This window comes from Taudactylus pleione, unplaced genomic scaffold (genome assembly GCF_031769625.1).
Source record: "Taudactylus pleione unplaced genomic scaffold, aTauple2 ptg000155l, whole genome shotgun sequence".
Classification (NCBI taxonomy): domain Eukaryota; kingdom Metazoa; phylum Chordata; class Amphibia; order Anura; family Myobatrachidae; genus Taudactylus; species Taudactylus pleione.
In genome coordinates this window covers 4,738,903-4,877,413 of record NW_028284557.1, presented here as the reverse complement: position 1 = coordinate 4,877,413, position 138,511 = coordinate 4,738,903, and the positions used below count along the sequence as shown (strand labels likewise).

Below are 138,511 nucleotides of genomic sequence, written 5' to 3'. Positions count from 1 at the left end.
GATCTACAGTTAGCCGAAGTTCATGCCATTGCTGGCACTTTCTAAACTGTTACGTGCTGCTGCTCCTGGCGTTTACCTCAGACCTTTGAGTTTACAAGTATAGCATTACACATAACGTACATTTTCTATTCATATGCACAATTGCCTAAATGACAAATATATATTGTCCTACCTCTGTACCTAATACTAATTACCTCCTATATTTACATTATTATACTATAAAAACATATGACTAAACAACTAACTATTAGCCAGCCTATATACCTTTACTTATTAAGTTCAGAAACTAATATCCCCTGATACTATTTTATTACCTAGCCTATATATGGAATAGCGCTACACTGATGAAATATCAAAAAGGGGGAGCAACATGAAAGCGCCCCTAAATCCGATACCCTATGGGCAGATGCTATAGCCAGAAGAAAAAGAGTGTTCGCAGTGAGCTATTTGACATCCACTGATTCCAGGGATTCGAATGGAAGTTTCTGAAGTGCTGACAAATCCCATGGAGCCACAGGCGCAACAAAGGGAGGTTGTATTCGAAGAACACCCTGCATGAAGGTGTGAAAATCCAGTATAGGAGCAATTCTGCGCTGAAACCAGAAAGACAAAGCAGAGACCTGCACTTTCAGAGCTGCTAGGCGGAGGCCTAGATCCAATCCAGCTTGAAGAAAGGCAATAATTCTAGAAACCTTAAAGACCTGAGGATCATAGTTTCTTGGAGCACACCATTGGAAATATGCATGACATATTCTGTGGTACATCCTGGTTGAGGCTGGTTTACGTGCTTTTAGCATGGTCTGGACCACAGAGTTGGAAAAATCCTTAGCCGTTAGGAGGGATGTCTCAAGAACCAAGCCATTAGACAGACGGGCTAGGTCCGGATGTAGACATGAACCCTGAGACAACAGGTCTACTCTTAGAGGAAGCTGAAGAGGAACGTCTATGGAGAGCCTTTGAAGATTGGAGCACCAGTGACGTCTGGGCCAGGCAGGAGCTATTAACATGACTATACCTCCCTCCTGTCTGAACTTTCGAAGCACTTGAGGAATCAAGGTTATTGGAGGGAAGAGATATGCTAAATGGAAGTTCCATTTCACTGACAATGCGTCTATGAAGGCCATGTCGGGGTCCTTTGTTCTGGCTCCATAAAGTGGAAGTTTGTTGTTGTGTCCAGAGGCCATAAGATCCACCTCCAGAAGACTCCATTTGTCCACTAGAAGCTGAAAGACTTGTAGATGTAGAGACCATTCTCCTGCATGCACGTCGTGACGGCTGAGGAAATCCGCCTCCCAATTGAGAATCCCCGGGATGAACACTGCGGAGATGGCTGGGAGATTGCATTCGGCCCAGTGGAGAATGCGGGACACTTCTGTCATTGCTGACTAACTTCGAGAGCCCCCTTGGTGATTGAGGTAGGCCACAGTCGTGGCGTTGTCGGACTGTATTTGTACTGGTCTGTTTTTCAGAATATTCTGAGCCAGAGTGAGAGCTCTGTAGATGGCTTGAAGTTCCAGGATGTTGATTGGCAACACTACCTCGACTGGGGACCATCGACCCTGGAAGGAGTACTGGCCGGTTACTGCATACCACCCCCAGAGGCTTGCGTCCGTGGTGAGGAGAGCCCAGTCTGGCATCCAAAAGGCATGACCCTGGTTAAAATGGGAAGTCTGTAGCCACCAGGCTAGGGACAGGCGAACCTCTGGGGGGAGGCTCATCATCTGGGATTTGAGCAGATGGGGTAGCCCATTCCACCTGGAGAGGATGAGGTATTGGAGGGGCCTGGAGTGAAACTGGGCGAACTCCACCATGTCGAAGGTGGACACCATTGATACCAAGGCCTGCATTGCAGAGTGAATCGACACACTGCGATTGTGAAGTAGTCTGTGATGTAGTGCTGAAATCTTGTCCACCGTTAGGAAGATTCTCTGAACTAGAGAGTCCAGGAGGGTTCCCAAATGTACCATCCTTTGAGAGGGTGTCAGGGAAGACTTTTTCCAGTTGATCAGCCAATCATGCATTTGTAGAAAGGTTACCTGCAGATGGCTGTGAAGAGTCTCTGAGGAGCTTGCCAGCAGCAAGAGATCGTCTAATTACGGGAGCAGTCTGATCCCTTGACGACAAAGAGAGGCCGCCATAACTGCCATGATCTTGGTAAAGACCTGAGGGGCCGTTGAGAGGTCAAACGGCAGAGCCTGGAATTGGTAATGTTTCGGCAGTGTAGCAAACCGGACATATTGTTGATGAGAAGGCTCTATAGGTACATGTAGGTAAGTGTCCTGAATGTTTAGTGATACCATAATATCTCCAGGTTCCATAGCTAGGATAATAGAATGGAGGGTGAAACCTGGACACCCTGATAAACTTGTTCAGAGACTTGAGGTTGAGGATAGACCGATGAGAAGATATCTACATCATATTAGCACCACCAGACAAATTGAATCTGTGGACGTTTCAATAATATATTGAAAGCATTCACCAAAACCAAACTGGACCACTGTTTACTAGAATCTACTGTTTGCCACCTTTTTTTTTCACTCATTACATTTTTATATATCCAGGAGAGCCGTATCCAAAGCTGCTTCACCTAAGTAGGAGGCTGCATCTCTTATGTGAGATATGTAGGACAGCTGTTCCCACGAAGCATCGAAACATCAGTGGGAAAATTCTCTTCTAGGGCCTCTACCCAACTCTCAATGGCTTTTGCCACCCAGGCCATAGCCCTAGCAAGATGAGTAATAGCTCCTGTAAGAGAATATAAAGATTTATTACAAGCTTCAATATGTCTATCTGTGGTCTCCTTCAAGGAGGTTGCAGTATAAATGGGCAAGGTGTCATTTTTTAACCAGATGCGTTACGTGAGAATCCACCATTGGAGGAACTTCCCATTTAGTACAATCAGTAGCTGGAAGCGGGTAAAAGGAACTGAACCGTTTTGGAATTTGAAACCTTTTACCGGGCATATTCCAAGCTTCACTCATGTGATCAGATAGCTGGTCGAAGTGAGGAGACTCTGCTAAAAACAATCTTTCGTTGCTTAAAAAGTGCATGTTTTTTCTTAGGAACGGGTTCATCCTCTTCTATTTGTAGATTAGTTTTAACAGCTCTCACAAGAGCAGGTATATTTAGTTTAGAGGGTAGCTCCTCTTCTCCTGAGAAGGAGTCAGATGATATCTCCAAATCAGATAACTGGGTGGATTGGGAAGATATCATAGTACGTTTAGTAGACTTAGGGCCATATTCAATTAGGGAGCGAAAAGTCCGTGTTGGACTTTTTGCTCCACATCGGAGGTTTTGCAGGGATAAAGTATTGGGCGCGTGACCGCTTTATCCCCGCATTCAATTTGGAGCCGGCGAAAAAGGGACCCTGCGGAAAGGTATCGGAAAATATAGAATGTTTGGGAAATCATCCAGGGACCCCCCTAATAATGTCCTGACATAGGGGATCACTATGGGTACCCCCATTTTACACAGATTCATTTTAGGGGTCACTCCCAGGGTTGCAGGCTATTTTTTTTAAGCCTGCACCCGTACACCCCAGTTCTGCACTTTTTTCGCCATGTAAAACATGGTGAAAAGTTATCCCCGTTATTTTACAAAGACTTTTCGCACCGGCGAAAAGTCTTTGTAATTGAATAAGGGGATAATTAAAATAGCCAAATTGAATACTGCTCTTAGTAGGTAAAGATTTATCTTTTTGCAGGAGGAGCAGCATCAGGCTGCTTGTTATTCTTTCCTCTGCCAGACATAGTCACAAGAATAATAGAATACACAGTATGATACAGTGCAATGGACACCTTGCAGTATGTGTAATATGGCACAATGTAGTGTGCAGCCGCGCTATATACGGCACAGTGTAGTGTGCAACCGCGCTATATAGTATGTGATAGACCTCACTCTTAAATAGCAGATGTGAGGTACAATGAACCCCCAATACCTTAGTATGTCAGGGTATAGTAGAAAAAAGGGACAGGTACAGTCAGGTCCATAAATATTGGGACATTGACAGAATTTTGATATTTTGGCCTCTATTCACCACCACAATGGCTTTGAAATGAAACAAACAAGATGTGCTCTAACTGCAGACTTTCAGATTTAATTTGAGCGTAATTACATCCAAATCAGGTGAACGGTGTAGGAATTACAACAGTTTCAATATGTGCCTCCCACTTTTTAAGGGGCCAAAAGTAATGGGACTATCAACTCAAAAGCTATTTCATGGACAGGTGTGGGCTATTCCCTCGTTATTTCATTATCAATTAAGCAGGTAAATGGTCTGGAGTTGATTCTAGGTGTGACATTTGCATTTGGAATCAGTTGCTGTCGACTCTCAATATGAGATCCAAAGAGCTGTCACTATCAGTGAAGCAAGACATGATTAGGCTGAAAAATCAAAACAAACCCATCAGAGAGATGGCAAAAAGTGCAGAATTGGAGTTTTGGGGTGCAACGTTGCGGGAACCCCCGTGCAGCCTTCAGACAGTCCCCCAAAGGTAAACTTAAGAACACCCTAAAAAAATCACTTTCAATTTAGGGGCAAAAAAAAAAAATGTTGGGGGACAAAGTTAAAAACTAGCGAACTAGAGTCCAGGGGGGTCCACAAATAGGGCCCAGGTGTCACATTTTCTAAACTCATTTGGCCCATGGCGTTATCCTGCCACAGTCCCTCCAGCTGCAACTGGAAGCAGTTGAAAATATTGTAAGTAGACGGGAGGGGAACAAGTGCCTCCTATAGGGGCGCAAGAATATATGGTCTTTGATTTGGATGTCGATGGGCTCTCGGCTTCTCTCTTTCTTCTATTAACTCATTGATCAGGATCCAATATATCTCTCCTGTCTTCATGTTGCCTGGATTCTTGTGGATGATTTGGTGTAATGTTTATCAAAAGCAGGAATCTCCCACTGCTTTTATAAATTCTAATTTGCAACCCAGGTACGTTCTTATCAAGCCAGGATTTTCAAAACCACAGGTTTTTGGCACTTTTTGCTGAAGAATTTAAAATGCCCCATAGCTTTGTGTTAAATAATATTGCTGATTTATTTTCCACTATAAAAACTTTTTGAAGAATTTCGTTTGCAAAATAAACTCCCAAGACTTTGTAAGGCTACCGTCAGATACAACACACACACACACACACACACATACATACATACATACATACATACATACACACACACACACACAGTCAAGTGCATAAATATTGGGACATTGACAAAATTTTCATATTTTAGCCTCTATTCACCACCACAATGGCTTTGAAATGAAACAAACAAGATGTGCTTTAACTGCAGACTTTCAGATTTAATATGAGGGTAATTACATCCAAATCAGGTGAACGGTGTAAGAATTACAACAGTTTGTATATGTGCCTCCCACTTTTTAAGGGGCCAAAAGTAATGGGACAAACTAAACAATCCTAAATCTAACTTTCACTTTTTAATACTTTGTTGCAAATCCTTTGAAGGCAATTACAGCCTGAAGTCTGGAACACATAGACATCACCAGACGCTGGGTTTCATCCCTGGTGATGCTCTGCCAGGCCTCTACTGCAAATGTCTTCAGTTCCTGCTTGTTCTTGGGGCATTTTCCCTTCAGTTTTGTCTTCATCAAGTGAAATGCATGCTCAATCGGATTCAGGTCAGGGGATTGACTTGGCCATTGCATAACATTCCACTTTTTAGCCTTAAAAAACTCTTGGGTTGCTTTTGCAGTATGCTTCGGGTCATTGTCCATCTGCACTGTGAAGCGCCGTCCAATGAGTTCTGAAGCATTTGACTGAATATGAGCATATAATATTGCCCGAAACACTTCAGAATTCATTCTACGGCTTTTGCCAGCAGTCACATCATCAATAAATGCAAGGGAACCAGTTCCATTGGCAGCCATACATGCCCACGCCATGACACTACCACCACAATGCTTCACTGATGAGGTGGTATGTTTTGGATCATGAGCAGTTCCTTTCCTTCTCTTCTCTTCCCATCACTCTGGTACAAGTTGATCTTTGTCTCCTCTGTCCATAGGATGTTGTTCCATAACTGTAATGGCTTTTCTAGATGTTGTTTGGCAAACGCTAATCTGGTCTTCCTGTTTTTGTGGCTCACCAATGGTTTGCATCTTATGGTGAACCCTCTATATTCACTCTTGAGAAGTCTTCTCTTGATTGTTGACTTTGACACATATACATCTACCTCCTGGAGAGTGTTCTTGATTTGGCCAACTGTTGTGAAGGGGTTTTTCTTCACAAGGGAAATAATTCTTATGTCATCCACCACAGTTGTTTTCCATGGTCTTCCGGGTCTTTTGGTGTTGCTGAGCTCTCCGGTGCGATCTTTCTTTTTAAGAATGTTCCAAACAGTTGATTTGGCCACACCTAATGTTTTTGCTATCTCTCTGATGGGTTTGTTTTGATTTTTCAGCCTAATCATGTCTTGCTTCACTGATAGTGACAGCTCTTTGGATCTCATATTGAGAGTCGACAGCAACTGATTCCAAATGCAAATGTCACACCTAGAATCAACTCCAGACCATTTACCTGCTTAATTGATAATGAAATAACGAGGGAATAGCCCACACCTGTCCATGAAATAGCTTTTGAGTTGATAGTCCCATTAGTTTTGGCCCCTTAAAAAGTGGGAGGCACATATTGAAACTGTTGTAATTCCTACACCGTTCACCCGATTTGGATGTAATTACCCTCAAATTAAATCTGAAAGTCTGCAGTTAAAGCACATCTTGTTTGTTTCATTACAAAACCATTGTGGTGGTGAATAGAGGCCAAAATCTGTCAATGTCCCAATATTTATGGACCTGACTGTATAAACTGACAGTATAGAAAATAGAGATTAGCGCTAGCACAAGTCACATACAAACGCAGAAAAAAAACATTACATTTATGCAATGGGCACTAAAGTCAACTACACAGACCACAAGGGCTTGTAGGATATAGCGCTGTATAACCCGTCCCGTGGGAGAGGTATACAGAGAGACTGGACCCAGCATTTCCCGGAGACCTGCTTGCTTAAAGTGGCTGCCGCGCATCTCTGAGGGGGTGGAGCAGCTCAGGGAACACCAAGACCGCAGTGGAAAGGTGCCCTGAGCAGGGGGAGGGGTTGCAGGAAGAGCGCCTTATCCCCTGGCTGCCGTTAACCACCAGGTCACCTGGTCTTTACAATATGCCTATGCGCCAGTATTGTTATACCCCGGTGGACTAGTGGAGTAGAGGGAAAGCCAGTGTCCACATCAGCGCCTCAGGTCTGTCTCCTGAGACTAGAGGCAAGACTGCACTAAGACGCGGGTCCCCGCGAATGGGGTTCCGCCTTACCTGTCCCCTGGATTCCGGACTGCAGTCTGGGGAGCCTGCTAGCTAGTCCCCCTCGGAGCCCCGCCAGGAGTACCTAGCACAGGCGCCGGGGAGGGGTGATGGGGAGGCAAAACAGACATCTGGAGGACAGTCTGGTGCTGCTTACCCATTTGGTAAAAAATAAAAAGCCTGGAGGTAGCCCCAATGAAGCCTGTTGAAGGCTTTTTCTACGTTTAGGAATAAAATTAGCAGTGGGTCCTTAGTGCGTTCACAACGTTCCATAATATTAATAACCAGACAAGTGTTATCGGGCACCTGACGACTCATGATAAACTCCAACTGATCAGATTTTATTAAGGAAGGGAGTAATGGGCAGAGCCTGAGAGCAACTATTTTGGCGAAAAGCTTAACGTCCATATTTAGTAAAGCAATGGGGTGGTAATTTTGAACTTCAGTAGGAGATTTGCCCGGTTTAGGAAGGGCAACAATCTGCACCTCCAGCATTTCCTTAGGGAATAGCCCCTTCTCAGAAGCTTCATTGAACACTACCGCCAACACAGGCGCTAGCTCAGCTTTAAAAGTTTTATAAAAAGATGATGGGCAGCCATCAGGTCTAGGCGCTAGCTCAGCTTTAAAAGTTTTATAAAAAGATGATGGGTAGCCATCAGGTCTAGGCGCTTTATCTGAAGGCAGAGTGTCTATAGCCTTACTAACTTCTTCAACTGACCATGGGGCCTCCAGGGCCTGACCGGTATCTGAATCAAGAGAAGGCAGATTACTATTCCTCAAGAAACCATTAATAGCTTCATCAGTGGACTCCTCAGGCTTATTATCATTTAAACAAGAGGGACTGCTGAATATGCGGCCGAGCCTCCAGTTGAGAAAACCTAAATCTACCAAGCCTCCACGGGCCAGGAGCTACACGCCTATTTACAATATCCCACGTTAAAAAAATTGAGGAATGATCGGACCAAGACATAGGTAGAAAATCAATTTTGCTTATAGACGATAAGGTGAACTTATCAGATAAAACTAAATCAATTCAAGAATATGAACTATGCACATGTGAGAATATTCCCTATCATTAAGGTGTTTGACTCACCATACATCATATAGTTCTTATTCTGCGAGTAGATGGTGAAAGCCTTTAGAAAACTCAGCAGGTTGTCTTACACGGGGAGGGGCAACTCGCACCCTGTCCAATAATGGGTCAGGGACCATATTAAAATCACAAAAAAATGTATATAGGTGAAACGGCGCTATACACACACATTCACCATAAGATAGTGCATAAAGTTTAAAACATTTATTAAAAATGTATATAAAAATGAAGCAGTATAAGTGAGTGAAAGTGCAATGATATAAAATTAATACAAATGATAAACAGTCTATGAAAGCTGTAATCTATAGCGTACATATTATATGTTACACATCCACATATGGTGCAGATGGAGAGAGATGATAGAGAAGTAGCAATTTCTGCTCAAAAGTAAAATGGATTGCAGATTACGGCACCCTCCAGCTGCGACTCAGCTCTACCTGCTCAGGTTGACGTTGCATCACTTACCTGGAGAGGGAAATACTGTTGCCGGGAGGCAGACAACCACAGCGGGCAGCCAGCGAGCAGGAGCTGAGACCCCGCCACGCTGCCGGCACGGACCAGCTGACAGTTTCATATCATAGATACGGTTGGTGATATACTTTCTAAACATTGCACCATTTGCCCTATATTGGAGCCTCTACCCATGGGTTTCCTCACCGCCAGGTACATACCAGCGGTTGCCATGTAACAGTGACTTGACGTTATATTTTGGACATCACTCATCATATTTCCTGGAGTGAGACATTTTCTCATTTGAGCAGAAATTGCTGCTTCTCTATCATCTCTCTCCAGCTGCACCATACGTGGATGTGTAACATATAATACCCACAATATAGATTACAGCTTTCATAGTGTTTATCATTTGTATCCATTTTATATCATTGCACTTTCACTCACTTATACTGCTTCATTTTTATATACATTTTTAATAAATGTTTTAAACTTTATGCATTATCTTATGCTGAACATGTGTATAGCGCCGTTCCACCTATATACATTTTTTTGGTGATCACAGGCACTCCTTGGGCCGTTTGGGAGTGGTGGCAAAACTCACAGGTGGCAGGCAGCTGTCCACATATTTGATTATACGTACATTGTATCGAGGTATACTCTTTCTTGGCGCTTGGTGCTTTTTTCCATTTGACCATATTAAAATCGCCTAAAATCATCACAGATCCTTTACTATGCTTCTGGAGAGATAAACAAAACTTCCTACAGAATGATAGTTGGTGGGAATTGGGAACATACAAAGAAACTAAAGTTACTATAACCCCGTCTAACTGACTTACTAATATCAAAAATCTATCATTGGCATTTGAGTATTGCTCCGAAAGTACAAACGAGCAATGTCTACAAGAATAGCGACTCCGGCTTTCTCAGAGGGACCACAGGCAGTGTGACAATATGGAAATTTGTAATTAGAAAATGTTGGGGAGGCAGAGGGCTGAAAGTGTGTTTCCTGTACTGCAACAATATGGGCCTTTAAATTTATGAAAGTAGTTCAAAGCTAGTCTCCTCTTATGAGGGGAGTTAAGACCCTTGGCATTTATGGAAATAATATTTACCATGTTAGAATGAAAAAAACATGCGTTCTCCTACCCAAACCATGTTACATCACAATTAAGATAAACGGCAAACTATAGCAATATAATTGTGACACCCAACCATCAAAAAAGAAAAAAGGGAGAGAAAAAAAGAGAAAAACTGAAATTACCTCACTTGAGGCCAGAGGGGCTGCCGAACCATGCCAGCACAGCACAAGGGGGTACGTGGGAAGGAGGACTGTCTCCCACCACCATATGCACAATAGAAAATCAAATATTATTTACAAAACTTGAACTTCAGCCAGTATATATCACAAAAGTATATAAACTATGGCCTAGCAAGGGACCAGGCCATCAATCTGTCTGGTACACAATCAAAAAAAGGAAAGTCTAAGCAAAAGGCATTAACCATTAATTTACACATAAAAATAACACTTTTCCAAGAACATAAGAATAATGTAATGCCCGTAAATTAGCTTAGTATTCTCACTCATAAAAAAGGAGAGGGCCGATAAGATGAAGAATGTTGAAACCACTAATAAGGTGGGGTCCAGGATTTACTATCTTAGGCCCTCATTCACAGCCGTACGCTCTAAGCAGAGCGCACGCTCTGAATGAGGGCCGGCCTCCATAACTATGGAGCGTCCTCCTGGACGCTCGTATAGCTGTGGGTCACCACCCACAGCCTATACGAGCATGCTGTTTGATGGCCGCGATGGTCTTGACCATCGCGACCATCGAAACTGCGAGCCGGAGCCTGCGGTTGAGGTTTTCAACCGCAAGGCCCGGAGTGATTTTGGCTCTATCAGAGCCAAAATCACTCCCACTGACATCACTAGTGATGTCACTGGGCCGGCTTCTGACGGGAGGCCCCCTGACGCCCCCGGCACGCCCACCAAAGGGGGCGTGCTGTCAATCAACGTCGACAGCACGCCCCCTTTGATCAGACACAACGAGCGAAGGAAAGTCCTTCGCTCGTCGCGTCTGGCGCATGCGCACGACGGAGCTCCCTCCGTCGTGCGCATGCTCAGTGCAGAACATCGACCCACTTGCGAGCGGACAGCCGCTCGCGAGTGGGTCTGAATCAGGGCCTTAGTTCCCACACTTTAAGTGATGTTGAAAGCAAATTGTTTAAGTAGAGGCTTAAAGTTTGCTCCCACTAACAATATGAAATCATTAGAGGTCTTTATAGACATACAAAAGTTCCTACGAAAATTATCCTTGAAAAGGTTTTTTTAATAAAGAAAAAATTTAAACTAAAGAATTGGGTAACAATAAGGGAAGAGAAAAATTTCACAAGAAATCCACTTTTAATCCGACTAACAGTAGAGGAAATTTTGTTGAGACATATGGAAAATTAATTACAGAAGAAGTAGAGAAATTGTGTGACACTGCCAAAAAGAAGAAAAAAATCAAAGAAGCCTATATCCAGTATATCTAGGGCAGAGAGAGATGCCATGAAAACACTTAAAGAAAATAAAGAACTTACTATAAAAACAGCCAATAAGGGGGGAGGAGTGGTGATTTTAGATACAACTGTATATGAGAAGAAACTGTATGAGCTATTAGCAGATATTGACACATACACACCACTAAAAAAGAATCCCATTGAAAATATTAAGAAAAATGTATACGATCTTATTGATAAATATGCATCTAAAGGGGTGTTATCAGAAAAAAAGGGTATTTTTAAAAATTGAACACCCCATATTGCCCATTATATACGGACTTCCAAAGATTCACAAAAATGTTAAAGATCTCCCCTTACGTCCTATTGTAGCAGGTATAGATTCCGCCACATTAAATCTGTCGGGTCTAATAGACTTTTTTCTTACAACCTATAGCTTGCAAAGGGAAAGGCATATCGTAGAGATACCACTGATGCCATAAATAAGTTGGAAGCTGTTGATTGGAATGAAGGTGATTTACTAATCACAGCTGACGTATCAGCCTTGTACACTATCATTAAACATGAGGTAGGGCTGAGTGCTATGGAAAAGCTGGATGTAGAAACAAAAGCATTTATTCTTGAAAGCATTAAATTCATCTTGGTTAATAACCACTTTACTTTCAAAGATGGACACTACATCCAGCGGTCTGGGACTGTGATGGGGACGAAATTCGCCCCCAGCTGTGCTAATATTTTCATTTTCAATAGATGATATTATGATTTGGAGAGGTGGTCACAATACTTTGGCGAGTTTTCAGGAAGGTTTAAATAAAAATAATTTTGGAGTGGTTTAAACCTATACCATTAGCGACATACAAGTCAATTTCCTTGATTTAACAGTATATATAAAGGAGTCTAAGATTTGTACCAAGAATTTCTTTAAACCCACCGATAGCAATTCATTTATTGATACCAACATCAGCCATCATCCTAGCTGGCTGAGGGGGGTCCCCAAGAGTCAGTTTTGTCGCATTAAGCGCAATTGCACCAATGAAAATATGTATAAAGAACAAGTTCTACCTTTAAAAGAACAGTTCCTTGACAAAGGATACAAAAAAGAGATTATAAATAAAAGCCTTCAGGATATAGATGACATTAAACGGGAGGAACTTTTAGTTAAGAAGTTGAAGAAACAGGATAAAGATTTTACCTTTTGTAACCACTTACAACAAAGATTATAAAAAGTTGGAAACTGTTTTGACAAAATATTGGCACATCTTAAAGGCCGATCCAATATTAAAAAATGAACTACCAGACAAACCTGTGGTGATATACAAGAGAGCACCTAACTTAAGAAATGTGTTAATGAGAAGTGCCATGCATCCACCTGAAAGAATAGGCACAAGAGTAACATCTAAAGATGCAGAAGTATTATGAGCAATGAAGTTAGTAAAATAACTAGTTTTGAGTCATGTACTACTAAGAAAACCTATAAAATAAATCAATTTTTAACTTGCAACAGCAGCAACATTGTGTATGTTATACAGTGTAGGTGTAATAAACAGTATGTTGATAGATTGCGTCGTTCTTTTAAAATCCGAATGTCAGAACATTTGAGAAATGTCCGGAAAGAGTTAGATACTCATCATATGGCCGCACATTTTAAAGACACACACAACTGCTCCATTGAACATATAGTCAGTTTTAAAATAATTGCAGGTGTAGAAAAAAAGCAGACAAGGTGATCCTAAGGCTATATTAGCCAAAGCGGAGATGAAGCGGATCCATGAATCCATGAACTTAGAACTTTAAAACCTAGAGGACTTAATGGAGATTTTGAGACCAAATGGTTCATGTAATTTTCTATTATGAATATTTGGGAATTCTTTGTCTATCCAATTGTTGATAATTTTTAGTGGGTACATGAGTATAAAGACTAATCTGGATGTGCATAGGTTAAATTTATCTCCATACTTGATACAGTTTCTTTGATATTAAGATGTTATAGTAATTGTTTTTATTTTGTTATTTTAAGTAGATTTTTATTGAGGACAGAGAAAACTGTGCATCACACAAGTATTGTCCTTGTATTTACATATTACATATTATCTACTACGAATATGTTGCTTTTATAATACTCCCTGGAAAATGTATACTTGTATACATGTATGGGAACATGTATACCGGATCTGCGGGGAACTTAAAAGGAAGGGGTAGTTCTCAAATCAGCTATGCCTTGACAAAGACCTGTGGAGGGTGGAAACTCGTCGGCAGCTGATTTGAGACGGAGAATATATGATATATTCCATGAGTATTATCTGAGACACTAAAGGGATAAAAACCAACAGGGCAGCTGCCGGTGGATAGCCAGAACGTCACTAATAACAGCTGTGAGTGAGAGCAGTGGGTGAGAGCCGCCAGTATCAGCTGTGAGTGAGAACTCTATGTGCGCAGGAATAAGTGTTTTGGAGATCAGAGCAGCCTACGGGTGAGAGCCGAACACTGCATCATATCTATTGTCCCGGAGACATACCATTCTGGTGGGTCCAGGTACTATAGAATTTCTCCAGGACTAACACCTTCCTGTTTATAACATACTGCGCTTAGATTGTGGAGTCCCCGCAGGTCCGGTAAACCTTTCCCTTTTTTGTATATGTTCAGATACCATATTGTGAAATATATATCAAGCTTTTCAGAGGAGATTGAAATCTTTAAAAGACATTATAAGACTTTACTATATTTTTTTTGGGATGTTTGATAGCCTGTTTTTTATTAAAGATTATTTTTTATCGAATAACAGCAGCTTTGGAGAGTTTACCTTTGGATTATAAGAACTATTGGATCTATATAATATTTTTGTTTGACAGTGGATTCTTCCATCAAAGATTAGGAAAAATGGTATAGTTTCGGGGAGAGTTTGCCTCTTTTGGATTACAAGATCTATTAGATTTACAGACATCTTCCTGAGAAACACCTTTGCATTTATATTAAGAAAGATTGATATACACTGAAGTTATCTGTCTCTGTTTTTTGAACATTACACACACAGCGCTGCCATATGATACAAAAGTTGTTACTTTGTTTTTTTTCGAAATTTTGTAGCACCTAACTGAAAGGTGCTGGTATCAGGTGCAGCAGCAGCTAGGAGCGCTCCACTAGAAAATTTAATTACATACCAATATTGGCATCAACATGCCTATCTAACGAAATTTACATTAAAGAAAGGAGCATTATAGATATGTATGAGCTAGCTGTATAGATAGTCAGAAAGCAGTCATAAGTGGTAGAACAAATAGTTACTATCCAATCGTAGACCAGTCCTGCTGAATTCCACGATCAGGTGAAGATCTCGTAGAAGTCCCAATAACATTCCACTCGGAGAGTATCTTCTCACCTTCCTTCAGAGTGGTGATAGTAACCATGGAGCCATTGCATGATATGAGTAGTTTCGTAGGAAAACCCCAGCGGTATAAGATGCCAGCTTTCCTCAATGCCGAAGTAATAGGTTGAAGAGAGCGTCTTTTAGCTAAGATAGCCTGAGATAGATCGCCAAACAACTGAAGATGACCCAATATCTCTGCATACTCTTTGTTCAGATGAGCAGCTTTTAGCAAAGCCTCCTTTATGTGGAAATAATGCATCCTTATTAACACATCTCTAGGTACGCCCTCCGAGGCCCTCTTGGCTTTGGGGAGCATGTGTATACGAATAATAAGGATGTCCGAAGACTGGGCTGTAGGCAAGAGTAACTGCAAAGTCATTGAGACTGTTTGAAATATTTTCAGGTAGACCTCACAGTTTAAGGTTATTTTGATGGGATCTATCCTCCAAATCACTAATCTTATCCCTTAGAGCTACTTTGTTCTGCAAAGCATCATGCATATTAGGTCATTGTGTGAACCCACCATCTTGTCCATCTTCATCTCCAGGTGATCAGTCCGTCCCCCAAGGTCGGCTATAGATTGCTGACAAGCCTGAAGGGTGGCGCAGAACTCAGCTGCGACATCTTTCTTAAACTGAGACAAAAGCGTTTTCATAGTGCCCACCACCAAAGCTTCACTGTCACTAACAAGCGGCTGTGAGGATTTGGTAGATGACGTATCAACAGTAGAATGAGGGGCGAGAGAGCCCGTCTGAATGAGACATCTGTGTCCCTAGGCTTGACAGACTTTGGTGACGGCTTGAAAAAAGCTACCTTGGAAAATGGGATTTTGATACTTACCGGTAAATCCTTTTCTCCAATTCCACAGGGGACACTGGAGTTGCTTACGCTGGGGTATAGAGGCGTGGATAGCTGGAGCTGGCACTTTAAATAATTAAGAAGTGTGAAGCTTCTCCCCTCTATTCCCCACCAGCCCTCAGTTTAGAAAATTAAGACCGAGAGGAGATGGAGAACAACAGGAATGAAAGGAAGAGAGTATCACACAACAAAACCATACAACATATGGAACAAACTGAACAGGTAGGCGAAGAGCGCTGAGGTGGGCATCCAGTGTCCCCCTGTGGAATCAGAGAAAAGGATTTACCGGTAAGCACCAAAATCCCATTTTCTCTTTCATCCACTAGGGGACACTGGAGTTGCTTATGCTGGGGACGTCCCAAAGTTACCCCCACGGCAGGAACGCTCTGAGGAACCTGCAGAACAAGGCAGGCAAAGCATGATGCTGAAGCCGCAAATTTATCAACTCTATAAAAAACTTGAGCACCAATGACCAAGTTGTTGCACGGCACAAAAGTAAAATCGAGGCACCCCTACATGCCGTCCATAACGTACCCACAGAATGTGAGGAATGAACAGACAAGGACATAGGAGACTGATGATCATAGTTGAGATGAGCTAAACGGATTGTCAGTCTAAGCCAACATGCCAACCCTGTTTGGACGCTGGCCAACCCTTTCCGAACAGCCTCATAGAGGACAAATAACACAGATTAGCGTAAGGACGCTGTCCAAGCAACATAGAGGCAGAGAGCTCAAACCCCATCCAGGGTATAAGAAACACCGGAGTCCCCTACCAAAGAAGATACCACAATAGGCTGATCTATGTGGAAAGCTGACACAACCGTAGGAAGGAAATTAACTTGCGTCCTGAGCTCCGCCCTATCATCATGAAACACAAGGCTTAAAAGACAGAGCCCCACCTTCCGAACCCCTACTAGCCATAGCTAAAGAGTTTCTCACATGGAAAAATGAAGAAACAAAAGTACCAAGTAGAAGTCTCAGGGAGCCATAGGTGGTACAAAAGGTGGCTGCACCCACAACACCACCTGAATAATGTCAGTGTCGCTGGTAGGAGGGCCAATCCTGCATTGAAAGAAAATAGAAAGAGCAGAAATCTGCACTTTTAATGATCCTAGGCGAAGACCAGAATCTAATCCCGTTTGGAGAGAAGTAAAAACGGGATAACAAAACTTCCTTGACGGAAGGCCCAGACTGTAACACCAGATAATAGAAGAGCGCCCGATGCGATGATAATGCGCAGCAGAAACCTATTTCCTGGCGCGAAGCATAGTGGGAATAACCTAGTCTGGGATGCCCTTCCGTCTAAAGATATCGGATTCAAGAATCACCCGATTACACGCAGTTGCGCTAAATTGGGGTGGACTAAAGGACCCTGCTGCAGAAGGTCCGGACAAAGAGGAAGTGGCCCGGATCAACTGCCAAGAAGGACCTAAGATCCAACTCCTCCGAGGCCAGTTCGGTGCCACAAGAATGACTAAGTCCGCCTGTGTTTTATTCGTTTTAGTAGATGAGGAATTAGTGGAATCGGAGGAAACAGGTAAACCATGTCGTAGGTCCATGGAACTGTTAGGGCGTCGACATCCTCTGCAGATCCAGAGTTCTTGACACGTATCTTGGTCGCTGATGTTTAGTCGAGACGCCATAAGGTCTGTCTGACGACCCCAGTGAATGAAACACGTGTGGGTTAAGCTTCCATTCCCCGGGATGGTTATCCTGGCTTAGATAATCTGCTTCCCAGTTGTCCACTCCCGGGATGAATACTGCCGACCGGATTACTGACTGACTTTCGGCCCACTAGAGAATCTGAGATTCTCGCATGGTCATGCGACCTCGAGTGCCAGTACCGGTATTTGATGTAAGCGATGGCCGTCGCGTTGTCTGACAGAACTTGTACCGGAAGAGACCTTAGAAACTGCGCCGCTTCTCGAAGAGCATGTTCCAACACATTTATAGGCCACCGTCTTTTCTGTAGGGACCACCTTCCCTGAAAGTGATAGTCTAGGACAACAGCGCCCCCTCCTCGGAGGCTGGTATCCAATCCCACACTCCAAATCTTCGACCCACCAAGAGGTTGTTGCATTGTATCCCCCAGAGGAGATGGTTGCCGGGGCCCAATGGATCAGTTGATTTTAGATGCAGGTGAGACCCTGACCCCTGTGTTGGCAGGGCCAGCTGGAACACTCAGGAGTGGAATCGTCCGAATTGTAGTGCATTGAAAGCAGCTACCATCTTCCCCAATAGACGAAGACCAAGAAGCAAGGGCACTCTCTTTGGTCTGAGAACTAGCTGAAAAAGCAACTGGCTATCCCGGGCCTTGTCTTCCGGAAGGAAAATCCTCTGTAATGTTGTCTCTAGGATTATCCCCAGAACTGGAGTCTCTGGGACGGACTCAGATTTGTTTTTGTTTTGTTTTTAAATTGATTATGTCAATGAGACATGGTCCAAGAGAAGAGATTCCGATGGAGCCTTGATTAACTGGTCGTCATGATAGACATAATTCTAGTGAAAACACGAGGAGCCGAGGATAACCCAAATGGCAACACCCGAAACTGATATTGAGTTTGCAAAATGCAGTAAAGCCTGATGCTGTTCCCAATTTGGGACATGGAGATGTGCATTGTTTATATACAGAGAAATGAGGAACTCCGCCGTTTTCATGCTCGCAATGACAGACTGAAGCGACTCCATAGTGAAAATGATACAGCTTCAGATACTGGTCAGAAGACCTTAGGTTTAATAGGGGCCTGCCTGCAACGTAACTGGAAACTAGCACTGCCAATTCTTGCAGAGACTGAATTGCTTCCTGCAGAACCCTGGCCTTGTCCCTGGACACCGGCAGACTCGTAGAGAAGAACCGATGTGGAGGAGAAACCTCGATATCTATTCGGAACAGTGCGGAAAGCAGCTTGTGAATCCACGGATCTGAAGAGGTCTGGTTCCAAGCTTGTTGTAAGCGAGGTCCCACTGCAGGAGATCCCAGGTGGGATGGGAGACAGTCAAGCCAACTGTTGGTCGACGGGTTTCTGATCCTGTCGACGTGCAACTGTATGTGGGCGATCTCTACCTCTGCCACTCCTAATGTGCGAGGGGGTACCTCTGGCCCTTTAACTAAAGGGCTGTGCAAGAAAGGAATGAAATGAGGGACCAGTGTAAGTCCTTCTGGGTGACGGAGAAGTCGAAGGGAGGAAAGAAGACTTATCCCCTCTGGGGATATTTATCAGTCCAGTTCTGGACCAAAAAGCATATCACCTGTGAACCATAGACCCTCAACAGCCCGTTTCATACATGCAAAGCATGCACTTTACTACATCTGAGCTACATCCTTGTTGGATTCTGTGTCTGCCTGCCAAGAGCACAAGCACAGAACTCTGCGGCAGAAATGGCAAATGCGGACATACGAGCACTGACTGACATCTCAGGAAACCCTGGTCAGGTAAACTGCTGACTCATGGAGAGTTCTGCTAGTAGTCGTAACTCTGCTCTGGAAGTCCAAGCCCATAATCAACTGGTCTGCCCAGCAAGTTGCAGCATGTTAACTCAGGCGCTAACAAGCGTAGGCCTAAGTTGGGCTACCACTGCAGTGTAAATGGATTGCAGTGTTGTTCCAACTTGCGAGCAGAAGAGTCCTTAAATAACGTAGCACCCGTCACAGGGAGCATTGTTCCCCCCCCAAAAAAACGAGAAACGCATCTACTTGAGGAGATGTTTCACACTGTTCCATCATAGATGAGGGGAATGGATAGCCGGAGGGGAAACGACATGGATTTTGAACCGCTTATCCAGTTGTTGCCATGCCACAGAAAGCTGCTTGGTTATCAAATAGTATAGCTGAGTTTCAGGAACTACTTCCTCAGGAAGATTAAGGATCTACCTGACCGCTAGAATTAAAAGCTCCACCCCGAGAGGCAGATTCTAAATCCTGCGGCACGGGCAGAGAACGCTTAGTGCAGGCTTATGATAGGCAGTGGAGGACAATGTAGAAGCGTTACACATAATCTGTATCAGTCCAGAAATTTGGTTAACCCTCCGATTAGCCGTCAATTCTGACGTTACAGCCGCCATAACACCTGCCATGTCAGCGGCCCATGGAGAAGTAGGCGAGACAGTAATAGCCACAGAGGGATTGTAGCATCGTAGCATCACATAGCGTGGTGCCAGCAGCATTTGGCTTAGTTTGTTGTTACATTTAGAACAAACAATCCTTCTCTGACAAGCCTTAGTCCTGTCATTGGTATACACACACAGCCACTCACACAGAATCAGATTCTATGCTTACAAAGGGACAGAATACAGAGACAGATGGCTAGTGGGAAACAGAGGAGGAGGCTCACACCACTCCCTCCCAATAATTCAGATTCCCTGCACTTTGTACACCCCAGTCACAGCCCCTTTTGGAAAGGATCCTGTAGAAGGGATGTGTGCCAGGAGAATCAATCCTTCTGCCAACACTGTGTGGCTTCTGCACTCTCCTGTAATGAGGAGAGATGCAGGTGGTGTATAAAAAAAAGGCAGCCACGCTGTTGTAACAGCCGCTCATTAGACTCCGCCCCCTTGCGTATAGAGCCCGCTCATTAGACTCCGCCCCCTTGCTCCTCCTGAGGCATGCAATATGGCTGCTTAATGCTGGCCATATATTAATTTCCCCCTCTGACTGCCCCTCACCACCTGCTAGTGGGGAGCCTGTGTCACGCTGGCTGCAACACCTGTCAGTCCCTCTACAGCCCGCGATGTTCTAACTAGCTGTGAGAGGGAAGACCCATGGAGCCAGCATCGGGAAGTGGGGTCGGAGACAGAGACGGGGGATGCGCAGCTGAGTATACTCACTGCGCTCCCTCAGAGGGCTCTTCTCTCGTTCAGCTCAAAACTTTTCTTCTTGTGACCTTGTCACTGTGTAGAAAAGTGCTGTGGCGATAAGGAGGTGTCAGTTGCTTTTAGGATAAGTACTATGCACTCCTTCCTGCTTCTACTAAGAACAGGGCGCGAGGTACCCAGACCCCACCTTTAGAGAGGTGGCGAAGGGTACCTAATAAGTGTAGAAGATGTAGTAAAAAAAATTAACCTATTCAAATAAAAAATCAAATGTATTGCTGTCGCACAGCCTGTAGTGACCAGCTCCTAGGGCACATTTTCTAAACTGAAGACTGGTGGGGAATAGAGGGGTAGGAGCTTCACACTTCTTAATTCTTTAAAGTGCCAGCTCCAGCTATCCACGCCTCTATACTCCAATGTAAGCACCTCCAGGGTCCCCTAGTGGATGAAAGAGAAATGGGCTGAGCTAATTTCGTCCATGTAGGGTCCATGATGCACAATGCACTATTGTAATGAGACTAGACTAGAAAGAGTGAAGTACCAGTGGCATAAGTTCATCCCATACGCAAGTTATTATTTCCCCGTCACAGCCACTGTAATGTAGCAATTTGCATGCAGACAGGCTATAGACGAAGGCAGCAGCTGATAGTCTGACATGGTGGCTTCTCAGGTGCCGGGAAGGGGTGCCATGTATTGGGCGGCCATGATGGCACACTCCGGGTACATAGTTATAGCCCTAAGTGGGGTGAATATGTTGTGGACAATGGAGGAGGTTCCCCTTCAGAGCTGGAGCCTGGTGGCAGGCGCCTCCATTGTCTCCCATAGTTCTGCCCCTGTGAAGTACTATATACACGCAAGGGGCTCCAATTTCTGGCAGTGAGTTACGCCATTTGTTAGGTAGCAGGAGACATATAAAGAACGCTCAGCTACATATTACCGGGCAGTTAACAGCACTGAGTCTGACTGAAGATAACACTTAGATAATAGATCAGTCACTTAATAGAGAAATCCTCCTTTGTGTCCCCAAGAAGGCCTCCAGTATTACAAATCATAGGTGAAATGTCCACACACGACCAGGGCTTTCTATACTGTCAGGCAAGTGAGAAAGTACCTCTTAGGGAGTGTGTTCCCAAGATGGCCGCTGCTACAACCTGCAGCGAGGTAGCACAATGTCCTCCTATATTCCGCGCTGTCCCTGGTGGCACGGTACCAGCTCCCTGGGCTTCAATCTGATAAGGGGTCCCCGTCTGAGACGCACAATCCAGCTAGGCTCCAATCACGGGACCCAACGGCTCCCAAAGTCAAATCCAGGCCGCGGCTCGGACTTACAGGCTAGGTCTCGGCCACGCTCGCCGGTCACCGCACTCTTTTCTGGGAGGAGTAGGAAGGCTACCTCACTCACTCAGCGGGAACTCAAGGCCACCAGCTGAACTCGCCCAGAGCCGGGTAATTCCGGTAAGTTGTCGGAGCTCGCCCTTGGCACGTCTGTTTCTCCGGTCCTCCAGGCCACGCCCCGTTTTCACTACTTTTGATCTGCAGGGAGAAAGCTTGAGGGACTGTTCAGCGGTGCATATCACTGCTGTGAAAAAAGCTGGCAAATTTGACTATAGAGTGTTTTCTGAGAAACCTCAATTACTCCAGCCATGACAGATCATTTTGCTCGGCAGAAGCATAAGTGTATAAAATGTATTAATGCCCAACCACCTCCCCCTCTAAAATGGGTTGAAATACAAAAATATAGTTGGGGTATTTACAATGCGTAAACAGAAGTCTCTCAAAATAACTTGCCAGACAGATTTGCAACATCTTTGAGTGCATGCATCTCAATCAATATAGCTTTCAAATGTATGCTAATATGTATAATTTGTATGTATGTACTGTATAATTTTGAGACAATTTAAAACAATTGAGTTTTAATTTTTATTTACTCATAAATGTACTGAATTGTTTGCAGGAGTTTATCATTTGAGCTTAGATCCCAGGGCCGGCGCGATGCAGTAAGCCGGCCCTGTGCCTTCTCCATTCGCTTGGCACACGGTGAGATTGTTATCAGCGGGCGCCCGCCGACTCCTTCCCTGCAGCCGGAGTCTAGAGTTCGTTCTGCCTTCTGGCTCCCGCAGTGTGTAGGGAGAGACCCGCATGACGTCTCTCCCATAGTGCTGAGTGCAAGGAACTGTCGAACGGCGGCGGACTCCAGGTAAGTAAAGTGTTGTGAGTGGCATCATGTGTATACGGGGCACTACTACTGTGTGGCATTGTGTGTTGATGGGGTACTACCACGGTGGCATTGTGTATAAGGGGCACTACCACTGTGGCATAACGTGAATAGGTTACACTACTGTGTGATGTGATGTAAATAAGGGGCACTGTGCAGTGTAATGTGAATAAGATTGCACTACTGTGTGGCGTAATATGAATTGAGGGTACTATTGTGTGACCATACCTTCGGCGTGTGCTGTCCCTTTTTAAAAAAAAGAGGGAGGGTGCAAATTTATAGTTTGCAGGGGGACGCCAACTACCCTAGCACTGCCCCTGAATATTCCATATCTATGGAATGTTCTGATTAGCCAGAAACTATGTTGCTGTGAGTACCTTAAATATTTAGCAGATTTTATTATACTATGTACACATTTGCCAATATTTTAAAACATTTTTTATATGTACATTTAGCCGCTGAATAGGGACATCAGAACTTTTCACAGTGCAGTCTCAGTACACCTGCCAATCCCTGTTTACAAAACTTGGTTAAAATTTTATTTGGTTGTGACTTTAAATACTGTTCCAGAAAAAAAAGAATTTCAAATACAAGTAAACAATAAAACATCAATAATAGTGAAATTTAAATGAACTGTATAGAATAACAGGAACTGTAGTGTGCATGTGGTCAGTATTAGAAATCAGGGACACTTATCTAACATATGGAACTGAGGGGCAGTTGGAAGCCATGTATGTATATGTTATCCAATAAATTGTTATCTGCATTCCATAGATTTTATGGCTATACAATCTTTATTATTTTCTGCAACGTTTTGTAAACATTAACTATTATGGAGGATCAGTTGTAGCCTGAGAAATATGATAGGTCATCAAACTCCATTCGTTTATCCAAAATAATGGGTATTTGGCGAGACATTAGTTAGAACATAGTAAAGTACGGGCCACGATCTGTTGCAGGATACTTCCTTCCCTATAGCCTAGAAGGACTAATCCCCCAGGTGACAGATATATTCTCTATGAAATCCCTCAGTAAATCTTCTTAGTCACAGGTTTAAAATATAGAAACGCAGCAGACAAAGCGGATTACCCCATACAACACCCCCTGACCGAACCCAAGCACGGGCGCGCTGCCGCTTTCATACCCTGCCTGTCGGCCCCCTTCTAAGGATTCCCGCGGTAATGACGTCACGTTTAAATGCCCCAACTCTCGTTGCTGTCTGATCCGTCAACCGTGGGGGGGTGGGGTAAGGGCAGCCTTGGGGTCCAGTGTCGCTGGAGCAAGCCAGGCACCCGGAGGTGCGAGAGGTCCACGGTCCAGTGTCTAGGCCACTGCCGGTTTGTGACTACTAGTAGTCCCCGGGGCACAGATCAGCTGTCGGCCTGGAAACCCCGCCCATTCTCCTTCCGTCAGCCAATCACAGGCGTCGATGCTGGCAGGTGCGGGTGTTATTGTTTTGGGCTAAAGTTAAAGGCCTCAGAGACGGGAGAGGATCCGGGGTCCTCCGGTGACAGCGCCCGGCACACTCCGGGGAGAGGCAGTCGCAGCTGCACAGGTCGCCTGGAAACAGCCCCGGCCACACCAGCACACAAAGGGGCTCAGTACCCCCAGGACACCTGCAGCCGCCCCGATGAGGAGAGAGATGAACGGGGTGACCAAGAGCCGGTTTGAGGTGTGACCCGAAAGGGGTAGGGCTGTGTGTGCGAGAGGGCCTGTGAGTGGAGGCAGAGTGGTTGGTTTTTGTTGTGTACATGTATATAGTTCAAATATTTATATGTGTGGTTCTTGATATATTTTTTTTTTAATGTTTGCGGCTGCCTCGGGTGACAGACACGTAGGAATGTGGGTGATGTTGGTGACAGCGGGCTGTGTCGGGCTGTCTCACTGATAGAGAAGGAGAGATGAGGACTGAGATGTAAATGAAGTGGCATCATGGTGGTTGGGATCCGAGTGAGTGATATGGGGAAGGGACATATGAATGGTGAGTGACTTCTATATGGAGATGGCATCTGGCTGACAATGAGCCTTTTATAGGGAGAGGGGGGATTTGGCTGTCAGTGAGCAGTATATAGGGAGGATGCAGTTAGATGACAATTAGTCCTATAGTTGGGTTATAGGGGTGTTGGTAAATAGTAAATTACATAAGGAAGAGGTATTCTGGTCACAATAAGCTCTGTAGTTACAGGGCAGGGTTGACGAATAGTTAATTTTGGAATGAGGGGGGCATCAGGCTGTTAGTGTTATGGTGCCAGGGGAGGCTTAAGGCTGTTAGTATTATTATTATATTTATGTAAAACTGGGGATTGTATTCAAGTGCAGTATATCAGAAAATGCAGCCTGTAAGAGAACAAAGATCCACCTTACTACTTTATAGTTCTGATGTTTCTAGACAGAATGTTACTTTACACTGGCACCTTCACTGGCTATATGTATTCATAGACATGTTCTTATGCAAATTAAAACAGACAAAAACAAAACCGTAGCGTGATATTGCTAGATACGGAGAACACCCTGGTGCCACTGGGGGCATCAGAGTGTTGATGTTATTGTTAAAGAGGGGGCATCAGGCTGTTCGTGTTATGGTGCCAAGGAAGGGGCGAGGGCAAGTTGTGTATCCACTATTAGGCGGAGAAACGAGAGCACGACTACGTTTCACACTGATGTGCCTGCACTGAACGTTCAGTCATTCAGTGTAAGCACATCCATCATCCCCGTACATTTTGAACCTGATGTGATCATCAGGTTGACCAGCATGTACGGGCGATGGTAGATGTCAAAGATGACCAGCGGGCACGCGCAATGCTGGTTGTTTTTGAAATTTAAATGCCCGATTTGCGGCCGATTACTGAGCGATTGCACGATTATGAAGGCGGGTGCCTATACAGAGCGACACATCGTTCAGTGTAGGCACTACAGGGGATCAGGAACGACTGTACGATTACTATGTCGTAATCGTACTGTATTTCCTAATTGCCCAGTGTGTATGCACTTTAATGATCCCGGGGGGGGGAATTATCTGGTTGAGACACTGATCTGACTGACAGTGCATTGTAATGGGATGGTGAATGTTTGTCTTGCAACTGGTTATCTGCTTTTTTTATATTCTGTGTCCAGAAAAGGCAATCTGCCTGACATTGCTGTATGCAGTGGTGGAAGTGAACTAGTATACAGTGGTAAGGCATATCACCACTTCTTCTATTGCTTTCATTGTAAAACTATCAAACTCCATTGACTTGTATTATCCATACAGTCACTTCTAAATTTCCACTTTGGCCACTGACTATATGTGAATAAAGGGTATCTCACTTGCATTGCATTTTATGAAGGGGACAGGAGTTTGGCCATAATAATCTTACTGAATAGTTGAGATAAGGGTAGGAAAGTTGCAAGTCCGGGTGGTCTGATGCAACGTTCTGTGGCTCAATTATATGGAGGGTGGATCTGTTTGTCCCAGCTGTTTATAAGGAGGGTGTAGGATGTGTGACACATCGTTGTGCTGGTGTCACTCTTTTATATTATAGTGCTGTAAAATATTGTACAGACAGAGCTTGGAAGGATAGATGTGTGTTGCTGAGGCATAACATGGAAGTTGGCACTATATATTATAGTACTCAGACTGAAAAACTCATAGGAGCTGGTTATCAGTTGTACACCCGCTGCTTTAGCGTCTTTTGCTGTATTAGCGTCTGTGTCTATATCTAGGATGTTTTGGCAGGGTACAGCGTCCTGCCCTTTTTTAACCATGTTCAGGTGTGCTTTGCCAGTTTTGTAAGTTCTGAGATGCTCCCTACTACAGCACTTCCACAGAGCACTCCTGTGTCGCGGCCACCACAGAGCAACGGAAGATGGTCAGAGCAAAGAGCTGGGCCCAGCCACAACCCAGGAGGTGCACATTATTCAAAGAGGGAGGACTCTGTGACTGGCGCTCAATGTCGCCAGCCGCCTGCTACTCAGTCTGTGTTGGCCCACACAGAATTTGGGAGCCACTCAGTCTGTGCCACCCATGCATCATACAAAGGTAATACAAGCCGCCCGTAGCCCTCTGAGGCAAGAGCGAGACAGCAAATTACTGTGGAGAACAGGCAGTCAGGCATTGTGACCATGTGACCACTGCCCAGTGAGTATTGTGCAGTTACCCTGTGTCTACTACATCTCCCCCCATTTTATTCTAATTGAAGACAGGGTTATGTCACAATCTCTGCCTATCCCATGTGATAGAAGAAATTACTGTCTGAATTGTTCACTTTCAGAACTGTAAGTGTACATACAATTCTGCCTTTGACACCGCACACTGTGATGGGTGAGATACTGAAACCAATTATTAGTTTCTGGAAACATTTACCAGACATTTGACCGCAGAATAGGTGATCTAAAACCACCATTATCTAGCATAAATATTTACTTTTGTCCCTGTTACAGTCTAAGCATATTTGTTTTGTGCCCAATATGACAAACACACTTCAATTAAAAATAAAATAAAATACACTTTAATCAGGTCTGGTTAAAGAGAACTTCTCAAGGCATCAGATATCTTAGACCATTTTATATGGCACATTTTGAATTATGGGCCATATAGTGTGGCATACTGTAATATGAATTGTGGGCATTGCTGAGTGGCATAATGTGAATAGTGGGCACTACCATGTGCCATAATGTGAATTTGTGATATTATATTACAGATCAAAATATTGCCCTTCAAAATTAAACTGTGCCCTCCTCAGAGATCAGCACCCTGGGTGAACAGTAGATGCTATTGCTATTATCAGCCCTTCCATTGGTGTACACGTTTCAATGAGATTCCCACTGTTGGAATCTTCAGACGCTATAATACTGCCTGGCACAGCTTTAAACACCATGATCAGTCGAACCATCGAAAGTTGCACCTGCCCAATAGTAGGTACAGATTTTCCATCTGAGCATGGTCTCCGATGTAAGTGATTGAGCATCTGTGTATGCCACCACCTCAGCGATACTCTTATAACACCCACGAAGATGGACCCTCTCTGTGTGTCTGACTAGCCACCCCCCAGGAACACCCAACACATTTCCAATATATTTCTGATACTATGTGTCTTCATCGCAACTGCGCATCTGCGCATATACACGGTTAAGGTATGCGCCATATAAGTTTTTAGGGCTTTCCTTGCACACGCAGTAGTAGAAAATCACTCCACTCAATGAGCATTGGCATTGTGTGCCACTCAGAATTGAACCCATAGGATGGAGACTGGCACAGTTATGCAGGATAATTAAAGAGTGAGTTAAAACATAGCACTATGTATTAACACATTCCTTTTTTAAAAGAAGCCTGGCGTTTTACTTAGTCCACATGGAAAATTGTACTGATGGCATAGAGTTATAATCTTGCTATTCGTTGGGTGGGGGGGCAAGGCATTTATCAGGCTGCCACATTCTGTTGTTGCAGAGTATTATAGGCTGACATAGCACTGTATTTTTCTATTTGCTGACAATATTATGGAAGGAGACTCAAATTCCTACTGAGAAACAGCTGGCTCTATGTGAATTATGATGGTGCATTCTAATTTATGCTTAAGTATAACAATAATAAGTAGTAATAATAGCACTGTCCTCTGACACTAAACGATAACATGGAAACTGACACTGCATGGTAATGGAATATTCGCTGACCCTGAAATAAGGAATATAAGGTGATTTTAATTATGCTTCAATTTTCAATTGTTTCTATATGCTACAATGTTAACCTAGTCTGACACTGGAGTCTGCATCTTAAGCCGGCCATATACTGTGCGATATGTACCACGCAACGGGGAATCCGATGTCTGACATATCGGGCAGTCCCCATACACTGAGTGATCGGATGGCCGATCGCCCGATATGCTGACTCCTCTCTGCCCCACCCGCATAGCGCTGCATGGGATCGCACATCGCATCCCCAGATCGACTGAACCTACAGTAAGATCTGGGGGTGCGATGTATGACCCCACAGGTGCGCGCACTGGCCGATATCATACACGGTACGATATAGCATCCAAATCGTACCAGTCCGTCGGATCGGCTGCTTTATCGCACCGTGTATGGGCACCTTTAATCATTAAGGTCAATCGCTATTTGACATTGTAACATATATCAAAGCCATTGTGTTTCTTAACAAACTATGCATAAAATATGTAGTGTTTATACTTAATTTTAATTAAGTTTATGGGTTTCATTTAGAATTAGGGGTAAACCTAGCTACCTAAATATTTTTGTTGTTATTGCTGCTTGCACTATATCGGAGGGAGTTTTAACATGCCCTTGCAGCCCTATGCAACAGGGTATGATAAACATTGATTAACATGGAGACTGGCATTCTGCTGGGGCAGGTGTAATATGAAGTATGGTACGTGTAGCTATGTTAATTCCTGAGGGATAGCATGCACTATTTATTTATTAACAGTTATTTATATAGCGCCAGTATATTGCATTCTGATTTGCAATTGGGATTTTTGTGTGTGTGTAACAAAATGTAGGTGCATTTGCTGGATTAAAGATCACAATTTTTTTTCTTTTAATCTGATAAAATTTTGGTTTAAAATGTTACACTAAAGATGCATACACACACAACGATTTTGTTACCAACAATTTTATGAACGATTTTCTGTCAGATTATCTGTCAGATTTTTTAAAGTGTAATGAACGATTTTTTTGAACTACAAACGATTTTTGCATATTCCCTTAATGAAAATCGTTCAGTTGGTCAATGAGACTGAACTACAAACGTGACCATGCATGAACGATAATAGAAAGTGAACGATTTTTTCAGCGATGGAACGATAAACAATATCGTTAACGATAATCGTTCAAAAACTCGTTGTGTGTGTATGCACCTATATTGTCATCCCTCTGGTAGCTCAACTAATTAGAATTTCAGTCCCTAATCTTAATAGATTATATCGCACCATTTTATTGTTTCTTGCAAGAAAGAAACCCACAAGTAAAATGATGTGACAGTCAAGTCATTAACAAATGTGCTTGCAAACAGAAAGGTATTAGGAAGTGATTTGGTGAAGGGAAGATTGAACTTTTGGCCGTCTCAGACACTTCGTTGTTAGAGGACCAAGTCTAGGGTTCCTCGCCTGTGATGGGATAGGTTAGCTCTAACTAGTATTGTATAGTAGTTGACATTCCCCTACCTCTGTTCAGTAGTTAAGTGTCATAAAGGGAAGTGTTTAATTGTTGTATCCTAGTTTCATTCTACTTCCTTTGTTAGATTACAGTATCTATGTTGCACAGGAACATGGTTTGCAGAAGTATCTTAAAACTGCTGTTCATGTAAGTTCAACCATGACCTATAAGAAAGAGGTACTACTGCCTTGCCTCTTCTGAGTGAGCGATTGTTTTTATTTTTAAGACCAAATTGGGAGATTGTCATTTGAAGGGGACAGTTTTCAAGTTCCCCCCTACACAGCAAGACTCAGGTGGGCCTCTTTCTCACAAAGTTGTCCAATGCCCCACATTTTGATTTGGATCTTCAGCTCCCCTACCCCAGAAGAAAGAAGACCCTGAAAAGCTTGCAGAGTTGTTCCCTCCCCCAAACTTCTCAAAAAAACAAAACAAGTGAAACCAAAACATGAATACGTGAGGAAGTGTGGTTGAAAATTATATCTGAAAAGAAAAAACTCCTAGGGGAAATGGTTGTCACATAGCTTGCATGTCAGGCCTGTCCTCTCGGGGGTGTGATACAAAAGGTCGACATGACAAGACAAGTCAGACAGTTCAGAAGGACGACAGGTTCAAAAAGTCAACATGGAAATGGTTGACCCCTTTTTTTTTTCTAAACCCTAATCTTCACCCTAACAGTCAGGGTAAGTGCCTAACCTTAACCCTCTGATAAGTGCCTAACCCTAACAATAAAAAGTGTCAACCTTTTGTACCTGTCAGCCTTCTTCTAGGTTGACCCAAATGCTTGTCAACCTTTTTGTATGGAAACCCCTCACGAAGAGTTTATACTCCCAAGGCTTCAGTGAGACTTGCGGTAATTTAGATGCGTACACATTAAGGTTTATGAGAGGTGATGTGGATACCTGGCCAGTAATACTACTACAGGTTTTGTTGCCCAGGTTCTCTATCAGCCCACAAAACGTAGAATGGGTGTACTTCATGTGTTCTATGGGTTTATCATCAAGATTATAGAGACTCAAGAATGCATAGACAAAAGGTTTCCTCTGTGCAAAATAAAAACAAACACAGTATTGCCCTCATAAAATGTACAAGGTGTAGCAAGATATGGTACATTAAGGAGTGAAGTTCAGATGCACATTAAAAAAAGAGAAAAGTATGTAAAATATTCTCAGCAGGTAAAGGAGGAAATTGATATCCATCAAAGTTCTAAAAATGTAGGAATATATCAAATCTGTTGCTAAGCAATGTTCTTTGATTCAGAGACTGAATGCTGGGTCTACTAGTGCGGTCTGTCCAAAACCTCAAGATTTGGGGAAATTGAGGGAAGTCTATTATATTGCAACAACATTTTTGTCTGTTTGACTGATTGTCCTATGCTAACAAAACAATGTTTTAGCTTTTTGGTGTGTATCTGATTGGTGCTCAAGTCACACTGCATGTGATTTCACAAAGTTCACTGGGTCAGGCTTTCTTCAACTAGTCTTAGATGGAAGGGCTTTGTAAGGGGTTACCAGCTTTGTATAATAACCCTCTTAATATAGTGTTCTCTGATACTCATTGCTTCTATAATTAAGAATTTTTTTTATATTGTGATAGAATTGTACTGAATTGTTTAAGCATTGCTACATCTTTCCAGCATTTTCAGTTCTATGGAATAAAATTGTAGAAAATATAACTTTATTGTACCGTACCTTTTGAAAAAATTATTACATTGCATTATACTGAGCAATAATATTAAACATCTGATCATTCTTGATATGGTTCTGGCCTTCGAGTAGTCCTACCTGGCCATATTTAGACATGGACCTGCATGTTCTGATCTGAAAGATACCAACGTACAGAGCTGTGGTCATCCCATCCAGATCTGATGGAGCCACAGTAATGTGATCAGAAGGTGACCACGTGCATGGTCAAATACATTTACTGTACAACCAGGGACAGAAATCCCCCGTTTTTTGTGTGCTCCTAAGCCTGGAGATTTTCTGCCAAATTGGTCTAATTGGCATAACTGGCTATCCAAATTGCGAACAAAACCATTGCTTAAGGTGGGCATACAAGCTGTAATTATCGGGGCGATCCGCCCGATAATTGTAGTGTGTGTGCGGGCGACTGAGGGTTAATTATCGCTCGCTCATTCCGGATCGACTAGCATGCCTGTTCGATGCGATATTTGTGAGTTAAAATATCGGGCAGTGTATGCCCAGCCGCGCCGACAGACAGACATTTCCTATGTTCCTTCCCATGGAAGGAACAGGGAAATGTCTCCTCCCCCGGTGGCGGAGCGCAGATGTCTGGGCTAATACACTGTGAGATATCTCAGTGTATGCCGCGGATATATGCGGCTGACAAGCTGCCAGATAAAATGTCTGTCGGTCTGATATGCTGGGCATACACGGCCAGATGAAATGCCTAAGTATTTGTGTTTAGCTAGTAAATCACTATGCTGATTAATACATTGTACATGATAAAAAGAATGGGGACAGTGGCTTTAAAAAAAAATTAGAAAATTCCACCCATTTTGCATGCTGTACGTTTTATTGTTTAATATTTACTGAAACTGAATTTGTTTGGGATACAAAAGAAAAAAAAAGAAACTTTATATTAGCAATATCAACATGGCAATACACAGAAATGATAAACTAATAGTCCTGAAAACACAGCAAAAGAGGGAGAATACAAGGCCATTGTTATCCTTCTTAAATTCTAGCCAGAAGCAACCTCAATCTTGGCCAGGGCATGTTGATGAGGATATTATCTACCCAAATTGACCACATTTTGAGATTTGTCTGGAGATCCATGATTTATAACAGTACTTAGTGTAGGGACAAGTACCATGTGCCACTCTTGGGAGAGTGGGAGTGTTCCAGTAAGAGGTCACAACTAATCAAATTTATAAACCTCAGCCCAAAAATATTAGGACTAGTCCTAATCAATTGGTAAAACAGGGTTACTGAACCATTTGCTTTTGGAAGCGGAGTGCATTTTATTTAGCCTATATGGTAAATATTAAATATGATGCAATAATAAAGTTGCACCTTTCTTACTCTGGCTGACCCTTACATTTATGAGAACATAGGCCAGATATATGTCCTTCAATAGAAGACTCTAATCTCTGTCTAAACCTGTCAAGAGACTCCCATATTTGGTAAGTAAGGCATACAGTATATTGGAGAAGTAAGGTGTGCAGATATAGATAACGATGGTTTGGTACTGTTTGAGGTTGCAGACAGTGACATCATCAGATAGTGTTTCAAATTGAGCAAGTGCAGGGGCTGGCTGGCAACTTTTAGCCTGGGGGGCAAGTCCAAGGTACTGGCCCATAGGTAACGGCGCATCCTTAAATGAAGGTGTTTGGTATAATACATCTTTATTAATAAAATAAATAGGCCTAGTGATAATTGTCCCAAGTGTAAAATAGTGCTGATTACATACATGTGTGTAAGTGTAAAATAGCACTGGTAACATACATAAGTGTACGTGTAAAATAGTGCTGCTAAGTGCTAACATACATAAGGTACGGGTAAAATAGCACTAGTAACATATGTAAGTGTAAATAGCGCTGCTAACATACATGTGTGTTAGTGTAAAATAGCGCTGCTAACATACATATGTGTACGTGTAAAATAGCGCTGCTGACATGCATGTATGTTAGTGTAAAATAGCGCTGCTAACATACATGTGTGTACGTGTAAAATAGCGCTGCTAACATACATATGTGTACGTGTAAAATAGAGCTGCTAACATACATATGTGTACGTATAAAATAGCGCTGCTAACATACATATGTGTACGTATAAAATAGCGCTGCTAACATACATATGTGTAAGTGAAAATAGCGCTGCTAACATACACGTGTGTTAGTGTAAAATAGTGCTGCTAACATACATATGTGTACGTGTAAAATAGCGCTGCTAACATACATATGTGTACGTATAAAATAGCGCTGCTAACATACATATGTGTACGTGTAAAATAGCGCTGCTAACATACATGTGTAAGTGAAAATAGCGCTGCTAACATACATGTGTGTTAGTGTAAAATAGTGCTGCTGACATACATATGTGTACGTGTAAAATAGCGCTGCTGACATACGTAAGTGTAAAATAGCGCTGCTGACATACGTAAGTGTAAAATAGCGCTACTAAAATACGTAAGTGTAAAATAGCGCTGGTTATAGCGCATTTGTCACTTAGCACCTTGTACATATTCCTTAAAAGTCAATGTAGAGAGAGAAATATTACATACAGGAACTCCCTCCATAATTTTTTTTCAAAAGAAAAATTAGAGTATATAAACAACACTAACACATACAGTTACCTTGATTTCTTCTTTGACTGTTTTTCTCTGCTTTTTTCTCTCTCCACTTTCTTTTCTTTTAACTGGGTTCTTCTCCTTCTTTCCTTCAGCTCTTACCTTGTTTATTTTTCCCTCCACTTCCTTTCATACTCAGGGTGCAGCCAAGGGTGGTCTTTCCATGGCCCTACCTATTTATCAGTCCCATGTCCTACCAGGGGTGGGCTATATTAAGCTGCCCTTTAGCTGCAGGTAAGCTACACATCCCAGCATGCCTTTTCAGGATGCTCTTGTAGAAAAACTGTGGCAGGCATGTTGGGATGTGTAGTCCCAAAGCTGAAGGGTCACTTTTTATTTATTTTTAAATAACCAATGATGGGAGCCTCTTATTGAGAATAAGGCTCCCATTTTTACATATCTTATTTTGATTTGTGGGTGGAGTAGGTATTAATGAGCACCATATAAATAAGTGAGGGCGGGGGAGTGGTCCGGCGAGACACGGCCAATAGCAGCAGGGTGGCCGAGTCACTCATATAATGAACAACCCCCCCCCCCCCCCCTGCTGCCACTCGCTTGCTGTGTACGCCCGCCTATGCACGACGACACGGCCGGGGTTGGTAATGCCTTATTGACTAACTGTGTACCTACAGGGCTACCGTAGCCCTGTAGGACAACCAGGAACAGTAAGTGACCGCGGGAACAGCACGTGACCGCGGCTGCCTCGGAACTGCAGTGTGCGCTGCACACTGGTCCACCTCCACGGCCCTTTGCTAGGAGGAGGTGGCCCACGATGCTTGATAATAGAGCGGCCCGGGGGGCTCAAGGCACCCTGCCCCCCGGCCCAGCCCGCCACCGAGCAAGTGTATATGAACTGTAACAAACAAAAGAAAATATTTCAAGGGTTGTATCTGCCCTTACAGTGATTAAATGCGAGGACCGAGGGCCTGATTCAGACCCGCTTGCCACGCGCGTGCGCAAGCCCCGTAGAGATACAACTTTGGGGCTCGCAAACGACAGTTTTGTAGGCAGGTAGGAGCCGCACAAACGGAGGCGTTCCCGAAGGAACGCCTGCCGTTTGTGGGCGGCCCTACTAACATCACTCGTGATGTCAGTAGTGGACTTCCTGCTCTAATAGAGCAGGAAGTCCACTCGGCATTTGCGAGTGCTGAGACCTTACCTTAGGGTCTCCTCGCAATGCCGATGCACCCACAGCTTAGCTAGCGGGCAGGAGAAAAAATAAAAATTCCCCGCCCTGATTCAGAGCGAGCGCTCGCAAACAGTCTGTGTAGGCCCATATTTGTGAATTTGCTATGGTATTAAATTGAGAGTTTTGGGGTTTCCCCACAAGCTTCCATGGAAATGATTTGTGTAATTGTCAGTGGGACCACTTAAATAAATTGGTGCTGAGAGGGTGTGGGGAAAAGAGAGATAATACGAGGGTGGTTCAATAATTATGGTAAGAAGACCTCTCACGGGGATGTAGTCTGCATCCCGGAGCACACAATGCTGGCGGTCAGAATCCAGGCGCCGGAAGCCCGACGGCTGCGATCCCGACCTGAAGTATTTGGGTTAGGGGGAAGGTTAGGGTTGGGTGCGGGAGGGGTGGGATAGGGTTAGGGGAAAGGTTAGAATACTTAACTGCATGTGTTGAGATTTCCACCGTCTGGATTCTGACTGCTGGCATTATCTACGCCGGGATCGCGTGTGTTATGTTCTTTGTTTCATTCCAATTTCTTGCCAGGTCAGAGCAGGTAGACCACTGCATTCCCTGACGGTCATACTGTCCCAACATCAGTTGTAAGATGGAGGGGCTGGAGGAAGCATTGAGATGCGTAGTGTGATCAAATTGCACACAATAGCTGCACATCAGCAGGTAATATTAATGGTCAACTTATTGATGTGTTTGGTAATAATGCCATGTCATGGAAATAGGTTTGGTGCACTACCTTTGATAATGGAAGGACAGACGTTCAAGATGAGCAGCTGGCCGGCCGGCCGGCCAAGCAAGTCCACCACAGATGACAATTTGTGCTGCATTGAACGTCTGATTCAGGAGGGAAGACGCATTAGAGTTGGTAATATTGCTGACTAACTGAATATATCAGTGGGTACTGTGCACAACATTGTTCATGAGCAACTGGGGTTCCAAGACAACTCACAGAAGTTAACAAAACCAATAGGATGGGTTTGGTAAGTCACATGATGTTTCACATAGCGTTTGTGGAAAGTATAATTTTAGGTCTGATCAGACAAATGAGTGACCCAGCAATCCAACCCAGGTATATAGGATTTAACACTGGCGTAGCCCGTGAAACCCTGCTGTGTGTATGCCCGATTGGTCCGGCTTCAGTGGCGCTTGGAGATGACGTCATCTCCAAGAGTCCACTTTCACGCCGGAAAAGCCGGGTTTATGCAGACCAGACTGCGGTGTGAGCGGCGCCGACTCGGGAATATCCCAAGTCTGCGCCTGCTAAATTCCGGGTCTGATCCGGATAGGAACCCTGGGCCTGATTCAGACCCACTCGCGTGCGCTATGCGCTCGCAAGTGGGTCGATGGTGGCCCAGTGCGCATGCGCACGAAGGAGCCGGCTCCATTGTGCGCATGCGCGAGACCCGGATAGCGACGGGCAAACAGTCACTCCGGGTCTCGTACCAAAGGGGGCGTGCTGTCGATGTTGAGTGACAGTACGCCCCCTTTGGTGGGCGGGGCGTGGCTGCCCAGACCGAGGCGTTCCCATGGGAACGCCTGCCGTCTGGGGCCTGCCCCACTGACATCACAAGTGATGTCAGTGGGAGTGCTTTCGGCTCTGTTTGCGCCGAAAGCACTCTTGGGCTTGCGGCAATGAGACCCTACCACAAGGGTCTCGTCACAAGCCCGATGGTCGCGATGGTCTTGACCATCATCATGGCAACTCGCTATAGTTGTGGGTGGTCACCCACCGCTATGCGAGTGGCCAGGAGGCCGTTCTGAAAAACCAGAGGGCAGGCCCTGATTCAGAGCGAGCGCTCTGTCAGAGCGTCCGGCTCTGAATCAAGCCCCCTGTTCCAACTCCGGGTCAGACCCGGAATTTTGGTGGAAAAGGGGTATAATAAATCTGTGAACTTTTCACAGACTTTGAGTTAACACTCCGTTAACTGCATTTAACGCCGCTTTTTTTAACACTCGTGATAAAGGGAGTCTAACACCCCTTTCACACTGCCAGCAATAACCTGGGTTATTGGTTATTGCACATGAGCGTGCAGCAACCCTGGCAACTGTGCAGTGTGAAAGAGCGACCCTATATTTCGTCTCTGGTAACAAGCAGGGTTGAACAAGGGTTCAACCCGGCTCACGATGCAGCGTGAACAGGTAACCCAGGTTGATGCGACCCGGCACATGTTCACAGCATAGGAAGAGCCGGTGCTTGGAGATGATCTGATCTCCAAGCACCAGCTCAGCACGTGATGGCTGTGACGTCATCAACCCGACAGTAAGCCGGGTCAGGCGGCCAGTCTGAAAGGGATCTCAGCCAGCTCCCACCCGAGGTGGACGCGTGAATAAATTCCTTGGTGCGACCCAGCATTGCCATGTGAGAGGGGTTTTATTTAAATAGTTTCAGACGATAAAGCCCGAGGCTACCTCCCTTTTTCACCTGTACACACCTATCAGGCTGAATTGATTTCCCCCCCATTAATATAATTTATGCACTTTTAATAAAAAATGCCCAAAATCAACCATTGACACCTTTTTAAGAGCCCCACATACTTTGCTTATGGTCACTATCGGCCTTCTATACTACACTACCATCTTATTGGCCACTTTTCCTCACACCTTGGGTAATACCATGCAGGCTTACTGCGCGACCGCCGCAATAAGCACTTTCTAATTGAATAGTGAGGGTGGTAGGAACACGCATGCTAAGAATATTTTGTGGTGATACAAATTCCTGAATTAATCCATTGTGATTACATTTTGTAAGAACATTTAATACCAAATGTAGGTGGTGAAATGCATTATATAACACTGGAAGTGGAATCACAACATAGGGGGTATTCAATTAGATGCAGTGTGTACCCCGCAGCTCATTTAATGTGCTGTCTGATTCAGTTAGCTGTGTGAACCTTGTGCACTAATCCCCAGAGGGTGGATTTTTCCTTACATGCCTCAGGAGCTGCAAGGAAATACCTGCATTAAAATGCTGACTCCTGCATTTAACCCATAAATTCAAGCACTTTGCATGGAATCTATGGTTTTCCGAGCATTCTATCAGGGTTTAGCGTGCAGGGAAAATGCTGAATAATTCAATAGTTCCGGCGCATGAAATCCGGAGCTTTTCCACGCTATGCACATCCAATCCAATACCTAATTAACTCCCCCCTTTATTTATTTTTTCCAGTTCCATAACAGCTGTGGTAGGGGTCTTCCACTGTTTTGGGGCTACGCAAGCAAAGTATTGTAAAATGGAATATCAGCGAACATCCATCCATTTTAAAGGTTGTATTTTTTTTCTAAGCAGAACTTAGTGTCCCTTCTGCCATTTATGCATGTAGAAAGCTAACCGATATAGGCCCTCATTCAGAGCCGTTCGCTATTTGCGGTCGTTCGTTTAAAAACAAGGGGTGGCTATTCAAATGATCCGTACGCACATTGCAGTCTGTTCACACCTCTAAGCCTGAACGAACGAGCAAAACATACGCTCGTTTATTTGTTAAAAACGCCCCCTGGCCGCTCGCACCATACGTCATGTCCGCTATTTATTAGAGTAATCGAGTACATCGACCAGCGTATGAACTGCTCGCTATTCTTGTGGTTGGTGTTTGCTACCACAAATTTGCGAGCAGTTCTGGCTATAAAATAACCCAGTGACGTGGTCAATGACGCTGCTGTTTTAAATATACACACCCATAAAATGCCCGTTTTGACCTTTAAGCACGCCTGCGTTCGGATCTCCACTCCCCATTTTCAAGCACCTTCCCCTGTTACCACCCACATACGCCTCATTCTGTCACTCAAAATAGCAGGCACTCGCTATATAGCGTACAAACGATTTTCGGCCGCACTGACTGGTTCGCGCATGCGTACTAAAAAGCGTACGCATGCGCAGATGTGCAAACATCGCTCGGAACGAGCGTACTGCCGCTAACGAGCGGCTCTGAATGAGGGCCATAGATTGTATTTGTGTAGATTTATTTTAATACATTTTCAAAAGAAATTACAGTTGAAAAGTAATGCCGCGTATCCACTTGCAGATAGTGGAACGACAGTACAATTACAACATTGTAATCGTACAGTCGTTCCTCCTCTCCTGCAGTGCTTACACTAAACGATTTGACGTTCAGTGCAGGCACCCTCCCTCATCCCTGAACATGGCCAATCTGTCGTTATCGGCAGATTGACCAGCATGTTCAGCGATGGTTGATGTCGGAAACGACCCACGGGAGCGTGCATCGTTGGTCGTTTGAGATTAAACTGCCCGATTTATGCACGATTAATGAGCGATTGAACGATTGCGATGTCTTAATCGTTCAATTATATCTGCAAGTGGATACATGGCTTAACAGTGGTAAAATTGTACATATCTCATCTTGGTTGGTGAATTGAACAAATCCACAAACGCAGCCAACTCTGATTCTTCCAAGCACTCTGGACCTCATTCAGAGACGGTTGCGAGCGCTGATGCGCTCGTAACCGACTCGATGGTTTGGCCTGCGCACACGCAGCGGCCGCACTGCGCGTGCGCAAGCCCCGGAGCGACAGAGAAACTCTGTCGCTCCGGAGCTCGTTACCAAAGGGGCGACTGTTGATGTTGATCGACAGCTAGCCCCGTTTGGTAGGCGGGCCGGGGGGGTGGTTTCCAAAACGGAGGCGTTCCTTAACAAACGCCTACCGTTTTGTGGGCGGCCGCACTGACATCATCAGTGATGTCAATGGGGAGCGTCCTGCTCCATCAGAGCAGAAAGCTTCCTGGGGCTTACGAGTGCCCAGAACCAACCTTAGGGTCTGGTCGTAAGCCCCGATGGTGATCACCATCGCGACCATCAACCTGGTCGGTCGTTATGCTGTGGGTGGTAACCCACAGCTTAACGATCGACAAGGAGGCGTTCGTTCAGGATGCAAGCGACCGCCTTGATTCAGTGCGACCGCTTGCAACTAACGAACCGCCTCTAAATGAGGTCCTCTGTGCCCACTTATCATGATACAGTAGTAGTAGGGTAATGTTAGCTGGCAACTTTAACACTGTATTCAACTGCCATTTGAATATATCTAAGCCTGTTCCAAAATTAATCTGGCAGCTGGCTTCCAAAAACCGAAAGCCCCTATCTCTCCTCCTTATTCAACATTTACTATTTAATGCATGGAGATTAAGGAAGGTTACAACATGAGACTACTATTTTCAGTATCCATTGCATTATGTTTACCCCTGGTTAGATGAGATGTATTTAAGCTCAGAGCACATCCAAAGTATAATAAACACCCCCTCCAGTAGATGCTACCGTCTCCCGTCTTTCTAAGAAAACAGCACTCCCAGTACCTGGAGCTACGGTACGAAAAGATCCCTTCGTAAGTCTTGAGTCACTTTTTGTCCTCTATGATGTGGTTCGGAGGGGTTGGCCAGCGTCTAAGCAGACTTTGGCACGTTGGATCTGACTGACTATTCATCAGGCTTATGTTGGTGCCGACCGCCAGCCTCCTTCGTTTATTTCGGCTCATTCCACACGTTCTGTGGGTGCATCATGGGCGGCCGGTAGGGGAGCCTCCATGTCACAATTGTGCCATGCAGCCACTTGATCTTCTCTGCACACGTTTGTCAAGCTTTACAAATTTGATAAGTTCGTGGTTCCCGTTTTGGCCGTCTTGTTCTGCAGGTACCGCAGAGCGCCCCCGCCTTTTGGGGAAAACTTTGGAACGTCCCCAGCGTAAGCACCTCCAGTGTCCCCTAGTGGATGAAAGAGAAAATGGGATTTTGGTACCTACCAGTAAATCCTTTTCTCTGATTCCACAGGGGACACTGGACACCCACCTCTGCGCTCTTAGCCTGCCTGTTCAGTTTGTTCCATATGTTGTATGTTTTGATGATTGTGTTCTCTCCCTTTTTACTCCGCTTGTTCTCCATCTCCTCTCAGTCTTCATTTTCTAAACTGAGGGCTGATGGGGCATAGAGGGGGAGGAGCTTCACACTTCTAAATTATTTAAAGTGGCGGCTCCAGTTATCCACGCCTCTATACCCCAGAGTAAGCACCTCCAGTGTCCCCTGTGGATTCAGAGAAAAGGATTTACCGGTAGGTACCAAAATCCCATTTTCTATACCACAATTATTTTTTTTCTAGTGTCAAAGGCCTCTATGTATTAATCGCGGCACTGCTGCGATCATTAAAGGTCCAGCTCGCAGAGTATATTTTTATTAACAAACCTATCCCGGCTATGTACTACTGGGAACTCGCAGCTGCGGTAACTATTGTCCCCACCAGTTTTATCCCCGGCATTTAGGAGAAGTCATTCACAGAAAGACTTCCTGCGGGGGAAGCTGACACTACGCTTGCACACTGGGGGCTGTGGGGGAGAGATAGAAAGTTCTCCGTCCTTCCTCTGCAGACCCCATAGACAACTGCAGATGGTGTAAACTAGCAGTGCTAAACTCTGAAAAGCTTACATAGGGGTCAGATCATTGTCACCATTGATAATAATTGGGACTGCGATCTGCAGTGCTAATTAGCACTTTGCCAGAGATTTCTGTGAAATCTCCTACATTGTGCTATTAGTACATAGGATCGATACATAAAATTATGCAGAAACTGCAGTTCCTGCATAATTTTATGTAAATAACTGCTTGATACGGAAGCCCCCCAAGTCTTAAATACTTTGGTATAAAATATACACCACTACAGTAAACCTATATTATACTGTAGTATACAGTATACCTGTATGTGTACAGTATTCCTTCTGGAATTTTTGAAAACTCAGCATGATGCACAGGACTCGGAGACACCAGAAAAAGAGTTAATGTACTTGACTATATGTAAATGTCTCGTGCATCACACAGAGAATCACCCTAATGATAAAAACTTGCTTAACTCATCACTGAATTTCCAGGAGAATGCAGAAAATAGTGGATCTCTTTATTCAAATTAGAATGCTGGATTTAAAACAAACCAAGTATTGGTCCAAAGAGTGTTTTAATCAGACTAGCTTAATTTTGTGTACTTCAACTAGATTGTTTTGAGTGGCTGTGTATCAGGGGCGTGCCTCCCCTGTCATACTCCCTCCCCTATCATGCTCCAGAGTGTTAATATTAAAACTGTTTTTATACATGTGTTCCTCTCCAAGCATTGACCTCACAGCACGACACTGATATGCATGTGCATGTGTGCATATATATATATATATATATTATACTTTTTTTTTTTTTAGGCAGGTGTGCAAAAATGCTGCAAAGCAAGAATGCTTTCAAAAATAGAAGTGTTATTAGTTTATTTTTATCAATTAGCAAAAAGTAAATGAAGATAAATCTGAATCAAATCAATATTTGGTGTGACCACCCTTTGCCTTCAAAACAGCATCAATTCTTCTAGGTACACTTGCACACCGTTTTTGAAGGCACTCTGCAGGGAGGTTGTTCCAAATATTTTAGAGAACTGACCACAGATCTTCTGTGGATGTAGGCTTGCTCAAATCCTTCTGTCTCCATGTAATCCCAGACAGACTTGATGATGTTGAGATCAGGGCACTGTGGGGACCATATCATCGCTTCCAGGACTCCTTGTTCTTCACACTGAAGATAGTTCTTAATGACATTGGCTGCATGTTTGGGGTTGTTGTCCTGCTGCAGAATAAATTGGGAGCGAATCCGACACCTCCCTGATGGTATTGCACGATTGAGATGTACCTGCCTGTATTTCTCAGCATTGAGGACACCATTAATCTTGACCAAATCCCTAACTCCATTTGCTATAATGCAACCCCAAACTTGCAGGAACCACCACCATGCTTCACTGTTGCCTGTAGAAAATCATTATTGTACCGTTCTCCAGCCCTTCTGTTACAGCCAAATATTTAAAATTTGGACTCCTCAGTCCAAAACCTGCTGCCATTTTTCTGCACCCTAGTTCCTATGTTGTCATGCATAGTTGAGTTGCTTAGCCTTGTTTCCACGTCGAAAGTATGGCTTCCATGAAGACCACTTCTGGCCAGACTTCTCCAAACAGTAGATGAGTTCAGAGCTGATGGCACTGCTGGAGATCTTCTGATTTTGAAGGGAAGTAAGCATGATGTGTCTGTCATCTGATGCACTAAGTTACCTTGGTTGACTACTGCGTCTACGGTTCTCAACATTGGCCATTTCTTTGGGCTTCTACTAAAGAACATGAACAACACATAATGAAACCCCAGTCTGCTTTGAAATCTTTGCCTGGGAGAGACGTTGCTGATGCAGTATAAACTACCTTATGTCTTGATGCTGTGCTCAGTCTTGCCATGGTCTATGACCTGTGACATGAAATGGTCTTCCACATCCTCACCTTTGTAGCATAGCTTGGCTGTTCCTCACCCAGTTTTAAGCCTCCTACACAGCTGTTTCTGTTAATGACTGTTTCAACCTACATATGAAAATGATGATCATTATCGCCTGTTTGGTATGATTGGTTAATCATACACCTGACTATAATTCTACAAAATCCCTGACTTTGTGCAAGTGTACCTAGAAGAATTGATGCTGTTTTGAAGTCAAAGGTGGTCACACCAAATTTTGATTTGGATTTCTCTTCTGTTCATTTAATTAGCATTTTGTCAATTGATAAAAATAAACTATTAACACTTTTATTTTTGAAAGCATTTTTTCCACACTTGCCTAAAACTTTTGTGTAGGTGTAGAATATATTATATTCGGCCCAGTACCTTACCCTGTCCCTCTCTCTATTTCCACATCCACAACACTTTGGATGAAATATGCCTTCAACTTGCAGTACTGTGGTAGACCCAGGTTTATGGTTCCTGATGTTTGTTTAATATGTTTTGTGTTTATAAATACTATACTGTACATGTATAACCCTGAATGCTACATCTTTTTATATGGAAATCAAAATTAGATCTAAAAAATAGCATAATACATATATGAAGGTATCAGGTTTGAACCTTTTTTGTTTTTTACTTTTTAGCTTTTTTGTGTTTTTAACTCCTTAACAATATCTGTTTTAATATGACACCTTCTATGATTACATTTAGAAAAATTTTTGCAGAAGTACATACAGAACAGACTTGGCCGCTGCAACAATGTTTGTAAACCTACTTTTGTATTATCTTATGGGGAAATTAAACCTGCTTATACAGTAATAGTATATTTACATTTCAACTAGTAAACCGTAATCCATGTAGCCCGTCAGTCTAAACTTTGGAAATGTATGGTTTACCTCTGATGTAGGTATGGGTAATTGAAGTGTAGTTATTGGATAGAGAAACTTTGGTAACAGCCAAACGAGAATGCTTCTTATGGTATATTTATGCCACCTGTGGATTTTTGTGTTGGCAGAAGCTTGCTGTTGTACGGAATCATGGATAGATTTTGCTTAAAGAATCACCCAAGAATGTAGTAGCCAATGTATAATGACTAGAATGTACTGCTAAATGTCACATTTCAATTGTAACTACACATGGCCGGATTAAGGCTTGTGGGGGTCCCATCAACAACTACTGTGCCCCTTACCTTGTTTCCAGGACTCTTCACTGACCGGCAAGGTCGCAGCAAACCACTTTATGCCCGCAACACTGCTGGGAACAGACTCCCAGCAGCATAGCGGACATGATCTAGTACTCTGCTGGGGGATATAGAGAGAGGAGAGGGGGAGAAAGAGGGGGGAAGTGAGACATGGGGCTGCATGTACTAACCATCGCATCTGTCATGTGGTACATATCCAGCCTGTGTTCGGGTACATACCGCAGTTGATTACCGATGTATGTACCTAGAATATCGCAAAGGACAGATTTCCCGATAAGAGTTGTTGCGATGGCTCTGATCCGATCGGATTCCTCCCAAGTGGGTGCGTCCTGATAAGAAGCCCATAGGCTTCTATGGGGTAATGCCACCTGAAGATGGCGTTACCCATCGGGATGAAGCACTGGAATTCGATGTGCTTTGTACATTTGGGGAATGCGGTAAGACCCCCTTTAGTACATGCCGCCCATAGAGAGGGAGAGGGGAGAGTGAGATGGAGGGAGGGGGAGAACAAGATAGAGGGCAGCAGCAGGGCAGGCTTATAATGGGGCAGGCACTCCACGGCATTAGGCCCTGCCCCCTGCCAATACACTTGCAAATTGCGGCATTGTCAGCTAGGGGGTGGGGCTTCCACTATCAGTGATGAAGTGTGCTGTCAGTGTCACTGCAGTGCTGCCTGTCTGGAGTCGGCCAGAGAGGGTCCCAAGTGGCCCAGAATGTTTACTGCAGTGTGGGGGCCCCTGGACATCTGCCCCACCTATAATCCGACCCTTTAACTCCAACTAGGGAGTGTTAAGTGTATCACTATGGTGCCCTGGGGGGCTGTTTGATGTCATGTTGATTAAGCATACATATATTTTGGTAACAGCATGTGTGACTGGCGTAAGCATTTTTCTCATACTGATGGTTATATGTTCTATTCTTCATGTAGCTTTCTTCTTATATCATACACTCTGGTACCTCCTTTTTAATGTGCCACATATCTCGTCTTCTGTGTTTTTTGATTCTTTAAAAATTTTTATTTTTTCCGCCTTTTTAGCTTTATTTTGTTTTATCTGGTTTTTCTATCTCCTCCATAATTTTTCTAACTAGCCTCATAGTTCAAACACTAATGAATACTCACTTATTTTTGTTCTAATATCACTCACTGTTTTTATTTCTATATTTTCACCTAGATGTTCTCAAACAATGATGAGGCTCTAATCAATAAAAAACTTCCCAAAGAGCTACTGCTCAGGTGAGTAAGGGTCCTGATGTTATCTTGTAGAAGTACCTAGCTGAAGTACCCGGGTTTCAATTTTGTTAGTTAAGTTTTATTATGTGATGTCGTCCAAAGCCATCCAGTGGAAGGCCCAGAACAGGCTCCCTAGGTCAATATTCTGCCCAGCATACACCAACGGGAGGTCCGGCCAGGATCTCAAACCCGTAGTATGTCTTCTGGGATCCAATGTTACCACCCAGAACAGTCTCCTTGGGTCAAATTTCTGCCCAGCGTACACCAACGGAAGGTCTGACCGGGACCCTAACCCCCCTAAAACCTGGCCAGGATCCAACTGGACCACCTCGCTTTGGTTTCATCCTAATCGGTACAGGAGTGTCCAAATGCATAACTGGATAGACAGACTAACAAACAATGAATTTTATATTAAGAAATGGATAGTATGGAAATGTGGTGTTTCATTTTTTGTCCTCTGTGTACAGTTTACAATGTTGGTGTCCCACTTAACTTCAGATTCACCCAAGTCCACTTGTAGTTTTATAGTTCATAACCTGATTTTGTTCTGTATATTCTCCCAGGATCTTCTCCTTTCTAGATGTTGTTACCTTGTGTCGATGTGCTCAAGTATCCAGGGTAAGTGAAGAGGACCGTTTTATAGGTATAATAATTATTGAAACTTTGTCTTGAGAATCTTTGTGGTATTTATGGAGGTATATGGTGGTACTTGATTTTTCCTTAGGCCTGGAATGTCCTTGCTCTTGACGGAAGCAACTGGCAGCGAATTGATTTATTTGACTTCCAAAGGGACATCGAGGTAACTAGTATATCATTCTTTTTCTGGTTGCTTCTGGACAGGCTGCTTAATCTAGTTGCCATCCTCCCTTTTTTTCCACCATGTAACATCTTTCCTTGTCCCAGGGCCGTGTGGTAGAGAATATATCAAGGAGATGTGGAGGCTTCCTACGCAAACTCAGTCTACGTGGATGCCTTGGTGTGGGGGATAATGCTCTCAGGTATGCCAATAATACACTCTTGTTTTAAGCTGCATACACACACAATGATTTTTTGAACAAAATCGTTTAAAAAAATCGTTCACTTTCTGAGTCAAACTATGAACGATTATCGTTCATGCGCGTTCACGTTTGTAGTTCAGTCAGACTTGTCAACTGAACAATTTTCATTAAGGGAATATGCAAAAATCGTTTGTAGTTCAAAAAAATCGTTCATTACACTTTAAAAAATCTTACAGAAAATCGTTCATAAAGTCGTTGGTAACAAAATCTGTGTGTGTGTGTGTATGCACCTTTAGATATCAAGCCCAGATAATACAATTTTAAAATGAACATCTTGTCACAATCCTTTTTCTTCTGCATTCAGAATTAAATTAATATCCTTTCTTCGTATTTATATTTCACTAATCAAAGTATATTTCCTCTCTACTACTATAGAGCCTTTGCCCAGAACTGTAGGAATATTGAGGTTTTAAACCTGAATGGCTGCACCAAAATCACTGACACGTGAGTATGGGCTAGAGGTAGTGAAGTATTTTTGTTGTAATGGACTTAATGAGAGCATACTCAGAAGGCCATACAGCGGTTACAATTAGTTTTGCTTCCTCTCATTTGGTAAATGATTATACTAGGGGGACTTCTGTGATGTCATGTGAGTAACAGTCCCTGCGCAGCACCACCCATACCAACAGTCATTGTACAGCAGGGTAGGGGTTGGCATTCAGAGAGGAAGTGTCTGTGTGCTCACTTCCTGTCTGAATGAGTAGCTCAGCTTCAGAAATATGAATGAAGGGGTCAGTGAGAGAGGCCCACGCTTAGTACTTTGTTTCGTGACTGTGAAATTTTATTATGTAAGAAGTGTATCTGGGGGGGCAAAAGCAAAAGTAAAACACCACCTGTTATACTGATGTCTGTTATTATCACGTCTAACGGTAAGTTCAGCATCAGTCTACTTCTTTTTCTACTTCAGGGTCCATAGGGTATCCACAGGATACCTTGGGGTATAGGTGATGACGTCAGGCATCGGGCACCATAGAGTTAAAGCTTTCAGCCTCCCAGGATGCACTAGGGTCCCCCTCCTATACCCCTCCCCCGAGCCAAGGCATCTCAGTTTCGTTGGTGCCCGGCTCGGAGTCGGATGCACCTGTTTAGCGGGGGGCTAAGGATAGCCCCTGAAGTTTTCTACAAGGCAGCTGTGGCTGCACATCTGGAGGTACAGCATGGACAGTCATTCTTGACGTCCATGCTGTCTTCCCTACACCCCCGCTGGTACCAGAACGCCGGTACTGATCCGGGGATGCTGGTAGGCTTCTGGGGTCACAGCTAGCGGTGACCCCAGATGTTTGGGACCATGGCCGGATTTAAGGGGGACAGCAGGTAAGCAGCGTGGTCCCGCGGTGGGTCCCCGTTGGAACATGGTCCGGAGTCCCCAGGCAGGGGGCTCCCTGGGGACTGGCCTCAGCGTGGAGCCAGGTTTCGGACCTGCGCTTCCACTACCCCCCTGGGACAGCGGACTGCAGCTGAGCGGTAGCGCTGTGGCGTCCCAGGGGTTAATTGCATGCCAGGGGAGCGCGCCTTCCCTGTACACAGCCGGCGCCTCCCCCGCTGCACACAGCCCTCTCTGCACCTGCCGATTGGCCCTGTGGCAGCGCTCCTCCCCCAGGCCGGCCTTCTCTCTGCTCCTTGGTGGCCATCTTTATGGAAGCATGGTGAACGCTGCTGGAAGCTGCTGATCGGTGGCATCGTGGTCTGGGTCCCCCGGCATACCTCTCCTCCGTTGGAACAGGTCTGTGTATGCAGCGCTGAGTCCTACCAAGCCCTGTGTCTGCGTAGTTGAGGATCAGCACTGATAGTGCAGGGATTGATTTCTTTGCACTGTATGTGACTGCTGCTAGCGTCTGCTGCCTGTACTTTCACTTTCTACTGTCAGCTTTTTCACTGTCCCTGCTCTTCTTCTGCTAAAGCTCTTGCGGTGCCGTGATTGCAGGGCGGTTCTCTCAGTATACTAACGCGTGAGAGGGGTCACATACTTGCCATCATGTCTGAAAGTGATATTCCTCTCCAGCTTCTATGTACTACATGTAAAGTACCTATAGCGGAGGGGGAGGGTAGCGCGGAGGGGCTATGTCGGCAGTGTTTTTTATTGATGCGGCCAATTACTGTCACTGCTCCGGTACAGGAACCTCCCTGGGCTTGTTTCGCTAAAGCGCTTACAACCCTAGTGGGCCAATTAGCTCCGCAACCTGCCTTCACTCAGATGGGATTGTCCCAGCAGTCAATGGTGTCGTCACCTATGCAGGGGTTCCCGAGACAACTGATGGTACCCCACAGACTCCCTATTTCCCCTCCTCAGGTCTCTCAGGAGCCAGCGTGGGTTAAGGAGGGGGAGGGGGGGTGCAGCCAGGCCGGCTATGGCCATTTGTTGGGTAGCCAGAGCTATGGAGCGCTGGGCTGATAGTTTGGAGGCGTCTTTCGATTCCGACTTTTCGGCTGAACAGACCGAGTTGATAGGCAATCTCCGGGATTCGGCCACTTACATTAACAAAGCGGCTTTAGATATCAGTACCCTGACTTCTCGGGTTTCTTCAGCAGCTGTGGTGGCTCGTTGCACCTTATGGTTGCGATCTTGGAAGGCGGACGCTGATTCCAAAAAGGGTTTGGAAGCTTTGCCTTTTAATGGAGAAGTCCTATTTGGTCCGGATCTGGACAAAATTGTAGCCACGCTGGCGGCAGCCAAATCGGCATGTCTCCTGTCTGCTGTATTTCCTTCCAGTTCAGGTACGTCGTCCTTCGGCCTTACAGGGCCCAGGGTAGGCCTAAAGCACAGTCCTTTCCCCGTCAGGCTGGCCCCAAAAAATCGGCCCAGCCCCAGAAGCAGGCCTGGAGTACCAGACGTCTGGCCCCTAAGTCAGATGACAAACCTGCGGCCTGACGGTCCGGGCCTCCCTTTGGGGGATCCCAGAGTGGGAGGCCGCCTGCTATGGTTCGCCCAGTGTTGGTCGATAACCACGACAGACAATTGGGTTCACGAGGTGGTTTCTCACAGGTATGCCCTCTCCTTTCGGCACAGGCCCCCCTCCCGATTCTTCACCACGGGTCTTCCATCAGACCGGAACAAAGCCTCGGAACTGCGGAAGGTTTTGCACACTATGCTCCAGGCTGGAGTTATAGTGCCTGTTCCTTTCTCCCAGAGTGGCCGGGGTTTCTATCCCAATCTGTTTTTGGTGCAGAAACCCAATGGGTCGTACCGTTCGATCCTCAACCTAAAAGCAATCAACAAGTCCTTGCGGGTGCCGAGGTTTCGGATGGAGACCCTACGGTCCATCATTCTGGCGCTGGAGCCTGGGGATTACATGGTGTCGTTGGACATACAGGACGCTTACCTGCATGTCCCTATTCTTTCGCCCCATCAACAGTTCCTCATGTTTGCAATCCGCAACGATCACTTCCAGTTCCGGGCGTTACCTTTTGGCCTGGCGACAGCACCACGTGTGTTCACCAAGGTTATGGTGGTCATGGCGGCTTCCCTGCAGCTGCAGGGAGTCTGTATGTTGCCATACCTAGACGACCTTCTGTTGGTGGCAGGATCTCCGGAGCTCCTTCTACACTATTTGGATCTGACGATTGCAGTACTGCAACGGCACGGCTCATTGATAAACTGGCAAAAGTCCACCCTGATCCCATCTCAGAGGATTCTGCATCTCGGAGCCTTGTTGGACTCCAGTCAGCTGAGGATCTTTGTGACGGGGGAAAAGATCTCTGCCTTGCAGTTGAGGGTGCGCAGTTGTCTGCAGAGTCGCCGTGTGTCTCTTCACTTGGCAATGAGGTTACTGGGCTCCATGGTGTCAGTATTCGACATGGTGGAATATGCCCAGTTTCACTCCAGACCTCTGCAGCAATTGATCCTGTCCAAATGGAATGGACTGCCTCAGAGTGTCAAGTCCCAGACGATGGTGCTCACTCCGGAGGTTCGCCTGTCCCTTGCCTGGTGGTTGCAGACGACCCATCTCAACAAGTGTCATCCGTTTTGGGTGGCGAACTGGGTCCTATTGACGACGGACGCCAGTCTTCGGGGCTGGGGAGCGGTCTCGGGTCCACACTTGTTCCAGGGCAGATGGACTCAGGCGGAAAAGTAGCTTCCAATAAACATCTTGGAACTCTGCGCCGTTTTCAATGCTCTCCAGCAGGCCCATCGGGTTCTCCACGGTCGTCCCGTGCAGGTCCAGTCGGACAACGCCACCACCGTGGCCTACATAAATCGGCAAGGAGGAACCCGAAGTCGGGCGGCACTCGTAGAGGTGTCCCGCATCCTGATCTGGGCAGAGCGCAATCTCCCGGCCATATCAGCGGTATTCATCCCGGGAGTCCTCAACTGGGAGGCCGACTTTCTCAGTCGCGAGGACGTTCATCCAGGGGAATGGTCTCTGCACCAGGACGTCTTTCAACTTCTGGTGGACAGGTGGGGTCTTCCAGAGATCGACCTCATGGCGTCACGGTACAACAACAAGTTGCCGGTGTACGGGTCTCGCACAAGAGACGAAAAGGCGTCTCTGGTAGATGCTCTGTCCGTCCAGTGGACGTTCCGGTTTACCTATCTCTTTCCTCCGTTTTCCCTTCTTCCACGGGTAATCCGGAAATTCAAACAGGAAGGAGGGACGCTCCTGTTGATGGCTCCCGCGTGGCCCAGACGGCACTGGTTCTCAGACCTTCACGGTCTGTCCGTGGACATCCGTCTGCGGTTGCTGCTACGACCGGACCTACTGTCACAGGGTCCTTGTCCTCACCTGGACCTGACTCGGCTGTCTTTGACAGCGTGGCTGTTGAGACGGCCATGTTAAGGTCCAGGGGGTTTTCCAGCTCTGTAGTACACACTATGCTGAGAGCTCGGAAACAGTCTTCTGCAAGAATATACCATCATGTGTGGCATACGTTCTTCCAATGGTGTCGACCGAGAAGTTATGCACCTCGGGAGTTCCGTCTGTCTAGAGTGCTAGCCTTCCTACAGGCGGGACTAGACCATGGGCTTCGCCTTGCTTCTTTGAAGGTGCAGGTGTCTGCCCTGTCTGTCTGGTTCCATCGTAGGATTGCTACAATCCCTGATGTGCGCACCTTTATGCAAGGTGTTCTTAGAATTCAGCCGCCGTTTGTTCCATCGGTGGCGCCTTGGGATTTAGCTGTGGTCCTGAGGGCTCTCCAGGGACCGCCATTTGAACCACTGGGCTCAGTGGATCTTAAATGGCTGACAGCTAAAACTATTTTCCTTCTGGCCATCGCTTCAGCCAGACGTGTTTCTGATTTAGGGGCTCTCTCTTGTAGACCCCCTTTCTTTGATTTTTCATGGGAACAGGGCGTTGCTGTTCACTCGTCCTGATTTTCTTCCCAAAGTTGTTTCCCATTTTCATATCACCAAGGAAATAGTTGTGCCGGCTTTTAACTCACCTGACCTGTCGGTGGGTGAGGCCGCTTTGGACGTTGTACGGGCCTTAGGATTTATGTTGACAACACTTCTTCGTTTAGGAAGTCGGACGCCTTGTTTCTCCTCTATGGCTTCCGTAAAAAGGGTTGGCCTGCTTCAAAGCAAACTTTGTCAGCTTGGATCCGTATGGCCATTTCAGAAGCTTATCTTCATGAGGGCCTGCCGGTTCCATCCTCTGTGAGGGCTCATTCCACTAGGTCTGTGGGTCCTTCGTGGGCAGCTCGACGTGGTGCCTCTGCAGTCCAGATATGCTAGGCTGCCACGTGGTCCCTCGGTCCATACATTTGTGAGGTATTACGCGTTTGACACCTTTGCCTCTCAGGATGCTTCCTTCGGGCGGCGGATTCTCCTTTCAGCACAGTCCCCTCCCTTAAAAGGATACTGCTTTGGGACATTCCCAAGGTATCCTGTGGATACCCTATGGACCCTGAAGTAGAAAATATGAGATATGGTAAGAACTTACCTTTGTTATCTCTATTTCTACGAAGTCCATAGGGTTCTACAGGACTCCCGCCCTGTCGCACCTGTGCTGCAGATGGGCTTTACGCACCGGTTTTTGTGTGTCTGTCTGTCCAGATCTTTTTTTTTTTCTTTCTCCTCCTCTGGCTTGGTACGTAACTGAGATGCCTTGGGGCGGGGTATAGGAGGGGGACCCTAGTGCATCCTGGGAGGCTGACAACTTAACTCTATGGTGCCCGATGCCTGACGTCATCACCTATACCCCAAGGTATCCTGTGGAACCCTATGGACTTCGTAGAAATAGAGATAACAAAGGTAAGTTCTTACCATATCTCATATTTTCACAAACAATGTAATATCTATTTTGTGGATGTCATCTTCTATATGCTTAATTTAAACAAACTATATGTGTGTATAGCACTACCCACCAAATTTACCTGCCATCAAATTTCACTTAGTCTCGTCATGTGTTTTTAGACGTCATTATAAGTGGCACAAGTAAATGAACACTTCCATGTTTTTCGAAAATTGCTTATTGCTGTACTTATGTTTTAGACCAGGGTTGCACAAGTTGTTCTAGTACGAGGGCCACATTGGGAGATGGCACTTATTGAAGGGGCCACATATGGCACTAATTGAAAAGGTACATATGGAGACAGAAGTATGGGAATGCTCCACCAAATATCCTCCCCTCTGCAGCAACCCCATAGCTGCTACTCCTCCTGCACTGCCACTGTGCTCTCTCCATTTGGCTCCTACTGCTGCAGAGTCAATAGTGGTGCCATCAAACAGATGTAATCCTGATAATAATTTGTGCTTACTGTGATATTTAATCTAGAAAACTATCCCCCTCCACCACCACCACTTTTTAGACATGTAAATAAATGTGGGCTTTTGTGCTTTGAATGCAACACATTGCTTTCAATTCCCAGTCTGGCTTTGAATATGGGAATTAAAATAAATTCTACAATATTCACTAAAATGCAACCAAAACCAGGCATTTGGTAGCAGGTGACTAAATTAATCTCTGTAGTTCTTTTATATTTGTTTTAAATAAAAACCATTGCTAAATTAATTGTCTGTGCATTCTTTCTATAATGCAATATATCAGAACTTTAATAATAAGGTAGTGTGGAGATCCTTTAAAATATAAATATATATTAACCTTGGCTAAAACTGTGACTCAGTCTGTCTGTCAGAGAAGAACTAGAGCATTGAGTGGGACAGAGCTTAGTGCCAATCTTGCGATTTAATGATTACATTATCGAGAGCTCTGCAGCCACTTCTCTGCAAAGACCGATACGTGGCAGCTAATTTGATTGCCTGCTAGGCATGTCTGTCGAGTTCCGCCCTAATTCCCGCCTCTCTTCAGTGTCCGGTGTATAAAACAAAATGGTAAAGAAAAATGAGGGCCACTGCACTGTCTTGGGCTTCCACCAGAGAGCACAACTAATGAGGGCGACGTGACGCAGGTTGTGCACGTCTGTTTTTGACATTGAGATTTTCATGTTGTATATATCCCATTTTTTGATCTTGCACGGTTAGCACAGGACTTGGGACTAACGTAAATATGGACTTTGATCTTCAAACTTGTAAGCCTAGCCTTTTCAAAGGGTCTGGAAACGTTCATGGCTTTCTGTGCCACACCTGTGAAAATTCTTTTAAATATACTCTGTAACTCTATTGTGGGATGGGTGATGTCTTGACTCTCCTCTTTTCTTTCCTTCTTACAGAACCTCATCTAGCCTCAGTAAATTTTGCTGTAAATTGAAACAATTGGACCTGGCATCATGCACATCCATTACCAACCTTTCCCTCAAGGCTCTCAGGTGAGGGTAATGCTAAGACATCCATTAGAACTACTTTATAATCCACTTGTCTAGCAAAAATAGCATATAGAGGAGAGGATAGATAAATAAAACATTTGTATAATAAAAAGTCTAGAACGTAGTGGTGGACAAAAAAAAAAATATAATGTTTTGCACTGAACACTGTCTCCTACTCTATTTAGACACTGCTTAAAGGATGGCTAAATTCTAAAGACGTTATGTATTTGTTCCTCTTGCTGTTATACCTAACCTACCTCTGCCCCCTTACATTCTCCATTGTGCAGTCAGAAGCACTGCTACCCCTTAATAACAAAGGAACCCATTTGTGATTGGTCTATTGAGCACTCAAGTGTACGCTCAGTTGAAAAGGATGAAATGCCTGCTCTTTTCCACTTTCTTGTGACTTCCCTTTCAGTATAGTGTCAACCTCTTAAGACTACAAGAGGATGGCCAATCCTGCTGATGTTACCTTAAACCATGCACAATGGATTGAAAAAGAGAGGGCAAAAGTAGCAAAATAAAAACTGGGTGTGAGAAATTTTGTATTTATTTTAACTGGGTTTATTTTTATAACTGAAAGGGTTTCTGATTAACATCCCATTCTCTGTGCATGACAGTGAGGGCTGCCCCCTCCTGGAGCAACTGAACATCTCATGGTGTGATCAGATCAGCAAGGATGGGATCCAGGCTCTGGTAAAGGGCTGCGGGGGGCTGCGGTTTCTGTCCCTCAAGGGCTGCACTCAGGTATGCCAGATGTCTTGTACCCTCAATAGACCATGCATTTCATCCAAGAGCAACAGTAGAAATTATTATTTGTTGTAATTATATAAAGAACTGCAGATGATAAAAAATGAATGTAAATATATATTAGTCTGCTTTTATGACTTAAGTATGTAGCTTTCTCTGTGTAATGTGTAAATTGCAATGCCAGGAGTTGACTTCCACAACTCCAAAACTATTTAAAAAAATAATACCATGACTTTCCTATCAACATTGCTATAACTCTGCTGTAACTTTAATTGCTGGAGCAGGTTTCTTAAATACAGAGAATAAATTGTTTGTGCTTTAAACCTAAACAGGGGCGCATATACGATCACCATCTAATGAATAAATATAAGTGTAATACACATTATATTTTGAAATTAAACAAACCTCCCACAATGTCAGAACATGCTAGTGCATGTGCAAAAAGAAATAATTATCTAAAACATAAATGATAAAAATGCAACTACAGTAAGTATTCAGCACTGAAAAACATTCTATAATTTAGTATCAATAATAAGTCATATAAAATACTCAGCAAAAGGATGTCCGTGTGTATATTAACCACTGATGCAATAAAGGTAGCATTTATAATAGGAATAGGACACTCTATAAACACAGCCAGAAAGGGAGCAAAATAATTAGTCTAGGGGCTTAAAGCAAGTTAAGAATAATAATAAGTTAATGGCAGGGATGGGGCACCTCAGGCATGGGGACCATTTAAGGGCTGCGGAATTATTTGGTCTGGCCCTCTGAGCTTTTTTTTTCTGCTAGCCTCATCTGGCTAGCAATGTGCCTAGAATGGCACCCTGCAACCAGAATCTATGCAGCAGTGCCGCCTGGAGCGTCTTCAGGACGCTTTAGACAGTCATACAGCTTCCCGGAACATCCCTGTAATCACTGGCGAACAGCGGCATCCCGACAGCCGGGATTTCATACCCAACCCATTATATCCTCTATATGCTATGATTTTCAAATTTTTTTTTTTTTATGTTTAGAAATACATAAATGTGTCGATAATAAAAGTTTTACTGATGGGCATTTTTTTTAACTTGTTGGTAAATAATCTTAACAGGGTTTTTTTTGATCAAATTGGTTACACAATACATGTAGGGCCTAATTCTGAGTTGGACACAAAGCGACCACAAGTGCGGATGTATGTCTTTAAAGTACAGCTGACTCTCTCCTTTATAATTGTGGACTTTTGTTTTGTGAAGGCATAATAATCATTCTGAACCCTACATCTGCATATTTAGTATCCATCCTGTTTTGTTGCTTAGAGGTGTTGTACATTGTTGGAGTATGTATATACACACAGTCGAGTCACATTATTATGACCCTACATTTGACATCAGCAGCACGTACATGAAGTTCGTCACGTGCCATGCGCTGGCTTTGTCGGTATATAAGGTATGCTATAGGCCGTCTGCACACATCACTCGCTGTCATGGGGTAAAAGGGGCGATTTATCAGAGTTGCAAAAAGGGATAATAATTGGCTTTCGGGCCAAGGGTGGCAGTATTTCTGAAACAGCGCATTTGGTGAACTGTTCGCGTGCTGCTGTTGTGAAAGTGAATTGTGACTGGACAAATGGCACCATTGCGAATAACCAACATGGAAACTGCCATTAATGAGAGAGGTGAAAGTCTGCTACGAAAGTGCATGAGGGACGACCGACATGCTACAGTGGAGCAGCTTACCATCAAATTGAACCTGGAGGCCGTTAGACTTGTGTCTAAAACAACAGTTTAGTGAACCGTGCTGCGTATGGAGCTCCGAAGCAAACTGATGGTCACTGCACCTATGCTAATGAAGGTGCATCGGTTGAAAAGGCTTCAATTTTCATGCCTGTATCGGAATTGGACCTCCGCTGATTGGCGAAGGGTCACCTTCTCCGATGAGTCACGTTTTCTGCTTCATCTAACGTATGGACGTTGGCTTGTCAGGCGAGAAACAGAGACACTCTGCAACCATTGCTGGAAGAACACAAGCTTGTGGTGGCAACGTTATGGGCTGGGGAATGTTTTCATGGCATTCTCTGTGCCCACTCATCCATGTGGAAAGGCACCTCAACCGATTTGGTTATCAATCCATCCTTGCAGAGCATGTACACCCATATGAGCTGATTGTCTTCCCTGAGGCGGATGGGATCTTCCAGCAAGACAATGCGACATGTCACATGGTAGAAAAGTGTGACAGTGGTTGCACGAGCACAACCAAGACTTCCTAGTACTTGTCTGGCCCCCTAAATTCCCCGGACTTGAATCCAATTGAGCATCTGTGGGACCACCTTGATCGTTGTGTTCACTCTATGGAACTCCACCACACACCCTCCAGCAGCTATGGGATGCACTGCAGTCAGCATGGCTCCAGATACCTGTGCCAACCTACCAGCACCTTTGAGTCACTCCCAGCCCATCTAGCTGCTGTCCTTGCTGATTTTTCTACATCAGTTCTGGTGAGTGTGCTATTTTTTTTTTTATATATATTAGTACCAGTCAAAAGTTTGGACATACCTTCTCATTCAATGGTTTTTGTTTATTTAAATTATTTTCAACATAGTACATGTGGAGGCCAGGTCATCTGATGCAGCACTCCATCACTTTCCTTCTTGGTCAAGTAGCCCTTACATACCCTGGAGGTGTGTTTGGGGTCATTGTCTTGTTGAAAAACAAATGATGGTCCCAGTAAGCGCAAACCAGATGGGATAGCATGGCGCTGCAGAATGCTGTGGTAGCCATGCTGGTTAAGTGTGCCTTGAATTTTTAATAAATCACCAACAGTGGCACCAGCAAAGCACCCCCACACCATCACACCTCCTCCTCCATGCTTCACAGTGGGAACCACACATGCAGAAACCAATCCGCTTACCTTCTCTGCGTCCTTGGGTTTCTTGGCCCAAACAATTCTCTTCTTCTTGTTCATCCTCAGTAGTGGCTTCTTCGCAGCAATACGACCATGAAGGCTCGATTCACGCAGTCTCCTCTGAACAGTTGATGTTGAAATTTGTCTGCTACTTGAACTCTGTGTAGACTTTATGTGGTCTCTAATCTGAGGTGCTGTTAAGTAGCGGTTTCTGAGGCTGGTAACTAATGAACTTATCCTCTGCAGCAGAGGTAACTCCTTTGTCTTCCTTTCCTGGGGCAGTCCTCATGAGAGCCAGTTTCATGATGGCATTTGATGATTTTTGCAACTGCACTTGAGGTTACCGAAAATTTCAAGAACTTTGAATGTATCGACTGACCTTCATGTCTTAACGTAATGATGGACCATTGTTTCTCTTTACTGAATTGAGTGGTTGGTGCCATAATATGGATTACAACAGTAGTCAAATAGTGGTGGCCACTGTGTACTAACCCTACCTCTGCACAACACAACTGATGGTCTCAAACACATTAAGAAGGCAAGTAATTCCACAGATTGACTCTTGACAAGGCACTGTTAATTCAAAACCATTCGAGGAGATTACCTCATGAAGCTGTTTGAGAGAATGCCAAGAGTGTGCAAAGCTTTGAGGAATCTAAAATATAAAACCTAACACTTTTTTGTTTACAACATAATTCCATATGTGTTCTTTCATAGTTTTGATGTCTTCAGTAGTAATCTACTGTGTTGAAAATAATTTAAATATTCAAAAACCATTGAATGCGAAGGTGTGTCCAAACTTTTGACTGGTACTGTATGTGTGTGTGTGTGTGTATGTATGTATGTGTGTGTATGTATGTATGTGTGTGTATATATATATATATATATATATATAATATATATATATATATATGTGTGTGTGTGTGTGTGTGTGTGTATATATATATTTTGTTTTGTTTTGTTTTTACAAATACATATGTGTGTCTCTATTTTTGAGGGGGGTGGGAATGTTTTAGATTTGTGTGTTTTACTCCTTCTGTTTACTTTTATAATTTACCCCTTGGAACACATGTTGAAATGTTTACATCCTAGGAGTGTTGGTGCATAAATACAAAGTTTTATATTGTATGTACAGGATTGTCCCATCCATAGAGCAAAAGAAAAGTGTTCTGGTAATAGGTATAGAAGACTACTGTAAAAGTGGTACTTCAAGTCCCTGCAGGTAAGAAGCTTAGAGCTTCCTACTAGATTAGGCAGTGGAGCACTCTAATCTAACTCATGTGTGTCTGTGGTTTTTGTTTGCTTGGTTTTATGAAAGCACACCTTACAGCAAGACTCTCTGAAAGAAAAGCCACCACTCAAAATGTAGACCGATGATTTCACCATTATGTTGGGTAAACTGAAATAAAATATACTGTATATTTTGGGCCATGATATGGTACATGAAATGCACTGAAACTCATAAACCATTAATAATGTTAATAATTTTACTTGTATAATGCGTTTCTCCAAAAATACTCACACCTACAGTAATAACCCTAAACCCCCAGTCTATTCCTAAAATCAATAATAAGGTGAATAACTCTCTGCTCCTGTTCTTTCCTGAAGCATCCATGTAGTTTAACCACCGTTCAGAGATCAACAGCCTGTAGAACTTTGGATAAATGCTGGAAGCCATTCAAGTGCATTACAGAAAACTGTATCTGCCTTAGAATCACATTTCCCCACATAGTCGCTATACATGAACTGAGCATTAACTAGCTGAGGCAATGATGAGTAACCCAGGAGCAGTGGAGTGTTCAGACATTGGAACACCGTGATGGCTATACTAGTTATGGGCGGGAAGGTTTTTTTATGAAGAAATAATATTTTGAGTTTGAGTTCCTTTTAAGGTGTATATCTTCTTCATCAGTTTTTTTTTTTTTTAATGGACCTTATAGAAAACTTATGTGCCCGGTTTTTAATGATTTCTTCAATAGCAGTGGGCATACAATCAGTCATTGACACTCAGAGCCCTACAACATATAAGTGTCTTTAATTAAAAATATAGGTTAAAACAGTGGTTCCTAAACTGTCTTAGTTTGAGGCACCGTTAGAGCAATCCCGTGTTTTTTTTTTTTTATTTGTTTTTTTTTTTTAGTAGTTGGGTCAGAATAACGTAATAAGTTTTTAAAAGAGAAACTGTGCTATTCTTACCCATTGCCCCCTCCGTCTCTCTCTTTGCCCCTGCCCCATGCCTCTCCATTTCCTCCCCCTTACTTACCTTTTTAGTTGTGATCGTCAGCTCTGCAGCATCGCTCCTCAGATCAGACACTTCCTGTCTGATCTCCCACAACGCACTGCATTGTCATTGTGGCAGATTAGACACCCCCCCGCCCCCCCCCTGCCGCTGTGTTCTGCGCCATGCTACACAACCCTCTCCCAACCTGTGCAAATAAATTATTTTGCGCAAAAAAATAAATAAAATACACTGGATGGCCACTTTAGGCCACCGCCAACACAGCGCACAGTTTGGGAACCACTGGGTTACAGAAAACAAATTATCAAAACTTAGCTAAACCTTGATTGCCAGTTTACATAAGTCAATGAATCTGATTTTCAAGTAGAAGCACTAAGGTTTCCTGTGAGAGTGTGGTGGGGGTGATTGGGAATTGCATCCATGTATTACTCACCATCTGTGTCTCTTTCCTCTGTAGCTGGAAGATGAGGCTCTTAAGTATATTGGATCACACTGTCCAGAGCTTGTCACATTAAATCTACAGGCTTGTTCAGTAAGTGGACTTACCACGGTGATGATGTGGTGTGTGTCGTTTGTATCACTCCTGCTATTATGTGTTTTTAAGACCATTGTTTATTTTGTGCTGGTGAGATGTAACAAACCTTCTAAAGAGGACAAGTGGGGATGTTACCCATAGCAACCAATCAGATTATGTCCATTATTTATCTAGTACATTCTATAAAATAACTGAAACATTTTTGCAGGGCTGTAAGTAGTGGTGTGCGACCGGCGTTGCTGCACAGAATCCAGGGCTCTGTCGCTGCCCCATGGCCCTTGCTTTTGGCTAGCAGGGATTCTGTAATGGTTACCTGCAGCTTTGGACACTACAGACAGGCACCCTGCAGTGTATACAGCTACACAGAGTATCTTCTAGATGCTCTGTGCCCTGGTGCTTCCAGGTGCAGGCTGGCCCTGCCCCTATACTAAACGTCATGTGCAAGGGGGTCAGTGCCAGCACAGAGTGCATTAAAGCCCTGTTACCCCACTGCCTGATTGGTTGCTATGGGCAACACATTTGCCTGTTCTCTTTAGAAGGATTGAGAACTCTCTTTAATCTTCTAAATGCTTTACAATCGCTGTTTCCTAGAGAATCCCCCCAAATAAACTACTCCCATATCTGCCCCATTAGCTTTCTGTCCAAAGCAATCCACACACGTCCTGATTTTGTATGCCAATCTGGTATTCATAACCCAACTGGCAGATACTTGGGATGTATGTACTGGGGCAGCCAATCTGTCCAAATGATCAAATGCCAATACAAATGCTAAAAGTCTTGACAGGATATCTACCTGGTATCATTGGTGTACACAATATTCATTATCTTGCCCCTATTACCAAACAACTGGATTTGCCATGAAGTATATGGGAAAATTAGCTACTAATGCAATTGTTTTGCTTTCAGGCTAGATAATCCAGGGAATACATGTCACCACATGCGTTGCTAACTTTTGGATATGTTGCTTTTGCTCCTAGCTATGTTACCAACCCTAATGTAGCAAATAAGGGGAGTTTGGAAACCCAGAGCAGTTGTGATGAGTCCATGTATGTCTTTATAGAGCACTTATATTAAGCTTTGCTTTTCTTTGAACATCTATTAAGGCTGGTATACACTAGACCAGTGGTTCACAAACTCTGGGCCTAATTCAGACCTGCTCGCAAGCGGGTCGATGTTGGCCCAGTGCGCATGCGCGAGACCCGGATAGCGACAGCCAAGCCGTCGCTATGGTTCTCGCTAGAAAAGGGGGCATGCTGTCGATGGTGAGTGACAGCACGCCCCCTTTGGTGGGCGTGCCGGGGGCGTAGCTGCCCAGACGGAGGCGTTCCCATGGGAACGCCTACCATCTGGGGATGTCAGTGGGAGTGCTTTCGGCTCTGATAGAGCCGAAAGCACTCCAGGGCTTGCGGCAACGAGACCCTACCACAGGGGTCTCATCGCAAGCCCGATGGTCGCAATGGTCTTGACCATCGCGACCATCTTTTTGGCCGCTCGCTATAGCTGTGGGTGGTCACCCACAGCTATGCAAGCGGCCAGGAGGCCGCTCTAAAATTAGGAATGACGGCCCTGATTCAGAGCGAGCGCTCTGTCAGAGCTTCCAGCTCTGAATCAGGGCCTCTGTCCTCAGCAGGTGCACAGGTGTATTCATTACTCACTGACACAGTTTAAAAGATCCACAGTTGGTGCTAATTATTTAACTTATACTTCTGAGAGGAGACCTGGGAAAAAAAGAACTGTTTGGGGTCCTGAAGACAGAGTTTGAGAACATGTGTACTAGACGAGGTCTAGTGTGTACTGATCTCAGGTGGGCCTGGGCTATGCTGCATTCGGCAGCATGGACCCTGCTGACAATATCGCCTGTCGAACCTGCATGCAGGTCCGACTGGCGATGTCGCTGACTATGCGTGGGAGCGACATAGCAGGTACACACACACTGGCCGATGTGCCCTATTGGTCGTCCGATCCAGCAGATTGGATGACATATCTTCTAGTGTGTATCCAGCATTAGGTTCCTTATGCACTGACCTTACATTTGGTACATATTGAGGCTAGGTAAGATACAGTAGTTGGGACTTTGAGTCTTGTTCATCTCATTTTGCATCAGGTCTGGTGTTGTGGTAATCTTATTTTTGGGGCTAATGTACCTTCATGGCTCTGCCTTGCCTCATCTCATTTTCAATCTAGAATTTTTGTTATAACCTTTGCCCCCTTTCCAACTCTGACCCAACCATGGCATTGTGCAACATTCTTATTTGTCCCTGCCCCCTCACCTGTGCCCCAGCCTTGGTGCCATTACTTTCAGCCTATGTCCCAGCTCTCACTGCCTCTGTCCCAGCAGCAAATAACAGATGATGGTCTCATCACGATTTGCCGTGGATGTCACAAGCTGCAATCACTCTGCGCCTCCGGCTGCTCCAACATCACAGACTCCATTCTTAATGCACTGGGACAGAACTGCCCCCAGCTCAGGTAATGGGCAAGGTTACATTTTACAGTATACACTTATTTGGGCAAAGGGATTTAGCTATGCTTCCTACGCCATATTTACTGACTCTGTTTTCACCTATTCTTTGCATAAATAAGTATCTGTTACACAAATATAAAGGACTGCTAAAACAAAATCCAAAAAGCTTTACATAAAGCTACACCTACCATTCTCCAATATATATTTACAGGACTTAAGAATTTTGACATTGTGAGAGCAAGCCATTGTGGTGTTGGCCATTTTATTACTCATATAAAAAAAAAAGTTTCCCTCACATTAGGAACTTTCTCATAGTTGGGGAGTCCTTATTTATGTATAATCTGTCAGGAAACCTCAATGACATCTTTGAGAGAGTACATCTTGCAGAAAATCTAAAAGGCTCAGAGCAAAAGAAGTTACAGGACTTTGCACATTGCCTCACTTAACAATCCTCACTGCTTGATTTTGTCTGGAGAGTATTGTTAACCTTGAAATGACTTAATTTATTTGGTTAAACAATCCCTCCTTCAACTTTTACTATATATGTTCACCAAGGCCTTCTTGTCACCCAGGAGAGTTCCCTTCTATTGCCTTTTTTTGTGGATCACCACAAAGCTGCTGTGTGGATACAGTCGTATCCAGTACACAGAGCTGAGCTGTTCTATGTTGTATCCAAGGGCAAATAAATATAAACTGCTCTGCCAAGGTAATGTAAATGGTTTTGTGAAAAACATAAACCAGTATGTAGAACTGGATAAGGACGTGGATAAACTCAGATAATAAAATGTCCTGCAGTTGGAAAACTCTTAAAATGCAAACTGATTAGAAAACCCCTCTGTCATTATTCTGTTCTTAATCCCCTATGTTTGACAGCGTAAGAGTTGTGATCCAATTCGGCACTAGTAAAGTATTATATAATTCAATGTAAACCTTAATTTTTCATTATTTGTTACACCATGACTCTAGGAACATTACCTTGATTATAGAAATTGTTAATTATCATTTTAAACCTAATCCTTATGTAATCTGTTTCATGCAGAATACTTGAAGTAGCTCGATGTTCACAGCTGACAGACCTGGGATTCACCACTCTGGCTAAAGTAAGGCTGGTTAGATTTCTGCGTGCGTTGTCTGTATATTTGATTTTTATGGTTTTCAGGGATCAATGTCCATCATGCACATCTGTGATGAAGCCGTTTTCAGAAGACTGGTCTTGTGAAATTTGGGAGGTCGGTCAGACGTGGAGTTTTGCAGATAGATTAGAAAGATTAGGTTAAATATACAGGGATAAGCTTCAGTGATAAATGTGAAGGACAGTGTTGAACAATGGCAAATAACATAGCAGGGTTCACAAGTGTGTGTGTGTGGCTGTGCAAAATGGCGGACAATGCTTTATTTTAGGGGTGATACTGCAATTCTCTCCAGTAGTGATTTCTTTGCTATTGTTCTTTTGTTTTTACTATATTTTCCTGGCAAACAATTTTTCTACTTCAGGGTCCATAGGGTATCCACAGGATACCTTGGGGTATAGGTGATGACGTCAGGCATCGGGCACCATAGAGTTCAGTTGTCAGCCTCCCAGGATGCACTAGGGTCCCCCTCCTATACCCCGCCCCCGAGCCAAGGCATCTCAGTTTCGTTTGGTGCCCGGCCGGTGTCGGATGCACCTGCTAGAGGGGGGCTTAGAAGAGCCCCTGAAGTTTTCTTCACTGCAGCTGTGGCTGCACATCTGGAAGTACAGCATGGACAGTCAATACTGACGTCCATGCTGTCTTCCCTACACTCCGCCGGTACCAGAACGCCGGTACCGATCCGGGGATGCTGGTAAGCATCTGGGGTCACAGCTAGCGTTGACCCCAGATGTTTTGGGCCATGAATGGATCTAAGGGGGACAACAGGTAAGCAGCAGGGGTTCCGCGGTGGGACCCTGCTGAACATGGTCCAAAGTCCCCAGGCAGGGGGCTCTCTGGGGACTGGCTGCAGCGTGGAGCCAGATATTAACCTGCGCTTCCACTACCCCCCTGGGACAGCGGACCGCGGCAGAGCGGTAGCGCTGCGGCGTCCCAGGGGTTAAATGCATGCCAGGGGAGCGCGCCTTCCCTGTCTCACAGCCGGCGCCTCCCCCGCTGCACACAGCCCTCTCTGCACACGCCGACTGACCCTGTGGCAGTACTCCTCCCCCAGGCCAGCCTCCTCTATGCTCCTCGGTGGCCATCTTCAGTAACGCATGGTGAACGCTGCTGGAAGCCTAAGATCGGAGGCATCGTGGTCTGGGTCCCCCCGCATACCTCTCCTCCGCTTGGTCAGGTCTGTGTATGCAGCGCTGTGTCCTACCAGACTCTGTGTCTGTGTAGTTGATTTATCAGCGCTGATAGTGCAGGATTTATTTTTCTGTGCATTGTATGTGACTGTGCTAGCGCTGCTGCCTGTACTTTTAATTTCTTATTGTCAGCCTTATCACTGTGCCTGTTCTTTCTGCTAAAGCCCTTGCGGTACGGTGCTTGCGGGGTGGTCTCTCGCTATACTAATAAGTATTGGTGAGAGGGGTCACATACTTTCCATCATGTCTGAGAGTGACTTTCCTCTCCAGCTTCAGTGTACTACGTGTAAAGTACCTATAGCGGAGGGGGAGGGTAGCGCGGAGGGGCTATGCCGGCAGTGTTATTTATTGGCGCAGCCAATTACTGTCACAGCATCGGTACAGGAGCCGCCCTGGGCTTGTTTCGCCAAAGCGCTTACAACCCTGGTGGGCAAGTTAGCTCCGCAGCCTGCGTTCTCACAGATGGGATTGTCCCAGCAATCAGTGGTGTCGTCACCCATGCAGGGTTTCCCGAGGCAATTGATGGTACCCCACAGTCTCCCTATTTCTCCTCCCCAGGTCTCTCAGGAGCCTGCGTGGGTTAATTCCCTGACTAGTTCTGTACAGCACTTGTCGGATGTGTTACAAGGGGAGTCTGTGTTGTGGCGTCTCTGTCTGCTCCTTATGAGGATGACGACATGACGTCTGATGATGGGGAGATTCTGGATCTTTCGGACCAGGGACCTCTCCGTACTAAGGAGGCGGACGCTAGGTCCAAGGTGTATATTCCTGGACTTATTCGGGCAGTCCGCACAGCTTTGGTGATTGAGGATGAAGATCCTTCGGTGTCCAAATCTAAATATGCCTTTTTTAAGGATATTAAGGGTGACGCCACAGTGTTTCCTTTTTCGGGTCAATTGGTGGACCATTTGGAGGAGGCGTGGAAACAGCCTGGCAAACGGTACCAGCCGCAGAGGCGTTTGGCGGTGGCTTATCCGTTCGCGGATAATTATTTTTCTAAGTGGGAATCCCCTCCACAGGTGGATTCTCATGTGACCCGCCTAGTCCGTAGTGCCACATTACCCATGCCATCCATGTCTTCCCTAAAGGATGCTACGGACCGCAAGGTGGAGATCTGCCTAAAGTCTGTTTATTCCCTCGCGGGGGGGGGCAGGTAGGCCGGCTATGGCCATTTGTTGGGTTGCCAGAGCTATGGAGCGCTGGGCTGACACTTTGAAGGCGTCCTTCGATTCCGACTGTTCGGCTGAACAGACGGAGTTGATCGTCAATCTCCGGGATTCGGCCACTTATATCAACGAAGCGGCCTTGGATATCAGTACCCTGGCGTCTCGGATTTCTTCGGCAACTGCAGCTGCTCGTCGCACCTTTTGGTTACGATCTTGGAAGGCGGACGCTGATTCCAAAAAGGGCTTGGAAATGTTGCCTTTTAATGGAGAAGTTCTATTTGGTCCGGACCTGGACAAAATTGTAGCCACACTGGCGGCAGCCAAATCGGCATGTCTCCCGTCTGCTGCAGTTCCTTCCGGTTCAGGTACGTCGTCCTTTCAGCCTTATAGGGCCCAGGGTAGGCCTAAAGCACAGTCCTTTCCACGACAGGCTGGCCCCCAAAAATCGGCCAAGCCCCGAAAGCAGGCCTGACGTCCGGCCCCTAAGCCAGATGACAAGCCTGACGGTCCGGGCCTCCCTTTTGGGGATCCCAAAGTGGGAGGCCGCCTGCTGCAGTTCGCCCGGTGTTGGTCAGTCACCACGACAGACACTTGGGTTCTCGAGGTGGTTTCTCACGGGTACGCCCTCTCCTTCCGGCACAGACCCCCTTCTCGATTCTTCACCAGGGGTCTGCCATCAGACTGGAACAAAGCCTTGGAACTGCGGAAGGTCTTGCACACTATGCTCCAGGCTGGAGTTATAGTGCCTGTTCCATTCTCCCAGAGGGGCCAGGGTTTCTATTCCAATCTCTTTTTGGTGCAGAAACCCAATGGGTCGTATCGGCAGATACTCAACCTCAGAGCTCTCAACAAGTCTTTGTGGGTGCCGAAGTTTCGGATGGAGACCCTACGGTCCATCATTCTGGCGCTGGAACCTGGGGACTACATGGTGTCGTTGGACATACAGGACGCTTACCTGCATGTCCCTATTCTTTTACGCCATCAACAGTTCCTCAGGTTTGCAATCCGCAACGACCACTTTCAGTTCCGGGCATTACCTTTTGGCCTGGCGACAGCACCACGTGTTTTCACCAAGGTGATGGCGGTCATGGCGGCTTCCCTGTGGCTGCAGGGAGTCCGCATGTTACCATACTTGGACGACCTTCTCTTGGTGGCAGGATCTCCAGAGCTCCTTCTACGCCACTTGGACCTGACCATTGCGGTACTGCAACGGCACGGCTCGTTGTTAAACTGGCAGAAGTCCACCCTGATCCCGTCTCAGCGGATTCTGCACCTCTGAGCCTTACTGGACCCCGGACAGCAAAGGATCTTTGTGACGGGGCAAAAGATCTGCCTTGCAGTTGAGGGTGCGCAGTTTTCTGCAGAGCCGCCGGGTGTCTCTACACTCGGCGATGAGGTTACTGGGCTCCATGGTGTCGGTATTCGACATGGTGGAATATGCCCAGTTTCACTCCAGACCTCTGCAGCTCCTGATCCTGTCCAAATGGAATGGACTGCCTCAGACTGGTGGTTGCAGATGACCCATCTCAACAAGGGTTGTCCGTTCTGGGTGGTGAATTGGGTCCTGTTGACAACGGACGCCAGTCTTCGGGGCTGGGGAGCAGTCTCGGGTCCACACTTGTTCCAGGGCAGGTGGACTCAGGCAGAGACAGAGCTTCCAATAAACATTCTGGAGCTCCGCGCGGTGTTCAATGCTCTCCAGCAGGTACATCGGGTTCTCCACGGTCGTCCCGTGCAGGTCCAGTCGGACAACGCCACCACCGTGGCCTACATAAATCGGCAGGGAGGAACCCGAAGTCAGGCGGCTCTCGTAGAGGTGTCCCGAATCCTGGTATGGGCGGAGCGCAATCTCCCGGCCATATCGGCAGTATTCATCCCGGGAGTGCTAAACTGGGAGGCGGACTTTCTCAGTCGCCAGGACGTTCATGCGGGGGAGTGGTCCCTGCACCCGGACGTTTTTCAACTGCTGGTGGACAGGTGGGGTCTTCCAGAGATCGACCTCATGGCGTCCCGGCACAACAAGTTGCTGGTGTACGGGTCTCGCACAAGAGACGAAAAGGCGTCTCCGGTGGATGCTCTGTCCGTCCGGTGGACGTTCCAGTTCGCTTATCTGTTTCCTCCGTTTTCCCTTCTTCCGCGGGTTTATCAGGAAATTCAAACAGGAAGGAGGGACGCTTCTGTTGATAGCTCCCGCATGGCACAGACGGCACTGGTTCTCAGACCTTCAGGGTCTGTCCGTGGACAGTCCTCTGCGGTTACCGCTCCGACCGGACCTTCTGTCACAGGGTCCTTGTCTTCACCCGGACCTGACTCTGCTGTCTTTGACGGCGTGGCTGTTGTGACGGCCATGTTAAGGTCCAGGGGGTTTTCCAGCTCTGTAGTGCGAACCATGTTAAGAGCTCGGAAACTGTCTTCTGCAAGAATATACAATCGCGTGTGGCATACGTTCTTCCAGTGGTGTCGACCGAGAGGTTATGCACCTCGGGAGTTTCGTCTGTCTCGGGTACTCTCCTTCCTACAAGCGGGACTAGACCATGGGCTTCGCCTTGCTTCTTTGAAGGTGCAGGTTTCGGCCCTGTCTGGTTTCACCGTAGGATTGCTACATTTCCTGATGTGCGCACCTTTATGCAGGGCGTTCTGTGTATTCAGCCGCCTTTTGTTCCACCTGTTGCGCCTTGGGACTTGACTGTGATCCTGAGGGCTCTCCAAGGACCGCCGTTTGAACCACTGGGCTCAGTGGATCTTAAATGGCTAACAGCTAAGACTGTTTTCCTTCTGGCCATAGCTTCGGCCAGACGTGTTTCTGATTTAGGGGCTCTCTCTTGTAGACCCCCTTTCTTGATTTTTCATGGGAACAGGGCAGTGCTACGCACTCGTCCTGAATTTCTTCCCAAAGTTGTTTCCCAGTTTCATGTTAATGAGGAAATAGTTGTTCCGGCTTTTAACTCGCCTGGTCTTTCAGTGGGTGAGGCCACTTTGGATGTTGTGCGGGCCTTAAGGACTTATGTTGACCGCACTTCTTCGTTTAGGAAGTTGGACGCCTTGTTTGTCCTCTATGGCTTCCGTAAAAAGGGTTGGCCTGCTTCAAAGCAAACTTTGGCAGCCTGGATTCGTATGGCAATTTCTGAAGCTTATCTTCATGAAGGCCTGCCGGTTCCTCCTTCTGTGAAGGCTCATTCCACTAGGTCTGTGGGTCCTTCGTGGGCAGCTACGTGGTCCTCTGTCCATACCTTCGTGAGGTATTACAAGTTTGACACCTTCGCCTCTCAGGATGCTTCCTTCGGGCGGCGGATTCTCCTTTCAGCACAGGAGCGTCCCCACCCTTAAAGGATACTGCTTTGGGACATCCCCAAGGTATCCTGTGGATACCCTATGGACCCTGAAGTAGAAAATATGAGATATGGTAAGAACTTACCTTTATCTCTATTTCTACGAAGTCCATATGGTTCCACAGGACTCCCGCCCTGTCGCACCTGTGCTGCAGATGGGCTTTACTCTGGTCACCGGTTTTTCCGTCTCCCTCTGGTGAGAATGTGATTCTTGTGCGTGTCCAGATCCTTTTATTCTCTCTCTTCCTTCTCCTCCTCCGGCCTATGGCTTGGTAACTAACTGAGATGCCTTGGCTCGGGGGCGGGGTATAGGAGGGGGACCCTAGTGCATCCTGGGAGGACTGAAAACGTAACTCTATGGTGCCCGATGCCTGACGTCATCACCTATACCCCAAGGTATCCTGTGGAACCCTATGGACTTCGTAGAAATAGAGATAACAAAGGTAAGTTCTTACCATTTCTCATATTTTTATCCTACATGTACCAGTAAATCTCAACAGTTCAAGGTGGCGCCACATGGGTGTTTAAAATGCTAGTGAGTTTTGTTTTTCAGCTATGGTAATGATAATATTTTCACCAATAATACACATTTTGAGATGTATACATAACATGTACTGTCCTAGTCAGTATTCTTATGTCCTCTGTTTTTATTTTAAGTTTTATATGCACCAGTTTGTACTTTTCCAAGACTGTTTAGCAGAAGCTCCAATGATCAGTATATTTATTTTTATCGTTTATTTATATGGCGCCACAAGTGTTCCACAGCGCCTTACAAGTTACATATCCAAAAAGTGACTTACAGTAAAATACAATACAATGAAGGACAAGGACATGGATAATATACATTGATACATAGCTAGCCATAACACCCAATTAAGCAACAAAGCATAGGCACCAAGTGTTAGGTGTCCTAGTGGTGAGTAAGAAGTAGATAAACATAAAGTAAGGAGAAGCAAGAGCTTACATTCTCAAGGGGAGGGGCAGACAGACGGGTATGATACAGATGGGGAAGATAGGGAGGAGGGAAAATGTAGTAGCAAGTTAGGATGAGAGCTGAAAAGCACTGATGAAGTAGTGGGTCTTGAGAGTCCGTTTGAAGAATTGTAGAGAGGTGGAGAGTCTGATGGGGAGAGGGAGAGAGTTCCAGAGGTGGGGAGCAATACGGGCAAAGTCTTCGAGTGGGAGGAGGTAATCAGTTGGCATGAGAGGCGGTGTGTCTTTGTTGAACGAAGAGGGCGGACAGGAAAGTGAAGGGAGATGAGGTCAGAGATGTAAATGGGAGAGGAGTGTGTGAGGGCTTTGTAAGCGAGTGTGAGAACCTTGGAATGGGTTCTGAAGGGAAAGGAGAGCCAGTGGAGGGCTTATAGGAGAGGGGAGACAGATGTAGAGCGTTTGGAGAGGAAGATGAGCCTTTCAGCAGCATTAAGGATAGACTGGAGAGGAGAGAGATGGGAGTTGGGGAGGCCAGATAGGAGAAGGTTACAGTAATCCAATCTTGAGATGACCAGTGATTGTATTAAGGTCTTAGTAGCATCCTGGGTGAGAGAGGGTCTGATCCTGGAAATATTTTTAAGATGGAAATGACAGGACTGTGAGAGGTTCTGGATATGTGGTTTAAAGGAGAGGGAGGAGTCCAGGATAACTCCAAGACAGCGCACTTTGGGGCTAGAGGAGATAGTTGTGCCATCAATTGATAAAGAAATAGTGGGAGGTGAGGTTATGTGGGAAGATGATCATCTGAGTCTTAGACATATTGCGTTTAAGAAATCGCTGGGACATCCAGGAAGAAATAGCAGAAAGACAGTTGGAGATACGAGTGAGGAGAGAGGGAGAGATGTCAGGGGAGGAAAGGTAGAACTGAGCGTCATCAGCATAGGGATGATAATGGAGGTCAAAAGAGCTGATGAGTTCACCTAGAGAGTATGTATAGAGGGAGAAAAGGAGTGGTCCAAGAACAGAACCTTGGGGAACACCTACTGTGAGAGGATCTGGGGGGGAAGATAAGCCATGAGAGGAGACAGAGAAGGATCGATCAGAGAGGTAGGAGGATAGCCAGGAGAGGGCAGTGTCACGTAGACCAAGGGAGTGAAGGATTTGTAGCAGGAGAGGGTGGTCCACAGTGTCAAAAGCAGCAGAAAGGTCAAGGAGAATGAGTAGAGAGTAGTGGCCTTTGGATTTGGTAGCAAGGAGGTCGTTGCTGACTTTAGTGAGGGCAGTTTCTGTGGAGTGAAGAGAACAGAAGCCAGACTGAAAAGGGTCAAGGAGGGAGTGGGAGGAAAGAAAGCTGGTAAGGCGGTTGTAAGCAATACGCTCAAGGAGTTTGGATGCAAAAGGGAGGAGAGAGATGGGTCGGTAGTTGGCGAGAGTGTTAGGATCAAGAGTAGGTTTTTTAAGAATGGGGGAGACAAGGGCATGTTTGAATGCAGGGACAGTGCCAGATGAGAGGGAGAGATTGGGGAGGTGGGCATGATGGGAACACGCACAGGGAGAGAGGTAGTGGAGGAGACGTGAAGGGATAGGTTCAAGGGGGGACTGGATAAGGGCCGTGACTTCCTCTCCAGATATTTGCTTAGATCAATTAGTGCAGCAGTACTTGAACATGCTTATGTGACTGAGACTTAACTTCTATACAAGAATAATAGCCATTATAAGAAATGAGAAATATCCTAGTACTCATCCTCACTAAGAGCCCGATTCAGAGATGGACGGATTTGCAGTGCTGCGCACAAGCGTCTGTGCAACTCCGTCCAAAGTGTTTAAATGTCATGTGTATCCCAATTAACATAATAGTTGCTATTATACAGTATATGAGCATCCATAAGTAACTTGGTCAACTTGGTACAAGTACTTGCACTCTCATTGTCTTCATTTTGTGAACTTTTATAATTTTGCTGCCTGATTCAGTGCCCAATGCCTGCCTTGTCTTTTTGATTTCTCCTCCAGAATTGCCATGAGTTGGAGAAGATGGATCTAGAGGAATGTGTACAGGTGAGCTGTGTTTTCTTTAATAAAGATACTGGGGATCGCTTGAAGACCTGAGCATACTGGGTGGCGGCCCTGTGGAGATGCTCTGCTCTCACCACTGTACTCCCTGTTCTGTTGTAGATCACAGACAGCACTCTCATCCAGCTCTCCATACACTGTCCAAGGCTGCAGGTGCTGGTGAGTACCACAAAATGTCATCTGTTAAATACACTCAATATTGGTGGCTCTTGGCTACAGGTATAGAAATGGACAAAAAATTGAATTCTGACTTTTTGTTACAAAATGCAGCTCACAAAGTAATGTGAACATATTGCAAGCAAGGAATATATGCTGTATAGGCCAACGGGATTTCAAGGTGCAGATTTATATAGTGAGGGAGAATAGGGTGGAGGTGTTAGCTGAGTATAAGCATATATTTAGTTACACAGGAACAGGAGTGTAGGAGTACATACAGTATAACAGAATATCCAGGCTCTTCGGTGCAGAGGTATGGGCCATAACAATCTCCCTAAACCCTAGCCAACAAGGGACACAGGGCCTGATTCAGAGCCGGATGCTATTTGCGCTCGCTCGCTCAGAAAAGGGGCCGGATATTTTAATAGAGCGCACGCACTTTGCGGTCTGTTGACGCTATGTCTGAGCGAGCGAACGAAATAATGCGCTTGCTATTTTGTAAAAATGCCCCCTGGCCGTTCGCATCATACGTCATCTCCGCTATTTATTAGATTAATCGAGTACATCGAAAGGCGTCTGAACTGCTCGCAGTGCTTGTGGTTGGATTTTCCTACCGCAATCATGCGAACAGTTCAGGCTAAGAGACAACCAAGTTATGTGGCCGATGACGCTGCTTTGTTAATTATGCACACCCTTAAAACGCCCGTTTTGGCCGTTTGGCACGGATCTCCACTCCCCGTTTTCAAACACCTTCCCCTGTTACCACCCACAAACGCCTCATCCTGTCACTCAAATTAGCAGGCACTCGCTATTTTGCGAAAACACGATTTCCGACTGCACCGACTGGTTGGCGCATGCGCATTACGACCCATACGCATGCGCAGATGTGCGAACATAGCTCAGAGCGAACGAGCGGCCTTTTACGAGCGGCTCTGAATCAGGCCCACAGTTTGAGGTATTCAGTAGGTACAAACTCTGCCCCATATGAGCAAGAGGTGGAACTATATCATGAAGCCTATATAGTAACCCCTGCCACACATTAAATGGATAGTTGGGAACCCTGGTTGAAATGGATATACTATATTTGTATTTTAGCATTCTACAAATCTCCTTTCACAAGAGATTTCTCCAAGCGCCAGACCTTGCATTTAATACAGGTTATATTACTGTATGTGTAGTCTGTATATAATAAACTACATAGCCAGAAGTATGTGGACACCTGAACATCACCCCCCCATATGTGCTTGTTGAACATCTCATTCCAAAATCATGTGCATTAATATGGAGTTGGTCCCCCTTTTGCTGCTACACTATGTGATTGGACACCCCCGCGCAAGCGAAATGGTGTGCTCCTGCAGCAGACACGTATTTGTGAAGGTATAAAACGAGAAGTATAGGGATGTTCTCGATAACTCTGTGCTCCCTACATTGGGGCAGTTCTACGGAAACAACAAATGTTTTTATCCGGACGACAATGCCACCTGTCATGTTTCCAGGGCGACGCTGGACTGGTATACAGGAAAAACGGTAAACCGGATGGACTGGCCAGCTCAGTCCAAATCTTAACCTCATTGAGAACCTCTGGGATGAATTGGAGCGACTGGTATGTTCTAGGCCCACTCGACCTTCTTCAGTGTCACAGTTGGTCACTGTAATTTAGGTGGAATGTCAAAACACACCACCTGCTGTTGTCAAGGAACTTGTGGACAGTTTACCAAGAAGGGTGTCTACAGTAATCTCTGCACATGGTGAACCTACAAAGTACTGACGTCAATATAATCTTGTTGATCTATTTACTGTCAGTGTCCAATCACTTTTGTCCACATACTGTATTACAGCCTCAACACTTCTGGGGAAGGCTTTACAGTAGATTTTGGAACATGGCTGATTGGATTTGCATCCATTCAGCAACAGGAGCATTGGTGAGGTCGTGCACTGATGTTGGGTGGTTTGGCCTGGATTTCAGTTGGCATTCCAGTACTTTGCAAAGGTGTTAACAGTTGAGGTTGGTGCTTTGGTTGGCCAGTCATATCCTTCCACACTAAACTCTGCATACCATGTTTTGATGGACCTTGCTTTGTGCATGGGGTTGTTATGCTAAAACTGCAAAGGGCCTTCCCCTAACTGTATAAAGTTAGAAGAACACAATTCTCTGCAGTGTCACTGTATGCTGTGGCATTAAGATGTCCTGTTACTGGAACAAAGGGCCCCATGCCAAACCATGAAAAACAGTCAAAACAAAACAAAATTTCCCTGGATGCTGAGGGAAAAATATAAAAATATTAGGTGAATGTGTACATTGTCTAAATAAAAATAGATTAAAGTTGCTGATCAAGAAATGGGTATATCTAAAAAGAAATGTAAATCAAAGGAAAAATTAAAAATAGCTCTCAATCTTTACCTAGAATTGATTTAGAAATACAAATGTATAGGCATTTATGAAATAGTTATTAAATAATTCCTCGTATAAGACCATATTAGAGGGGATTCAATTAGCTGCGGGATATGCCCTGCAGCTACTTGCGCTGCGTGTCGGAAAAGCTTTTCAATTAATTAGCCTTTTCCTTGCACGGTAAACCAGGGGTTAATGTGTGCTAACCCATTGACTCTGCGTAAATTGCGGAATCAATGGGTTTTCTCCGTGTGTAAAATTTCAGAGGATGACGTTCCTCGCAGCTCCTGAAGCTGAGAGTAAAAGTCTTGGTCTTAATGTGCAGGATAAACCCTGCTGATTGAATCGGCTGGCACTGGTAGCTGGATTACCACCTTAGTATTCAACTGCATATTAAACAATGGACTCCATAAAGTAAGTGTGTGTGTGTGTATTGTTGAAACATAGCCTATCTGGAGGTGCACATGTAAGAGCAGCTAGTAGGCCCTATATTAGAAACATGACTGCAATATCACTGATTCAGAGATGTACACTAACGCCATGGCAGCTGCGATCTCATACGCAGCTGTTGTGTGAAAATATGTAAATGTCACAGACTCTGAGGAATGCATTGAGACGCCCACCTGTGGCATTGCAAATCCAAGTATGTACGTACAAACACGCAGCATCGGTCACAGAACATTGGATTATTACAGTTCTGAGTAACCCTATGGCTACACAGAATGGCTGTTGAAGCTGAGACACCGGAGCCATTTTTAATGTGTATGGAATCGCAAGCATAAGCAACACTCCCTAAGAAAAACTGTTGCAGCCTACATTCTTTTCCACCACTCCGTTACCTGTGACAAATGCTTCCTGACTGTCATTCACACAGAGTAAAATGTAGCTGCGAGCAGCTGCAGTAATGTACCTTGATGTATGCGCGGTGCGACTTAGGTGCATGTGTAGTTTACTGATAATTTCTCAACTGCATAATTATCAGCATTGATACATATATTTTGTCTGCAGGTAAAACTGTACCCGCCGAGCATTACACTGACTGCGGGTGCCATTTTATATTTTCACCTGCGATTTGCCAGTAAGCAGCGGCTTACAAATGCTGCTACTTTGGAAATAAAGCCCAGAGTCCACTTTATTAATCTGAATTTTGGTCATAGAGGAGAAGGGAGCTGATTAACAAAAGTGCCCAAGAAAGATGCAGTCAGTGCAGTATTATCAGTCTTTAACACATTTTTCATAAGGTATTTAGAATAGGAGTGGACATTTTGGGAATCATGTTAACTGGGGGTGCGAAGCTAATAATGAATCATCGTAACCATTAATGTTTTAGTTCCTATGTTCCATGGTGATTTTGTAATGTTTAATCACCAGCAATGGGTTTGTTTCAATGCTGATTGGCTCATCCCCACCTATCCCTTCCTGCCGAGTGCCTTCTCTTGCACTAAACACACACTACACCCCTGTAACACTCCAGTATTCCCAAACCCACCATCCGCTGACACTGCCCGCATCGCTCAATGTTTTTAAACAGCTGATGGGCAGCGACCGATGTTTATAGCATTGGTAATATTGATGTTGCATTTAGATGTCTCCGTCTTAATGTCAACTATTTATGCAGTCAACTGTGTAATATGCCGTTTAACACTATATGATTTTATACAAGGACAATAAATCTATTTTTCTACTTCAGGGTCCATAGGGTATCCACAGGATACCTTGGGGTATAGGTGTGACGTCAGTCGCAGGGCACCAAAGAGTTAAGCTTTCAGCCTCCCAGGATGCACTAGGTCCCCCTCCTATACCCCGCCCCCGGGCCAAGGCACCTCAGTTTTAGTTTGGTGCCCGGCCGGAGTCGGGTGCACCTGTTGGAGTGGGGGCTAGAAGAGCCCCTGAAGCTTATTCTTCATGCAGCTGTGGCTGCACAACTGGATGTACAGCATGGACAGTCAGTCCTGACGTCCATGCTGTCTTCCCTACACCCCGCCGGTACCAGAACGCCGGTACTGATCCGGGGATGCTGGTGGGCGTCTGGGGTCACAGCTAGCGGTGACCCCAGATGCTCCGGACCATGGCCGGATTCAAGGGGGACAGAGGTAAGCAGCGGGGTCCCGCGGTGGGTCCCCGCTGATCACATGGTCCTAAGTCCCCAGGCAGGGGGCTCCCTGGGGACTGGCTGCAGCGTGGAGCCAGGCGACCAACCTGCGCTTCCACTACCCCCTGGGACAGCGGACCGCAGCAGAGCGGTAGCGCTGCGGCGTCCCAGGGGTTAAATGCATGCCAGGGGAGCGCGCCTTCCCTGTCTCACAGCCGGCGCCTCCCCCGCTGCACACAGCCCTCTCTGCATGCTGCCGACTGGTCCTGTGGCAGTGCTCCTCCCCCAGGCCAGCCTCCTCTCTGCTCCTCGGCGGCCATCTTCTCCAGAACGCATGGTGAACGCTGCTGGAAGCGCTGGCCGGAAGCATCGTGGTCTGGGTCCCCCCGCATACCTCTCCTCCGCTGTGGTCAGGTCTGTGTATGCAGCGCTGTGTCCTACCAGGCCCTGTGTCTGTGTAGTTGAGTGATCAGCGCTGTTAGTGCAGGAATTGTTATTTCTCTGCATTGTATGTGACTGTGCTAGCGCTGCTGCCTGTAATCTTTTCTTCATCTAAACTGTCAGCTTTATTACTGTCCCTGTTCTTTCTGCTAAAGCCCTTGCGGTGCGGTGCTGCAGGGTGGTCTCTCGCCTATTTAATACTTAATTGGTGAGAGAGGTCACATACGTGGTGCCATCATGTCTGAAAGTGATTTTCCCCTCCGGCTACAGTGTACCACGTGCAAAGTACCGTTAGCGGAGGGGGAGGGTAGCGCGGAGGGCCTTTGCCGGCAGTGTTTGTCCATGGCGCGGCCTATTACGGTTACAGCACCGGTACAGGAGCCGCCCTGGGCTTGTTTCGCTCAGGCGTTAACAGCTTTAGTGGGCCAGTTAGCTCCGCAGCCCGCGTTTACTCCGATGGGTTTGTCCCAGCAGTCTGTGGTGTCGTCACCCATGCAGGGGTTCCCACGACAATTGGTGGTACCCCACAGTCTCCCTATTTCCCCGCTCCCGGGTTCTCAGGAGCCAGCGGGGGTTAACTCCCTGACGAGTTCTGTACAGCACTTGTCGGATGTGTTGCAAGGGGAGTCTGTGATGCGGTCTCATAAAAGGCCGGTGGCGTCTCTGTCCGCTCCTTATGAGGATGACGAAGGGACGTCTGATGATGGGGAGATTCTAGATCCTTACGATCAGGAACCTCTCCATACTAAGGACGCTGATGCTAAGTCCAAAGTATATATTCCTGGACTTATTCGGGCGGTCCGCACAGCCTTGGTGATTGAGGACGAAGTTCCCCCAGCGGCTAAATCTAAGTATGCCTTTTTCAAAGATGTGAAGGGCGATGCCACAGTCTTTCCTCTTTCGGGTCAGTTGGTGGACCATTTAGAGGAGGCGTGGAAACAACCTGGCAAAAGATACCAGCCGCAGAGACGCCTGGCGGTGGCTTATCCGTTCGCGGATAATTATTTTGCGAAGTGGGAATCCCCTCCACAGGTGGATTCTCACGTGACCCGTCTTGTCCGTAGTGCCACATTGCCGATGCCATCCATGTCCTCCCTTAAGGATGCTACGGACCGCAAGGTAGAAATCTGCCTGAAGTCCGCTTATTCCCTTGCAGGGGGGGCAGCACGGCCGGCTATGGCCATTTGCTGGGTTGCCAGAGCGATGGAGCGCTGGGCGGATTCATTAGAGGCTTCTTTTGAATCCGACTGTCCGGCCGATCAGGCGGAGTTGATTGGCAATCTCCGTGATTCGGCCACCTACATCAACGAGGCGGCTCTAGACATTAGTACTCTGGTGTCTAGAATTTCTTCAGCAGCGGTAGCTGCTCGTCGCACCTTGTGGCTGCGATCCTGGAAGGCGGACGCAGATTCCAAGAAAGGTCTGGAAGCGTTGCCGTTTACCGGAGAAGTTCTCTTCGGTCCGGATCTGGATAAGATTGTGGCCACGCTGGCGGCAGCCAAATCTGCCTGTCTCCCGTCGGCCGCTGCTCCTTCTGGTTCGGGACCATCGTCCTTTCGGTCATCTAGGGCCCAGGGCAGGCCCAAACCACAGTCGTTTCCTCGACAGGCTGGCCCTAAGAAATCGGTCAAGCCCCGGAAGCAGGCATGGAGTACCAGACGTCCGGCCCCCAAGCCAGATGACAAGCCTGCGGCCTGACGGTCCGGGCCTCCCTTTGGGGGATCCCAGGGTGGGAGGCCGCCTGCTACAGTTCGCCCAGTGTTGGTCGACCACTACGACAGACACTTGGGTTCTGGAGGTGGTTTCTCACGGATACGCCCTCTCCTTCCGGCACAGACCCCCGGCTCGCTTCTTCACCACGGGTCTCCCATCAGACCGGAACAAGGCTACGGAGCTGCGGAAGGTATTGCACACTATGCTCCAGGCTGGAGTTATAGTGGCGGTTCCATTCTCCCAGAGGGGCCAGGGTTTCTATTCAAATCTAATTTTGGTACAGAAACCCAATGGGTCATATCGTCCGATTCTCAACCTCAAAGCACTCAACAAGTCTTTGCGGGTCCCGAAGTTTCGGATGGAGACCCTACGGTCCATCATTCTGGCGCTGGAACCTGGGGACTACTTGGTGTCATTGGACATACAGGACGCTTACCTGCATGTCCCTATTCTTTGGCGCCATCAACAGTTCCTCAGGTTCGCAATCAGCAGCGACCACTTCCAGTTTCGGGCGTTACCTTTTGGCCTGGCAACAGCACCACGTGTTTTCACCAAGGTGATGGCGGTCATGGCGGCTTCTCTGCGGCTGCAGGGAGTCCGCATGTTGCCGTATTTGGACGACCTGTTATTGGTGGCAGGATCTCCAGAGCTCCTGTTACGCCACTTGGACCTGACCATTGCACTGCTGCAACGGCACGGCTGGCTAATCAACTGGCAGAAGTCCACTCTAATCCCGTCTCGGAGGATTCTGCATCTTGGAGCCTTATTGGACTCGGGACAGCAAAGGATCTTCGTGACGGAGGACAAGATCTCTGCTTTACAGTCAAGGGTGCGCAGTTGTCTGCACAGCCGCCGGGTGTCCTTACACTCGGCGATGAGGTTACTGGGCTCCATGGTGTCGGTGTTCGACATGGTGGAATACGCCCAGTTTCACTCCAGACCTCTGCAGCACCTGATCCTGTCCAAGTGGAACGGGCTGACTCAGTCTCTGAAGTCCCAGACGATTGTGCTCACCCAGGAGGTTCGCCTGTCCCTTACGTGGTGGTTACAGACGACCCACCTCAACAAGGGACGTCCGTTCTGGGTTCCAAATTGGGTCCTGTTGACAACGGACGCCAGTCTTCAGGGCTGGGGAGCAGTTTCGGGTCCACACTTGTTCCAGGGCAGGTGGACGCCGACAGAAGCGGAGCTTCCAATAAATATCTTGGAACTCCGTGCGGTCTTCAATGCTCTCCAGCAGGCACAGCGGTTTCTCCAGGGTCGCCCGGTGCAGGTCCAGTCGGACAACGCTACCACCGTGGCCTACATAAACAGGCAAGGAGGAACTCGCAGTCGGGCGGCTCTCGTAGAGGTCTCTCGGATCCTGGTTTGGGCGGAGCGCAATCTTCCGGCCATATCAGCGGTCTTCATCCCGGGAGTGCTCAATTGGGAGGCGGACTTTCTAAGTCGCCAGGACGTTCATCCGGGGGAATGGTCCCTGCACCCGGACGTTTTTCAACTACTGGTGGACAGGTGGGGTCTTCCAGAAATCGACCTCATGGCGTCCCGGCACAACAACAAGTTGCCGGTGTACGGGTCTCGCACAAGAGACGAAGGGGCGTCTCTGGTGGATGCTCTGTCCGTCCGGTGGACGTTCCGGTTCGCATACCTGTTCCCTACGGTCTCCCTTCTTCCACGGGTAATCCGGAAATTCAAACAGGAAGGAGGGACGCTCCTGTTGATAGCTCCCGCGTGGCCCAGACGGCACTGGTTCTCAGACCTTCAGGGTCTGTCCGTGGACATTCCTCTGCGGTTGCCGCTACGACCGGACCTTCTGTCTCAGGGTCCTTGCCTTCACCCGGACCTGACTCGGCTGTCTTTGACGGCGTGGCTGTTGAGACGGCCATGCTGAGGTCCCGGGGGTTTTCCAGCTCTGTGGTGCGTACCATGTTGCGAGCTCGGAAACCGTCTTCCGCGAGGATATACCATCGCGTGTGGCATACGTTCTTCCAGTGGTGTCGACCGAGAGGTTATGCACCGCGGGAGTTTCGTCTGTCTCGGATTCTCGCCTTCCTGCAAGCGGGACTAGATCATGGGCTTCGCCTTGCTTCTTTGAAGGTACAGGTTTCGGCCCTATCTGTCTGGTTTCACCGTAGGATTGCTACAATCCCGGATGTGCGCACCTTTATGCAGGGTGTTCTCCGCATTCAGCCGCCCTTTGTTCCACCTGTGGCGCCTTGGGATTTGGCTGTGGTCCTGAGGGCTCTCCAAGGACCGCCGTTTGAACCACTGGGCTCAGTGGATCTTAAATGGCTAACAGCTAAGACTGTTTTCCTTCTGGCCATTGCTTCGGCCAGACGTGTTTCTGAGTTAGGGGCTCTTTCTTGTAGACCCCCTTTCTTGGTTTTTTATGGGAACAGGGCAGTGCTCCGCACTCGGCCCGAGTTTCTTCCCAAAGTTGTTTCCCAGTTTCATATTAACGAGGAAATAGTTGTTCCGGCCTTTAACTCACCGGGTCTTTCCGTGGGTGAGGCCTCTTTGGATGTTGTGCGGGCCTTAAGGACTTATGTTGACCGCACTTCTTCGTTTAGGAAGTCGGACGCTTTGTTTGTCCTCTTTGGCTTCCGTAAAAAGGGTTGGCCTGCTTCAAAGCAAACTTTGGCAGCCTGGATCCGTATGGCTATTTCTGAAGCTTATCTTCATGAAGGCCTACCGGTCCCTCCTTCTCTGAAGGCTCATTCCACTAGGTCTGTGGGTCCTTCGTGGGCAGCTCGACGTGGTGCCTCGGCAGTTCAGATCTGCAAGGCTGCTACGTGGTCTTCTGTCCATACCTTCGTGAGGTATTACAGGTTTGACACCTTCGCCTCTCAGGATGCTTCCTTCGGGCGGCGGATTCTCCTTTCTGCACAGGAGCGTCCCCACCCTTAAAGGATACTGCTTTGGGACATCCCCAAGGTATCCTGTGGATACCCTATGGACCCTGAAGTAGAAAATATGAGATATGGTAAGAACTTACCCTTGTTATCTCTATTTCTACGAAGTCCATAGGGTTCCACAGGACTCCCGCCCTGTCGCACCTGTGCTGCAGATGGGCTTTGCTCTGGTCACCGGTTTTCCGTCTCCCTCTGGTGAGAATGTGATTCTTGTATGTGTCCAGATCTTTGTTCTCTCTCTTCCTTCTCCTCCTCCGGCCTATGGCTTGGTAACTAACTGAGGTGCCTTGGCCCGGGGGCGGGGTATAGGAGGGGGACCTAGTGCATCCTGGGAGGCTGAAAGCTTAACTCTTTGGTGCCCTGCGACTGACGTCACACCTATACCCCAAGGTATCCTGTGGAACCCTATGGACTTCGTAGAAATAGAGATAACAAGGGTAAGTTCTTGCCATATCTCATATTATTATATTCCTCCAATATTGCACTTTCAGGTTTGCATTGCTCAGGGTATTTTCATGAAGCATGCTCCCAATTCCCAAATACAAATAGGTCGCACACTGCAGAATTAACACAAAAAAAAGTGGCAAATAAGATGGCAGGATGGTGTAGAAGTCTTGATGGTGGCCATGAGCAAAGTATTGGAGCCAGTTACATAGTTTGAAATGGTTGATTTCTGAAACTTTTAACAATGATGGAAAAATGAAAGCCAGTAAGTGTATTTCAGCTACTAAGGGGCTATAGCAGGAGAGGGCAATAAGCGGTCCTCCAACTGCTGTGGGACTACACATCCCAGCATGGCCTGCCACAGTTTTGCTATCAGGACATGCTGGGATATGCAGTTCAACAGCAGCTAGAGAGCCGCTTAATGTCCAGCCCCTGGTTCAGAGTATTTTAGGCGATATTAAAATGTCCCTCTAGTGTTTTTTACGTGTGTATGTACAAGTTTGTAAAAAGTTAGAGAAAAAACCTTGCATCTCCCATCAAAGTTCAAAAAATCATTTCCCTTTAATTCAACACCTCAACATACATGTGCCATATCATTAAACCTTTTTTTCTGCACTGTGGGCCTGATTTAGAGCTGAACGCTCTGACAAGAGCGCTCGCTCTGAATCAGGGCCCTCCTTCTTTTTTTTGGAGCTTCCTCATGGATGCTCGCATAGCTGTGGGTCACCACCCACAGCTATACTGAGTGTCCATGATGAAGACCATCGCGACTATCGGGCTTGCGACGGAGACCCTGCGGTAGGGTCTCGCTGCCGCAAGCCCTGTAGTGATTTTGGCTCTATCAGAGCCAAAATCACTGCCACTGACATCACTAGTGATGTCAGTGGGGCCGGCTTGAGACGGTAGGCGTTCCCATGGGAACGCCTCCGTCTGGCAGGCACGCCCCCGGCACGCCCACCAAAGGGGGCGTGCTGTCAACATCGACAGCACGCCCCCTTTGGTGCGAGACCCGGAGTGATGGTGAGCCCGTCGCTCGCCGGGTCTCGCGCATGCGCACGACGGAGCTCCCTCCGTCGTGCGCATGCGCAGTGGGGAACATCGACCCGCTTGCGAGCGTCCTGCCGCTCGCGTGCGTTTCTGAATGAACCCCTGTGTCCAGACACTTTTTACCTTTTAAAATAAAGATTTTTACCCTATTTTTCACCTAGTCTGGAGCTGAAAACTAAGGACCTGAATCAGACCCGCTCGCAAGCGGGTCGATGGTCAGCCAGTGCGCACGTGCGGCGTGCGTGAGAACCACTCGCTCCAGGACTCGCTACAAAATGGGGCGGCTGTCGATGTTGATAGTTGTTTTGTAGGCGGAGAGGGGGGGTGGCTGGACAAACGGAGGCTTTCCCGATGGCCGTTTGTGGGCACCCTACTGTCCTCATTCGTGATGTCAGTAGTGAACTTCCTGCTCTATTAGAGCAGGAAGTTCACTCGGGCTTGCGGGAACTGAGACCCTACCACAAGGGTCTCGTCGCAAGCCCGATGGTCGTGATGGTCTTGACCATCGCGACCATTATCATGGCCGCTCGCTATAGGTGTGGGTGGTCACCCACAGCTATGCGAGCGGCTGAGAGGCCGCTCCAAAAATAAAAAAGCCCGCCCCTGATTCAGAGTGAGCGCTCTGTCAGAGCGAGCGGCTCTGAATCAGGCCCTCAGCTCTCTTCTGGCCAACAACCAATTGCTTCTAGGGATGGACATTGGAAACTGATGGTTAGCAACCATCGATGTTTCTGATTCAATGGAAGTACTTTTTCTATTGAATACTGGAAATTTGATGTTTGCCAGCTATCGGATGCAGCTTTTCGATGGCATCTATTCAGTGTTATACGGAGCCTGGGGTCAGCCTAGCATCCCGGAGAGTGCTGGTCACGCCCCCACAGTGACGTGGACTGGGGTGCTGTGAGGCTCTGCCCCATTCACAGAGGTTCCATCCCCTGTCGCAAGTCATTTAATTAGTTTTAACCATCAAATTCGCTTGATGTGATAGTTACCATCACATTGAAAGTTTCAATAGTGGAAGCCCAGCCATCATTTGATGGTGGGCTTCTGATGTCGCATGTCAGACCACCTGACAGTGGTCATGTGACCTGCTCCTGACCTTCAGCAGTTGCAGAAGCTGCTAGAAATTGTCTGCCTATGTAATTGCATCCACATGTACTGTAGTGTGACGCACAGTGTCAGACGTAATACCTCGCATAATGGGGTATTACATATCACATCGAACAGGTATGTTGGACCGGGGCGGATTGGGATGGAAAACCAGCCTGGAAAACTTCTGGAAGCAGCTCTAATGAAGGCGGGGTCTGTTGAAGGGGGTGGGGTTTGTCGAGTGGGGAAGGATCCTTCCTCATAGGGCCTGATTCTGAGTTGGACACAGTCGCGGACTTCCTTGCATCTTTTGCTGCAGTTGCGTCTGCGACCTTTTTGCTAATGCTGCTACAAAGCTACAAAGTGTGCATCCATGTGTAAGACCTACCCTATAATCGCGACCATCGCCAAGCCGCTCGCAAAAGCTGTGGGTGGTCATCCACAGCTATGCGAGCCGTCTGGAGGCGGAGTTGGGGAAAAAAAATCCGCCCTGACTCAGAGCGAGCGCTCGCAAATAGCGAGCCTCTGAATCAGGGCCTAAAATGTTGTATTTAAAAGAGCGCTCAAAGATCTTTGCTGCTGCTACTGACAACAGCACCTGTCAGACAGCTTCTTAATTAAACACAACAAATAAAACACAATGAGATCTTGGCGCTTCAGAACTGACACAATGTCCAAATTTCTCAGATGGTATTCACAAATATTGTATTTTTTTTAGAATATATATATATATATATATATATATATAATACAGTTCTTTTGCAATCATTGAGCACATGATATATATCACCATCCAAAACATAAGAAGTCCTTTATAACAAAAGTCCTCCTTGTTCCTCCAATATGCCAATAATCTTCAAAGAGAAATATTATTATATATTGGGCTCAAGGTTCCAAACTCAAACCAAGACTTTGTCCACAAAGATATTAAATAGATGCAGTTCCATAGGGGTTTATTTACTAAGCTGTGTTAGGAGATAAAGTGAACGGAGGTAAGGTACCAGCCAATCAGCTCCTAACTCCCATCGCACAGGCTGTGTTTGAAAAATGACAGTTAGGAACTGATTGGCTGGTACCTTATATCCGTTCACTTTTTCTCCTAACACAGCTTAGCAAATAGACCCCTTAATAGCCGTGTCTTTATTGTAGTAAAATTTTCTTTAAAAAGCTCCTCTATTATATGCCAAAAGGAAGCAATTCAAAAATGAGGGAAGAGCTTTACCAGTCCTGTGGGGACCCAGCATATGTATCTCAGCTGTAGTTGCTGTCCTCGAACGATGTGGGTACTAGCTTGGTTCAACACCAAAGGCTCCTGAGTGTGACAAAATCAGGATGGCAGTTGTAACCCGAATCAGAGATCCCTCTATAGTTGCGGCTCTCACCCACGGCTTTCCTGTCTTGGCTCTTATCTGCGGCTGACTGCTCGCAGCTGGTCTCCATCCGGATCCTGCTCGACGTCAAGGCAGGGAAGAAAAAGGCTTCTGCTACGGCTCTCACCTGTAGCTAGACACTTTTCAATTCCGCTCTCCCGAACACCCATATGCTTCCAAGAAGATAACCATAAAGGTTTAAAAAAATGACAGAATTCACAGTTCAACTCAGCTCTATGCCGACGCGTTTCCACCCTACACGGGTCTTTGCAAAGGCACAGCTGACTTGAATCTGCCCCGTTAAATTATGCTCCCTCTAGATCTGGTATGCTCATTCCCGGCGCAATTCTCTCATGCATATTACAGGGCCATAAATAATAATTGTGAATACCATTAGAGAAAATTGGACATTGAGATCTTGGCGCTGCAGAACTGACACCTTGTGTTTTATTCCTAAATTTGTATTCACTTCCATAATTTGAATAGCAAAAAGTTGTGGCTGCAGGTTTTTAACCATGTTAAGCAATTTTCGTCTAATTTAATTGGCTACAAATTGGCTCCAATTTAATTTGTCTATTTGTTATTTTCAGTCTTAAAAGAAAAACAAATTAAAACGATCTATAGCTTGATGAGTACAATTTTACACAATGACCATATTAATTTATATATGTACCTAAGTGATCAATTATAATACATTAATTTATTTTTTTAATACAGTGAGGTAATATATACAGTCAGGTGCATAAATATTGGGTCATTGACAGAATTTTCATATTTTGGCCTCTATTCACCACCACAATGGCTTTGAAATGAAACAAACAAGATGTGTTTTAACTGCACACTTTCAGATTTAATTTGAGGGTAATTACATCCAAATCAGGTGAACGGTGTAGGAATTACAATGGTTTTTATATGTGCCTCCCACTTTTTAAGGGGCCAAAAGTAATAGGACCACTCAAAAGCTATTTCTACATCGGGGTCCACAGGATACCTTTGGGGTATAGGTGATGACGTCAGGCATCGGACCATAGAGTTAAGTTTTCAGCCTCCCAGGATGCACTAGGTTCCCCCTCCTATACCCCGCCCCCGAGCCAAGGCATCTCAGTTTCGTTGGTGCCCGGCTCGGAGTCGGAGCACCTGTTTAGAGGGGGGCTAAGGATAGCCCCTGAAGTTTTCTTCGAGGCAGCTGTGGCTGCACATCTGGAAGTACAGCATGGACAGTCATTACTGACGTCCATGCTGTCTCCCCTATACCCCGCCGGTACCAGAGCGCCGGTACTGATCCGGGGATGCTGGTAAGCATCTGGGGTCATGCCGGCGCCTCCCCCGCTGCACACAGCCCCCTCTGCGCTGCCGATTGGCCTGTTGCAGCGCTCCTCCCCCAGGCCGGCCTCCTCTCTGCTCCTCGGTGGCCCTCTTTGCAGAAGCATGGTGAACGCTGCTGGAAGCTGCTGATCGGTGGCATCACGGTCTGGGTCCCCCGGCATACCTCTCCTCCATTGACTACAGGTCTGTGTATGCAGCGCTCTGTAATACCAGGCTCTGTGTCTGCGTAGTTGAGGAACAGCGCTGATAGTGCAGGAATTAATTTCTTCTGCATTGTATGTGACTTCTGCTAGCGTCTGCTGCCTGTACTTTCACTTTCTACTGTCAGCCATTTTACTGTCCCTGCTCCTCTTCTGCTAAAGCCCTTGCGGTGCGGTGATTGCAGGGTGGTTCTCCCACTATACTAACGAGTATCAGTGAGAGGGGTCACATACCATCATATCTGAGAGTGAATTTCCTCTCCAGCTTATGTGTACTAAGTGCAATGTACCTATAGCGGAGGGGGAGGGCAACGCGGAGGGGCTATGTCGGCAGTGTTATTTATTGGCGCGCCCAATTACTGTCAAGGCTCTGGTACAGGAACCTCCCTGGGCTTGTTTCGCTAAAGCGCTTACAACCCTACTGGGCCAGTTAGCTCCGCCACCAGCGTTTTCCCAGATGGGATTGTCCCAGCAATCAGTGGTGTCGTCACCCATGCAGGGGTTCCCGAGAGAACTGATGGTACCCCACAGTCTCCCTATTTCCCCTCCCCAGGTTTCACAGGAGCCTGCGTGAGTTAATTCACTGACAAATTCAGCATTTGTCGGACATGTTACAAGGGGAGTGTTGCGGCCGGTGGCGTCTCTGTCTGCTCCTTATGAGGATGACGACGGGACGTCCGATGATGGTGAGATTCTGGATCTATCTGACCAAGAACCTCTCCGTACTAAAGAGTCGGACGCTAAGTCCAAGGTTTATATTCCTGGCCTTATTCGGGTAGTCCGCACAGCTTTGGTTATTGAGGATGACGATCCTCCGGTGTCCAAGTCCAAATATGCCTTTTTTTAAGGATATTAAGGGTGACGCCACAGTGTTTCCTCTTTAGGGTCAGTTAGTAGACCATTTAGAGGAGGCGTGGAAATACCCTGGTAAATGGTATCAGCCTCAGAGGCGCTTAGCGGTGGCTTATCCGTTTGCGGACAATTATTTTTCTAAGTGGGAATCCCCTCCACAGGTGGATTCTCATATGACACGCCTAGTCCGAAGTGCCACATTGCCCATGCCCTCCATGTCTTCCTTGAAGGATGCTACGGACCGCAAGGTTGAGATCTGCCTAAAGTCCATTTATTCCCTCGCGGCGGGGGCATCCAGACCGGCTATGGCCGTATGTTGGGTAGCCAGAGCTATGGAGCGCTGGGCTGATAGTTTGGAGGCGTCTTTGGTTTCCCACTGTTCGGCTGAACAGGCCGAGTTGGTAGGCAATCTCCGGGATTCGGTTACTTACATCAATGAAGCGGCCTTGGATATCAGTACCCTAACATCTCGGATTTCTTCGGCAGCTGTTGTTGCTTGTCGCGCCTTATGGTTGCGGTCTTGGAAGGCGGACGCTGAATCCAAAAAGGGCTTGGAAGCTTTGCCTTTTAATGGAGAAGTCCTATTTGGTCCGGATCTGGACAAAATTGTAGCCACGCTGGCGGCAGCCAAATCTGCATGTCTCCCGTCTGCTGCAGTACCTTCCAGTTCAGGTACGTCGTCCTTTCGGCCTTACAGGGCCCAGGGTAGGCCTAAAGCACTGTCTTTTCCCCAACAGGCCGGCCCCAAAAAATCGGCCAAGCCCCGGAAACAGGCCTGGAGTACCAGACATCCAGCCCCTAAGTCAGATGACAAACCTGCGGCCTGACGGTCCGGGCCTCCCTTTGGGGGATCCCAAAGTGGGAGCACGCCTGCTGCAATTCGTCCAGTGTTGGTCGATAACCACGACAGACAATTGGGTTCACGAGGTGGTATGCCCTCTCCTTTCGGCACAGGCCCCCATCCCGATTCTTCACCACGGGTCTTCTATTAGACCGGAACAAAGCCGTGGAACTGCGGAAGGTTTTGCACACTATGCTCCAGGCTGGAGTTATAGTGCCTGTTCCATTCTCCCAGAGGGGCCAGGGTTTCTATTCCAATCTATTTTTGGTGCAGAAACCCAATGGGTCGTACCGTCTGATTCTCAACCTCAAGACCATCAACAAGTCCTTGCGGGTGCCGCGTTTTCGGATGGAGACCCTACGGTCCATCATTCTGGCGCTGGAATCTGGGGATTACATGGTGTCATTGGACGTACAGGACGCTTACCTGCATGTCCCTATTCTTTTACGCCATCAACTGTTTCTCAGGTTTGCAATCCGCAACGATCACTTCCAGTTTCGGGTGTTACCTTTTGGCCTGGCAACAGCACCACGAGTGTTCACCAAGGTCATGGCGGCTTACCTGCGGCTGCAGGGAGTCTGTATGTTACCGTACCTAGACGACCTTCTGTTGGTAGCAGGATCACCAGAGCTGCTCCTACGCCACTTGGACCTGACGATTGCAGTACTGCAACGTCATGGCTGGTTAATAAACTGGCAAAAGTCCACCCTGATCCCGTCTGAGGATTCTGCACCTCGGAGCCTTATTGGACTCCAGACAGCAGAGGATCTTTGTGACGGGGGAAAAGATCTCTGCCTTACAGTTGAAGGTGCGCAGTTGTCTGCAGAGTCGCCGAGTGTCTCTGCACTCAGCGATGAGGTTACTGGGCTCCATGGTGTCAGTATTCGACATGGTGGAATATGCCCAGTTTCACTCCAGACCTCTGGAGCAGTTGATCCTGTCCTAATGGAATGGACTGCCTCAGAGTGTCAAGTCCCAGACGATGGTGCTCACTCCGGAGGTTCGCCTGTCCCTAGCCTGGTGGTTGCAGACGACCCATCTCAACAAGGGTCATCAGTTTTGGGTGGCGAATTGGGTCCTGTTAACAACGGACGCCAGTCTTCGGGGCTGGGGAGCGGTCACGGGTCCACACTTGTTCCAGGGCAGGTGGACTCAGGCAGAACAGGAGCTTCCAATAAACATCTTGGAACTCTGCGCGATTTTCAATGCTCTCCAGCAGGCACATCGGGTTCTCCAAGGTCACCCCGTACAGGTCCAGTCGGACAACGCCACCACCGTGGCCTACATAAATCGGCAAGGAGGAACCCGAAGTCAGGCGGCACTCGTAGAGGTGTCCCGCATCCTGGTCTGGGCAGAGCGCAATCTCCCGGCCATATCAGCAGTATTCATCCCGGGAGTCCTCAACTAGGAGGCGGACTTTCTCAGTCGCCAGGACGTTCATCCGGGGGAATGGTCTCTGCACCAGGACGTCTTTCAACTTCTGGTGGACAGGTGGGGTCTTCCAGAGATAGACCTCATGGCGTCACGGTACAACAACAAGTTGCCGGTGTACGGGTCTCGAACAAGAGACAAAAAGGCGTCTCTGGTGGATGCTCTGTCCGTCCGGTGGACGTTCCGGTTTGCTTATCTCTTTCCTCCGTTTTCCCTTCCACGGGTAATCCAGAAATTCAAACAGGAAGGAGGGACGCTCCTGTTGATAGCTCCCACGTGGCTCAGGCGGCACTGGTTCTCAGACCTTCAGAGTCTGTCCGTGGACATTCCTCTGCGGTTGCCACTACGACCGGACCTGCTGTCACAGGGTCCTTGTCTTCACCCAGACCTGACTCGGCTGTCTTTGATGGCGTGGCTGTTGAGACGGCCATGTTAAGGTCCAGGGGGTTTTCCAGCTCTGTAGTACAAACTATGCTAAGAGCTCGGAAACCATCTTCTGCAAGGATATACCATCGTGTGTGGCATACGTTCTTCCAGTGGTGTCGACCGAGAGGTTATGCTCCTCAGGAGTTCAGTCTGTCTAGAGTGTTAGCTTTCCTACAGGCGGGACTAGACCATGGGCTTCGCCTTGCTTCTCTGAAGGTGCAGGTTTCTGCCCTGTCAGTCTGGTTCCATCGTAGGATTGCTGCAATCCCTGATGTGCGCACCTTTATGCAAGGTGTTCTTCGAATTCAGCCGTCTTTTGTTCCACCGGTGGCGCCTTGGGAATTAGCTGTGGTCCTGAGAGCTCTCCAGGGACCGCCGTTTGAACCACTGGGCTCAGTGGATCTTAAATGGCTGACAGCTAAAACAATTTTCCTTCTGGCCATTGCTTCGGCCAGACGTGTTTCTGACTTAGGGGCTCTCTCCTGTAGACCCCCTTTCCTGGTTTTTAATAGGAACAGGGCAGTACTGCGCACTCGTCCTGAATTTCTTCCCAAAGTTGTTTCACGTTTCCATATCAATGAGGAAATCGTTGTGCCGGCTTTTAGCTCACCTGATCTTTCAGTGGGTGAGGCCACTTTAGACGTTGTGCGGGCCTTAAGGATTTATGTTGACCGCACTTCTTCGTTTAGGAAGTCGGACGCCTTGTTTGTCCTCTATGGCTTCCATAAAAAGGGTTGGCCTGCTTCAAAGCAAACTTTGGCAGGTTGGATTCGTATGGCAATTTCAGAAGCTTATCTTCATGAAGGCCTTCCGTTTCCATCCTCTGTGAGGGCTCATTCCACTAGGTCTGTAGGTCCTTCGTGGGCAGCTCGATGTGGTGCCTCTGCAGTCCAGATCTGCAAGGCTGCCACGTGGTCCTCTTTCCATACCTTTGTGAGGTATTATGCATTTGACACCTCTGCCTCTCAGGATGCTTCCTTCGGGCGGCAGATTCTCCTTTCAGCACAGGAGCATCCCCACCCTTGAAGCATACTGCTTTGGAACATCCCCAAGGTATCCTGTGGATACCCTATGGACCCTGATGTAGAAAATATGAGATATGGTAAGAACTTACCTTTGTTATCTCTATTTCTACGAAGTCCATAGGGTTCCACAGCACTCCCGCCCTGTCGCACCTGTGCTGCAGATGGGCTTTACTCTGGTCGTGCGTGTGTGTGTGTGTGTGTGTGTGTGTGTGTGTGTGTGTGTGTGTGTGTGCGTGCGTGCGTTCGGTCCGGATCTTTTTTCTCTCTTCCTTCTCCTCCTATGGCTTGGTACGTAACTGAGATGCCTTGGCTCGGGGGCAGGGTATAGGAGGGGGACCCTAGTGCATCCTGGGAGGCTGAAAACTTAACTCTATGGTGCCCAATGCCTGACGTCATCACCTATACCCCAAGGTATCCTATGGAAGTAGAGATAACAACGGTAAGTTCTTACCATATCTCATATTTTCATGGACAGGTGTGGGCTATTCCCTCGTTATTTCATTATCAATTAAGCAGGTAAAATGTCTCGAGTTAATTCTAGGTGTGACATTTTTATTTGGAATCAGTTGCTGTCAACTCTCAATATGAGATTAAAAGAGCTGTCACTATCAGTGAAGCAAGCAATCATTAGGCTGAAAAATCAAAACAAACCCATCAGAGAGATAGCAAAAACATTAGGTGTGGCCAAATCAACTGTTTGGAACATTCTTAAAAAGAAAGAATGCATCGGAGAGCTCAGCAACACCAAAAGACCCGGAAGACCACAGAAAACAACTGTGGTGGATGACAGAAGAATTATTTCCCTGGTGAAGAAAAACCCCTTCACAACAGTTGGCCAAATCAAGAACACTCTCCAGGAGGTAGGTGTATATGTGTCAAAGTCAACAATCAAGAGAAGACTTCACAAGAGTGAATATAGAGTGTTCACCACAAGATGCAAACCATTGGTGAGTCACAAAAACAGGAAGATCAGATTAGAGTTTGCCAAACAACATCTAAAAAAGCCATTACAGTTCTGGAACAACATCCTATGGACAGAGGAGACAAAGATTAACTTGTACCAGAGTGATGGGAAGATAAGAGTATGGAGAAGGAAAGGCACTGCTCATGATAGTGGTGGTAGTGTCATGGCGTGGGCATGTATGGCTGCCAATGGAACTGGTTCCCTTGTATTTATTGATGATGTGACCGCTGACAAAAGCAGCAGAATGAATTCTGAAGTGTTTCTGGCAATATTATATGCTCATATTCAGTCAAATGCTTCAGAACTCATTGGACGGCGCTTCACAGTGCAGATGGACAATGACCCGAAGCATACTGCAAAAGCAACCAAAGAGTTTTTTAAGGCTAAAAAGTGGAATGTTATGCAATGGCCAAGTCAATCCCCTGACCTGAATCCGATTTGAGCATGCATTTAACTTGATGAAGACAAAACTGAAGGGAAAATGCCCCAAGAACAAGCAGGAACTGAAGACATTTGCAGTAGAGGCCTGGCAGAGCATCACCAGGGATGAAACCCAGCGTCTGGTGATGTCTATGCGTTCCACACTTAAGGCTGTAATTGCCTGCAAAGGATTTGCAACAAAGTATTAAAAAGTGAAAGTTAGATTTAGGATTGTTTAGTTTGTCCCATTACTTTTGGCCCCTTAAAGTGGGAGACACATATAGAAACCGTTGTAATTCCTACACCGTTCACCTGATTTGGATGTAATTACCCTCAAATTAAATCTGAAAGTGTGCAGTTAAAGCACATCTTGTTTGTTTCATTTCAAAGCCATTGTGATGGTGAATAGAGGCCAAAATATTAAAATTCTGTCAATATCCCAATATTTATGCACCTGACTGTATGCCAGGCGCCACATAACAATGATGGCAGTACTGACCGTTCCCCAGCATGTGGCAGCCCTGTCCCGCGCCACCCCAAGCTCTCCCACCACACAGCCTTGGCAGGTAAGAGAAGGAAGATGGGGCATTACTGTGGCTTAATGTAAAAGAGGCCTTACTTTGTATATTGTGTAAGGAGCCTTACTTGTAGCATAATGTATATGGGGCATTACTATGACATAATATATATGGAGCATTAATGTGGCATTATGTATAAGGGGCATTACTGTGGCAGAATGTGTTGTAAAGGACATTACTGTGTGGCATAATGTGTCACAAAACCACACCCTTTTTGTCGTCTGTTGTTTTTTTTGGGGGGGGTGCCAAATTATGGCCTTCCCCCGGGTGACAAAAATTCTACTTTCGGCCCTGTGATGGGCAAAGAAATGAGAATGTGAATGGCACAGTGTGATGACACAAGTCTATAAATGCTTTTCTCTACATACAGAGTCTATCCCACTGCGAGTTAATCACAGACGATGGAATCCGCCATTTGGGCAATGGTGCTTGTGCCCATGATCGGTTGGAGGTCATTGAGTTAGATAATTGTCCTCTAATTACTGATGCATCCCTGGAACACCTCAAAAGCTGCCAGAGCCTGGAACGTATTGAATTGTATGACTGCCAACAAATCACACGAGCTGGCATCAAGCGGCTTCGGGTGAGAATAATCCTGTTTTTTTAATTTCTAAGCAAGAAGTGTTAGAGTGAAATGTATGTTTAGGCAAGTCTAGAAAGTGATATGTTAATCATACATCTTCTACCCCACCTCTTTTTCAGACGCATCTCCCTAACATTAAAGTCCACGCCTACTTTGCTCCAGTCACACCTCCTCCTTCAGTAGGGGGTAGCAGGCAACGGTTCTGCAGATGCTGTGCCATCCTATGAGAAGAAATGCACCTCAGGGCTCCCTTCACCACTCCTGTGTGGGTTTCCAGGTGGACTCATACACAAGAAAATGCGCCAGTTAACTGTGGTGGTGGTGAGGGGAGAGGGGACCTGCCTCTTGTATGTAAGAACGCACACGGCCACCACAGTCACGTGCCGGAACCCACATAATTTTGTTTTTGTTACGTTATCGATACTGTTGGAAAATTTAATATTCGAAGGGGAACAGAAAAATAATGACCCTCAAGGAGCTCATCCCACAGCGTAGGATTGGATGAATCTAACAATGCTGCTCTTTGAACATGTGTACCTTAAGCCCTCTGTCCTCAAGTTTCTCTCTTTATAATCTGGGAACATCTGTAAGGGAGGCATGGTGTCCATCTTTATGATGTTGGATGGAGTATTGCTCTGTCTCTTGCCTCTGAGTTTGGGTAGGGGCGGCGGTTATACCTTGCTGTGGTTCTAGAGGCGAATATGAGGATATAGAAGCGATGAATACTGTTCGATTCAAGGACCTAGCACTGCAACAAGGAATCAACGGCAAGGACCCTCCTCCGGGTTGTACGTTTTGGACTTCGAATCGTCGTAATGCATTCCCCAACAATGAAACGGGAAAAACAGTTACAAAAATGAATTATATATTATATAAATATATATATAGACTTTGTACAATATAATTTTAATTATATTACGGTGTGCTCCCTCCTCACGCTCGCGTGGATGTGATAATGATGCCAATTACAGAAGTAAAAATGGAAAAAGAGTTGAACCACATGAAGTTCAGTTTCTAAGGGATACCAGATTCTGACAATGGCTGCTATGTGCTGAGTGTGACTCCAATTATGTCTGTGGCTTGTATTTACCTGTCCTAGTGTTATGTGGCTGTCTGTGTGTGTCGCGTCAGGACTATGAAGTGTTTTGTCGCATCTTTGGTTGTTCAGTGGGTCTTTTTATATATTTATGGTTTTTTGTTTCATTTTATTCATTTTTTTTAATAACACAGAAGACACAGATTCATGTGTACCCAATGAATTGTTAGCAGAAATGTACAAAAAAAAACCAACATTGTGCCATTTCTCAACATGTAGTGCTATGGCAGTGTAGACTATATTAGGGTGTTTTGTGTGATCAAGTAGTATGCAGCCTATGAGTCTGCTGCACTGCCTGACTAGTAGTCATGAGACCTATATTCTATTAATGCGTACTGGTTCCTAGTGACTTCTTCATAGGGTACATTCTCATGAATTTGTTTGCATCACAATATGGATGCCTCTACTGCGCGTTCCTGGTCCACTTTAATTGCAGTACTTTCCATAAAATTTTAAAAAAGAGAACCTGTCAATTTTTACAAAGTGCCTTGTGTATTTGAAAATAATATATACAAATTTCTGTGTTGCCCTCTGGAAGAGAGCGTAGAACAACAGTGTACACTGTATGTAAATGCCTTGTCTCTGCTTCTACACAAAATGTTGCATGGCTGGGGATGGCCATCCAGGAAATCTGGACCAATGCATGCAGTCTTTAACAGGTAAAGTAACTAATGTTTGTATTACAAAAAAAACTTCTGATTATGGACCAACTGCAGTGAAAATTAAATGACCATGTGTAATAAACTAACATCATCAACACCTCCCCCCCCCCCCCCCCCCTCCTTTCAACATTGATTAAAGATGTGGCCATGGTAATCTCACATTCTAACTTCTCAACTTTCATTTAACTGAATATGGCTTAATCTGTTATATCATGATAACCACAGCTTCATAGCACTTCACCAAAAGAGCAAGTTGTCTACCCAGCTTCTTTTTCCAGTTATTAATACTCTATTATTTATAAAGTTCCCACACCACCGCTGTTCATTGAGGGTATTGGGGTACAAACAAATAATATACAATGCCATGAAACAAAAAGTAAAGTAGGCCCTACCCAAACTTTGCACGTAAAGAAGTGGAATAACAGTAGTACTGTAGCTGCTAGAGGAGTTATATGTCCATCTATACAGCCACTGTGCTAATTGTTGGCTCCAGCCAGTTAGTGGTTATAGGGAAGAATATCCTGACAATTGGTAATTACAGGTACAGCACTAGTTCTTATCTCTGGGCAGTGGGTAATTACAGGTACAGAACTAGTTCTCGTCTCTGGGCAGTGGGTAATTACAGGTACAGAACTAGTTCTCGTCTCTGGGCAGTGGGTAATTACAGGTACGGCACTAGTTCTCGTCTCTGGGCAGTGGGTAATTACAGGTATGGCACTAGTTCTCGTCTCTGGGCAGTGGGTAATTACAGGTACGGCACTAGTTTTCGTTTCTGGGCAGTGGGTAATTACAGGTACGGCACTAGTTTTCGTCTCTGGGCAGTGGGTTATTACAGGTGCATCAATAGTTCTTGTCTCTGGGTAGTGGGTTATCACAGGTGCAGCACTAGTTCTTGTCTCTGGGTAGTGGGTTAGTACAGGTACAGCACTAGTTCTAGTCTCTGGGCAGTGGGTTATCACAGGTACAGCGCTAAGAATTGTATAAATTACAGACACACGACTAGTTCTTATCTCTGGGTAATTACAGGCACAGCGCTAGTTCTTGTCTCTAGGTGGTTGGTAATTACAGGTGCATGCCTAGTAACTGGTATAACCAAGGGGGAGATGTATTAAAACCTTCTAAAGAGCACAAGTGAAGAATTTGCATAGCAACCAATCAGATTTATTTATCATCAGTTATTTATAGAGCACATACATACAGCGCTTTACAGAGAATATTTGACCATTCACATCAGTCCGTGTTCCAGTGGAGCTTACAATCTATATTGCCTACCATACACGCCACACACACACACACGTAAAAAATTTTATGAAAGCCATACCAGTATATTTTAAGATTGTGGGAGGAAACCAATACAAGCACAGGGGGAATATACAAACACCACACAGTTAGGGCCGTAGTGGAAATTAAACCCACAACTTCAGCACTATGAGGCAGCAATGCTAACCATTGCACCAACTGTGCTGCCCATTTTATAGCATGTACTAGATAAATGATAGCAGCTGATTGGTTGCTATAGTCAGCGTCTCCGCTTGTCCTCTTTGGAAGGTATGATACATGTTTCATCTCGTTTTTCATAGCTCCTAATCCATTCAACTCTGCTTCGTTCTACCACCATTGAATTTTGTGACCTTGGGAAGTTCCAGCCCAAATGACTTAATACTGTGTGAATAAATGAAAGGAAGAGCTGATATATGCATTGATTAAAATTGGCAACTAGTGGAAGCCATTCATATACATTGTGTGTGTGTAACAATATGGGAAAGCCAAGTACATGTCCACATGCCTTTAACATAACTCGTGAGCGCCGTGCAATTCGGTAGCGCAGAGCATCTTTTCGTGCGACTTTTTACCTTTTAAATGCGTCTTATTTGCAAAATGATGCGGGTGTATCTGCATGCAAAATGCTACGTTAGTGTCAGCGGCTGTGACACTACTGTAGCATTTCGCATGTAGATACACCCGCAGTCGTACACAGAATATAGGCATGCTGCATATCATTTTGATCAGCAATTTGATCAGCAAATTGAAGCAGTCGGTGTGTCCTATTCACATATCTTTGCAAATAAGACTCATTTGAAGGTAAAAAGTTGCACAAAAAGATGCTCTGTGCTACTGAGTCTCACCACCGCATGGCACGAAGGGCTGTTTAATGCGCAAGGAAGTAAGATGTATGTGGACACATCTGTTGCTCGTTGTGTTGGATAAATTGCCTTGTAAGATTTTTTTTATTTGTGATCTATTGTTATCATTTTTAAATTTCTTTCTCCATGGTAAAGGGGGCCTGTATGTTTACTGCAGTATAGATCCTCACTGATCCATAAATATACACACAAATAAAATAATATGGACTATACAATAGGAAACTACTATAAATTCTACTATGTATTTAATCCGTTACTGAGGATGTTACTGTGTGGCAAAAAAGTTAATGTAATATATTTTTTTTTTCCTTCCTGCTGAGAGCATTATACTTGGTGTCCCTCATATGCTGTTCTGTGGTGCACTTTAATTCTTGGTAAGTAAATCTTGAACACACTTAAAGCTGACCATTACAGCAATTCAGACTGCCGGTTTGGATATTTTAGTCCAGTTGGCCATAACACAATGTGGGGGAGTCTAAAACTACTAAGAATTGCCATTAACCAGATTAGGACTCTTTGAATTTGTGGTTGGTCAGTGAGAAGATGATTGTGCGGTCTGCCACGTCTGTTTACATCTGGCCAAAATGGAAATAGATTCATGTTCTCGGGCATGACCAGCATGGTATCCTAAATCCTCGTGTGTGTGTGTATGTATGTGTGTGTATGTATATATATATATATATATATATATATATATATATATATATATATATATGTGTGTGTGTGTGTGTGTATATATATATATATATATGTGTGTGTGTATATATATATATATATATATATATATATATATATATATATATATATATATATATATATATGTATATATATATATAATTATAGAGAATACAGCCACAGAATTTACGAATGTTCATAGGGGTTCCAGTCAATAGATAGACGGTAAAAAGGTCGACAATGTCTACATAGACTACAGATGTTAGACAATAGATCTACAGGGACAAAATGCCGACATGGATGAAGGTCGACAGGAACAAAAGGTTGATGCACAAAAATAGTCGACACATGTTTGTTTTTTGTTAGTGTTAGGCACTTACCAGAGGGTTAGGGTTAGGCCCTAGAAGGGACAGTTAGGGTTTGACACCCGGAGGGAAGGTTAGGGTGAAGATTGGGGTTAGAAAACAAAAAAGTCTACCATTTTTGTGTCGACGTTTTAACCCTCTCAACCTTTTGTACCTGTCGCCCTCCAGTCCAAGCATGAAGATCGTTCCCATTGGCAGCTACATTCAGAGTTAGAATTGACTGAAAAGGTGCAAGGTAGGCTGAAAGTCCTATCCTGACTATCGCTACACTGGAGCACTGAGGGCTCCAGTAGCGGCAGCCATGAGACTGTTGTCCTAAGTTCTGGCTACTCTCCCTCTGGTGCCCAGGCGACGCGATCAGGTCCTATAGCAGAGCCCCAGGAGCAAGTTTTAGACTGGGAGTTTTAACCCATTGTTTCCAAATGGGAACATTTTACTAACGGAAATTCTTTCTTAACATTCATCAGTTCTGTTGATTCTTGGTACCTCATTCTTTGAGTTCATCGTTGTCCAGACTCGTGGACAACCGTTGAATGTTCACCTTGTATTTGAATGTTTGTGTAGGAAGGTGATCTCTGCATTATGGCACTGAAGCCGAATACCTGTCTTAAAGCCCGTTGATTGTGTGCTGTTGAGTCATGCACGGAGCTGCAGCGCAAGCGAAGATAAATTCCTGCTGCTGACCCAGCTCCTTCAACATTGTTCTATTAACTAGTAGGAATATATCAACCTCCAACGTATTGCGGAGTCAGTCAAAAACTCTGAGCTGCACGTCTGTGTTACTGCCTTCTGTAAACTGGTACTATGAGCACCATATGCATTGACTGACGAGACGAAAATAGATTTTGTTTAGTCTACCGCAAGACAATTTATTCAAAGTACATTTCAAGTGGAAAAAATCTTCAAAGCAACTAGAAACTGCATAATTATCCCTTTTATTTATAAAGTGCCAACATATTATGTTGCACAGTACATTGAGGCAATAATATAAATAAGATGCAGTGATCCACCACGGAAGGCCGCCATATTTAGTAAGTATACTATTCAAGTCATGGGGAGATAGATTCCCCTACTTTACTGTGAGGTTTGGAAGGGGGGGGGGTGCATGCTTCTCTTCTCTTGAGATTGGAGTTAAACCAGTGATGCCTATTCATTTGCAAATGTGGAAAAATACCCATATGAGATTATACATTCTCTGGGATAGTGTGGACATTCCTCCCTATGAGGGTGATTACTATTCACTTTATTCATGTGGTGACACCTATGAATTTCTTGTGACTTATGGTATTCGCGTTGGTGCTACACTTCATATTTGTTTGCTGGTTGTATTTTAGGATTTTTGAGAAGTCCTTGTTTGGGTATTTACTAGGCAGCTTCTGCCATTTCACTACGCAATTTCATAGAAGGTTTTATACATCTAACATGTAGGTTAGTAAAAGCTTATCATGAACTGTGAAAAATCATATCAGCAGATACAGTTGATAAAGGAACCTCTTATCGAGTAGTGACATTATAACAAAGCAGTGTGACATTACAATAACTCTGATTGCCGGTCACATGATCAGCCTGATACATTTCAACCTGTCTGCATTTCACTATTGAAATCTACCTCTATTTATCTAACATTATTTTCATATCCCATAAACATTACAATAAAATGTCCTTACATTGTGAAAAGTCATAAGCATATAAAGCTAAATGGCAGTAATTTACCAAGCAGTGACTTTTGAAAAACACAGCTGACAGACATCACAGAGGCTATTTATAATATTAGCCATTCACATGATCAGCACACTACAGTGATACATTTCATCACTAATATCGATCATTCATTTTACATAGCATTTTGCTTAAAATAAGCTTGCCTTATACTGTGAAAAGTCACGCAATAAGAGAAAAAAGTACTCCTATAAAGTAGGGCCCACCTCCTGGCTTATCAGATAAAAAGTAACCTTTATTGTAAACAACAATACTCTTTCTGTAAGGCTGTTTTTTTGTTTTCTCTACTTTGTTTTATTGAAAATCAATAAAATACACTTAGATATTTTTATAATTAAGGGGACTTGGCAGCTACAATTCTCTAATAAACATGAGCAAGACAGAATAAAGACACTGATTTATGTCAATAAAAAATTAGTTGTGAACATAACAGTTTAACAAAAATATGAATAAGTAAATGCTGTGTACCCAAATAGAAAGTGTCAAAAGTAAGACAAAAAATATAAATACAATCTTTAGTGAAAAAAACACTTATTTTAAAAGACGTCACCACGGTTCTATATTAGTCCATATAATTATAACCTTAATGGATAATAGCTGAGGCATCCCTCAATATGCAGGGGAATGGGAGCCCAATGATCTCCCCCTTTTTTGTCTAATAGAGATGGAACAGTAGTGCCTGTGTACTTACCAGGGCAGGGATCTTCTTTTCCCATTTATACTAGCGCATTGGACTGGGGATAAGAGTCCCTGCGCTGTGACACAGTGAAAAGACAACAGAACTGTTTCTGCTGTCAGCGATTGGTTCTGGCAGTTCCCTTAATACCTCAGTAGGGGATGCTGTCAATATCCCAACGATCGGGATGCCGGTGGTTACAATACCGGCACCGGAAACCCGACACCTGTCAGAATCCCAGCACTGGCATCCTGAAGGTTAGTAACCGGTTAGGGGAAGGGTTAGGTTTAGGGTGCAGGGGGGAGGAGTTTAGATTTAGGCATCGGGAGGGGAGGGGTAGGGAGAGGGGGATGGTTAGGATACCGGCTGGCAGGTGTTGGTATCCTGAGGCCTGTTTCACATTTTTAGCCTGGTGTGAAATATAGTAATGCAGGGAATCAGCTGGGTTCTTTCACACGGCCACGGCGCGGTTGCCGTGTTACAGCCAGAAATATCTACTGTGCAGGACGGCTGCCGTACCGTGTCCGTGCTGTCCCAGCACGCCAGTGGTGTAAAGGAAACAATGTTTCCTTTCACATACACTGGCTTCTGCCGGCCGGGCTTGTGCAGCTGCTGCTGCGCATGTCACACAAAACGTCTCAAAGCTGCTGCTTGTGAAAGGCACACAGTGCCTGAAAAACCCGGACACTGTTTCATGCCCGGCCGTTCAAAACCGCCAAATGTGAAATAGGCCTAACCCTGTTGGGGTTTTTGACCCGCGGGATCCCGAGCACCGGCGTCCCGTATCCAACCTCAGTAGTGCAGGGTGAGGAAAGCGGCCGATAAGAGGACAGTTGAAATAAAGATAAGCTACCTGAGATAGGAGTGACATCCCTGCTTGGACTAGGGTCCGCGGTGTGAGAGATCTCTGTGCACAGAGACTCCCAGGAGACTATGGGTGACACGCATTTATATGCCACCCTGCCCCTTCACCTGATCTGGCTGGCAGTTCTATGTGTGTTTGCCACTGACCAGCCTGGCTGTTGCTACTGCTGAGTGCAGGAAGCCAACTGCCAGACACAGGACTACCGTCTCTCCCACCCTTAGTTCCTCCCTGCAAGTGACTTAAGAGGTCTATATGTCGAGCAGTGAAAAGTGTGGAGAAGTTGTCCATAACATTTATCAAGTACAGTCTATAAAATAATAGGTAGGAGCTGATTGATTGCTACGGGCAACTTCTCCACTGGGCAACTGTTCCACACTTTTCACTGCTTGATAAATAGCTCCCTCAGTGATTCCGCTCCCCACCCACCCAGATGAGCTGAAAAGATGAGGGAAGAGAGAAGACTGTTGGAGCAGAGGAGCACCTGCAAAAAAGTCAGTAATATTTGTTTTGTGTTTGTGTAGCTTTTATGTCGTTTGTATTAATATTTTAATTAGTGCAGTCCTAGGTCCCTACACACTAATCAGACTTGCCTACTCTCCCAAAACTGCCAGAAGGCTCCAGAACCTCAGAGAGCAGTGCCAGCCACCTATTCAAGATCCAAGTGGAGTGGGCAGTCCGGGCAGCTGATGGCACAATTTGCACTGAATCGCGTTGTCACAGCCCTGCCCCCTGCTTTAAAATGTTGTAATCTCATCATTGTATTGCAAGGGTCAAGGCCACAATGACGCTATGGTGCCATCATAACCCCACTGCACACCAAATACCATGTCACACCCCCCACCTCCCACTGTTCCAACCTGGCTGCACTTTCCCAAAGGGGCAGCTAGAAAGTTGGCAAGTATGCACATGCATACCTCCCAAAATTATAGGTATATTTTTTTATTTTATTTTTTCATTATGCTGGATATCCATCAATGCCCTACACACTAAGGCAGTGTTGGCTAACCTTGACACTCCAGCTGTTATGGAACTACATAACCCAGCATGCACTGCTACAGTTTTGCTATTAGGGCATGCTAAAACTGTGGCAGGGCATGCTGGGATATATAGTTCCACAACAGCTGGAGTGTCAAGGTTAGCCAACACTGCACTAAGGCATTCCTCCCAACATTTTTGGTATATTTGTATTTTTTCTTTTCAGTACATTGGGATCCCAGCAATGCCCCATGCCGTAATGCATAACTCCCAACATTGGTTAGTATGGGATCAGGAAGCTATTGGTGCTCATACAAAAAAAAGTCTGTGGCAATGAGACCATGTCCCATTGCATGTAGGTTTTGTAGTCAAGCCCCCCTTTTGTTGTCACACTGGGGTTCTGCCCAGCATTCCCAGAGCTGCTGGCAGCCCCCAGGCTTAATTGGTGTGTGTGTATATATATATATATATATGTGTGTGTGTGTATATGTATATGTATGTGTATATATATATATATATATATATGTGTGTGTGTGTGTATATTTCTGATATATATATATATATATATATATTTTTTTTTTTATTATTTTTTTTTTGTCAGTGCACCTGTAAATCTGGCCATACATGCTACAATTATCGGGGCGATGTGCCCGATATCTGCGGATCGCCCCGATAATTGTAGCGTGTGTGCAGCCAACCGACTTTTAAATATTGCTCAGTCGGGCATGCCGGATTGTCCGGCATGCCCCTCCGATGCGGTATTTAGGGGGTAACCTGTCGGCCGCATAGGGCAGTGTATTCACAGCCGACAGGCAGACGTTTCCTGTGTTCCTTCCCATGGAAGGAACAGGGAAATGTCTCCTCCTCCGGGGCCGGAGCGCAAATGTCGGGAAAATACACTGTGAGATATCTCAGTGTATGTGGCGGACATCTGTGGCTGGCAGGCTGCCAGATAAAATGTCTGTCGGTCTGACAGGCATTTTATCTGGACGTGTATACCCAGCTTAAGTCTCAGAAAAGGTGCGTCATATATGTGCAGAAGTGACAGACATCACTGCACCTTGGCTGCATCCTCGCTAGCCAGTCAGTAAGAGGTTTTTATTTTGCTAAATAAATGTGTATGAGGGACTAAGAAGTGTGTATTGGTGGAGGGAGGGGAGCAAAGGCAGATTAAAGGTGTGTATCCACTAGCAGATAGTGGAACGACCGTACGATTACAACTTCGTTATCGTACAGTCGTTCCTCTTCCCCCTGTAGTGCCTATACTGAACGATATGTCATTCAGTGTAGGCACCCTCCCTCATCCCTGAACATGGTCAATCTGTCGTTATCGGCAGATTGACTGGCATGTTCAGGCGATGATTGATGTTGAAAACGACCAGCGGGAGCACGCATCGCTGGTCGTTTTCAAAATTTTCATGCCTGATTAATGAGCGATTGAACGATATCATTATCGTTCAAACACTCATTTTAATCGGCAAGTGGATACGCGGTTTTAGAGTGTAAGGGGCCTATGTGCAGTCTCCCTGTGCGGCACTAGCTCCCCCCCCCCCCCTCCCCCTCTCCCTCTGTCAGTTGAATTCTATGGTGCGCGGGTCTCCCTCCCTGAACAAGGCACCATGCCATGTTCCCCATTAGTTCTGTGCTGTGCATACTCAAATCTCTGGGAAAATTGAGGCTGCACTTTTCCCAGTGATTCGCGCAGCGCTGACACTGGATTTCGGAAAAGTAAGTGTCTTAAAATGCAGGGTGTGCAGTGTGAGCCCCTCTGGACTCAGGGGCCCCTGCACCCTTTACAGATACGCCACTAGAGGGGCAGTAGTCTGGAGCTTTGCCTAGGGCGGCGAGACACCTAGCACCGGCCCCGATTATGGGAGCAATGCATGACGGAGCAGGGGTGAACAGGTGCTAGCAGTAACTTAATATGATGCACAAGCAATATGAGACTATTTAGACACCCTGGTGCAATATGTAATCCTCCCAATAATCATACTTCGTTTATGTTTACATTTGTCATTATAATTTTCATTTGACCGAAGCTACCCCTAAAAAGGGATATCGTAGCGATGCAAAATGTATTACTGCTGCTATTTACCATGTGAAACACCTAATCTTTAACGATCATTTCCTTTCACCAGCAGCCTAAGATTGCTAGCAAAAGAAGTAAGTGATTCTTCATGCATGTGTAGCTAATGTCAGTGCATGTTGTTATGTAACTGGATACTTGTAATGAGTCCACAGCTGGCAGGAGTATAGTGAAATATAAACTGTTAATTGAAACAAAAACACAGTCCAGGCAATGCAGAAAATCCAGGAACGGGACTGGAACTAGAGTCTTGAACCGGACTGGAACTGGTGGTAAACAGAAGCTTGAAGGTATGCAAAACTGGATAAGAACAATGAACATATGCTGCAGAATGGATGAGTCCGACTCACATGCAGCAAAAGGAGGAACAGCTTGCAGAGGCCCAGTTGGCTAGAGCTGCGTTCGGGATCCTGGTGTTCAGAATCACACAGTCACTGATGTCATGTTCTGGTGATGCTGCAGCAGAGCAGCTCCGGGCAGGGGCCCCAGCAGTGGCTAGAGATGGGATAGGGGTTTCCAGCGGCTAATCCGTGAACTCACCTCATGCCAGCAGCCTCTGCAACTGGTGGAAAGGTTACTGCATTTTATATGTTATACATAGATGTTCTACTAGATCCGCCCTTGAACCAGGTACACGGATTATGGCACAACCATGCCCAGCCCTGTATCCCACCTAGTCCAGCCTTTCCTGCCCTATCCCCCCCCATTTATGGTCCAGCCTTCCATGCCCTTTGCGCCCCCCCGAGGTCCACCATCCCTACTGTGTGCCCCCCCATTAAGGTCCAGCCTCCCGTGTCACCCCCCACACCATGTCTACCCATCCTTGTACCCCCAATAGACCAGCCCTCCCTGTCCTGCACTTCTCCTTAGTCTAACCTTCCCAGCCCTCTCTGCTCTGTGTCTCCTCTTGGTCCAGCCCTCTCTGCCCTGCATTTGGATCTGGCTTTTTCAATGTATTTTATGTGAATCCGACTTTCCTTATACAGTGTGTTTATGTATGTATGTATGTATGTGTGTGTATATAATATATATGTATGTAGAATCGATCTGGCTTTCCCTATATCTTTTAGTATAGATTCTAGTTTCCTGTGTGTGTGAATTTTACAGCAGTTCTTTCCTATATTTCTGTATTTGTACAGTTTCATATATTATAGATTGACCTGTTAAAACAACACCCACCCCCACTGCCCAAGCTTTGTGAATTTTTAAACTGTCTTACACATCAATTGATGCTCCACCCCTGCTGTATCTCCACCCACATTATCCACAGCTCCTCTCACATCTGGCCCTCCCCCCCAACCCACCATGGGGGGCCCTGCCTATTTTGTCAGTACCAGGCCCCACAATTTCTGATGGCAGCCCTGCCGACAGGGTTAGAATACCGACACTTTGTTGGTTGGTATCTTAACCCTCCACGTTCCCTAACTCTCCCTACCCACACCCTAAACCTAATTCTCCCCCCCCCCCCTTAGTGCCTAGCCCTCCCCCTAACCCCAGTACTTACCTTCGGGATCCGGCGTATGGGATGTCAGCTCCGGTATTCTGACTAGTGTAGGGATTTCGGCGTCTGCATTCTGACCGCCAGAATCCCAGTGTTTGGGATATTGACCACATCCCGACTGGATACAAGCAAAGCTGCAGAGTAGATGAGGCAGACTCACAGATAGCAGTGGAGCTGCAGCTTGCAAAAGTCTAGTAGACGGGAGCGGAAAACAATCAATGACCAACAACGGACAGAAATAAATAGTCTGTGTGGCAGGTGATTAAACGGGAATGAGATTAACTTTTGCATGTAAGCAGAAAATGTTGGAATATATCAGCAGCACCTCTGTTGGCACAGTGATACTGCAGGCCAGATACAAAATAAAGGACCCTGGGCCTGATTCATCAAAGATCGCTATTGCGGCTGCAATTATGCACGCAGATCTGCTGCAAAAATATACTAATGACTGCAATCGCAAAGGTGTCACACAGCCAGCATAGAGAAGCCCACTACCACCATCTCACATCCGTAATTCCTCGCTAGTATATATATTGGCCAATTGATCGGCCAATATATCGGTCAGTGTGTACCCAGCTTTAGAAGCTCTCCGGCAACACTGGATGTTAAAGGTATGTAATGCAGCTTTGTGTTTTCCAACACTTGCTAAATTGAATACATTTGCCTACCTATAGACCCTTTAAACAGCACAAAGTATGTCATACTTGTCTACTCTCTCAGAAAGGCCAGGAGGCTCCTGAAAATTGTGTGGCAGTCCCAGCTGCACAGAAGAGTGGGCAAGTCTCCCACCTGCTTCCAGGAGGTCGAGGGCCCAGGGAAATTGTGCATGGGCCCCCTCCTGTGTTAAAATGGCTCATGTGACATGGAATTTAAAACATAGATTCTATGTTTCAAAGTCACAAGAGCCCAGGGGCATTTTAACACAGGATGGGGCCCATGCACAATTTCCGTGGGCCCCCTACTTCAGTGGAAGTCAAATATAAGGATTTATTTTACAGGAGGGTGAGCACTACCAAATGTTAATATGCCAGTAGTTAGTAATGTACAAGATGTTATACACCTCTTCATGTCCGCTGTATGTTTAAATCACATTTTTAATGAATTTAAACAAAATTGCTCAAAGAATTTTCTAAGAAAGTTTTATTACAAATAATTATATACATAGGTATAAAAAAAAACCTTCAGATGTAGACAACACAATTTCTTCTCCTGCCTCCCTCACTCTCTTTGGTTTGGCAGTGCCTTCAATCAGCTAGCGCCAGTGCTAATTGTTACATGAGAACAGAGAATGGCTTACTGCCTATGGCATTCAGGCTGAAACACTTAGAACAGTATTTGAAAGACTAATTTTAGAATCCAGCAGAAGTTTGCACTGTTTATTGCATTGCTCTGATACTGCTCTGTGAGTATCTCCACGCACTTGAGACATCATTGTCTGAAGTTGTAGTGTGCCACTTGTTTAGGATTGGTACTGAAGTTTACAGTATAGATGCAGTGTTGTTGAGCACAAAGGTTACCGCAGGACACAGTGATACCCATCAGGATTTTGCACTGTACAGAGAAAAAAATAAAGACAATAAAGCAAAGTCAGTTGCTGTAGAAGAATGTGGCTTCTCTTTTCAGAGTTCATGGTGACCTGTTACCAACACATATACACACACTTAGCAGATAACATGTTACATTTGCTGTGTATTTCTTTTTACTTGTATACAGAAGTATAAAAGCTCTTATGTACTTGCAAAAGAATAGTCTGTATACTCACAAAAAAAACATTTGGCTCTGATATAATAGTGTAAATAGTTTCACTGTGGAATAGGCTGTTTTAAAGAAATTCCCTGGCGATACAATCTATGAATTCCATTTTTGCATCACAGTTCCATGGAACGCTATTCCACACCATTTGTATATTTTGCACATCAATGAATTATGATCTATGAATAGTACTGGTGTGACAATTCATTCTGCTGTGTAATAAGGATAGGACTGGGGACAGTTTACATCAGAGGTTCCCAATCTCTGCCATTATAGTCCAGGTTTTAAGGATATCTATGCCTGAGTCCAGATGGTTAAATCAAAGTGACTGAGGTATTAAGTCATCTGTGCTCAAGCATGGATAATACATTGCTTACAATTTTCAGCACTCCAAAGGGATGCATGCAACCTGAGATGGGTGATTTGGACATGGTTTGCGGCCTACCTCCCAGCTGTCCTGATTTAGGTACAGCGATCCCGATTTAAGGGCTCCATGGTGGAATTGTTGATTGCAATGAACTAGTGCTGCCAACATCTGCTATGGGTGTACACCTCAATCAACTGGTGTTGGGATCAGAGGTGGCTAAGGGGCAGCACAGTGCTTCATGGGACAGGTGGTTACACCACCTGTCCCAGTTCTTGAGTGTCGAGTTTTGGGAGGCATGGTTTGTCCACATTGTACATTTGGGACTGTTTGCAGGTATGCCTTAAACCAGTGGTTGCCAACCTGTAGCTCAGCTCACTGTCTTAATTTTGGTAGCTCGCCTAGCTGCAGTACTGCTGAGTAAACTAGGAGGAAGTGATCTCTAATGTGTGCCCACCCCGTGGTGTTGACGCTATGGGTGGAGCCACAGGGAAGCATGTCAGGTGATTGCAGCCTCTACAGTAATCACCTGACATGCTTCACCGTGGTTCCACCCACGGCTTCTACGCTACAGCGGAACGAGTGACTCCCGCTCAGCCCTGTCGGAAAATCACACAGCAGCCCTGCCTATACAGTATCTTTTGCTCCTATACTGCATGTAACTCATTGGAGATTGTAATTAACAGTGAAATGTGTCTGTGCTTAAATTCTATTTACCAACTACAATAATATCACTGTAATAATGAAATGCATTATTGTTTTCTATGTAACTTTTTTTTACATTTTCATTAAATTAACCTTCAATTGTTCGGTTATTAGCCAGAATATTTTTCTACAATTTAAGGTAGCTCTTCAGGAGGTTTCATTTTACTAAAGTAGCTCACACTTTAATTAAGGTTGGCGACCACTGATTTATGTCCATTTCGTAAAGGAATATTTGTGTATTGCATAAGCATTGTTTGCGATACACAGATATGTCAAGGACATTCTCTAACAAAAGCTCTGTGTGATTGACACAAAGCGCTGCCTTGTACTTGGCCAGTGCCTAATTCACTGAAGAACTAATCTGAACGTACAGTACACACAGCGCATGTAATGCTGTGGAAAAACAGAAATTGCATGAAGTACACAGATACTATAGGCTGCAGCCGCTAATGGGTTGCTAAGTTTTTTATTTTATAAGTATTATTGCATTTAAAGTATTTTAAGATGTATACAGGAGGAAATCAGTAGGATTACAGTCAATCTAAAATCTCTACTACTGTGTAACTACTTTTGAAGAAACTGCATTTTGGCCTCTCTCCAATTTAAACCCCTGCATTCCCCATTTCCTATTTACTAAGCATCCTGGACACTCCCGAGCTGGATCTCTGTGACCTGGCCGTGAGTATCTGTCCACCTACCCTAACCCCCACCCTAATACCATAAAACTATCCCGTGACCCTAATACTAAAACACAAACATCCTAATCCCCTTTCAACCTTAACCCCAAACATTTAAAAGGAGCGGCGGCCACAGAATTTCAGGGCTGTGCAGCTTTATAGTAATAGGCTGCACAACCCATGCACCGCATGGAGGAGGAGATGTAATGTGCAGCCTTTAAGTTAAAACACGACACATTACACTTCCTCCTCCGTGCGGTGTAGGGGCTGTGCAGCCTATTGCTATAAAGCACAGCCCCTAACAGTCCAAGGCCGCTGCTTTGGTAAGATGGAGTGGAGAGAGGCGGGTTGGGGGCGCCGGAATGTATTTCATCTTGCCCCCAACATAAAATCGTTCCCTGACCGCCGACCCTAACCATCCCCCTAACCCAACCCTTGCCCCATAACTTGAATACCCTAACTAATGCTGAAACAACCCTAACCCAAACAATCTAACCCTAAAGGGGCAGATTAGATGGGCCAAAGGGTTCTTATCTGCCGTCAAATTCTATGTTTCTATGAGAGGAAGGGACATGGTTCTTGATACTCTTTAATAAATATTGTGTGTGGTAATGACTGCTAGGCAGGTCTTCTATTACTGTATGCCTCTTCCTTGACACAATAAAATTGCATGTTAAGGGCTCTGCATGTCACATGACTCACATTTTTGAAGTGTAGCGGTAAAGCAAGATTCATCAGGCATATTCCTCACCATCTGTGGGCAAAATAGACATTAGACAGTTGAAGAACATTTGCCAAACTTGCACGAAACCTGTGCAAGATCCAAAAGAAAGAAATATGCCATGGGGGTGTCTCACACCACCCCGTGTCCAAAGGCCCTGATATTAAAATCATTTCTCACCCCCCATTGGCAATAGACCTCCCCAGTGATCATATATCCTAACAGTAGCCCCCCACACCCTCTTAGTAGTAAAAGAATCACTGTTTTATAAACCAACCCCCCCTTCCCCATCAAATGTCACCACACCAGTTAAGGGAAAAAGCTATATGAAATAGGTAAGATGGGGGATAGAATACTTTGGTGTCATTTTCCCACATCAGAGGTATGCACCTAAACACATGAGCCCCCCTCATAAGTGGAACGGATACTAGCATTCGCATAAAGTAGTAAATCAGGCTTCCGCGCCTGCCCGTAATTACAGCCACTGTGCCTGTGACTCAGAATCAACCCCACAATGTTACTACTGGAAAGTATAAATACCACATATGATTGTATTATTACAATATCTATAGTCACTGAATACTTACCATGTCACTCAGCAGTATATGGATCCCATGTGGGCCAGTCCTGGATATCCGTAAGATGTGGTTTGTTGGGACAGTGAACATGTCTGCCAGCTTACTGGTCAGCTCCCCTGCAGTCACATCCTCCAGGTATATCTCATGATACAGTGCTGTCAGGGGAAAGGAGAGGAGTAAGTGACCTTAAGGTCTTCTACAGCTCATGTATCTCACCCACTTTTCCTAAAAATGAATGAATTTTAAGTTGATGGTAGAATTCATCACATAAAGCAAAAACACTGCAAATGTGACATTAGAGCAGATAATGGTCACTGCTGTTTCTGCTGCTACCATACACATTTTGAAATGAAATACAGAAATTTTGTTTTTGTCAAGTACCTAAAATCTCCTTTATTTTATTGTTGGAACTAAGGCTGGCAGTCGTGCCGATGTTCAGGGCGATTTGCCTTCACTCTGAACATCATATGATTGCCGGGAACACACTGCAAGATTTTAATGAACGATGGAAACCTCACTTGTTCCGTCCTTCATTAATATGTATGGCGCCGCATGCGATATTGTGTGATTGGCTATGCAACACGGCCAATCACACGCATGCGACCGCGGGAGCGAGCAAATCGGGCGTACACACTGCACAATATGCCCGATTTGTCTTTCCAATTTGACTAAATCGGACAAATCGGGCCGATATCATGAAGGCGTGTGTCCACCCTAAGGGCATTAAATGGCAGTCAGTGCTACCTCTTGGGTTTAGGGTCAGGTGTTGTATAGTTAGCAAATGATTTATATTGCCATCTTAGGAGTATGATTATTCATGGCCCAAAACCTATAAGGATCACATTCTTTGTACTGCTTGTTTATGACTATCGCCAGTTTACATTATTGTGGTATTAAGTTTTGCAGAAAATGTTTAGTGTTTAATGCATTTATTGTTACATTTTTCTACAGTTTAGTGAATGTCTTCTGTGGCACCTATAAACCTCTGGTTCTGTGGGGTGGAGTGACGTGATATGTTTTTAGAAGCTTTAAAAGTATCCTTTATTCTTAAAAGGGGAGCATTAGATCACATATGATCAGAGCTCCGGAATAATGACTCGATATAGCCAAGGAGCAAGTTCATGTATGTTTGACAAGTCGCCACCATCCAAACCGTAGCCGTACATACAATATCACAGCCGATATTGGTCCAATATTGTAGCATATGTGGCCCCAAAGTTACCAATTTATAAATAATTATTATGATTCATCATGATCACTATGAGCCATGTTTATAATCCTAGGTTTGTGTGGTCATCTTTCATCCAAACTGAATTGGCTGCTTGGGTCAAACATCTGGACATTGTGCTGTTTGGCCACCTATGTGTGTGAAATGAGAAAACACAGCAGCATGCAGACAGCTTAGTCTGCTGTATAAACTTATATGGGGGAGATTTATCAAACCTTGAAGAGAGAGATACATACATTGGAGAGAGATAAAGGGCTGGATGCATCAAGCATTGGAGAGGGATAAAGTGAAGAGAGAGAAAGTACTTATCTGCTCCTAACTGTAATCTTTCAAACACAGCCTGTTTAATCACAGGAGCTGACTGGTTGGTACTTTATCTCTCTCCAAGATTTGATATATCTCCCCAAAAGTACAGACCAATCGGCTTCAAACTGTCATTTTTCATACACAGCCTGTAAAATGGCAGTTATGTTGTGATTGGTTAACTCTCTCTCCAAGGGTTGATACATCTCCGCCAAAGTACCAACCAATCACCTCCTGTCATTTGCAGGCTGTGTTTGAAAAATGACAGTATTTTATCTTTCTCCACTTTATCCCTCTCCAAGGCTTGATACATAAAAGCCAATTGGTTGGTACATTGGGGTATAACTGTCCTTTTTCTAGCAAAGCCTGTAAAATCACATTAGAAGCTGATCGGTTGGTACTTTGGGGGAGATGTATCAAACCTTGGAGAGAGATAACGTAGCAACCGATCTGCATAAAACTGCCATTTTACAGGCTGTGTTTGAAAAATTACTGTTAGATGCTGATTAGTTGGTACTTTATCTGTCTCCACTTTCTCTCTAAGCTTTCATCACCTCCATTGTATCTCTCTCCAAGGTTTGCTACATCTCCCCCTCTATCTCTCTCCACTTTCTCTCTCCAAGATTTGATATTTGAAATCTCCCCCCATGAGTACGCTTTGTAAGTCTCTGATTGTCAGAAGGAGGACAAAGAGAGGAGAGAGTTCTGCGCTAAATGACATTATTGGGTGTTATTGCTGCTGACATTATTAAGCAACGTTCAGGTGTTGGTACTGGGCATTACTTCTATTCGTGGCAGCAAGAGCCACCACTAGAACTGGTGTTCTTGATCATTTCTGGAGACGACGTTGAGCAATATAACTGCTACTGGTGATAATATTGGGTTTGTAACATGGCAACATTGTTACTCCTAAAGAAAAGACAAGTTGATGTGCAGTACTTTGGAAAAGTCAGATGTGAGCACTTAAAATCTAATAGGATCCTCACTACTGTTCTACACCGTACACAAAATCACAAGATACTATAACACACTCTTTGCTACAATAGTTACCGGTCTCATTTCCATCAGAAGTATTTTGGTTCTTTCCCAGAGACTCTGTACAGATATATAATGTTAGACGAGGACGCACAGACCTGTGGATTAAGATGTAGAGTCAAATTCTTGTTTCTCAGCATCACATATATACATGTCTGTAACAGTCAGACTACTGTACTACGTATCCGATTCTGTTAGCCCTTATATTTTATAGTGGTCTCCTATGCTGTACACCCTAGTGCCGTTATACACACCTTGCTGCCAGTGCATGAGACAGGCGGATGCCGTCAGCTACTCCACAGATCTGAGTAAGGTCCCTGCGAGACAGCTTCAAGAGATCCACCCCTGAACATGGAGGTAACAAAACTAAAATTAATACTCAATTACTTTAAGTAGTGCACAGGGATACAAAGTACAAACACAATATACTACATTGCTGATGGAAAACATATTTTCCATGGCTCTTACAGATAGCCATCGGTCTTACATGGGGAACGTGTATTGCTTTCGCGAAGAGCAGAAAATCATTGTGGGGTTAGAGGAGCAGCTGGAAGCAGTCATGCAAGCCAAGGTGTGTTTATAATATATGCCAGGCTCGTCATGCTGCTAAGCAGACCTCATGGGATTCAGTCATGTACTAGACTTCTACAGTGTAATCAACGAGGGGAAATGATGCCGGTTAAGATTCCCAAATTGTCCCTTTCATAATGGAGACATACAGTACATCCGGAAAGTATTCACAACGCTTCACTTTTTCCACATTTTGTTATATTACAATGGAATGGAATTCTACACACACTACCCCATAATGACAACGTGTAAAAAGTTTTTTTGAGATTTTTGCTAATTTTATGAAAAAAAAAAAAAACACTAAAGCTGCATACACATGTAAACATTTTCTGTCCAACCATCCAACTAGTTGATTGGTTGGAATGAAAATCTGGTAAAGTATGAAAGCAAATGACAATCAGCAATTTTCTCCCAAACGCCGGAAAAGGGACAAAAACTGTTGTTTGAACAAATTGTTTAGATCAAACATTTAACAAATTTGTCTGAACAACCATTTTCATTTGTTTTCTGGAATTTAGGAGCAAACTGCTGATCATCAGTTACTCCCATACGTTACCAGATTTTCATTCCAACCAAACAACTAGTTGGATGGTTGGACAGAAAATCTTTACGTGTGTATGCAGCTTTAGAAATCACATGTACATAAGTATTCACGGCCTTTGCCATGAAGCTCAAAATTGAGCTCAGGTGCATCCTGTTTCCACTGATCATCCTTGAGATGTTCCTACAGCTTAATTGGAGTCCACCTGTGGTAAATTCAGTTGATTGGACATGATTTTGAAAGGCATACATCTGTCTATATAAGGTCCCACACTTGACAGTGCATGTCAGAGCACAAACCAAGCATTAAGTCCAAGGAATTGTCTGTAGACCTCCGAGACAGGATTGTCTCGAGGCACAAATCTAGGGAAGGGTACAGAAAAATATCTGCTGCTTTGAAGGTCCCAATGAGCACAGTGGCCTCCATCATCCGTAAATGTAAGAAGTTCGGAACCACCAGGACTCTTCCTAGAGTTGGCCAGCCGTCTAAACTGAGTGATCAGGGGAGAAGGGCCCTAGTCAGGGAGGTGACCAAGAACCCGATAGTCACTCTGTCAGAGCTACAGCATTCCTCTGTGGAGAGAGGAAAACCTTCGAGAAGGACAATAGTCTCTGCAGCAATCCACCAATCAGGCCTGTATGGTAGAGTGGCCAGACGGAAGCCACTCCTTAGTAAAAAGCACATGGCAGCCCATCTGGAGTTTGCCAAAATGCACCTGAAGGACTCAGGGGCATATCTAAATAGGTGCAGGGTGTGCGGGGAACACCAGCTCCTGGATCCAGGGGGGCCCCACACCGGACATCCTGCACCTATAGTTACTTACCTCTCCAGAGTCCCACGTCGGCGCGGGGATCCGGCGCTGTAAAACGACTGAAAAATGGCCGCTGCGGCCATTTTCCCGAACTTTGCGCATGCGCAGTACAGGGAAAATGGCACAGTCTATAACTCCAGCGCTGGCTGCGCACAGCTCAGTGCGCTGCCGGGCGGAGAGGAGGGGGCCCGTGTCGGAGACTGCACACGGACCCCCTCCTCTCTAGAAACGCCCCTGCAAAAATTGCACTCTGGAGGAAACCAGGCACCGCTCCTCACCAGGCCAATACCATCCCTACAGTGAAGCATGGTGGTGGCAGCATCATGCTGTGGGGATATTTTTCAGCGGCAGTAACTGGGAGACTAGTCCGGATACAGGGAAAGATGAATGCAGCCATGTACAGAGACATCCTGGGTGAAAACCTGCTCCAGAGCGCTCTTGACCTCAGACTGGGGCGACGGTTCATCTTTCAGCAGGTCAACGACCCTAAGCACACAGCCAAGATATCAAAGGAGTGGCTTCAGGACAACTCTGTGAATGTCCTTGACTGGCCCAGCCAGAACCCATACTTGAATCCAATTGAACATCTCTGGAGAGATCTGAAAATGGCTGTGCACCAACGCTTCCCATCCAACCTGATGGAGCTTGAGAGGTCCTGCAAAGAGGAATGGGCGAAACTGCCCAAAGATAGGTGTGCCAAGCTTGTGGCATCATATTCAAAAAGACTTGAGGCTGTAATTGCTGCCAAAGGTGCGTCAACAAAGTATTGAGCAAAGGTTGTGAATACTTATGTACATGTGATTTTTAGTTTAGTTTTTTTTTAATTAAATTTGCAAAAATTTCAAAAAAAACTTTTAATGCATAGTCATTATGGGGTATTGTGTGTAGAATTTTGAGGACAAAAATTAATTTATTCCATTTTGGAATAAGGCTATAACATAACAAAATGTGGAGAAAGTGAAGCGTTGTGAAAACTTTCCGGATGCACTGTATTACTTATACATGTTCTGTGGTAGGCTGATTGCGAACAGGAGAGATGATTACTGGAAATAATTTTCTCATCTCACAGCTAACCCCAGAGCCACTGTAAATTGTGGGATGTAGTCAAAAGTTCTCAGAATGTCAACATCATTAGGGTTAGGCACTAGAAGGAGGGTTAGAGGTAGAAATTTGGGTTAAAACTAGCTAATATTTTTTTCCCAAAATTATTGTTGTTTTTTTATTATCATTATTTAAACAATAGCTATTTAAACCCGATTCGGTATAATTTTATTAACAAAAATGCAGCTACCTGCAGGCTCCTCTGACCCGTTCACATCAGATGTGTCCATGTCAGGGAAAGCCCAGCTTAACCAGGCAAGTGGATGTTGTCCATCATTATACTACAATATGGTAAAAAGCTGGTGTGTATATTGATGGCCAACCAGTGATAAATAGCACATATGTGTCTGATCACCAGTCAGGATCATGCTGGCAATATCAGAAGATGCTGGAGAGTCTAATGAAAAGGTTGGTACATACAATTTATTGATACTTCCTAGAAAATATAGGCCTGATTCTGAGTCCAACGCAACATGGCTGCTGTTTTTGCGTGATGCTGCAGAGGCTAATGCGTGTTTCTGTAATGCTATTGCGAAGATCCATATGGCTTGCTAAAGAGGCCCATACTAGTAGCCACTATGGGGGCAAGCCCCCGTTCTACTGACACCGGGTTTGGGGAATCTGTATAATTCGACATGTTGAAAAATCCTTTTTCCCCGATCCCGACCTGAAAATGGTAGGAATTGGCAAGTCAGGGAATTTTTAAATGTTAAATATTCCTAATCCGCTGATGGATTGCCGATCATCGATGAACACCGATCATTGGATCGTGGATCATCAGGTTTGCAGAACAATCGCGGCGCTGATGTATGGGCCCCTTAAGTCTGCTTGGACCAATGAATACAATTTTCATTTGAATGCAGTTATCTGCGCAACGGACTATTTTGTAGTTCAAAACATCACTTAAAAGTGGTCTCTGCACAATGGGGCTTGTCAACAGGGATGCCGGGAGGGGGGAGAAGCGGGTACAGATTACCCGGGCCCGGGCTTCCTGAGGGGCCCTGAGGGGGCCCGGGTCCGGCACCGCCCTCCACCCCCCCCCTCCCTCACAGCAGCCCAGCACACAGCGTGTGCTGAGCTGCAGTGGGAGACTTGCTCGTGGCTGCTGAGCAGCAGCCACGAGCAAGTCTCCTATGCCTGTGGGGGGAGCAATCACACTGATCGTGCCCCCCCCTGGCTTTAAGCCGGGCTGAGGGGGCCCAGAGCACCCCTCTCCCCAGCGCGTAGCGCCGCTTGTTTTTTTCCCGTGAAGGGGGCGTGGCCATGCCTCCCACGATTAGGCCATGCCCCGTTACCCGGGTCTGCCTCGGCTCTTGGCGGGCCTGCTTGTCAGATACCAAACTGCACACATGTCTAGTCAATCAGACTGATCTCTAAATGACTATGAATGTGTGTGAGCTGCTTTTATTATATAATCCAGTTTAAAAATGAATGTTAAAACTCTAAATTTGATGTTGTTCTACCACATCTGATTGACAAACTGCTGATTCATATATCTATTCGGTACATAGCAAACTGGGACAATGTTGGAGAATTTTGAGGAACTCTCCTATTATAAGATCTTTCGACCTTATTTACTAAAGTTATCAAATGCCACTGACCAGAAGTTTGTGAATATAAAACAAAGAGGTCGTCAATCTGTGTTTCTGCCTTAAACTGGGTATCCACTATACAATTTTCTGTCAGATATCTGTCCAATCTGGCTGAGTGGAATGAATACCTGGTAATGTATGGGAGCAAATGACAGTCGATCATATGGTTTTAAACACTGAAAAAATAACCAAAAAAAATGTCAGATTGGTTAAATTTGTGTGTTTTAACCAATTTGTCTGAACAACCATTTTTGGCTATTTTCTAGTGTTTGTGAGCAAATGGACAATTGTAATTTGCTCCCATACATTACCAGGTTTTCATTCCAAGCAGACAGATTGGACAGATATCTCACAGAAAATTGTATAGTGGATACCCAGCTTTAGACTTTGAATCACAACCCAAAAACTGGTCAGGAGGGGATTAACAAAAGTGACAGACAGATACCTCCTGGGACACCCCTAAATGATCATCCCGTACCTGCAAAATTGTAGAATGCCCGGCAGTAATTGGAGAAGCGGTTCCTGAGCAGCCATTGCTGGGTGTCACTGATGGAGGCAGAAGGACTGAGACTCTGTGGAGGCAGAAAGCCTGAACATAAGACACTATTTATGCCATAATTTCTGTTCTTTGTTTTCATTTTGGCCTTTTTTGTTTATTTTTTAGTTCAGTTCTCTCAAAGCCATGAACAATCATTTTCACACTGTAACTATATTGAAGCATTATTATTAGAAGAGCAAGACTATATTCTTTCCTTTTTTTTATATTTGAGAAATGTTGAAAAATGAAAGCACCCATTATATGCTTGCAGCGACAAACCCTACTTATAAAATCAAATATGTATTAACAGATATTTGTTGGCATGTATTCTATTAAAGCTTCTCTCCTTTGACAGATCCCCCTCTCCCACAGAGATCTGTTCTCTATACAGCCCTCAACGGAATGACCAACAATTTCACAGAAGAAAGGTCAGTTCTCCCTACTCCTATCCTATTCTTTGCCATCTCTGCTGCTTTGGATACCCTAAACTCACTTGGCCTTCTATGCAGATGCCAAAATCAACCTCTCCTTACCTAATATCTCTCCAACACCTTTGTCCTGTGTTTCAACTAACTCTCCTCCATCTCCACTTGGATGTCTCAATACAACCTAGAGCTCAATGTGTTCATAACAGAATTCAACATCTTTTTTTACTCCCAGTGTCACTAACCCCTCTAGTCTCGCTAACAGGTGACAACATCACACTCTGCTCAGCTCCAAAACTTGCTTCCTGGGTGTCTTCCCAGAATGTGCCCTTAGCTTTCTTCAACACATGAGTTCTTTGCACTGTCATTTTGACAAAAAACTTGCTAAAATGTGCCATTTTCTCTCTATGGAAGTTACCAAAATCTTTATCCATTCGCTCACCTTAAGTACTGTATCCTACTCCAATCTCAGAGACTGATCTTCCTCTCTTGCCAGATCACATCTGCTGCAAAGCTCTTCTAATCCCTAGACTGGCTCCCCATTACCTCCACAAGGCATTCAAGCCACTCACATTCAAACCCCCCTTCAAATGCTCCCTTTCATACATATCTGACCTCATTACAAGATGGTCTTGGTATTACCTTTTTAGATGTGACCAGAATCTCCACCAACTTTCAGTCATTCAATCACTCTTGCACAACAAACTTCTTCACTATACTATCCTACCCCAAACTACTTCCTCTGCATGTTCTATCAACTACAATCCCAGTATCCATTCTGAGTCCTAATCACTCCTACAGCCTCATCATTGCTCTCTCCCTCTTGACTGTAAGCTCTCGATAGCAGAGCCCTATCTGTCCACTGTCTTACATCTGTACCTCCTATGCATAAGTTTTATCTTGTAAGATTTTGTCTTCTTATGATCGGAAGCTCAAAATGTGCAGTGATTAAACTATGTCCAGAGGTACTATACTGTCTATTGTCATTTTAGAAATAACTAATACCACTGTGAAGTCACACCTCTTTGAGTACACCAGGTGCATATAATAGTTTATTTTTATCTATTAACAAAATGCAAAGTGAATAAGCAGAAGAGAAATCTAAATCCAATGAATATTTGGTGTGACCACCCTTTGCCTTCAAAACAGCATCAATACTTTTAGGTACACTTGCACACAGTTTTTGAAGGAACTCTGCAGGGAGGTTGTTCCAAACATTTTTGAGAACTAACCACAGATCTTCTGTGGATGTAGGCTTGCTCAAATCCTTCTGTCTCCATGTAATCACAGACAGACTCAATGATGTTGAGATCAGGGCTCTGTGGGGGCAATATTATCACTTCCAGGACTCCTTGTTCTTCTTTACGCTGAAGATAGTTCTTAATGACATTTGCTGTATGTTTGGGGTCGTTGTCTGGCTCCAAATTTATTCTGCAGCAAATCAAATAACTACTTATCCATCATGCAATACCATCAAGGAGGCAAGTACCTGCCTGTATTTCTCAGCATTGAGGACACCATTAATCCTGACCAAATCCCTAACTCCATTTATTTAAATGCAGCCCCAAACTTGCAAGGAAACTCCACCAAGCTTCACTGTTGCCTGCAGACACTCATTATTGTACCGCTTTCCAGCCCTTTGGCGCACAAACTGCCTTCTGTTACAGTCAAATATTTAAAATTTAGACTCATCAGTCCAGAGCACCTGCTGCCATTTTTCTGCACCTCAGTTCCTATGTTTTTGTGCATAGTTGAGTCGCTTGGCCTTGTTTCCATGTCAAAGAAATAGCTTTTTGATTACAATTCTTCCATGAAGACCACTTCTGGCCAGACTTCCGAACAGTAGATGGGCATACCTTGGTCCCACTGGTTTCTGCCAGTTCTGAGCTGATGACACTGCTGGATATCTTCCGATTTCGAAGGGAAATGAGCACGATGTGTCTTTCATCTGATGCACTAAGTTTCCTTGGCTGACAACTGTGCATACGGCCCTCAACTCTTTCCGTTCCTTTCAAAAGAGCTTGAACAACACATCGTGAAACCGCAGTCTGCTTTTAAATCTTCGCCTAAAAGAGACCTTGCATGGAGACAGAAGGATTTGAGCAAGCCTACATCCACAGAAGATCTGTGGTTAGTTCTCAAAAATGTTTGGAACAACCTCCCTGCAGAGTTCCTTCAAAAACTGTGTGCAAGTGTACCTAAAAGTATTGATGCTGTTTTGGAGGCAAAGGGTGGTCACACCAAGTATTGATTTTATTTAGGTTTCTCTTCTGTTGATTCACTTAATTCTAATATGTTAATTGCTAAAAATAAACTAACACTTCTATTTTTGAAAGCATTCTTACTTTGCAGCATTTTTTCCACACCTGCCTAAAACTTTTGCAACATGATTGTACATTCCATATAACTCTACATGGGCACAACAGATGACAAAGTAAGCTTGGTCCTAAATAAAACTACTCACCTCTCCGGCACACTCTGTGGAGCTGGCTGAAGCACATACTGGAGATGTACAGATCCTGATGTAGAAACACATGGAACAGCTTTTTTAATCACATGGATGAAAAAAGGCTAAAATAAGTAGAGGAGTTTGTTTTTGAGCTATCTGTAGAGCAGCGGATCCTTATGTTGGATAGCAGACATAGTACTTTATTTTACTTACCGCTCTGGAGTGGGCACCTTGATGGTACGTGGTGAGCACAGGCTGGGAGTGCTGGTGGGGCTCTGTGGTACATCAACGTCTGGCCAAGGGGTGCACTGCAAAATAAAAATTTGAGATTCTAATTAAAAGCAAAACTAGTATTATTATAACATAGTTAGTAACAAATCAAACCCTTCTTGTGTTTGCACTCATCCCACATTTAGAGAAAAGTCCCTGTCATTAGTATATGGCTTGGAGAGGTCAACAATTGCATGCTACTAGAAGAGAATAACATTTTATTGTGTGTGGATTTACTATTTGTAGAGGTAAGACCGAATAGCCCTTTCACATATACATAAATGCATTTTGTTTGATTTTTTTGTAATGGGAGGACATTCCTGCATTCTGGTAAAACGTGGCATTGCAGAGTAAAATGGGAGGATTTGAGTAGGCATTCCTATAGGATTACGACACTTCACATTCTAGTTTTTAAAAGTGTGCACACGGCTTTGAATATGTATAATTGACCTAGCGATTGTGTTGTCATGGAATTTGTTAAATACACATTTTAGATGAACATGCAGCTCAAAGGCATACTAATTATCTCTTGTTGATCTATAAATCACTGCAGTAACTTCTCCAGCTGTAGGTCTGGTGATCATTTTCTCCAACACTCCTCCTTTCTATCCATTCACTTGTTCTTCTTTCCTTATGCTCTTACCATCCTCCCTCACCTTTCCCTAACTGCGTCATGCTTGCTTAAATGATGCATAAAAACATTAAAAACAATATATGTATTATGTAGTGTGACGTATAGTACCACGACATCTGCTGAGCAATTGCAAAAGGTGACCAAAGAAAGGGGAATAAATGTACCTCTGTAAGGACAGTACTCTCACAAGGTGGCTGGTACTTCTCACGTTCTAGGGCCGAGCGCTTCTCCACCTTTTCGCGATCTGTTTTCTGCTTGCGATCTGCTCCTTTGGGCTGAGAAAGACGAGAGATGGTCAGAAGAACGGTGGATGGAGCAGTAGTACTGGGAAAGGGAAAGTGCAGATAAACTATAGTGGTCGCATGTTGTAAGCACCTTGAAGACCTTAATTTGGCAGCTACATGAATAAAGATGATCTGTGAAGTTCCCCTGAGAATCTGACTTGTATGTGTCCACCTGAATCCGGAAGGGGGCTCCCTTCTCTCCCCCATTCTTTCTTTGCGTGAACTCTGTACTAATGCAATGCACCTGAAATAGAAAGAGCAAAACTTAGTTTCCAAGTCCTTAGATCTAAAGCTACTGTCAAACAGTCACCAAGATCATCATAATCTCAAATCCTGCTAAATGGCAGCTCTCTCCACACCTGTATGCAAACTGATGTTCTCTTACTGGGATCCCACAGGAATTCAATGATGTTCAAGACACTGGGATTCACCAGAGGTTCCATCACTCCCACAGACAAAGGGACATCTGAAATGAAGAATAATCCAGTGTTTATAAACAGACAGTTATATTTAAATCTCTGTGGAACCACACTCTGCTTTCTCTTGGAAAATGTAGTAAAACCATCATAGTACAGGTGTAACGTATTCCCAATTATTATATGTGCACTTCATTCCAAGAATATAACTATTCCAATTTAAAGATTTCCAGTGAAAAAATAAAGAATCAAGAAAAGTTGGGCTGTAATAACACATATAAATACACAATGCCTCCAAAGTGATTGAAACTGTCCATCTTGCATTTATATTTGAGCCAGTTTTTATTTCACTTCTGTACAAAAATGTGTTGCATCTTCTTTAAGCGGTAAGTTAGAGTTGAGCATACCTAAATCCAGAATTCTGTCTCCGGGGTGGCTCAGCTGCCAGCTCCCAAGCTGCTGTCTCTCACTATACTGCAGACGTCGGTCATGAAAAACCACTCGTACCACACTCTGCACAGAAAGAGTGTGATAACCAGCCATAAATAAGCAGGAAATGAAATAGCACCATACCAAGTAAACTAGATGTTTGTGCCACTTGAGAACAAAATATTTTGGGCCTGATTCAGAGGTGGACGTTAATGCTGCCGTGAATGCAACTTTTTTTTCCGCAGCTCAACTGCGCCTTAATGCCAATGCCGCAGCCTATGGGATTTGTACAGAGACACCCACTGGCTGCGACGATGATCTACTGGTTTGCAGCCGCACATTAGTCACACCGTAGAACAGTGCACCAGCTCTATGGAGGAGCCAAAAGTCTGCATGAGCATGGCCACCGAAATCCGTGCAACTGCTGAGAAAGCCGCAGTCACTGACAGACCCCCCTCCCAGTTCTGTGTCCACATTAATTTTTGTGGCTTTCAGCTGAAAACCATCGGGACGCATGAGCAGACTACGAAAAAATTGTCCACTCGCGTCCAACATCGACACTGCATTTGCCTCGGAACTAGGCCCTTTGTAATTATTCAACCCATCACCCCCTTAAAAATTTTAAAACAAGCTCCCTTTCACTATGCAATAGGCACCGATGTGTTATGAGTTATGACACGCAAACCTACGATGACTATGGGACAATGTAAAACAATTAAAGATGGAGATTAATACCTTTGTTGTACACTATCAGCTCCATTGTAAGAGATGCACAGACCCCATGGCACTTTTTAGATTTCTACCCCCTTTCATAAACCCGGAAGTCCAATCATCGCAAAGGACAGCTCATTTCAGAAAACCCAAACGTGTTCATGAAGTGGTCTGGATGCCCATCAAATAAATTTCAGATGTGTGTGGCTATACTGAGCAATGATTCTTTGCTTGCCACTTGGATAGAACAGCAGATTGCTACATGTATGGGCAGTTTTGTTTATATCTACTACCAACTGAAACACAGCTACAGGATTGTATTGAAATAGATTAGAAAAGAGATCCAAATACACTGACCTTTAGCAACCGACGACTTTCGGGTATTTCACAGGTTCCCTTCCAGTTACTTAACATGCGAATCTCATAGGACTGACCTGCAGCCAATACGCACAAAGCATAAAAGACATCAAATATCACGTGCAGCAGTGGCAAATGAAATGGACATATTGTATACAAAATATGTTTACATCACAAGATGAAATACAAGCATAGGTGACACTGATGGGATAAATGGTAAAAGTACATGCGAGTAATATGTGACATTAAACCCTTCCGCATATTAACTAATGTGTTTGATGTATGTGCCCTTGTCCAGATTTTATTTGCCTTCCTGTTAGTTTTACAAGTTACTGGAACTGGTTCTAACAGGACAATAGCAGCACCAGAGAGGAAGACACTCAATTATGTAGGTCGACTCTGTAATGAGTTTATGATGTTAATGATCACTGTATGTGCATCATGGTAAAGGCCTGAGCAATTGCAGCTGTGGTAGAACTACAAGTCCCAGAATCTCCAACTAGCCTATGTGCTAGGACTTGTAGTTTCAGACCAGCTGCACAGCCACATGTTGCCTGGGTTCATTGATGAGATTATTTACAGTGATTTGATGTCAGTTCTATGTTATATTACTCCTAACACCTGGTTGCTTTATGGAGTGTTGTGAACACTAATGCAGCATTGTATATAAACCTTGTCCTTGTCCTGCATTGTATTGTATTGTACTGTAAGTCAGATAATAATAATATCTTGCATTTTAAAGGAGATTTCCACCTTCAGATGTATTTCATTTATTGGTTTGTACATATTCCTGCAGCATTTACTTAAATATATTGTGTTCTTCATCAAACACTTGTATAATATAGGCAGTTGTTTTCTTTATATGACACATCCCTTCTCTGTGGTACGATATTACACAGAACAGAGCACAGCCAACACATCCAAGGGCAACAACAAAATAAGCACCTGTGCCAAGAGGATATTAAGACTGGCAAAAATCACAGAAGGATGCTACAAAGATAACGCAACGTGTTTAGTAAACATTGCAGCACGGACATGCACAAACCAATAAATGAAAGTTACTGAAACAAAAAAAAAACAAACAGAAAAAAACTGCTAGGAATGGGACTCATTCATATGTTACAACCAGGGGATTACTGTTATAGTAATAGAAGTCATTTCCTTCCAGCCACAGCTCCAATCTTTCAATGTATCATGCTGATATCTATGTATCATACTGTACGTTCCATAATTGCCTTATATGGTATAATAGATATGATAAATATGTACATGACAAAGTGAAGTTTGCACAGTTTCCAAGTTCATAGCCACTCTTACAACATGTTGGTTTGAGAAGTGCACAATTTAGTGTGGCAGAGAGGATAGATTACCCTGGTTGAGGTAGGTGAGGGTCTCCTCATGCAATTTCACAGCAGGGGAGCTGGGCACACATAGGACACATTGGAAGGCTGGGCACAGAGGGGGCAGTATTGGCTGGTCCTCCTGTTTCAGGAAAGGCAGTGGTATAGGCTCCCTGTAAGTAACATAGAACAACATTGAGTATAATGTACAGCAAGAGAATGAGCGTAAAGAGAGATATATAGTAGGCTGGAATAAGAAGGTTTCACATATGGTAAAGTTTTCAATGTTAGGGTAACAGTAGTAAAGAAACGCTAAACAGTAATGCATAGAGGCAATTTCCGCTAGTCCATGACCAACCCCTTCTAAGATAAATACATTGGTGGGTTGTTATTTTTTTTTATAAAGTCTAAACATATAATAACTTTTTTATTGCCATCTTCACATTCTAACATGTCAATCTCAGTATTAGTCCTAGTTATAAAAAGCACTGTAATGTCTATTCTGGGCTCCTATTTTCACCTCATGTTACCCCAGCATGTCGCATTCATATATATATTTGACAGTATTCGCGTGTACCATTTACTTCTACTGCAGAAAATGACCCATATATATATAATCTCATTTATGTATTAATGAATCAGATGGCTGTGTCTGTCACATGTGTAAGCCCAATGGCACAATCAGTGTTAAAATAGAACTTTCTGGTAAAAATGCATCATGCTAAAGTATGGATATATCAAAATACTCCTTTCAATACTTTCATTGTCAATGAACAGATCTTATATGTAACACCTTAAGATCCAAGATATGTGTTGCTATCACCTATTTATGTAATTACTAATTGGCAAACCAATACCAGTGTTTTTATATATCTTCCTCTGCTCATATCAGCACCCCAGCACTTCTTGCTCTGTGATCCCTGCTACCCATTTCGGTCCTGTAGAGGGTCTTACCTGTAGATAGCATTAGGTGAGCTTTGGTAATGATCAGCAGGAGTGGGCCAGTAATGCTCAGGTTGACTGTGCCAGAACAGCATTGTAACTTGCTCTATCTGATTTGTACAAAGAATCTAGGGTTAAAATACTGGGAGAGGCAAATCTAATAGCAGTAGTCCAAGATGTAAGAGAGAGAGAGAGGGCATTCACAGGACAAGACTGTTCTTATAGAGCAGATAGATGACATATAAGCCTCAGCCATTGGCTGAACCTCACCTGTAATGACACATTACCAGGCTATAATTGGCTGATTTGGGATGAGCCTGCCCTGTGCTCAGGGAGAGTGTGTAAAAGTGACTATGTGTATACATATACACAAACCTAGAGGCATCAAACAGAAGTTGCTGTTTATATGTAAAAGAGCACATGGGTTAAATGCAAGATCTCACAACTTTAGTACATGTTGTAGTAATACACAATGCAGGCATACTTATATTGTTAAGGAACGTATACCTCTTATCAGATAAAGAGGTGAATTATTACTACCAAGAGATATATTACACAAACATGTCTAGACATCAAAACAGTCATTAAAATGTTAGGAGACTTATGAAACAAAAATAAAAAAAAAATTCTCTTCTGAATAGGGAAATGTAACCTGTTTTATTAGAAACTTTCCCACCTTTAAAATGGCTGAAACGGACAGTAAAATGTGAAAATGTTTTGTAGTAAGGGGCTATACTCTTCCTCCTACCAGAATTCAACATGAAGGAAGAGTCTTACTAAGGGGTGGTTTCCAAACTGCCACACATCATATGTAGTTTTCAGATCCTTTGGGGCTTATTTTTTAATAGATGTGGCCAAACCCGCTAATATGGATTCCTTATCGCCGCAGTTTGTGGTGTAAGGAATCATTATTCGCCTAAGTGTATTATTATTACTGAGTTGCCAGGACAGGGGCTTCGTCTCAGAGATAAGTGACAGTAAAGTGATCATATCCGCAATCACTTTACTTTCTATTCAGACAACTGAACATGTGCGAGTGGGCAGCAGAGTGGGGGGGGGGGGATCCTGCGGATCCCTCTCTCTCTTAGACTACAACAAGTTTACGGGGGTTAAGCTCCGGAATGCAAAGCTTTACGGAACTTGGTAAATCTGACAGCTTTGCCGCCCCCATGGAAACCTAAAGGGTCTACGGCTGCTGTTGGAAATGGGGGGACCACAGCACATATGGAGATATCATCTGTTGTCCCTCCATGGTACATTGGGGGATACTTAATATTTGTGCTTAGCCCCGAAAATGGGTGTTTTCAGGCGATATCCCCCAAATATGACTTGATAAATAGGCCAATATATGCGGTTTAGACCAAACTGCACGGTAAAGCCAGATGGGGAGTCCTGGCGAGGTGTACAATGCTTGGCTTAATTGGATCATTTGTAAATAAACAAAAAGTCTTATTCCTTCCATTCTGTAAGAGCTCAGGGGTGGGATGTATCAATATAAAGGTGTGGGAAAAACCTCAGAAAAATGACATTTCAGAGGTTTACACCATACATATGGATCTAAGATACACAGCAAATATCAGAGATATCAGTTGCGGACCAACACAGCAGCAAGTCCAATAGAATTCTATGGGGGTGCCATGTGTTCATATGCATTAAGCTTAGGAAAGTGTAACTTGGAGCTTGTGTACGATAGGCACTGCCATCTCTAGATGATGTTTCCAATAGAAGCCTATGGACTTCTTTTCACAGTAAAGCCCAGGAGAGGGATCAGAAGGATCCCTCTCCGTCCCCCCATAGCTTGTTTATGAATTGGCCTAAGGCCACACATGTGCATTAGGAGTCCCGGGTCATAAACCCAGAAGTTAGTAATTTGCCTGGACAACTGTATATTGGAAGAGCTGTCACAGCCCATAGATAAGTAGGCATGCAGGCATTATAAACGCCTGTATGCAAGCAAATAAGTGTGGCATATATCACAATCAAATTGTCATACATCCCACCCCTGGTCTTCTAAAGCAAACAGGGCCAATGTTGTATAGTATAGGGCACCCTTGGCTGTCTGCTACCAGGGTAAGACTCTCAAAATATAGTGCAGGTGTGCTACCCAGAAAACACCTCCTGCCGACCTGTGGAGGATTGGGTGACTTTCGGAACTACATTTCCCAGCATCCTCTGGAGGGAGTAAAAGCCAAGTGCCTGCGCAGTGCACTGGAGGTGAGGAAGATGAGAAATGGAGTGGTCAGGGGAGGAGATGTATCAAAACTTAGACAAAGATAAAGTGGAGAAGTTGTTCACAGCAATCAATCAGCTTTTATATGTTATGTTATGTTATAGATAAATAGATATCTATGCTAGATAAATGATAGCTAACTGGTTGCTATGGGCAACTTCTCCACATTATCTCTCTCTAACGTTTGCTACATCTGCTCCTTGGAGAGAGAAGGGCGCGGGCAGCGGCATGATGTTTCTGATGGTGTTTGTTGGGCTATGAACCTCTTCCTCTAGGCTTCTGCAAATGCTCCTAACACTCCTCCTGATATGAACCTAGTCTTCCGGGTTCCTGGACTGCACATGTGCCTGCTCCTGAGACTCCCCCTGATGAGCCATGGGGGATGTAGTCTAGGTTCTGTATTCAAACAGCCATGGCTCAACTGGGGCACTGGGAAGTTCTGATGCAGGGGTACTGCTGTACCGCCATCAGCCAGAAGGGCCCCAAGGCACGTAACTAATAGGTTCCTGACTAAACCTGGAATCTATTAGTTAATTACTGATTAACCCTTTGTATACCATTCTCAACACAAAGCCTTCCCTCTTGTATTCACTAATTCCGCCCACTTGCTGGACTAAAATTTGGACACTGTTCCTGACAACAATTCTTTTCAGAAACAGCGCTTAGCTCCAACTACTATTTACTTCCTATAAACTTCTGAATTGGCCAGTTGCACCCTGCATTTGCATTAGTTACAGCATCAGTATAATCAATATCAGTCTGTTGCTTTAAACTGTGTAATGCTGGCCATACACGGTGCGATGCACCGTGTAGTGCGACTGCCGATCCGTCAGCAGACGGATCGTGCTGTCACTGCCGGCATTCGTGCGGTCCCCGCAAACTGCACGATATGCCGGCTCCCCCCTCCACCATTTGAAACATCGCATCCCAGGTCAGATGGTTTTGCAGGAAGACCTGGGGATGCGAAGTACGACCCCGCGGGAGCGCGCAGCACGATATCAGGTACAATATCGTGCCCATACACGGCATGATATAGCACCTGTAGCGTGCCCATCCGTCGGATCGGCACATATATTATGCTGTGTATGGCTACCTTAAGGTAACTAAGGTTGCATGAACATGAAAACAATGTTTCATTTATTCGATTAAGATAAGATAAAATAACAAACAGACCATAGCATTTTACAGTTTGAGCAAAGCCTATACTATTTACCTTCTGTTACATTTAGGACGTGGGAAAATTATAAATTATCGCGACCAAAAAAACCCTCCCATATAGTGATTTTCATTATATATATATATATATATATATATATATATATATATATATATATAGACATAAAACATTTATGTCATCTCACAGGCTGTGTTTGAAAAATGACAGTTAGGAGCTGATTGGCTGGCACCTTATCACTTTTCACTCTGTCTCCTAACACTGCTTAGTAAATAGACCCAATAGGGCCTCATTTACTAATGGGTTTTTATCACCAAAACGAGTTATAAATGTCACTGTGTATGATAAATGGTGCTCCAGCCAATCAGCTCCCAACTGTCAACTGTTAGAAAAATGACAGTTGGGAGTTGATTGGCTGGAGCACCATTTATCATACACAGTGATATTTATCACTCGTTTTGGTGATAAAACTCGTTAATAAATGAGGGCCATAGAATGACATTTAGAGACATATATTACATTAATTTCAAGTTTGTTTTGCAGTTAGAAGGTGCCAGTAACAATGTAGTTAACTGCACATACAGTGGTTTACCCTGTATTTAAAATATAGGCATGTCGATAATTTGACCATTTCAAAATTGAATCAGTATGATTTACCGTTCAAATCCCGACAGCTGAAGCCCGGCAGGGGTGAAAATCCCGAAGCTACAAAAGGTAAGTATCGCTAACCTTTTTTTTTACCTCCTAACCCTAACCCTCCTTTAGGGGTGCCTAACCCTAACCACCCCTTCCCTGCTGCCTAAACCTAACCCTCCAAGGGGGGTGCCTAACCCTAACCTCCCCCCTGGGCGTGCCTAACCATAACCTCCCGGGGCGGTGCCTAACCCTGAGTCCCCCCCGGGAGCCCCTAAACTAACCCTCTCCCCCCCCTGTGCGGCTGTCCGTGCCCGGCTTACCTTTGATCGGTAAGCCGGGTGTCGGGCTCCCGGAGTAGGTCTAATGACAGGTGTCAGGATTTCGACGCCTGTCATTAGACACTTGCCCAGATTAGACAGTCGGGAAGTAGGCGGCAGTTTCCCGACTGCTTCCCTTCCCCGACTGCTCCCTTTCCCGACATCATGCAGAGGGGGGGTAATTTACATTACTGACCGGAGCATCCTCCGGATGTTATGGGGGTCTTGCAAGAGCTGTAGTGTGCACGTCTGGAGCGTCCTCAGGACACTCCAGGTGGTACTGCAGCAGCAACTCTGGCTGCCGGGTGCTGATCCAGGCACCCTGCTAGCTAGCTGCAGGGGCTGTTGGTGAGTGGCAGTGCCACCCACAGGGCTCTGTGTAGCTGCACCGTTCGCACACCCCTACTTACAGCCCTGACTGCACATACTGTAACTTAGTCAACATATAGGCAGGTGTACATGCTTTGATTGTCAATTATTTAGCGCAACTAAGCAGGGGATTAATGCTACTGTTCTTTTTATTTATTTAGCGTTACTATGAAGGGCACTAAAGGCTGTAGCAATTGATGTATGCTGCTGTGGAACTACACATGGAAGCATACCCTGCCACAGTTTGAGTAGGCCTTAACAGCAGCACTACCATGATGGGGTGTAGTGGCCCTGGAAATTACGGCCACAACAATTAGTGTATGCTGCTGTGAAACTACTGAACACATGCCAACATGCCCAGTTCCAACTTCCAGCAGTTTACTTGCAATTAGCATTACAATGGATGGAAGTATCATCTGAGCTGCTAATTGCAATCAGTCTGACATGACAGATCCACTATTTACTGGTCTCAACAATTTCTTATTTTAGCTATGTTGACATTTTGATTTGTTTATATTTTAAATATCAACCTCTTAACTGTGTCTATATTTTGGTTGTCGACTTATGATTTGTCTATATTTTAAATGTCAGCTTAAATGTGTCTACATTTAACGGTCAACATTTTGACCCTGTCAACATTTCAAACTCTCTATATATTTAATGTACAAATTTTGTTAATTTCTAAATTATGGACTTGTAGACATTTTGACTGTCTACATATAGTACATGTCGAATTTTTGGTTGTCATATTATACCTGTCGACATTATGGTGAATTTTGACTGTCTTAGAAATGTGCTCAACCCTTTTGCAGGTAAGTAGAAGATGCGCAATAGCATACCTTCCAACATTTCTCATCCTGAAAAGGGGGCGTGACCTAGTGATAAGGGGCGTGGTCTAGCGGCACGCCCACATTTTCATCACTGCCGTAGATGCTGGGCTGCCCCTAGGCTCTCCCTGCACAGTGAAGAGATGCCGTGTCATGTCAGTGTGTTGGTAATGCTCTAATTAAGTGGAAATAAAAAACACTTCTTTGCTATTAACACATTAAAGTTTTCTGTTAGGCTGGGTATACATTTGCCCACAGGTTCTCAAACTCTGGGCCTGATTCAGACCCGTTCGCTAGAAGCGCTCGCTCGCATCCAAAAAGGGGCCGGTCATGTAAAATCCCTGATCGCAATGCAAGGCTCAAGGACGCCCTTTTTGTCTTTGCAAGCGGCGATAAAGCGATCGCAAACTAGCTTAATACCGCCCCCTCTACTCTCGCAGCACATGTCATCTCCAGGAAGTGTATAAGACCATCGGTAACATCGAGAGCCATCGGAAGCCCTCGCAAGGCTTAAGGTAGCCCTAGGCCAGTGTTGGCTAACCTTGACACTCCAGCTGTTATGGAACTACATAACCCAGCATGCACTGCTACAGTTTTGCTATTAGGGCATGCTAAAACTGTGGCAGGGCATGGTGGGATATATAGTTCCACAACAGCTGGAGTGTCAAGGTTAGCCAACACTGCCCTAGGCGGCCGCAAGTTCTGCGAGTACTTCAGTCAAAAATCAAGCTAGGTGACGTGTACAATGACGCGTCCTTGTAATTATGGACGCCCATTAAATGGCGTTTTGACGGTCAGACATGCCTGCGTCCACACCACCACTTCCCCCGTTTACAAGCACCTTCCCCTGTTACCACCCACAAATGGCACATTCTGTCACTCAAATTTCAGAAGTCACTTCCTGCTCGCAGTCCATTGGAGCAAGAGAAAAGTGATCGCAAATATATGGCCGCACATGTGCATAACGGACCGGACGCATGCACTGTAGCAAAACATCGACAGCATACGAGCGAACGGATGCTTACGTCCGGGTCTGCATCAGGCCCTTGGTCCTCAGGACCCCAAACAGTGCATGTTTTCCAGGTTTCCTCACATAATCACAAGTGAAATCATTAGCTCCACTTGTACATCTTTTAAAATGTGTCAGTGAGTAATGAATACACCTGTGCAGCTGCTGGGTGACCTGGAAAACATGACCTGTGTGGGGTCCTGAGTTTGAGTTTGAGAAACTCTGCATTAGACGATATATTAGATGATATATCGCTCCGTCATGGATCAGAACAACATATTCATAACGTCTAATGTATACGCACGTGCATGTACGCCATCAGCGACACACGTCAGTTGGCACAATGTTGCTGCCGATGGCGTGTTGGCAAGTGGAGGATGGACGCGCAGTGTTTATGGCCAAACGCTATATCGTTCTATCGGGCCTCGGGTAAGCTGGGATACACATCGTTCTCATATGTACCCATCCTTAGTGGAAGCAGGGCCTTTGAGACAGCTGCAGGGCCTGGGTACTGAAGAAGGCGTGGCCAAATCCAGAAAATGTGGTTAAGCCCCTTCCACGAAAACAATAATGAGCAATACTATGAGTATCACTGGGAAGTGCCTCAGCATACTGGAAAGGAAAACAACCCAGCAAATTAGAGTAACTCACCCGCATGATTAAAGAAATCCACAAAATATGACCTGTTGGTGGTGCTTGAGTAGTGGAGCTGAGAACCCCTGCATTAAATGAGTTTTATTTACATGCAGTATCCAAATAATATATAAAGAACTAAAAACATTTTTGCTATGTATGGAAGATATAGAATGGCAGCCCAGTATGGACGTTTGTTAGCTGATACAGGCAGGGAAAAAGGTGCCTATCTTTCCCTGCTCTTTTATCTCCTTACTAAACTGTGTCCAGTCAGTAGTGAGAGTTCCCCAACGCATTACATAATGTTAGCATCCCCACAACATGAAGCAGCCATGCTCATACTTCATTGTTCCGATGGTGTTTGAGAGGAATGGGCAATGTTAGATCTGTGCCATACATAGCGTTTGAATTGGGGCCAAAAGGCTCAATACTTTTCTCAACTGTAAACAAAACCTTATCCCACATTTTAGCTGGGTCACTGTGATGTTTCCTGGCAAACTTCAGATGTGCTGTAATGTTTTTTTTTTTCAGTAATGGCTTCTTCGTAGCCATCCTCCCAAACAGGACTGTTGTAAACAGAGCTCTTCATATTAGTGACTGGCAAACCTTCACTCCAATTTCAGCCACTCAGCTCTGTAGCTCCTTCAAAGTGATAGATGGCCCCACTGTGGCTTCCCTCGCAAATCTCTTTCTTGCTCTATAGCTGAGATATGAGAGACAGCCCATCTTGGCAGTGCCTGCATGTTATGATGCAGCTTCCATGTTCCCACAAATGATCCAACAGTACTCACTGGGATATCCAAGCACCATACTTGCCAACTTTCATCCACCTTCCGGGAGTGAGCTGTCAGGCTTCCTCGTAGCAGAAAGGGGACGTGACGCGGCAATGATGCAGCATTGGGGGAGGAGCATGGATTGCATCATCGTGGCCCGCCCCCTATTCACAATGCCGAGATTAATGGCATTGACAAGCAGGGGGCGGGGCCACAATGACGCGATTCAGCCTGAAATGCGTCACCCCCCCCTGATGCGGGGGTTTCTATTGTAACAACAGGGGGAGGGGCTTGACTGCCTTTTCAGCGGGCCAGGAGCGGCTTCCGATTTTCGTGTATGCCAAGCACTAGAATATTATTTTGCAACCTTTCCTATCTTGTGCATGTCTATAAATTTATCTTTTAAGCTGTGTTTTGTGTGCAGAAATGCTATGCAAAAAATATACCAATGTTAAATCTGGTCTGTCTTGTTTTAGTTGTTCCTAATAACATTGTACTTTACCTAGTTCAAGTGCTTGTCACTTCTAAATAACTTTAGTTTACTGGCTAGTACTGGCACAATCGAGAACATGTTAGATCACCTCTTTAATACACTTTTTTTGAACCATTCATATCATGCCTGCCTACTAATTGCATGACTATTAGTACAGTAGTGACTGTTATAAGGCTTTCATTCCAAATGTATTGGAACTTGGATACTGTACAATATCTGCTTCTAGTGTAACTATAAGAGGACACATTGACAGACCCCTACTCTCCAAACACCCACAAATGTTCATATAACACATTGATCCACAAGCAGGATCATTAAGGGGAAACACTGTATGGGGACAATGAATTTAAACCAGACTGGGAGAGTGGATGTAGTGAAAAGCAAAGAGCTTGATGGTTTAGAGACATAAATAGGTTGCGTTCCCATTATCTTATACTTTTGTGCAGCCTGAAGTTGAATGTCTGACGAGAGACATCTTTCAACCACATTTGCTAATACTACATATAATGATCCAATTGATTTAGATTAGATTATAAATGGGTATTGCATTTGTTTAACAGCAAAACACTCTGGGCCTGATTCAGACCCGCTCACAAGCGCTATGCGCTCGCGAGCGGGTCAATGTTAGGCCACTGGGCATGCGCACACCGGAGCTGGCTCTGATGTGCGCATGCGCGAGACTCGGCTAGCTACGGGGGCTCGGTCGCTCCAGGTCTCGCACCAAAAGGGGGCGGCTGTCGATTTTGATCGACAGCTCGCACCGTTTTGGAGGCATGGCGTGGGGGTGGCTTCACAAACGGAGGCGTTC

General features: G+C 45.1%; 2 protein-coding genes across 3 annotated transcripts; one reads left to right on the top strand and one right to left on the bottom strand.

Annotated features, from left to right (window-relative positions):
* The first annotated feature begins 23,867 nt into the window (after nucleotides 1–23,867).
* Nucleotides 23,868–99,539, top strand: FBXL20 (F-box and leucine rich repeat protein 20). Of its 2 annotated transcripts, none has more exons than XM_088474615.1 (15): nucleotides 23,868–24,278; nucleotides 45,903–45,964; nucleotides 46,525–46,579; nucleotides 46,686–46,760; nucleotides 46,865–46,959; nucleotides 47,395–47,463; nucleotides 54,625–54,720; nucleotides 55,338–55,464; nucleotides 61,044–61,118; nucleotides 63,457–63,590; nucleotides 64,625–64,685; nucleotides 73,344–73,388; nucleotides 73,506–73,562; nucleotides 95,493–95,705; nucleotides 95,825–99,539. In XM_088474615.1, the coding sequence occupies exons 1-15, from the start codon at nucleotides 24,237–24,239 to the stop codon at nucleotides 95,930–95,932; spliced, it is 1,314 nt and encodes a 437-aa protein (XP_088330741.1). In that variant the 5' UTR covers nucleotides 23,868–24,236; the 3' UTR covers nucleotides 95,933–99,539. The 2 variants fall into 2 exon arrangements, with proteins under 2 accessions (XP_088330741.1, XP_088330742.1); XM_088474616.1 differs by having other exon boundaries at nucleotides 23,869–24,278; nucleotides 63,460–63,590.
* Nucleotides 99,540–109,606: 10,067 nt separating this feature from the next.
* Nucleotides 109,607–129,419, bottom strand: LOC148521747 (transcription factor CP2-like protein 1). The gene is made up of 15 exons (XM_088474613.1): nucleotides 129,255–129,419; nucleotides 128,331–128,473; nucleotides 126,961–127,037; nucleotides 125,871–125,976; nucleotides 125,407–125,513; nucleotides 125,139–125,291; nucleotides 124,928–125,038; nucleotides 124,073–124,167; nucleotides 123,875–123,929; nucleotides 120,926–121,019; nucleotides 116,087–116,177; nucleotides 115,848–115,930; nucleotides 113,276–113,421; nucleotides 112,670–112,721; nucleotides 109,607–110,020 (listed from the first exon to the last, which is right to left on the bottom strand). The coding sequence occupies exons 1-15, from the start codon at nucleotides 129,335–129,337 to the stop codon at nucleotides 109,983–109,985; spliced, it is 1,434 nt and encodes a 477-aa protein (XP_088330739.1). The 5' UTR covers nucleotides 129,338–129,419; the 3' UTR covers nucleotides 109,607–109,982.
* Nucleotides 129,420–138,511: the final 9,092 nt, after the last annotated feature.

What these genes read in the sequence shown, in the direction of transcription:
- FBXL20 (XM_088474615.1), top strand. Translation starts at nt 24,237, where the DNA reads ATGAGGAGAGAGATGAACGGGGTGACCAAGAGCCGGTTTGAG. An exon ending in GTGGGGGATAATGCTCTCAG is followed by an intron (nt 46,960 to 47,394) that starts GTATGCCAATAA and finishes CTACTACTATAG; the next exon opens with AGCCTTTGCCCAGAACTGTA. An exon ending in CTGGCATCAAGCGGCTTCGG is followed by an intron (nt 95,706 to 95,824) that starts GTGAGAATAATC and finishes CCTCTTTTTCAG; the next exon opens with ACGCATCTCCCTAACATTAA.
- LOC148521747 (XM_088474613.1), bottom strand. Translation starts at nt 129,337, where the DNA reads ATGCTGTTCTGGCACAGTCAACCTGAGCATTACTGGCCCACTCCTGCT. An exon ending in GCCAAATTAAGGTCTTCAAG is followed by an intron (nt 125,039 to 125,138) that starts GTGCTTACAACA and finishes CGTCTTTCTCAG; the next exon opens with CCCAAAGGAGCAGATCGCAA. An exon ending in AGAGTACTGTCCTTACAGAG is followed by an intron (nt 124,168 to 124,927) that starts GTACATTTATTC and finishes TTTATTTTGCAG; the next exon opens with TGCACCCCTTGGCCAGACGT.